The sequence below is a fragment of the Populus trichocarpa genome, chromosome 4, assembly GCF_000002775.5.
Source record: "Populus trichocarpa isolate Nisqually-1 chromosome 4, P.trichocarpa_v4.1, whole genome shotgun sequence".
Lineage (NCBI taxonomy): Eukaryota > Viridiplantae > Streptophyta > Magnoliopsida > Malpighiales > Salicaceae > Populus > Populus trichocarpa.
Window position 1 is genome coordinate 4,249,977 of NC_037288.2, and position 135,345 is coordinate 4,385,321.

At 33.6% G+C, this 135,345-nt stretch overlaps 11 protein-coding genes and 2 long non-coding RNA genes across 22 annotated transcripts; 7 read left to right on the forward strand and 6 right to left on the reverse strand.

The window, feature by feature from the left end:
• Positions 1-931: 931 nt before the first annotated feature.
• LOC7470232 (glutamate receptor 2.7) lies at positions 932-17,990 on the reverse strand. 4 transcript variants are annotated; one of them, XM_024598926.2, is made up of 6 exons: positions 17,838-17,990; positions 15,372-15,596; positions 13,964-15,255; positions 12,771-13,077; positions 12,175-12,572; positions 11,212-12,044 (listed from the first exon to the last, which is right to left on the reverse strand). In XM_024598926.2, exons 2-6 carry the CDS (start codon positions 15,472-15,474, stop codon positions 11,511-11,513), a joined length of 2,634 nt encoding a protein of 877 aa, XP_024454694.1. In that variant the 5' UTR covers positions 15,475-15,596; positions 17,838-17,990; the 3' UTR covers positions 11,212-11,510. The 4 variants fall into 4 exon arrangements, with proteins under 4 accessions (XP_052308429.1, XP_002305094.3, XP_024454694.1 ...); XM_052452469.1 differs by lacking the exons at positions 11,212-12,044; positions 12,175-12,572; positions 12,771-13,077; positions 13,964-15,255; positions 17,838-17,990 and adding exons at positions 932-1,757; positions 1,892-2,289; positions 2,498-2,804; positions 3,421-4,715 and having other exon boundaries at positions 15,372-15,979; XM_002305058.4 differs by lacking the exons at positions 11,212-12,044; positions 12,175-12,572; positions 12,771-13,077; ... (1 more) ...; positions 15,372-15,596; positions 17,838-17,990 and adding exons at positions 932-1,757; positions 1,892-2,289; positions 2,498-2,804; positions 3,421-4,715; positions 4,836-5,196.
• LOC127905237 (uncharacterized) lies at positions 2,133-12,607 on the forward strand. The gene is made up of 2 exons (XR_008059085.1): positions 2,133-2,269; positions 12,553-12,607. It is a non-coding gene; the product is annotated as an uncharacterized LOC127905237 (long non-coding RNA).
• Positions 17,991-20,643: 2,653 nt separating the features above from the next.
• On the reverse strand, positions 20,644-23,307 carry LOC127905245 (uncharacterized). Its single transcript, XR_008059104.1, has 3 exons — positions 23,204-23,307; positions 21,202-22,286; positions 20,644-21,122 (listed from the first exon to the last, which is right to left on the reverse strand). It is a non-coding gene; the product is annotated as an uncharacterized LOC127905245 (long non-coding RNA).
• A 3,497-nt stretch (positions 23,308-26,804) lies between these two features.
• Positions 26,805-30,831, reverse strand: LOC7476357 (glutamate receptor 2.9). Its single transcript, XM_024598840.2, has 5 exons — positions 30,448-30,831; positions 29,059-30,356; positions 28,168-28,477; positions 27,666-28,063; positions 26,805-27,524 (listed from the first exon to the last, which is right to left on the reverse strand). Exons 1-5 carry the CDS (start codon positions 30,773-30,775, stop codon positions 27,030-27,032), a joined length of 2,829 nt encoding a protein of 942 aa, XP_024454608.2. The 5' UTR covers positions 30,776-30,831; the 3' UTR covers positions 26,805-27,029.
• A 3,411-nt stretch (positions 30,832-34,242) lies between these two features.
• Positions 34,243-44,863, forward strand: LOC7476356 (probable pre-mRNA-splicing factor ATP-dependent RNA helicase DEAH9). 3 transcript variants are annotated; one of them, XM_002305726.4, is made up of 22 exons: positions 34,244-34,573; positions 34,655-34,729; positions 34,851-34,940; positions 35,136-35,215; positions 35,790-35,859; positions 35,949-36,034; positions 36,342-36,411; positions 36,548-36,643; positions 37,475-37,580; positions 37,958-38,004; positions 38,116-38,199; positions 38,293-38,346; positions 38,956-39,056; positions 39,792-39,882; positions 40,082-40,246; positions 40,651-40,740; positions 40,966-41,037; positions 41,647-41,745; positions 41,921-42,007; positions 42,696-42,749; positions 42,917-42,996; positions 44,570-44,863. In XM_002305726.4, the coding sequence occupies exons 1-22, from the start codon at positions 34,313-34,315 to the stop codon at positions 44,718-44,720; spliced, it is 2,109 nt and encodes a 702-aa protein (XP_002305762.1). In that variant the 5' UTR covers positions 34,244-34,312; the 3' UTR covers positions 44,721-44,863. The 3 variants fall into 3 exon arrangements, with proteins under 3 accessions (XP_052308471.1, XP_024454199.1, XP_002305762.1); XM_052452511.1 differs by lacking the exon at positions 41,647-41,745 and having other exon boundaries at positions 34,243-34,573; XM_024598431.2 differs by lacking the exon at positions 38,293-38,346 and having other exon boundaries at positions 34,243-34,573.
• A 711-nt stretch (positions 44,864-45,574) lies between these two features.
• LOC7470231 (sodium/calcium exchanger NCL2) lies at positions 45,575-49,795 on the forward strand. Of its 2 annotated transcripts, XM_052452023.1 has the most exons (8): positions 45,575-45,986; positions 46,759-47,173; positions 47,407-47,592; positions 47,683-47,864; positions 48,114-48,235; positions 48,340-48,601; positions 48,683-48,976; positions 49,226-49,795. In XM_052452023.1, exons 2-8 carry the CDS (start codon positions 46,804-46,806, stop codon positions 49,472-49,474), a joined length of 1,665 nt encoding a protein of 554 aa, XP_052307983.1. In that variant the 5' UTR covers positions 45,575-45,986; positions 46,759-46,803; the 3' UTR covers positions 49,475-49,795. The 2 variants fall into 2 exon arrangements, with proteins under 2 accessions (XP_052307983.1, XP_024454211.1); XM_024598443.2 differs by lacking the exon at positions 45,575-45,986 and having other exon boundaries at positions 46,712-47,173.
• A 5,201-nt stretch (positions 49,796-54,996) lies between these two features.
• On the reverse strand, positions 54,997-57,520 carry LOC7476355 (uncharacterized). The gene is made up of 5 exons (XM_024598568.2): positions 56,777-57,520; positions 56,558-56,698; positions 55,868-56,031; positions 55,580-55,727; positions 54,997-55,469 (listed from the first exon to the last, which is right to left on the reverse strand). Exons 1-5 carry the CDS (start codon positions 57,362-57,364, stop codon positions 55,284-55,286), a joined length of 1,227 nt encoding a protein of 408 aa, XP_024454336.1. The 5' UTR covers positions 57,365-57,520; the 3' UTR covers positions 54,997-55,283.
• Positions 57,521-66,877: 9,357 nt separating this feature from the next.
• On the forward strand, positions 66,878-70,087 carry LOC7476354 (protein IQ-DOMAIN 9). 3 transcript variants are annotated; one of them, XM_002305724.4, is made up of 6 exons: positions 66,878-67,148; positions 67,939-68,051; positions 68,315-68,482; positions 68,597-68,824; positions 69,200-69,313; positions 69,408-70,087. In XM_002305724.4, the coding sequence occupies exons 2-6, from the start codon at positions 67,977-67,979 to the stop codon at positions 69,759-69,761; spliced, it is 939 nt and encodes a 312-aa protein (XP_002305760.1). In that variant the 5' UTR covers positions 66,878-67,148; positions 67,939-67,976; the 3' UTR covers positions 69,762-70,087. The 3 variants fall into 3 exon arrangements, with proteins under 3 accessions (XP_002305760.1, XP_024454382.1, XP_052308528.1); XM_024598614.2 differs by lacking the exon at positions 66,878-67,148 and adding an exon at positions 67,156-67,550; XM_052452568.1 differs by lacking the exon at positions 66,878-67,148 and adding an exon at positions 67,630-67,648.
• Positions 70,088-77,306: 7,219 nt separating this feature from the next.
• Positions 77,307-80,759, forward strand: LOC7476353 (nudix hydrolase 15, mitochondrial). The gene is made up of 4 exons (XM_002305723.4): positions 77,307-77,805; positions 78,644-78,786; positions 80,102-80,221; positions 80,302-80,759. The coding sequence occupies exons 1-4, from the start codon at positions 77,451-77,453 to the stop codon at positions 80,524-80,526; spliced, it is 843 nt and encodes a 280-aa protein (XP_002305759.2). The 5' UTR covers positions 77,307-77,450; the 3' UTR covers positions 80,527-80,759.
• A 770-nt stretch (positions 80,760-81,529) lies between these two features.
• LOC7476352 (nudix hydrolase 15, mitochondrial) lies at positions 81,530-83,545 on the forward strand. The gene is made up of 4 exons (XM_052452486.1): positions 81,530-81,908; positions 82,034-82,176; positions 82,722-82,841; positions 82,941-83,545. Exons 1-4 carry the CDS (start codon positions 81,692-81,694, stop codon positions 83,160-83,162), a joined length of 702 nt encoding a protein of 233 aa, XP_052308446.1. The 5' UTR covers positions 81,530-81,691; the 3' UTR covers positions 83,163-83,545.
• A 2,221-nt stretch (positions 83,546-85,766) lies between these two features.
• LOC7470230 (nudix hydrolase 22, chloroplastic) lies at positions 85,767-87,813 on the forward strand. Of its 2 annotated transcripts, XM_002305721.3 has the most exons (4): positions 85,769-86,148; positions 86,267-86,409; positions 87,278-87,397; positions 87,483-87,813. In XM_002305721.3, the coding sequence occupies exons 1-4, from the start codon at positions 85,917-85,919 to the stop codon at positions 87,702-87,704; spliced, it is 717 nt and encodes a 238-aa protein (XP_002305757.1). In that variant the 5' UTR covers positions 85,769-85,916; the 3' UTR covers positions 87,705-87,813. The 2 variants fall into 2 exon arrangements, with proteins under 2 accessions (XP_006384055.1, XP_002305757.1); XM_006383993.3 differs by lacking the exon at positions 87,278-87,397 and having other exon boundaries at positions 85,767-86,148.
• Positions 87,814-88,027: 214 nt separating this feature from the next.
• Positions 88,028-90,131, reverse strand: LOC7470229 (magnesium-chelatase subunit ChlI, chloroplastic). Its single transcript, XM_006383994.3, has 3 exons — positions 89,917-90,131; positions 89,617-89,732; positions 88,028-89,288 (listed from the first exon to the last, which is right to left on the reverse strand). The coding sequence occupies exons 1-3, from the start codon at positions 89,999-90,001 to the stop codon at positions 88,236-88,238; spliced, it is 1,254 nt and encodes a 417-aa protein (XP_006384056.1). The 5' UTR covers positions 90,002-90,131; the 3' UTR covers positions 88,028-88,235.
• Positions 90,132-92,420: 2,289 nt separating this feature from the next.
• LOC7470228 (spermidine sinapoyl-CoA acyltransferase) lies at positions 92,421-94,516 on the reverse strand. Its single transcript, XM_002305053.4, has 2 exons — positions 93,501-94,516; positions 92,421-93,192 (listed from the first exon to the last, which is right to left on the reverse strand). Exons 1-2 carry the CDS (start codon positions 94,310-94,312, stop codon positions 92,658-92,660), a joined length of 1,347 nt encoding a protein of 448 aa, XP_002305089.1. The 5' UTR covers positions 94,313-94,516; the 3' UTR covers positions 92,421-92,657.
• Between the last annotated feature and the right edge of the window lie 40,829 nt (positions 94,517-135,345).

Genomic DNA, 135,345 nt, shown 5'->3' on the forward strand with positions numbered 1-135,345 from the left:
AAAAAAAACAAGATTAAATAAATTAAATAACTTAATTTATTATCAATTCAACAATTGATTGACTTATAATTGAAGATCAAGTACAATATCTAGCAATCTGTCATCATCTCCCAAATATTAGAAAAGTCATAAGTAGTTTGACTTAACTTTTCAATACTTAGTTTCTTAGTATAATTATTATTCATTCATCAAGAATATTTCGATTTAGACATTATAATATGTAATATGTTAGCTTTGTCAAATATGTTAGTTGTCAACAATATAGTTATTGATCATTTTAATAAGATTTTAATTTTTTTTTCAAAACTCATTCCATCTTAGCCAAGGATCTCACAATCAATACTATTTGATAATAGATGAATTTTTTTTTCTAATACATATAGGATGATGAATCCTCTCTTGATTACTTAAATATCTTCATATAGTTTATGTTATAATCTATATCTGCCTGTTTGTTAGCCTTGATTAAGACAACGTGTGGTCAAAATCAAAGCATAACATTCTCTATATAAAATAACTTAGTGATCAAGAGTATAAGGATCATTTAAACAACTATCACGTGAGTCATTTCATAGACATAAGTGATCTATCCATATCGAATTCTTTTGCTGATCAATTCAATGTACATGTCATTTGACAAGAACCTACATATTAGTTCAAAATATTCTTTATGCATTAGTTTATAAGAGGGACTGTTTTTTTTCATAAAAGAAAGAACATAATATACACTGGTCTCAATAGCTCTAATTAATGTCCACTCTTAATAAAACATTGACCGAGAACATTTAGAAACAATATTTTGATACAATAAGAATTTCATAATTATAACAATTTTAATTTTCTTTGCAAATCATTTTTGTCTCATAAACTTTATCTTTACTATAGATTAGTTAATTAAACATTATATTCATTAATTAAATATATATAAATATTAAAAATAATATTTTTTTTTATTAATAATAAATATATTTTACATAAATAAAATCATTACTTACAACCAATCAATTCTCTACAAGTTATATTCACCGATCCGAAAGACATCTTTGATTACCCGTGGGCCTTCAGGATCACTTTTGTAGCTTGCTATTCATATTATATATTCTCACTGGCCTAAGAAGGCACTGCAGGTCCGATTCAATGCACATCTCCAAACCACAGTAAATCTGTGAGATGTAAAACTAGAGTCACAAGTAATTACACTTAACATGGGAGAAGTGATAGTGTCAGACCTAATTGCTGTTTTCTTTGGTGTCAAAATCTGGAATATTTACAACTTCAATTTCAGCTGGTGGTGAGGGCTGAAGATTCTCTGGAGTGTCTTCAGGACTACTGAATTCCCTCCTCGAAGAGTTCCATTCATAGACATCAGGGGAAGGAGCAGAAATTGGAGATCCTCCTGGGATAACAGTCTCTCCATGATAGATATACCTTGCTAGAGTAACTGTTTTTCCCCAAACACTCTTATCACTTGGAGTTGCATTGCCTCTGTCCTCGTCTTGTTGATGATGGTAATTCTTCAGCAATCGAAATAGAAATAGGAGCAAACAAATGGTCGAAGTGGCACCGGTTATAATGTAGATACCCCAGAAGTTTTGCAGGCTCAAGCTTTCAGTTATATCATTGTCAGTTGCACTGCTTGAGCACTCTCGTGAGGGAGCAAACCACTTTTCTTCCAAAGTTTTCAGCTCTCCGTTTTCTGATAGCTTCAGGATCGCTTTGGAAACGTCTGCGGCGATAGGAGAGCCTTTCTGAAATACCTGACAGAGAATCAAAGCAGTATTCAATCAGTCACTTATGCGGGGAAATGCATCTTCGAAAGAGTGCTAGTAATTGCTCGACTATTTAAGATGGCGAGATTGAAAATTTTGATCGAAATCAATCAAGAACTCACAAAACCTAGTCCTCCAAATCTATAGGTTGGTGTAGCTGCACTATATCCCTTGCAGTAATGACCGATGAAAACTTTCCCATATGGGAGTTCAAGAAAGGCAGCAGATATGGAGGCACTTTCAAATTCTCCTTCATAGCTGTATTCAGAGCTAACATTCTCGATGTTCTCTTGTTTGAATCCAAGCACATTTTGCAGATAATTCCGTACAAATGAATCTCCATCACAGCCAACTTTTAAGCTTTTCCTTTTCAGCCACTCAATATCAGTAACATTTGGCTGCAGACGTCGGACAGTCAGCATTGAAGTGAGACTGGCAGTGTAGCTCGAGTTTAAGATCAATACTACGAAAAGCCACACGACAAGAACCACTCTGGTGAGGTTACTGTATATTTTCTCCCCTGCATAGAAAAGCAGTAGTCTTATGAGTGATTTTAACTCTGAATAAAGAATCGAGTAATATCTCCATCCACAGCTATGAATGTGAACCATTGTTTATAATGCATTGGAGCTGCCAATGCTAGATGAAACATATTTTCTCTTGTGCATACTCAAGAATCTTAAGTTGATGGCACAAGAAATTGTTCTAGTTTTACAGTTTCTACTTACTGTGTGCAAAATAAAGAGAAGAGAAAGTAAACCACAGAGCTGTGCCCATCTGATTCTTCCACGGGCCTTTAAACTCAGGATTGGTGTGATGCTCCAAGAACCAAACTATGAACATTGTGTAGATCAATATAGCACCAGTGACCAACCACATTTCCTTTGTGAAAGGCTTCATAAACATCCATGCTGACTCTTCAGACTTTGCCGAAACTATCATTGACAATCCTGATTCTGCATATGGTTGTGTGAATTCAACTTTATCTGATCTGTTGGCTAGTATGGTTACATCACCGACAATGGCATCGAATGTCTTCAAAATTTTTTAGCACAAATGATAAGCAACAATCTGTTAGAAATATATTAAAACCGAACAAAAACACAGAATCTAATCTAGATAAAATAATTTCGTAGGCCTTGTACCTTTACTCCTTTAGAGGACCAAGTCAAACTACAAACAATGATTGGAAAAGTCTTGGAGAATAAGTATTAATAAAGCATAAAATAGAAAGGGGTTTTGCATGTTCTCTACAATAATCTTTCCCCTCCATTTTCTATTATTCCTGATTTTGTTGTGCTGGACAATTTTGACTTTGAGGCTTTGTCTGGTTTAAATTATCCAGCTTATTAATTAATCATTTAGTCTAAGCTTTGATTTGCAGCAGCAAGTTATATTATTATCAAACAATAACTTCTGGTCAAATCTCTGAATAGCAACCTTGTAGTGCTAAAAAAGATTCTTTTATGAAAAAAAGGGAATCAAAAGTAAATTTCAAAAGGTTCTTTTATGAATAAAGGGGTTATACACAAGATAACAAAACAAATATTTATGGCAGACTGAAACAACAAAATCATCTTGTAGTGCTATTCATCATATGATCACCATCGAGAAATTTGAATGTTTAGACATAAGAGGATTTAGTTCTTACCTTGTTGTACACGTGATCCACCAGATCATCATAGGTGCCATTGAAGGGTTCAAATTGATAAGGCAAATCATATTTCAGAACTTCTCGCACCTTATGGAAAAGTTCAATGCAGAAACCATCATATTCCTTCTTACCAGCAGAGTTTGTTGATACTTTCACAAACTTCTCAAATGAGGTCCTACCAGGAACACCAATAATCATCCGCTTTGTATCAGTAGGCATCAACCAGCCTTTTGGATTAAGTTGTAGGTCGCCCGGCCAAATCACCGGCCTTTTCAACCTTATAGCATCTGTACTATTTTCAGCTCCACCTTTTGCCACCACAGGTTGGTTTGAGAATCCAAACTGAGGTATCCAGAAATCTAGCTCCCTGTATCTCCTTCCAACCACATTCACAATCCTCAGCATAGGGCTATTCAACAACTCACCTGCTTTGACATTTATCTCGCCGCTTAAACCAACAAATTTGGTTGCTAATATGTTATCCAGAAACACTTTTGGACTGCTAGTGTTACTAGACAGTCTGTTCATGGCCTGAGTGATGATAGCAATGCTGTCATGTGCTCGTAGAGCATAGAATCCTGGCTCATAGTAACCTTCCTCTGGATATTCAGATATGAATTTCTGCCGGAATTGGGTAAGAAAAGTTTGGTAGGAACTCGTATTATCATAATAGTAGTTCTTAATTCCCAGAGCACCTTCCATGGATTGGATAACAGAAGTGTTAACTATGTCCAAGAAATTTGTAACAGTATCTGTAAGTATCCATACCATGTCATTTCCTACAAATCCCATCTTCTTAGCTTCTCTAAACAGATGAATCATCATGGGCAACGATGACTGGAGCACAATAAAAACCCGAGATTGTATTTTTTCACTTAGTAGTTTTGTCAGTTCTTCTCGAACAACATCTTTTGGATCAGATACGAAGGAAAATGGTGGAAGAACTAAGTTATATTCAATCTCTGAACCCACATCTTGAAGAGACTTAGTTAGAAGAGCCAGCATGCCAGCATCACCACCATATGTATAATCTTCGTAAACAGTCACAACCCTCCTCCAGTTATAAGACTGAATAACAGATGCAATGCATCTTATTTGGTTAGAATCACCGTGAGCCATTCTTATCAAGAAAGGCCAACGAGATGATGCTAATGGTGGTGTTATGGCAGGTGCAGAAAATGAAATAACTGGAACTTTAAATTGGCTTCCAATATCAGCAACTAAAGCTGCCTCCTCCCATCTTTCCATACCAATAATCACTTCCACTTCATTCTCTTCAATCAACTTTTCAGCTGCAAGAATAATTCATGGAGCAACATTAGTGTAGTCACTCTTGTCATGGCTAGCTAAACGTTAAAAGTACATGGAACCATATATCATAAAGTGAGACCAAAAAAGAAGAAGAATATTACCAGCACGAGCAGCTTGAAGTGGGCTACTCCGGGAATCCTGAAAGTAAAGAGACAGCTTGTGATTTGGTGACCCATTGTTGAACTTTTGAACTGCTATTTCCATTGCTGTTCTCTCTTCTTTCCCGGTTCTTGAATTGACATCAATGATGGCGCCAATGTTTGTAACTTTACTATCATTGATGTCTTTAGCTCCATGGGGGAGAGTAGTGACTAAAAAGGAGGTGACTACAAGAAACAGAAGCCACAATCTTGAGAGTTGGTTAAAATTAATGATAGGGAAAGACATTAGAGCTTTGTCTTCAAAGCATATCATAATAGTTTTGGCCATACCGTTATTGAATAAGTAATAACCTCAACATATGAAAAAAAGAACGTATATGTGGACCGTGATGTTTGAGAGGGGAACGCGAATTTTCCAAGGAATGATGTACGCGTTATTTTCACACGTCTTAGACTTGGCTTGTGCTGGAAGTGTTTAGCAAGGACAAGTTTTTGTGTGGTCATCGCTGCCTAAGATCAGTAGATCACACTGTTTATGTGTGGTCATCGCTAGCTCTCAAATCAGCTAGTCATGCTTGGTGGCTCACAAGAATTAAAATTGAGTTAATTCCATTTTACCCCTTGTATAAATTATACGAGTTTATCATTTAAAAAAAAAATATTTTCTATCAATTACCTGAGTTGATTAATTTTATTTTACCCTCGTGTGTAAAAAAGAAGAAGATAAATAGATAAAATGTTAAAAAAAGTAAGTGATGGAGAAGAAACTTGAGTGAAAATTGATAGTTATCAAAAAGGTAAAATAAAATGAACTTTTTAAAAATTCACGAGCTATTCAAAGATATTACATGATAATAAGGATAGGTGATAGTAGAAAAGTTGTAGAATATTTATTTTTCCAAAAAACAAAACAAATTAATGTGATAGACTTTGCCAAAAAAAAAAAAAAACCTTGATAAAAAAACTATAATTTTACTTAAAAATAAACTAAAATCCTAATGGTATTTCAAAAAAATAAAACAATAAAAGATAAAATTGAAAAACAACATTCGATAACTAAAGTAAAAAGATTTGAGGAAAAAAAAAGTAACAATTTGTTAATCCACAACGATTTCTTTCACAAGCCATAGTGAAATGCTGATATTTTATTTACATGGATAAATATTGGGTTGATATATTTAACATTATAGTCATTAAATTCTTCATTTATTCAAAAGTTTACATATAGACATTAATGTTCATTCTTATAATTATATAAGCATATTAACTAATCTAATTTTCACAATTGAGTACTTAATTTTTATTTTTTCTCAAATAGGTTTAACTAGGTGTAATCGAAGACAACTAAGATGCTCTTACATATCCAATAGAGCATATATAAAACATGCAAATCATTATAGAGCTTATAACCCAAGACAACAACATTATGTGAAAAGTCTTTACAACAACATCCCACAAATCAACTCGGTTATGGTATCACAACCTTAAGCCTAAACCCATCATTGACTTTGGTGATCTCTACCCCAAACTCTTTTCCCGTTTTAGCACAAGCATACCAACTAAAAAAAATACAATTGAGATATTTACAATCACATAATAAAAATATGAGGGCACCAGAGCATATCTCCAAAGGTTTGAAAAGGAAATTCTCAACGTGAAAAGTCTATATAAACCCATTGTTACTAAAGCCTTGATTATATAACTATTCTTTGTGGAAACAATTATACACTTTCGAAACATCACAAAAGTAATCGAAAAATTAGAGGGGTGCTATTTTTCTTAGAAATTATGATTTTAATCAATCTCACCTAAAAAAACTTAATAAACACCCCTAGAACAACCCAAAACCAATTAGTTAACCTAAAAAACCCCAAAAAATGGTTCAACAATACAAATCAAAGTGGAGAAATAAAATTCTCTCTCAACTTTGATCTACTATTTTCAGGCAAAATGAAGATTTAAAAAGATTTCAATGTGACTCTCTTCATTAAATGGAACTCATTGACACTAGGATTGCCTTTTTGTTGTTGAAATGTGGCCAATTAATATCTTTCTCTTTCATTCTTTGTAATTTGACGACTCTATCTCCTTATTTAAACCTAGTGATTAAAATGTGAATAAAATAAAATATTGGACTAAACCATATAATTTTCAAACAAAAAGGGCAAAAAATAAATTTGGGCAATATCTTATACCTAAAGGGCATTAACACCAAATTTGTATTTAAAAAAGCTCCCTTTTCTATGAGATTTTTATTTTGGTCCTCTAATTTTTATTTTTCTCCAAACAAATAAACTGACTTTGTTTTTGCAAAATCGAGAACCAAACTAATGTCGAGATATTTTTTAAGACTATGATAACCTAAAAGAAAATATCACTAATCAAATCATCAAGTAGAATCACCGTTCTACATAATGTAGAAGGATGAAATTAAAGAAGAAAACTCTATGACTGAAATAAAAAACAAGAAATAAAGAACCAAAATAGAAAAATATTTTCATATTAAATAAAGGGTTGTCATTTCAACTCACTTTTAATTTTGGTTCCCTCTTTTTTAATTCTTCGCAAATAATAAACCAAGTCCTTTCTTGGAAACTCGAAAGAAAGGAGCACAAAACAAGTTATCAGGCTCAATCACCAATTGATGCAATGTGAAAGGTTGGAAATAAGAAAAAAAAAGTCTGATAATTGAAGTAAAATAAATCTAAGGACAAAAAAAATTAAACATTGTGCGAGTCCACAATGATTCCTCTCACATGCTATAGTGAAGGGCTGATGACTTTTATTTTTACATTTTTTAATGTATGGGGAAACATTATTGACTTAGTTTTACTATTGCATATGTGATATCCCACATCAGAAGCGAGCATCCAGAGCCAGGGCTTTATGAGTAGTGTTGGTCACTGACCTGTTGTACGCGTTTTGGGGCGTCAGACTCAGAAGTGGGCTCGCGTCACTAGGAACAAAACCGTGAGGGCGGTAGAGCCCAAAGTAGACAATATACAACAGGTTAGGTCGGGCTGTTACATTTGGTATCAAAGCCGAGAACGGCTCATCTTAAGGTGGGGGGATTGTGATATCCCACATCGGAAGCGAGCGTCCAGAACCAGGGCTTTATGAGTAGTGTTGGTCGCTAACCTGTTGTACGTGTTTTGGGGCGTCAAGCTCAGAAGTGGGCTCGCGTCACCAGGAACAAAACCGTGAGGGCGGTAGGGTCTAAAGCGGACAATATACAACAGGTTGGGCCAAGCTGTTACAGCATATATGAACAAATGTTGGATCGATATATAAAACATTATAGTAATTAAAATCTTGATTTATCTAAAAGTTTACATGTAGACATCGATGCTCAATCTTATAATTATATTGGAGTTTGCATTTATTTGATTTTTATAATTGAGTATTTAATATTTATTTATTTTTAAATAAGTTTAAAGAGGTGTAACTAAAGGTAACTACGATAGTCTTAATGATATAAAAGAGCATATATAAAATGTAAGCTTGTAATCTAAGACAACGATGCCATGTTCAAATTTATTTTCAATAACATTCCATGGATCTGTTCATGTGTGGTATCATAGACCTGAGCTTGACTCCATCCTTGACTTTGTCGATCTATATGCCAAAATTATTTTCTATTTCTCTACAAGCATACTAGCTAAAAATAGCATATTAAAGCTCTTTGCCACTAAAGCATATCTCCAAAGGTTTTATGAGAAAATGCTTAATGTGAAAAGTTTACTCGAACTCATTGCCATTAAAGCCCTAATTAATGGAGTCTAAAATTATTATTTATGGGAACATTTGCTTAATCTCTTTGACCAATCTCTCCTCAAAGTGAAATACAAATTGGAAAATCATATTTGAGTAGAAGAAACGAGCATGGTCAAACAAAAACACCCTTATTTTTAACAATAGAGAGTATAATCTCCAAAGCATCATTGATCTGCCAGTTGCCTTAGAGAATCCAAGATGAACACCAAGGGTTCCATTCACGATTGCTTGTCTTTCCCTAGCCCCTGACAACTTTGACCACCATGTGTACTCATGTATTGAATACCATCAAGGAAAAGAATCCATACAATACCTACCTTCTATGAAGAGTGCTATTAACATAAAAAACCTTAACAAATCTTGTTTTTTTGACCATGACAATAGGCATGACATCAAAAACTATTATGCTCTAAAAAATAAAATAGAAAGATTGATTGATAAAGGTCACCTTCAATGCTTTGTAAAGAAGGAAATGCAATATAAATTAAAAAAGAAAGAAATCGACATAACCCAAGATGTATTTTCGAGATAAGATAAGCTTCAGAAATTGTATTTCCTCTTGGATGAGAAAATCTTTTGAAATTTTTAATAAAAAAATATTGTTTATACATGTCTCTAAATGAGATCTCCATGTCTCTAAACAAAATCTTCACAAATCTTCATATCTCCAACAAAATCTCCATATCTCTAATTAAATCTCTATGTCTTTGTGAAACGTCTTTATACACAATGATTTATCACAATCACAAATCATTTTCCTACTTAAATGAAAGTTCCTTACACTTTAAAAGGAACAAACAAGTGAACTGAACTCTCATCTCTTACACGACATGTTTATAAAAGTCATAAGAAGGTAATATGACATGTATAAAACAATAAGTGTTTTCTTTCCCTTGTACTTCTATTAGCTAAGTCTTTTAGATATAAATATTTGAAATACAAATGAGCAAATGATGATACTAAAAAAAATAAAGGAGATTATCCTATTGTCATTTTGACCATGCCTAAACAACAAAGAAATCTTTAGCTTGCTATTTGGGCCATGCTCAAAAGGCAAGGAATTCCTTGGCCTACCATTTGGGCTATGTTCTAATGGCGACCTGGGAGACAATCTGCCTATCCAACTCAAATGCTTAAATAGCAGGAATGGTCTGCCATTTGGTCTAATCCCAAATAACAACCTAGGTATGCCCGTCCGCCTAACATAAATTTCCAGTAGGTACAGTGACTATCACACACCATAAGGAAACAAATTGTAAAATTGTTAGTACAATGCTTTATTTTTTCACCAATGACTATCTCTTTTAAGTCATCTCCTCAGAGGGTGTGGTGCCTACTTTCTCTCAAATGGCTATCTACTACCAACTTATGTCTTTAGAGGTTATCAACCTTTCACATCTTTTTCATCAATGACCCAACAAGACGCAACAAACAACAACTTGTTTTTGTCAAGTTACCTACAAAAAAGAATAATTATTCTTGGTCATTAATTCATTTTCCATGAGATAAGCTAAAATAATGGAGATATATAAATACTTTGAATCACCAAATAAATAAATTCATTTAAGATAAGATATAACTCCACACAAAAACAATTCAGGACAAGATATCATATAACATAAGGCAACTCAAGCCCATCAAGGTCATTTAAGTCCACTTAAAGCCAATGCCACTCCAGTCACACAAACTCATTCAAGTTGAATCACAAGTTTATACAGTGCAAACAACACATCCACACATTTTTCTTTTCCTCCTAACCTTTCACTTTTTTTGCTATACTTTTCCTTTATCTTACAATTTACTAACTTAAATGTATAAGGGTTTTTTATTCTTATAAGATACCTGTTCTTGCTAGAGAACATGGAATGACCCAAACTAGACAAGTCAACCTAAAATGCAATCAGAAAAACTAAAATCCAATCTCAATTTTTAATGACTTCATCATTAATATGTAAAATATCATAGTCATTAAAATTTCAATTTATCCTAAATTTTACATGTAAAAACTTATGTTCAATCTTAAGATGTAATTGTATATATATATAGGCGCTCGAACTTATCTGATTTTCAAAATTGAGTATTTAATCAAACTTTCGAAAGTTGGTGGATGCATGGGAAGTGTTTTTCTAGAACTTGACTTTCTGTCCCAAATGCGTGTTTCTAAATATTTCTTGCTCCCTCTGGTCTCTTCGATGAACTTAGAATGATTCCTTCCTTTGACCCGTTCCAATAATTATAAATAGATACCCTCACGCCTCACGCCAATTACGTTAACAGATTCCCAAAATCAGAGACTAATAGCAGAATTCAGCTCTCTTAACTTCGTGAAATCACCATAGCGATCGTGTATTAGCCCAATTAACAGACAGTCACCGAAATGATTTAAACACATTATTCATCAACTAATAAATTCTTATAAAATAATTTATGATTGATAGAAGAGACCAAGAAAAAATAAATAGTAGAAGAGACCATGATCACGATATGGCAAATGGGTGCTTCTGTATCACGGGAGCAACCCAAACCCACAGGGAAAAACTTGTTGGAAACCAAGAAAAAATAAATAAATAATAGAACTCGAAGAAATACTCTTGATATCATGTAAAAACAAAATGAAAATTGTATATTTCATGTATCTCACAAAAAGTATTGAGGATATTTATACAAGCTACGACTACCCCAATGGAAAATACAATCAAAGGATTTTTGTTACATATATTTGGCCACAAATCAGTCAAAGATAATTACTTGTGTCTCTAGGTTTGCATCTTTCACATTTTTACTATAGTTTGGAGATGTGTTTTGAATCAGACCTCAAGTAGCCAAAATATCCAAATCTAACCAGTATAATATTCATATCAGCTCATTTACACCTAGCAGTACTTATGCGAAAAGAGAGCGTCAGACCACATTGCTGCTTTTTTGGGTGTCAGAATCTGGAATATTTACAACTTCAATTTCAGCTGGTGATGAGGAGAGAAGATTCTCTTGAGTGTCTTCAGGATTAGAGAGTTCCAAATTGGAAGAGTTCCATTCATGGATATCAGGGGAAGGATTAGGAATTGGAGATTCTCCTGGAGTAACAGTCTCTCCATGATAGATATACCTTGCTAGAGTAACTGTTTTTTCCCAAACACTCTTATCACTTGGAGTTGCATTGCCTCTGTCCTCCACTTCTTGTTTATGGTAGTTTTTCAGCAAGTGAAACAGAAATAGGAGAAAACAAATGGTCGAAGTGGCACCGGTTATAATGTAGATACCCCAGAAGCTTTGCAGGCTCAAGCTTTCAGTTTTATCATTGTCAGTTGCATTGCTGAAGCACTGTCGCGACTGAGCAAACCACTTTTCTTCCAAATTTTTTAGTTCTCCATCTTCTGATAGATTCAGGATCGCTTTGGAAACATCTGCGGCGATAGGAGAGCCTTTCTGAAATACCTGGAAACAGAATCAGAGCAGTATTCAATCGATCAGTCACTTATGCGGGGAAATGCATTTTTGAAAGAGTGCTAGTAATTGCTTGACTATTTAATTGCAATTTTTTTATGGTAATCTGTCATGAACTTACAAAGCCTAGTCCACCAAATCTGTAAGTAGGTGTGGTTGCACTATATCGCTTGCAGTAATGACCGATGAAAACTTTCTCATATGGGAGTTCTAGAAAGGCAGCAGATATGGTGGCACTTTCAAATTCTCCTTCATAACTGTATTCAGAGCTAACATTCTTGATGTTCTCTGGTTTGAATTCAAGCACATTCCGCAGATAATTCTTTACAAATGAATCTCCATCACAACCAACTTTTAAGCTGTTCCTTTTCAGCCACTCAATATCAGTAACATTTGGCTGCAGACGTCGGACAGTCAGCATTGAAGCGAGACTGGCAGTGTAGCTCGAGTTTAAGATCAATACTACGAAAAGCCACACGACAAGAACCACTCTGGTGAGGTTACTGTATATCTTCTCCCCTGCATAAAAATTTAAATCTTATGAATTTTCTCTACCATAGCTATATAATGTCAACGATTGATTATAATGTCTCATGCAGTAAGAAATGCAGCTGCCAAAGCTGGATGAGATGCATTTTCTCTGGTGCACACTTAAGACACTTGTGTGGATAGCACAATAAACTATTCTAGTTTTACTGTTTCTCGAAAGCAACTTACTGTGTGCAAAATAAAGAGAGGAGAAAGTAAACCAGAGAGCTGTGCCAATCTGATTCTTCCATGGGCCGTTGAATTCAGGATTGGTGTGATGCTCCAAGAACCACACTATGAACATTGTGTAGATCAATACGGCACCAGTGACCAACCACATTTCCTTTGTAAACGGCTTCATAAACATCCATGCTGACTCTTTATACTTCGCTGGAACTATCATTGACAATCCTGATTCTGCATATGGTTGTGTAAACTCAACCTTTTCTGCTCTGCTGGCTAGTATGGTTACATCGCCGACAATGGCATCGTATGTCTTAAAAAAAAAATAGCACAACAGATAAGCAAACTTTGTTATATAAAAAGCCTTAGAAATAAATATATGTTATTCTAGGTAGAGAAAAATTAAATCTACCCTCATAGGAGGTTACATCGATTTCTTTTATAGCTTATGAGGTCTGTTTTTTCACGTACGAAAGGAAAATAGATTTATCGATTTCTTTTATAGCTTATGAGGTCTGTCTTTTCATAAAAAGAAAATAGATTTACATATAAGTTAAATATCTATGTTTCGTCAGGATAAAATATCTTTATCTCTAGCGCATCAGAGTATAATATTTTTTACTAATCATTAGAGTAAAATATATCTAACTATGGGTCTAGAGGTTTGCTGGACCCACACAAGTTTGAGCTCAGTGCTTTTTTGAGGCTGAAGATGATGGGTCTGGCGATTCTCCAGATCCATAAATATTTCGGCTCAGCGCTTAATTAAGCCGAGAGATTATAAGTCCGGAAGTTCATCAGACTCTATCATGTCTGGACTCAGTATTTAGTTGAGTCTTGAGACAATGGGCCTGACAATTCAAAAGACTCGTATATATTTGAGCTATAAGTGAACCATGATGAATAACTTCATTTATTTGTTCAAAATGGAGGACCAGGAAAAACAAAAAAAAATGTTAATGCCGGCTTTAATTAGTTTGCAGCAGCAAATTATATTATTATCATTCCTGTTATTGGATAAAGATGTCAGTCTTGTCAGGTATTGTGATTAAGGGAATCAATTACAAACAAAAAATAAGACATAAAAAAATGGAAGCACAAAATAAATATTTAAGGATTAGAATAAAACTATCATCTGTACTGCGTCATACGATCATCATCAAGTACTTCGAATATTTAGAAGAGGATTAAGTTCTTACCTTGTTGTACACGTGATCCACCAGATCATCATAAGTGCCGTTGTAGGGAATAAATTGGTAAGGCAGATCATAAGCCAGAACTCCTAGCACCTTATAGAAAAGTTCAATGCAGAAACCATCATATTCCTTCTTACCAGCAGCGTTTGTTGATACTTTCACAAACTTCTCAAATGAGGTCCTACCAGGAACACCAATAATCATCCGCTTTGTATCATTAGGCATCAACCAGCCTTTTGGATTACGTTGTAGGTCGCCCGGCCAAATCACCGGCCCTTTCAACCTTATAGCTTCTGTCCTATTTTCAGCTCCATCTTTTGCCACCACAGGTTGGTTTGAGAATCCAAACTCAGGTATCCAGAAATCTAGCTCCTTGTATCTCCTTCCAACCACATTCACAATCCTCAGCATAGGGCTATGCAACAACTCACCTGCTTTGACATTTATCTCGCCGCTTAAACCAACAAAACTTGTTGTAAATGTGTTATCCAGAAACGATTTTGGACTCCTAGTGTTACTAGACAGTCTGTCCATGGCCTGAGTGATGATAGAAATGCTGTCATGTGCTCGTAGAGCATAAAATCCTGGTTCATAGCAACATTCCTCTGGATATTCAGATATGAATTTCTGCCGGAATTGGGTAAGAAAAGTTTGGAAGGAACTCGTATTATCAAAATAGTAGTTCTTAATTCCAAGAGCACCTTCCATGGAGTGGATAACAGAAGTGTTAACTATGTCCAAAAAATTTGTAACAGTATCTGTAAGTATCCATACCATGTCATTTCCTACAAGTCCCATCTTCTTAGCTTCTCTAAACAGATGAATCATCATGGGCAACGATGACTGGAGCACGATAAAAACCCGAGATTGTATTTTTTCACTTAGTAGTTTTGTCAGTTCTTCTCGAACAACATCTTTTGGATCAGATACGAAGGAAAATGGTGGAAGAACCAAGTTATATTCAATCTCTGAACCAACATCTTGAAGAGCCTTAGATAGGAGAGCCAGCATGCCATCACCACCATATGCATAATCTTCGTAAACAGTTACAACCCTCCTCCAGTTATAAGATTGAATAACTGCTGCAATGCATCTTATTTGGTTAGAATCACTGTGAGCCATTCTTATCAAGAAAGGCCAACGAGATGATGCTAATGGTGGTGTAATGGCAGGTGCAGAAAATGAAATAACTGGAACTTTAAATTGGGTTCCAATATCAGCAACTAAAGCTGCCTCCTCCCATCTTTCCATACCAATAATCACTTCCACTTCATTCTCTTCAATCAACTTTTCAGCTGCAAGAATAATTCATGGAGCAACATTAGTGTAGTCACTCTTGTCATGGCTAAACGTTAAAAGTACATGGAACCATATATCATAAAGTGAGACCAAAAAAGAAGAAGAATATTACCAGCACGAGCAGCTTGAAGTGGGCTACTCCGGGAATCCTGAAAGTAAAGAGACAGCTTGTGCTTTGGTGACCCATTGTTGAACTTTTGAACTGCTATTTCCATTGCTGTTTTCTCTTCTTTCCCGGTTCTTGAATTGACATCAATGATGGCGCCAATGTTTGTGACTTTACTATCATTGATGTCTTTAGCTCCATGGGGGAGAGTAGTGACTAGAAAGGAGGTGACTACAAGAAACAGAAGCCAAAATTTTGGGAGTTTGTTAAAAGTAAAGATAGGGAAAGTCATTAGAGCAGTTTCTTTGAAGCACATCATACTAGTCTTGGTAGTTTTGTTGTTGAAGTAATAACTTTTGCTACATGCTTTTGGTTTATAGCATTTGAAATATGGTGATAGTATACGTGGTCTGTGATTGGGAGGAAGAAAGACACGCAATTTCGAGGAATTTACGCGTTATTTTGAGAGGAACAAAGACTGGTTTGCTTGGAGCAAGTCAATGCTCTAATGAGAGGAAATTAAGTACTCTGTTGTGTTTCATGATAAAAAAGAAGAGGCTGTCCTACAGTTCTGATAACGGTATGTATTATCTATATAATCATAAAAGAGAAAAATGAGAGGAGTTTGGGACATGTATGTGGGTTAATGGTTATCAGTCATCCACTCCCTACTTAGTTTTGATGTTTTGCAGATTTTCTTTTGTACGAGGTCAGCCTTTGGATTTGATCTCAGCTTTGGAATCTTTTTTCTTAGATATTATTGAGATTGGAGTTTTTGGGTGGGAAAAGTGTAGATATTATTAGTTTTGTCTATTACAAGAAGCCAGATTGGCTCAAATGGAAACAACACAAGATAGAACAACTATAAAGAACAATACAAAATTCTACTGAATAGGTTACTACATCAATGTTGTTAATTTATTATATAGGTTCTTTACTGTTGTATGTTTTTAATTATTGTGGAGTTCTGGTTTTCTTGAGCAGAACCTTGTAGCCATACAATTTCCTTGCTGCTGCCATTTTGACAGCTGTTTGCTGTTCTTGTACTCTTCTCAAAGTTGTCTTCCCTAACGCGCATGGTGCTCTAATAAGAATGAAATTGCTCATCTAAATTCAAGGACTTGAATTCAACAAATATAACTTGTCATGTTATATAGAATCTTACTGAAAGCGTAGCAGATTTTGTTGTGGTTTTCAGCTGCTTGTTTCTAAACCGTGTTAGATGAGTGACGTTGAAGCACCTTGGTTTCCCATATTTATCAAGGATTTTTAGCTAATTCAGTCTAACTTGTGGAATAGATTGAGTCCAAGCAGGTGGTAAATGCGTGGATGTTAAGCAATTAAGGCTAATTAAGCCTCTCCGTATGTAGGTGAACCGAAAAAAGTCTACTTCAAATTGTTAGAAATTGCACTGAAGGATTATTATATCGACAGGTACATCTATGATCCAACATTCTTGTATGACATAGTTGCATGGAAAAGCAAAACCTAGCTTGTTTTGAAATTACATATGTCGCATCCGACATCGCGACGGCCTTAAAAAATTATTAAATCTTTAAAAAGAATGAATTTCTGGCATCCTGTTCTTTAATGGTGAATGGTCTTGTTTCAAGGAGTCGCCACCTAGTATTATGGTCACTAGGAACCCTAACTGGTCAACAGAGATTCTATGATACAGGACTGGTTACGCAAAAGGGAAGATATTATCACCCCTTAAACGTCCTGCCTGAGGCAGGCTGCATTGCTGGTTTGTCATAAATTGCTAACATTTTGTTGGTTTATGCTATAATGGTTTGCGTGTAATATTCCTGACTCTGACGTCAGTGAATATTTAACTACGGATATTTCCAACTCTGGCGTTAGTAAATATCACGTAGCTATAAAAACAAAATAAATTTAAATCAGTTTTTTTTTTATTCCCGACTCTGGCGTCAGTGAATAAACAAATCAAATAAATTTATTTTTTAAGCATACACATTTTTTATGTAACTAAATAAAAGTAAAATACAATAAAATAAAATAAATTTACATCAGTATCTTTATTCCTGACTCTGGCATCAGTGAATAAACCAATAAATTTATTTTATTTTATTTTACTTTTGCATGCATATTTTTTATTTTTATGTAATTAAATAAAATACAATAAAATAAATTTGAATTAGTATTTTTATTCTGACTTCTGGCATCAATGAATAAAAACAACAAATTCATATTTATTTTTTTATTTATACATACACACATCTTTGTTTTTTTATTTTTTATTTTTCATTTTTCTATTTTTTATTTTTATTTTTGGGCTGGGCCCAGCCAGCCCAGCCCGGCCACTAGCCCAAGCCAGTGGCCTGGCTGGGCTAAGCAACACGCGTGCGCTAACGCACGCGTGTTGCTACACTGTGCAAGTGAATTAAAATTCACTTGCACAGTGTAAATGCCAATTAACTAAAACGAATGCAAGAGGAAGAAGTCGCGTACCTGCTCTGTTAGAGGCGATGGAGACGATGGCGAAGCTCTGGCTGGAACGCTGGTGGTGACTTTCGTCTGCTGTATACCTACTTCTACTTTCCCTTTTGCTCTTGTGCCCACCGTCTGCTGGATTTGATTTCTGGGTTGTTCTTTTTCTGCAGGAACGGAGACAATGGTTGTTCCTCTGCTTTTCTCTCCTCTTCTTTGTGTTCTGGGTTGTTCTTCACTGGTTTTCTTTTTTGCTTGCAGGGACGAAGACAATAGCAGGGCTGATCTGTGACTCCCCTCTTCCTTTCTCCCCTTCTCTGTGTATATATATTTTTTGCGTTTATGCTCTGTTTCTTTTCTGTGATTTGCTCTGTTTTTGGGTCCCCCGTCCCTTTTCCAGGTTTTCTTCTCCCTCTTATAGAGATTCCCAAGCTGCCTCCTTTAACCAGTCCTGCCTTTGCAGGACTGTTATTTGCCACGAACGAGATCGTGGGCGAGAGACGTGATCCACGATTGGATCGAATCCGTTGCAGATTTTCAGCCTGTTGAATCGGGATGGAGAAGATGAACACGATTGTTTCACCAGCAACGGCAACGTTTCGGCAGCAATGGACATTTTCATTTTGACCCCTGAACGTTTTAAACTCAACAATTGGGATCTTAATCAGTAATAATTAATTTCTAATTGTGCTCTTGGATTAGATTCAATTTGAATTCCTGAGTTATAGCGCCATAACAGTCCTGGGTTTCTGGACTATTCAAATTTCAAATTTTGTGTTATCTTAACTCCATTCTCAAATATATTTTTATCCATTGTATTATTTATTCAAAAATTGGGTTATGACAACATAGTTGCGTAGAAAAGCAAAACCTAGGTTGTTTTGAAATTACACAGCAGGAGCTGGAATGAGTTGCCGAGCTTAAAACAGCAATGAACCGCTTGATGTTTTTTAACATAGCCAGCCCAACAAACGTTTTAAATTCTTTGGTCTTACTTTTTCCTACCAACAGCATCGATTGGTCCTCCTTGTCAGCTAGTGTTGTTAACTTCATGGTACTTCTGTCGCCTTTCGATTCCTTGTACAGCGTACGTAGTTAAACTGGCTTAACTTCCAGGATCAATCCTCAGAGGCTTACCTTTCATCACCATGTTAATGGAGTATTTGACAATCTATTTTAGAATAAAACAATTATAATACATCTACATGTTACTTAATACGAATTATACATGTAACACTGATTGATGTCATCAGGTATTGGTGGACGTTGGACACTGAATTCTTACAAATGAAGAAATTTCTTATAAGAGAAGAAGTCAATCTCTCTCGGATCACTGTAAAAAATTAGATCATCGATATTGAACAAATAAGGGTCTACTAGTAAAGGATTAAAGCTGAAATATTAGAAGTTAAGGTACTTAAATAAAATTTCCCTCAGCTCTCAAATAATACGTCGCATCATATAATAAATGAGTATTATATAATTGGAGGGTTTATATCCAATGAAACTGGAGGTGGAATTTCTAAGCATATAATAAATGCTTAGAAACTTGAAGGAAACTCAGCCTTGAAAAGGTTGCCAGAAGAAAGATTTAAAACAAGAATTGCCTCCTTGTCTCTTTTGAAGATTGTTGATGTTAACTATTAGAAACTAACTTATGTCCACACTTTTTGGATGAATAAACGTCATACATCAGCCAGTTGGAATTTGGAAAAAATGTGGTCCGTGGACATAAATATAATCCAGCAGTCCATTTAGCTAAAAACAAAAGGCACAAGCATTATATATTTTCTATAGAATTTATTTGCCTTTACTTATTAAAGATGCAATATCTTTTTTCTTTCTTTTCAATTCGTGGATTTATTTAATTAATCAGGATATGTACATAAACAAATGTTCATGAGTTAAGAGAGAAAGGAGGGACACCAAATCATATCATGAATCATGAGAGATAGTTTATACATCTAAATTCTAACCCTATTGAAAAATTATAGAGCTTGATCAATAACATCAACCACTGCTGGAATTGGAGTAAGCGGAAATAATTAATATTCATAGGATCCTTGATCTGAGGATACGTTCTTCATCTTCTTTTCATCTTAATTTGATCTTTATGTGAAATATGAAAGGAGTCAAGTCCAGTATTCCTATATATCATCCAAAATCTTGATAGACTGACATGGTCGAGTAACGCAGTCTCACAACACAACGACACCTAATCCTTAAAAGTGTTTTTTTTTTACTTTACACACACACACTACAACATTTAACAGTTTTACTAATAAATTTTTTTCATTGGCATGAGATTACCATTCCATTAGTGAAGATTTTACCGACTAATTCACCGACGGAATGCATCCATCGGTATAACGTTCATTGGTAATTTCATCATCTGTCGCTAATTTTTTCGGTAAAAAAAATAATTAAAAACCAATGGTTTTACAAAAGAAAAATGCGTGCCAAAAAATAAATTCCCCACTAGAAATATGCTGACGGAATTATTTCGTTGGTATATTTCCATCGGTGATAGTGACATATGCAGTAATTTTTTTCCAACTCTTTGAAATATACCGACAAATTGATTCCGTTTGTATTCCCTTTGGTAGATCACCGACGGAAGTATTTCGTCGGTAATTATGTCATATGCAGTAAATGTTTTCTAACTCTCTGGAAAATACCGACAAAATAATTATGTCTGTAAGTTTGTCCGTGATAATTAAAAAATATTTTTAGAAATAAAATTGTATAGAATAATTAATATAAAATTGTATAGAATAGTAAAAAAGAAAATAATTAAACAAATAAAATTGTATAAAATTGAAATATGTAAAAATAAAATTGAATAATATAAAATCCAAATATTCACTACAATTTTATTTGTATAAATAAAAATTAAACTAGAACAATGGCGGCACTAGAGGAGGAGGAGGCTGGCGTTCTCGGGATCATACAACCAAAAAAGGGGCACACACGTACCACTCATCTGTGATCTCATGTCCATGACCATTTAGCGGAATTGTTCATAATTTGTCGAGTTTGCTCATATTTTTCGATGAGATGAGTCTTATGTTGTTGCAAGGCCACGAACTCCTAAGACTGGCTGCTTGATACCGATTGAGAGCTCCCAATAGTTGAGACACTACAAGCCGCCCGCAAGTTCTCAGTCGTAGTGTTGGAGAGTCCGTACACCCGATTTCTATCGGGTCCACCAGACGATCTTGCCTCTATCCACAAATCCGGATCGAAATCTGAGTGGGTCGAAGGATCGTCCCCGTATCTCTCCCTCAATCGGCTATTATATGTCTCCTGAAAATTAAAAAAGAAATCATCAAATTCAATTCAAGAAAATAATAACTTACGAAAGAAAATGGTTGAACGAACATACCATGAAGTGTTAAGTGCGGTTGTCGACGAACTGCTGCACCCCCTTCTAGCGGTATTCACTCCACACGTGCGTCTCCACAAAAAGCTCTATTGGGCTTGGCTCAGGTCCAAGAGTCATAGTGTCACGACCCGAATCCCGGATCCATGACCGGCACATAGGCAAGGTTCCCCTCCAAGGTTCCATACCTATGCGAACCCAAACTTACACACAAACTTATCCTAACTCAATCAGAGTTCAACGCAACATTAATAACAAAATCAACTTCATAATATAATTGAATTGTTTTAATATAAGAGTTTATATAAGTTCAGAGTTTTGGAGCACTAACTAAACATAAAGGAAAGGTACAAGGTACAACCAAAGAGCAGGTTCTGAAGGTTCAACAAAATGACCTGATATCAAGCTATAAGCCTGAAAAGGATAAATAATGAGATGGTGAGTTCAACAACTCAGTGAGTAGATAACGTTCAATATACACACACGAGGTAATATAACAATGAGAAATATATATACAAGTACGGCCTTAGGTTCTTATAGAATGGTTTCTCAAATAGGCCATAACAAGAAGATCATATGGTAAAACTCGTCAGAAAATCAAAATGCAATGAGCATGAGGCTCTGTACTGTGGGATGATCAGTCCACACAGGTTGGTGACTCCCCCGACCAACTAGGATTCAGATACGATGTGCACAAAGACTAACACTACCCTGTTAGCATGGGTATTCTGACTGACATACCATAGGTTCATAATCATAATCAAACAGACATATTCATATCTCAAGGCTCAACTCATGACATCAATCAAATGAGGAGCTATCAATTCAGAAGTCAATTCAGAATATATATACTGGTTCATATCAATAATTCGGATTCAACAATTGATCATGTTTATCATAACAAGGATAATAATCAACATATATATTATCAAGAAGCATGATCCAATTCATATTAACAAATCAAATATTTATAATATTTCTCATGCATATGAAAAATTATCCACTCACCTTACTCGAAAGCAACAAAACTCAAAGCTGATATCGAAGAAAATCCTACTGACGTCCCGCCGGTAGAATATCAGGATTATCTGAATATAAAGGAGACATATTCAAGACTGACTCAAAAGAACATATAACCTATTTAATACACTTATCTAAGGGTATATTCCATAACCCTATATATTTTTAGACTAAACTAGTTATTTTTTTAAAAACCCAAAATCTAACGGTTTTCCCGAAATCTAATCCATAATAAAACAAATAATAAAATTGATAATAATTCACTAAATAACCCTCAATTATTCATCAAACCAATCTGCAAAAGCTAATATTACAGCTAGGGACCAATCTGTAATTTATCATATTTTTAAGGGTCAAATTGTAACTTTTGTCAAATTGAAGGACCAAACTAAAATTGTCATAAATCCATGACTATACTGAAATTCTAACCATAATTAATCCTCAATTCTGTCCAGATCATCTCATTATACTTCGGGGACCATTCTGGAATTTTACAAAATTTTTAGGGTCAAATTGTAATTTTTGTCAAATTGGAGGACCAAATTGAAAGTGTTAAATTTTCATATCTATACAGTAATTCTGCCCATAATTCATCTTTTATTCTGTTCAGAATCTCGGAATATGCTCCAGGGACCAATCTGTAATTTTCCAAAGTTTGGGGACTAAACTATAATTTTCCAAAATTGAGGGACCAAACCGAAATTTTGTCATCTTCAACCTCAAACCCAGAATTCTCACAGATTACCTACTGTTCTTGCCAAATTTCTAACTCAACACTCACCATTTACACAATTCATAACTCAAAATCATCACAATCTTCCATAATCAACTCATTAATCAATTACCCATAACAATCAACCTTATAACATTCAATTTAATTCATCAAGTAAACCCAAAACACAAATTTTCAAAACCCTAACATTCATCAAAATTGAAATTAAGTTCAATTAACATACATTTATACATTTAACAACCTAAATCTTACCTTTAAACTTATTCTCTTCAACTCCTTTCTATTTCCCTTCTAATTTCCCTCTTTTCTCTTCTTCTTCTTCTTCTTCTTTCTCCCTTCTCCCTTCTCTCTCACGGTTTACTCTCAAAATATTCAGATCTCTTTTTTTTTTCTTTCTATTTATATTTATCAAGTTTGTTGAATTACCACTATACCCCTTATTCATTTATTCCAACTTTTAAGCCTCCAAGGGCTTTATTGTATTTTGCTACTCATTAATTCAAAACATTACACATAGCCTATAAGAAAAAAAATATTGCAAGTTAAATATATTTATAAATAACAAAAAAATAATTAAAGATAGATGTCATTAAAATTAATCTTACCATCTGCTTCGCATGTGCAATGAATGGAACGGAGCCGTTGGCATGCGTGGTAACCGAACCGTGAATTTATCGATTCTACTTCTCGCCACCAGACTGTGAACGTCATGTGAACCGTTCGGACATCACGTGCTAAATATATTGCGCCCATATATCCTCCGGGATGTATGGCGGCTTGAAATCCCTCCAAACTGCCACATCATTCCAGCATGGTAGAACGTTATCTCTGGCATATTTTTTAGCTATTTTTTGCGCTTCATACCAAAAGTCATGCAACCTACATGATACAAATGTATTTTATATGAGTTAATGACAAATTAGATTTTACTACATAATTTTTTTTTAAAAAAATCTTATTGTTTTCTATGTTGCCTAATTGTAGCGTGATTCTCCTAGACCCTCCTCGCAACATTGTCATTTGCGTTATCCCACTCGAATTTGTTCCATGTATAAAAAATTTATAAAAAATAAATCAATAATTTCAATATAACATAAAAAATAAATAAATAATTTCAATATAAGACTAACCTCAAATGTTCTAAACCATGTATCGATATATATAAGGTTTCCATTCAGGATGTCTGGAAACCTGACTCCATTGAAACAATAGAATCTCCATCGACGATTTAAATGCTGATGTTATTACCCAGGTGGCCTCAATGTTTGTGAACCTGAAAATCGATAAAATTAATGACATATTAATTAGCTATTCACAAATTGTTAAACACAAATCATGACAAACTTATATTGAAAGGTCATCCTTCGAATGTGCCTTATACTTGGGGGAGAATTGACCCCGCTGTGACAGGACACCGCCTCTACATTGTGGAACGACGCTGGAAGAAGCAACGTCGTGAGTTGTCGCACATGCCTCTTCTTGATCGGCACCTAATGACACATCATCATCGCTGCTCAATGAACTAGCTGCGATCATGTGCCCACGACGAGCCGTTAATTTTGTTATAAGCATCTACACAAATTTAATAAATAATTACATAATCAAATTCAATTTTTTTAAAAAAAATCGGCAGTACTTCCCCTATACTAGAGACTACCCAAAATGTTCAAACCTGTAAATATTGACAGATATATGTCTCAAATCAGTTGATTTTATTTTATTTCTACCAGAAATTTCAGATTATTCAATTTCATCTCATTTTCAACGTGATAATATAATGTTTCTAATCATAAAATAAAAAAAGAAATAAAATCCTATATATAAGTTAACAGCTATACAAATTTAACAATAAAATAGAAGGGGGAAAAAGAAATTTATTCCTATATATTTAACTAACATCTATATAAATTTAACAATAACAATTAAAATTCAACAAAAAATCAAACATTAAAGCAATATATACAATAAAATTGAGATAAAACAATAAAATTTAATTATATATATTCAATTAACATTTATACTACAAATTTAACAATAACAATCAATCGTTATTCCAATAAAAAACAATAAAATAGACAACAAATTAATTGTTTCTAAACCGTGTTAGATGAGTGACGTTGAAGCACCTTGGTTTCCCAAATTTATCAAGGATTTTTAGCTAATTCAGTCTAACTTGTGGAATAGATTGAATCAATGTAGGTCGTAAATTCGTGGATGTCAAGCAATTAAGGCTAAGCCTCTCCGTATGTAGGTGAACCGAAGTCTACTTCAAATTGTTAGAAACTGGACAGAAGGATTCTATCGACAGGTACATCTATGATCCAACATTCTGGTCTGACATAGTTTCATGGAAAAGTAAAACCTAGCTTGTTTTGAAATTACATAGTTGCATGGAAAAGCAAAACCTAGCTTGTTTTGAAATTACACAGCAGGAGCTGGAATGAGTTACCGCTTGATGTTTTTTAACATAGCCAGCCCAACAAACGTTTTAAGTTTGTTGGTCTTACTTTTTCCTACCAACAGCATCGATTGCTCCTCCTTGTCAGGCTAGTGTTCTTAACTTCATGGTACTTCTGTCGCATTTCGATTCCTAGTACAGCGTAGTTAAAGTGGCTTAACTTCCAGGATCACTCCTCAGAATCTTACCTTACATCACCATGCTTATGGAGTATTTTACAATCTATTTTAGAATATAACAACTACAATGTGAAGCCAGCCACCTAAGTCAATAATGATGGAAAAAGGTTAAGCCATCTTTCCACCTTAGTCAATAAGTGTAGGCACCAATTCAGTGATACTTGGAGCACTAATTGATGCCTTTTTGTTTTTTTTATGGATGCTTGTCTATAAATAGACAATGCATCCAAAGTTATTCTGCACACCACAAGAAAAGAAGAAGAGAGTGAGAGAGGGAAAGTAATTCCACAAAATTATGAAGTATTTGTGAGAGAGTAAGTGAAGTGTTTTCTCTTATTAATAGAAAGATTTTAATTGTTTTTCTATTAGTAGATAGATGTTGTAATTCCCACATTATTTAGTAAAATTCTTCTATACTTGCCCGTGAACGTAGCCTAATTTGGATGAACCACATAAATTCTTGTGTGTCATTTCTCATTTTATCTTATCCCTTATCTTTTGTCTTGTCGGGTTTGCATGCCAGTATCCTAACATACAATACATCTATATGTTACTTAATACGAATTATACATGTACCACTCATTGATGTCATCATATATTGGTGGACGTTGGACACTGAGTTCTTACAAATAAAGAAATTACTTGAAGTCAATCTCTCTCGGATCAGTGTCAAAAATTAGATCATCGATATTGAACAAATAAGGGTCTACTAGTAAAGGATTAAAGCTGAAATATTAAAAGTTAAGGTATTAAATAAAAATTCCCTCAGCTCTCAAATAAGACGTCGCATCGTATAATAAACGAGTATTAGATCATTGGAGGGTCTATATCCAATGAAACTGGAGGTGGAATTTGGACAGCTGCTGAGAAACTTGAAGGAAACTCAACCTTGAAAAGGTTGCCAGAAGAAAGATTGAAAACAAGAATTGCCTCCTTGTCTCTTTTGAAGATTGTTGATTATTAGAAACTAACTTAAGTCCACACTTTTTGGATGAATAAAAGTCAAAGTTGGAATTTGGAAAAAAATAGGGTCCCTTCTCAAGCCACTACATTTACTCCGACAATGTACAGTACTCCATTTAGCTAAAACCAAAAGGCACAAGCATTATATATTTTCTACAAAATTTATTTGCCTTTAATGAAAGATGCAAGAGTTTTGCTTTGTCTTTTTTTTTTTCTTTTCAATTCGTGGATTTATTTAATTAATCAGGATATGTACATAAATAATATTCATGAGTTTTTTTTAAAAAAGAGGTAAATCTATAGGCTTCGATTGTTAATACATCTAAATTCTAATGCTATTGACAAATTATATTGCTTGATCAATAACTTCAACCACTTCTGGAATCGGAGTTAGAGAAATAATTAATATTCATAGGAACCTTGATCTCATGCTAAGTTCTTCATTTTCTTTTTATCTTTGATCCTTTTGCTGTGGGATTTATGGCATTTCAATCTCAGCTTGTGAGGAATCCTGATGATTCTCCAAATTGTCAGAATTACTCACACGTTCCCACCTCGATGAGACCCATACATCCGTATCTAGTGCTTGAGCAAAAGTTGAAGCTCTTCTAGGAATACGAGTTTTGTCTCCATTGTATAAGTATTTTGAAATTCCACCTCCCTTGCTTGAACCACTCTTACCACTTGGAGTGACATTGCCTTCAATATTTGCTTCTTGATGATTTCGTGAATTCCTTACCAAGGGAATGAGAACTAGTAGAAAACAGATAGTAGATATCGTAGCAGATACAATGTAGATACCCTTGAAGCTGCGTAGATTCAAGCTTTCGACGTTATTATGAGGCACAGTAGTTGAACACTCAGGTGAGGGGGCAAACCATCGTTCTTCCAGTGTTGTTAGTGTTCCTTTCTCTGAGAGGCGCAGAATGACTCTAGAAAAATCAGAAGCAATAGGAGAGCCTTTTTGGAATGCCTGCACGACAGAAAAAGTCATAATACTCAGTACTAAACTATGTTCAAAGAAATGTCCTCGCCATGTTACAAGTCTTTAAAAAACTCCTGGCATCAGAACGTAAAGAAATATATAGAAGTGCAGTGCAAATGGAGTACTTACAAAGCCGAACCCTCCAAATCTGAATGTGCCTTCTGTGCTAGTGTATCTTTCACAGTACTTATTGAGGAAAACCTTCTCGTATGGGAGTTCGAGAAAGGCAGCAGCAATGTTGTTGCTTTCAAATTCGGTAGGATAATCATTTTCGTGGTCAATGATCTTGATTTTTTCTGTTTGAAATCCAAGTACTTTCTCAAGGTAATTCTGGACGAAAGAATCGTTATCACAACCTACAGTTAAATGGTTAATTTGATAATTCTTATACTCCGAAAATTTTGGTTCCAATCTTTGGACGGTGAGCATTGAAGTCAAATTAGCAGTGTAGCTTGCGGTTAAGACAAATACAACACAGAGCCACGCTACCACCACTATTCGAGTAAAGTTGCTATAAAGTTTCTCCGCTGCAAAATGTAACAATGAGCTTCAGTTTAAGGTACCAGTAAAGAATGTGCCATAAAAATGATCTTGGATGGTCCCAATATAACTTGTGAAACTCAATACTTACCGTGAATAAAGAAAAGAGAAGAACTTAAGAACCAAAGCGCGTTCTCAATCTGAACCTTCCACGGGCCTCTAAATTCTGGATTACTACTTTGGTGCTCCAGGAACCAAACTATAAGCATTGTGTAGATGAATATAGCACCACTCACTATCCACATCTCCAAGTTGAAAGGCTTCGTGAAAATCCATGTTGCATCTTCGTTCTCGAGTGGAACTATCATTGACAATCCTGACTCTGCATAAGGTTGAGTAAACTCTACGTATTTTGTTCTTTCGGCTAGTATGGTTATATCACCAATGGCAGCATCATAAGTCTTGCATTAACAAGTGGCACAAAAGAAAAACAAACACTTATCAGGAAAAAACAAAAAAAAAAACTACTGAAAAAACCACTGATACAAGGAGGCAGGAGCAAAAGAAAGGCAAAATCCTACGACTCCTAAGACGTGCTTCAATGGACTAGTCAAATTTGGACTAGTTAACCATGAGAAATGTCTGCAACTATTTCATAGAAATGTATGGTGGAGAAATTTCAGTTTCTTATCAGATACAATGCTATATGGATTTATTCTTGTTTTTGAGTTGCAGCAAATTTTGACTTTGTTCAGTTGATAGATGAGATAACACCGAAAGGGTACCTTCCACATGCATTCATACTAAGACTTGGAGAAGAGCTTGTTTTGGTTGATGAACAGTGGGGGTTTTTTTGCACAAAACTGTGCACTCGATTTTTTCCACATTTACATGCTGGCACATTGATTAGGTCATTAATGGAACGAGTTAATTTAAATAGGTATTGTCAGAATAAAGAGCTTCTTTTTTTTTTTCCTTTTGACAGAAAGCATCAAGATCACAATTTAAAGTTTGAAACAAAATGTAAGTTAAGAGTCGTTACCTTGTTGTAGACACCTTCAATCATATCATCATACAACCCGTCATGCTCGAAAAATTCATGGGGCAGCGGGTAATTCAATCGTTCTACAACTTCATTAAAGACGTCGATGCAAAAGCCTTCAGGCAGTGCCTCGCCAGTTCGAAATGTCACAAACTTGTCAAATGAGGTTCTTTTGGGGACTACTATTCTCAATGGCTTTGCATTAGTAGGCATTGCCCATCCTTTCGGGTTTCGACCGTTGAGGTCCCCAGGCCATATAACTGGACCTGCCAAACATCCTGTGTTATTACAAACGTTACTATTGCTGCACCTTTCTTTGCCTTCTTCCGGAAGGAGGGTCTTCGAGAAACCGAAATTCGGCAACCAAAAATCCAATTCCTTGTATTTCTTTCCAACCACATTTACAATTCTTAATATAGGAGCTTGTGACAGCATCGCATCCTTGAAATGTATTTCTCCAGTCAAACCAGTGAAATCACTTCCCAATACGCTGTTTAGCAACATTTTTGGACTACTAGAATCGCTACCTAATTTTTCTATGGCCTGTGTAACCATACCAATGCTATCATAGGCTCTTAAAGCTTGAATTCCAGGCAGAAAATTATCTTCATCTAGATACTCTGCTCGAAAAATCTTCCGGAACTGTGCTTCGAATCTTTGGTAAGAACTGCTGGAAGAATAGTAGGTCTGGATTCCTAAAGTGCCTCCCATAGAGGAAATAACAGAATTGTTCATAGAATCCAAGAAAGTAGTAACGCTGTTAGAAACTATCCAGGCTGTATCTCTGCCTACAAGTCCCATATTCTTAGCTTCTCTGAACAGACAAGTGAGCATAGGCAAAGATGACTGAAGAACAATAAAAACCCGTGATTCGGTATCTTTTTGTAGCTTTATAAGCTCGTGTTGGACAACGTCTTCTGGATCCGTTGACAATGAAAATGGTGGAAGAACCAAGCGGTACTCAATCTCCGAACCAACCTCTTGCAGAGCCTCAGATAAAAGAGCTAAATTGCCAGATTCACCTCCGTAAACATTATCTTCATAAATCACTACTACCTTTCTCCAATTATGACAACGGACAAGGGCTGCAATGCATCTCATTTGTTCTGACCCATCACTAGCCATTCTTATTAGAAAAGGCCAACGAAGTGTAGTTAATGGCGGGGTTATGGCCGGTGTTGCGAATGAAAGAATTGGAATTTGATACTGGTTTCCAATATTAGCAACCAGGGCTGCTTCCTCCCAATTGTCCATGCCAATAATCACTTTAACTTTCTTCTCTTTGATGAGCTCTTCAGCTGCAAGAAAGATTAACCATTAACTATTGCTTCAAATTTTGTTAATGTTAAACTAGAAACACAAATCATTTAGAGATCGATTGCTAATTACCTGCATAAGCGACTTGAAGAGGGTCTTCTCCAGGATGCCTGAAGTGAAGAGAGAGCTCGTGGTTTGTTGAGATATCGTTGAAGTCTTGGACTGCCAACTCCAAAGCTGTTTTCTCTTCTTTCCCAATACGGGAATTAACATCAATGATAGCACCGATATTAGTAACCAGCTTGTTGGTCCTGATCTCAGCTTCAACTCCATTGGAGAAGATGAGAAGGATAGAGATGAGGACAGGTAAAAGAAAGCAAGGTTTTTGAACCTTATTAACGGTAATAAGACCGGAAGTTACCTGGGAATTTTTTCTGGTGAACATATTAGTCCTTTTCATTCCGTAGTGCAAAGTCGATAAATTGTTATGATGAAAGGCTCAAATTCGTTATAATATATGGACATTCTTGTATTATATATAGATATTCCGTAGTTGCTAAGAAAAATTGGTAGAGTTGAAGAATCTCTAGCTGACCTGTTCTGCCTGGACTCAATCAAACTAGTTGCCCTACGAACCGAGGCAATCAAGATCAATGATAGCATGGGAGGGGATTCAACTTTGACTTTAATACCCGCACAAAGAATAATATGCAGGTCAAATATTAGGAAAACGGTATTTGTAGATTCAAAGTACGGTAAATTATATATTAGAAATTGATAAATCACACAAAAAAAATCTATAGTATCAAGAGTTTATTTTTATTTTTCATTGTATTGATCATTTAAAAAAAAAATTGAAAAATCTCACGGAGACATTTTTCACTCAAACCATATATATATATATATATATTCACATGAATCTTTTAATTTTTTTAATGGATAAATCCCACCATCTTGCTCATCAATTTGTTCACTATCAAAATGAAATCATGTAGATATACTTATCTAAGCTTTAGGCACGACGGTAAATAAATCCATATTTTTTGTTTTAGTATATTTATAATCTCAGTCGAATAGGCAAAACAATTTACTTGATTGTTTATTAAAAAATTAACACATATACCTGATCCACGTATGTAGTTAAAAAAAATTAATTAAAACATTGTTGTCACTTAAAAAAAAATATGTGAAATACTTTAAATAAATATGTGTATATATCACAATTTCTTAGCTTTATTGTAAATCTTTTCAATAGCAATTTCATTTTTTAAATAAATTATAAATACATCACCATTTCATATATACTACATAAAAAAAGATAATTTATGGTTTCAAAAAATAATTGACAATACTAGTAGCAGGGTGTATAAATCTTCCAAGAACAACTACTAGGCGTCAATGATGGAAGATCCAAAATCATTGTTCAGTATCAATTTTCTCCATTCAACTAGAAATAACGACCAAATCTTTATTCAAACAGAGAAAAACCTTGACAAGCGATCGAGGGGAGTAAATAGTCGACATGTGATCACATAAATTAAGATCCTAGTTCTTGATCTATAGACATAAAATATATATATATATATATATATATATATATATATATATATAAATGAAAATATAAAAATGATGAATAAAAAGGAAAAAAACGAAGAGGCTGCTACTGCCAATAACGACTGCCATAGAAAAGACTAAGTTTTGTGAATTTTGAAGATTTTTTTTAGTAGATCCAATAACTTGTCTTTGTTTTACAAAAAAAAAAAAAAAGAAAAAAGAAAGAAAAAAAAATTATACTCTAAAAGCAGTGTATTCAACTATTTTTTTTACCGGGTATATTTATATTTTTTAAAAAATAAGACTAGTTTCATTTAGGGTTTGTGGCTGTCTCTTTCAATAAATACATCTTTTGAGAATCAAACTATTAAATCTATTTGTAACACTTCTATAGCGTCTCAAACTATATTATAAAATCTATTAAATCCATACTTCTATGACGTCTCAAACTCCTCTTACAATATCCAACGTTGTTATTTTAAAAGGAAATATATAAGCCGTGTTGCGACTTATCTTCTTGATCAACGTCATTGCATTATTAAATAACACATGCTATATATATTGGCACATTATTAAAACTAGCAATTGGTATCTAAGATGAGTTTAAAAACTTTGAAAAATCGTAAAATATCTTTATTATTGTATGGTCATGTTGACTACTATAATATTATTGTGCTGAGTCGGTCGTTGGTTATATTTATGAAGAGCTATCTTGTGATACGCCTAATTGAGGCTTTTCCATTGGCTTTTTATGTTTATTAATTAATTATTTTTTAACTTCTCTTGGCCATGAGGATGACCTTAATTTGTCAATTAAGTGAATTAACTAATCATCAATCATTACAACCACTTTTTTCTTGTTAAGCATCATAACTAATTAATATATTATTGTTTTTAACATATTAGACCTAGCTGAAATAATTTGTTAAAATAATAATTTTTCCCTTTAAGGTCTACCAATCCATGGAATTGTTAGATAATTAATTAATATGGTGATTGAATATTGATTTCTCAATCAATTATAATTATAAATTTAATCTCAAAGCAGAGAAATATAACAGTCTTGTAAATAAAATAAAGTGTGTAATTTTTAACTTAATTTTAACAAGTTAAAAGATAGAGAGAGAAAAATAAGTAAAAAACTACAACTTATGTAAAAACACAAAGTAAATAAAAATAAAAATAAATTGCAAGAAAATAATAAAAGAAAGCTTATAAATTACATAAAGCTTCTAAATAAATTGTATATACATGGTTGACCATCATTTCTACCTACTAGATGATTTATTTATAATGTTATAGAGATAGATAAACATAAAATTCTAATATTATACAAACTACACAACATAAATAAAGATTACATAGTCTTAATCAACATAGTCTTAATCATAATATAATTTGTACTACTTGTTCTTGCCTATCCTTCCTGTCCGTTGTATATGTCTATGTCATTCTATAACATGCATTAGTTAATCTAAATACTAATATTCTACATAGAACTTTATCGTTGACTGCAAATATGTGAATCTTGATCTTTTGATGGATGATCTATTATAGCCTTTTGTACTATCTTGCAAGAAAAAAACTAATGGTGAACAATTTTTTTTTTTTTATTAAATGGTACATGATTGAATTATTTTTGGCATAAAAAAGCCTAAAAAATTAATAAACAAAAAAAATTGTTAATCATCAAGGCAATCACTCGAGGTTAATAACATCATGTTATTAATATATTATATTAATGATGGATTTATTATCTATTGAGTAATAAGAAAAATGGTTTGGAATGATGAATATGAGCATGCAAGATGGAGGGTTTGTGACCATTGATTTGCATATGTTGATTAGGAATTTCAAACTTAGGCTAAGACTCTATTTGGGAACGCGGTGTAAACGGCGTTCCTAAAAAATTTAATTGTTTTTTACTAAAAATTAATTTTTTATTTGTTTTGGATCGTTTTGAAGCGTTGATCTTAAAAATAATTTTTTAAAATGAAAAAACATCATTTTGATGCATTTCGACACGAAAATCACTTTGAAAAGCAATCACAACCACACTCCCAAACAGTCCCGCAGTAGGAAAAAAAAGGGTATTGACATTTTTTCTTCAAAAAAGAAAAAAGAAAAATAAGACATCTCCCTTGTTAGTCATATTGGATTTTGTGGTTCTTAATGATTCCTGGATTTGGTTTGATTGTTGATAAATTAAAGAAGAGAGGCATAGAATGAAGAGAGCTACATCAAAACAAAGATGAGGGACTGTTTAGGAAAATGTCAAAAATAGAGGTACCAACCATGTCTTAAACCTGCATCCGGGCTATCCATATAAGTAACCCGACCCTAAAATAACAAACTTTAAAGCCCAAAACCCCCGACTCGAGGAAGTAGTTCATGCTTCATAGCAAGTAACTGGTAAGCAAAAACAAAATTAAAAAAAAAAAAAATGTCACAACAATTCTGGAAACCAGGCAGCGAGAAACCCCGCATTCTCGAAGACGAAGAAGGCGGTGTCGTTTTCTTCGGCCCCCCTCTCTCTTCCGCTGCCTCCTCTTCCTCCAGGTTTGGATATGCAAGTATTGGGAGTCAAAGGCAGAGATTGCCTGTTTACAAGTACAGGACAGCAATTCTGTACCTCGTAGAGACTCACGCCACCACTATTATCGTCGGCGAGACCGGTAGTGGAAAAACCACGCAAATCCCTCAGGTTTATTGACAATTTTGTGTTAAATTTTGGAAATGTATTGGGATTTTTAATTGATTGATTGATTGATTGATTGAATTTCAGTATCTTAAAGAGGCTGGCTGGGCTGATGGTGGACGTGTTATAGCTTGCACCCAGCCGAGACGACTCGCAGTCCAGGTGCGAATTCTAAGCTTGGATCACTTCTTTCAATGTTAAGCACTGAGAAAAATGATTTAGTTTCAAATTTAGAATAGTTTGTATGGTTGTTGAAACATTTAAATGGTGGTGTAATGACCAGACGGTTGCTTCAAGGGTGGCTGAAGAGATGGATGTCAAGCTTGGAGAGGAAGTTGGTTACACAATTCGATTTGAGGATGTTACCAATCCTGTGAGGCAGCTTACTTCCTTTATCTTGTTTTGTTATCTTTTACTTTTTATCATGAGGTTCATGGGTCCTGCATAGAGTGGTATTTGGTTGTTTGTTGGTATCCTGTGCATAAAGATTAGACTTTGTATGCAGTTTTGTTATTGTGGTTGTAGTTGCATCGTTGGTGCTCAAATTTTTATTCTTTTGGCATTGCAGGCTGCAACTATGATAAAGTTTCTAACAGATGGGGTATTATTGAGAGAAATTATGAACGATCCACTTTTGACCAAGTATAGGTATTAGCTATGGCCTATGATTCTAGAATGTTTGTTGTGTTTCCCATGTTTTTAGTGTACCGTATTTCTTTTCCTTTTGTTATGCATTTTTGAAATCAAGCAGCCAATGTAGTTCATGGCTATTGATAATTGTTGCCAACACAATGCCAACTTTTTAATTAAAGAACTGCTAAAAGATCCATTGATCTGCATTTCCAGATGTACCTAGTGGTCCATTATCAAGGAGTCTTATTTGTAAATAGTCATTAACTACTCATGTGGATTCTTTCGGAAGGAAGAATTTGGGAAATCATCTGGAAGAAATTCTCTGCTGCATTTTTCCTGGCGTTGTTGCTGATTTGCTTGAACATGTGCACTTATGGTGTGAAGCTTGATAGTCTTAGCACTGAGCAGCGGTCCTAATGAAATGTCTTGTCTCTGTGTTTTTTTTTTTTTTAAAGTTATTTTGTAATAGATTTAGAGTTATTTTATGATATGTAGATTCTAGCCCTTTTTTTATGCCACAATCTTCTTTTGTTTGTTTTCCTGATTGGTGCCATTTTTTCCTTGCCTTTTCGAAAATGTTATATCTCAGTGTCATCATGGTAGATGAGGCTCATGAAAGGTCTATTTCAACTGATATTCTACTAGGTCTCCTGAAAAAGGTAAAGTTTGGTGTCACTTGTTTGAGAAACTAAATTTCCAGCTTTGGTGGATTTATTTTCATTTAATTCGACAACTCTTGGGATTCCAGATCCAGCGACGTCGACCTGAACTACGCCTGATTATCTCATCTGCTACAATTGAGGCAAAATCTATGTCAGATTTCTTCCAGACTAGGTATGCTTGTAAGTGCTTGAGTAAAGTGGGATTCTATTCTCTGTTGTTGCCATGCTAGTATTTCAGGATATCATTCTTTTGGAAGATTAATTGAAGGGACTTGGAAAACTTTCATTGGCATTGTTAACCTGACAGTAATGCATCGCACCTTGGGTTTAAGAATGTTGACCTTGCAATTTTCCACATACAAATTTTATTTGATAACCATGCTTGCAGCAATTTTTAAAAGCTATAAGCATTTCTATTCAAAGAAAAAGGTAAGTGAGGTTGACTGTCAACTCACTTGCTTTTATTTCCTGTAATCTAGCAAAAAGCATCGAGGACCGGAAGACCATGAGTTTGTTCCAAGGAAGGTTCCTGCAATTTTATCTGTTGAGGTATGGTTTGGAGTGCGCATCAATTTGTTTTACCTTGAAGGCCATCTTCGCTTTCATGTTTGAAGCTATTTATGGTGATTTTTTGTTTGACTAGATATGATAATCTTATGGTCTCATTTTTTCTATAACCGTTCAGGGCAGAGGGTTTAATGTACACATACATTATGTTGTGGAGCCTGTCTCAGACTATGTTCAGGCTACTGTTTCAACTGTATTGTCAATTCACGAGCAGGTGATTTGAGGCTTGTAATATAATGGAGTTTCTCAGTTGATTTTCCCCTCTTTAGGATATAAAACTTTTTTGTTGTATCTTGAGGCATTTGCACTCCTTTGGTTAACAGACCTCAATCATATATCAGCTCTGGTGGCACGTGTTAGAAGTTTTTAATTAAAGAATCTCGGAACTGATTACGTATCTGTAATTAACTGAGTCTCAAGTCTTGCTTACCAGGACTCTTGATCAATTAGCTTGAAGAGTGGATGTAACTGAGGCTTGAGGGATTGTCGCTATTGCATGATGGTTGATGTATGATGGATCTAAACTTATTATAGCTTGGCAAAGCCTGACATTCAAACCAAAATTAACCAGAAAAATCTTTTAATAAAGTATATAGCAGGTATAAATTGTCATTGTACTTGAAAGCAACTAGAAATATCTTGTGAACAAGCTTTACAACTCTTGGTAAAATAATAGAATTTGAGTGGTGTAAGGTTTCCTGTCACTGTTTATAGCTGCCCTATCATGGGCATAAACATATCATCGAACACTACACACTGCTTCAAATATTTTCATAGCATTTAGTTTTATGATAAAAGCTCATTATTGATAAATTGCATCAATATTTGAATCTTCCATCCTTCCATGCATCAGCACTTATGCAGTGTCACTACCTTTAGCTATGGTCAAGACAACTCAATTTATTGATGATGTTGATGTAAAGAGCCTTCTCCATGTTTATATTTTTTTTTGGAAGTTCAAGCTTTCAGAAAAAAATGATATGCCTAGATGAATAATGAAAATATTGTGCTGCACTAACAATTTTAATGTATATTTGTTTTCTAGGAACCTGCAGGTGACATTCTTGTATTTCTCACTGGTCAAGATGATATTGATACTGCTATTCGGCTGCTTACTGAAGAAGCTCATGCCAGCAGAAAGATCTCTTCAGGTACAAAACACATCATAAGTTTTTGACTTGTAACTATTTGCATATAGTCATCTATGAGTGGTTGTGAATAGAGAATTATTGATAAATGTGAAAGTCTGTGTGGTACTATATCTCTGTTAGTGGTTCTGTATTCAGATAAGGACTTCTTTTTACGTGGCATAAAATACTATATTTAGATTAAATTAAGGAGCACAACTATTTTGTATTTGGATGAGGACTGCTCGTTGAATTACTGCAGTGTGACTTTATGTTCCCAGAGCTAAGCACTGAGTTCAATGAAATGAATGGTAGAATGATATTTTTGTTTTACAGTGTTTCTTTTGTAGGAATGGGTTTTATAGACATTTTTATATGATTAAAATCATCATATTTTTCAGGATTGATTGTTTTGCCTTTGTACTCCAGTCTCCCACGTGCAGACCAGGTTTGTGATATTTTGTGTGTTACCCAGAAGTATTAAATTGTGTTTTATATTCTTGTGGCTAGTTATCTTGTTTTGGAATTATGGAACATGCTTTTTTGTTCCCTTTAATAGGATCTGGTGTTTTCCCCAACTCCTAGAGGGAAGAGGAAAGTGGTGATATCAACCAATATAGCAGAGACATCATTGACACTGGAGGTAACATGTTCTTATTCTAAAATACAAGATGTGATTATTTTGTGGTACCAGGCAGAGAATCACCATCTACCCTTGTTCCTTTGATTCTCTTAGGGCGTTGTCTATGTTGTTGACAGTGGATTCTCAAAACAGCAGTTCTACAATCCGGTAATTTTCATCATGGTTTTTTTTTTTTTTAAATCAAGAATGGGTAGATGTGGTGTGCTGCAGGGAAGTATGATTTTTCTGAACACAAAATTCTGTCTCATAAGTGTGTGTGACATTTCTTATTGGTATTCAGGAGTTAAAATGTGCTTTTAATAGTTACCCAGCTATGAAAGTGCAACTTTCCTAATTGAATGTACATTGGTATTAGTTTATTGGAGTTGTTGATTAATTTATGGATGCTTCATTCTTGTTCCATATGAACTAATGTTGAGAAAATAATTGATTAAATTATTTAGAAATGTAAATGTAAATTATTATTGAGAGCTTCTTCCTTTTTCTCTTGCCTGTTGTCATTGTTGTTTTTTGTTTTTTTGCCTTTTTTTAACTAATTAGCTATGAAAACCTGCTTAGGTACAGAAATAAGTAAGTATATGGGTAAGGGGTCAAGGACTTTTGGAGCCAGATAGATTCTCTATGTGCCATGACCTATGAGAATGTTGTATCTCCACGATTACTGATTATATTGTTTCAAGGAGATAACCTCATTATTTTACCTTTATATGCATATCTGTTTCTCTTAGTTAGTTGCTTTTATTTTCTATGCCGCAGATCTCAGATATTGAAAATCTAGTGGTGGCCCCCATATCAAAGGCATCTGCTAGACAAAGAGCTGGTAGAGCTGGAAGAGTTCGACCTGGGAAGTGTTACAGGTAACTTACTACAGATGATTAATATACATTACTGTTTTTCTTTTTCTTAAACAGATGGGTGAACTTGTCAATTTTTACTATTCATGATCTTATAATTTGATCTTGAGCATGTTTTATAATAGTCATTTCAGTTAACAGAAACTATATGTTTTCCATTCTCTACTGTATTTTATTACTTAGAGAGTTGAGGGCGAGACATTGAGTTTATAATTTGTTCACCAAGGCTTCTAATTATTGAATAAAACTTCTACTACCCTTTACCTAGGGTGTGGGAATACCTTTGCTAACATTATTTTTAAATTAGCAATTAGCTATTGCAGGACGAAACATACGAGGGCTGTTGATAGTAGGAACCAAGAATTTGTTTCATAGGACTTTCTGCAGTGATGCAAATATGCTCTCTGGTGACTTAAAACTTTAAGGACATATTAAGTCCCAATATGACTTTCTTTTAACTGTTCAAATATGCTACAGATGTCTAGTTCTTATTTTATCCACCTAACATCTTAGGTCATGAATTTGTTTGGTAAAATTCTTTGAACTCCTGATAAGAAATCCTCCTGCCTTATTTTTATAAACTTGATTTGTGATACATTTTGCTCAATCCCCATGTTTTTTTATGTAAATTATAGATTTTATGGCTTTACTAGTTAATTTAGATTATCATCTGGTGGTTTTCTTTGTCTTTTTCAAATATAACAGCATATAATTACATACGCTGGTGTCTGCAACCAGGTTATACACGGAAGAGTACTTTGTCAATGAAATGTCTTCTGTTGGGATCCCGGAGATGCAAAGGTCAAAACTTGTTTCCTGTGTGATTCAGGTACCCTTTTTTTTGGTTTCCGTGATGTACTCATGCTTCCTTTCTACAAAGTTATTGTTGTTGTTGCTGCTGTTGCTTTCATACTATTGGCCAAATAATCTTCAAATTCCAAGAATTGATTTTTCTAGGTAAACATGAAGTTTTGCATTGGAAGGTTTGTATTTTAGACTCTAATTGTTATTGTGTTCTGATATCTCAGTTAAAAGCCTTGGGAATAGACAATATACTAGGCTTTGATTGGCCAGCATCTCCACCACCTGAAGCAATGATTCGAGCACTTGAAGTTCTTTATTCACTAGGTGTCCTTGATGATGATGCTAAGCTTACTTCACCTGTTGGGTTTCAAGCAGCAGAGATTCCATTAGTATGTTGCCTCCGGACTATTGTAGAGATTTTTGGCTTTTATTGCTGGATCGTTTATTTATGCACGTCATTCTCTCATCTGCGGGGAATAATTATGAATTTCTTTTTGGAGTGAAATACACGTTCTAAACGTATCTTTTACCTTATATATCCACTGGATGACAAAATGAGGAAATGTCGTAAGAGTAGCGTTGTTACTTCAAAGAGATCTTATTGTTCATCAGCTCAGCCTGATGCTTTTGTATGATTTGTTTTTCAGTTATTTTGCATCTTTAATTTAAATCTGTTGTTCTAAATGAGTATTGCTGGTTATCATGAAATATTTTCTGTTGTATTCATGGCAAGCATAGGTTTTCTTGGTTAGAATTTATAAGACATGAACTCAAATCTATGTAAATTTTGCAGGATCCAATGATATCAAAAATGATACTATCTTCAAACCAGCTAGGATGTTCTGATGAGATCATCACAATCGCAGCTATTCTCTCCATCCAGGTAAGGCTTTTTGGTTCTTTATTCAAGGTATTTTTTTTTTTTCCTCAGCTTAGTAGTTGGAATTGGAAAATTCTAAGAAAGCCATAAGAAAGTACCCTATAAAATAGTTAGCGATAATAATAAATTTACAAGGAAGAATCCATTTACAGGAATTATACAAATAATGAGTGCATGAAGGAAATGTTACCTTGTAGGTTAGTTAATGCTTTTCGTGTCTTGTTGCAGTCTATTTGGGTTTCTGGTAGGGGGGTGCAAAAGGAATTAGATGAAGCCAAGTTGAGATTTGCAGCTGCTGAGGTATTTGATTTTGTCTATCATTCTTGCTATTATCTTGTGCAGTGAACAGTTCTATGCATTGAAGTTAATTTCTTGATTGTATGAATTGGAAGTAAGATATCCTTGACCCTTGTTTGTACCTCTTGTAGTCCTGCCAATTGAGCAACTGTATCTGGAAGAATCTTATACCAAGCCTTGTCTGCTATATTTTGAAAAAAATATCCTTCCTAGCCATCTTCTCGTAACTAGTTTACTCATCCAACAACATCTTGCTTCATCTTGCATGGAGCTATAATTCTTTTTCCATTTTATTTTATTGTTCATAGCTGCATTTAACTAGTAGTTGTGATATATTCTCCTACTTTTAATATTTGGGTTGATCCTCAATGATTTTAAGTAAGTTTATGTAAAATGAAACTTATATGTTGGTCACCTGGTCTTTAATTTTACAACCTCATTTCTAGTACATTTGCATGTATGCTGCAGTTTCATCTAATTTTATTCTACACCGGTCTCATTAACTGCATCATTTGATTACTTTTGCTCTTCATTTCATTTGTTAACCAACATCTTGTTTTTCTCATCTCAAAAATTTTAATGTCATAAATGTTTTTTTTTTATGCATTGCAGGGTGACCATGTTACATTCCTAAATGTTTATAAAGGTTTTCTTCAATCTGGTAAATCATCACAATGGTGTCATAAGAATTATATGAATTACCAAGCTATGGTATGCATCTGTTCTTACTACTCTCTGTAAACTTTAGATATGGTTAAATTTTCTTTCTGCTTTTTGTTGGCTTTTCTCAATGAATCTGCTGTCGTTCAGTTTTTCCATCCCAGATATTTTAAATGGTGCAATTCATATAGATTATGTTTTGATACTAATTCAATTTGTTCTGCAGAAGAAGGTAATTGAAATTAGGGAACAGCTCAGAAGAACAGCGCTGAGATTAGGCATAGTCTTAAAATCTTGTGAAGGGGACATGCTGGTAGGTTTTGCAATAATTTACTGATTTTGTTCTTGGGAGAGAACAAATAAATCCGTTTATTAAAAAAAAAAAAAAAACTTTTATAAGATTGCTACCCTCATTGAAGTAGGTCTTGTATGCTTTCTGTTTGTTGCTTGTTCCTACTAGTGCCCTGCTCTTTTCTGCACATTGAGAACTTATTTATAGCTGAATGTGAAAGTGGATTTATCCTATCGGAATCTATATTAAGCTCAGGAAACCTTATGTTATTGCTTATTTTGCTTAAATACATGTTTTTGACAGATTTCTTCAAGTGGTCTGAGTTAACTTTCTGGTTCATATGTTTTCTTACCTTTTGTTCCATTGCTAAGAATGTGCTAAAATAAAAGGTGGGAATTTCATAATAAAATTAAAATGTGAAACAGTAAATACTTTGGCCTTAGTTTCTCCTTCATGACCCAAATAAACTTTCATAAGTGGCTTTTTGAGTGGCATGCAGTTGTGCACTGTCTTTCCTATTTCATGAACCTTAATAATTTGATGTGTCAGACACTCAGGGAGGTTGACTCTTCATATCTTTTGGCTTTTCCTCTTCTATTAAACATGCTATGACTTTTGAAAACATTATTTGTTTGTATGTGTACAGACATATAGATCTGATTTTCACTGTCCTCCACTGCTCACCTTCTTTCTCAAAATGATCTTGTAGGCCGTACGGAAAGCAGTTACTGCTGGATTTTTTGCAAATGCAAGTCGTTTAGAAGTGAGTGACTTAATTTTCCATGTTTCCTGCCAGACTAGAAGTATGGAATATGGACATGATATCATCTTCCTCCATTCCAGTAGGAAGTTAAATACTTTAAAACAGTGAATCGTATTCTTTTTTAGCCTAATGTCTTGATAAAAGTTGTGATTATATTTTATTGAAAGGCATTCAGTCATAACGGGATGTACAAGACTGTTAGAGGTTCTCAAGAAGTTTATATTCATCCTTCGTCTGTGTTGTTCAGGTTAGTAGGCTGGAGTTTGATATTTAAATATTTAGTGAATTTCATCCAGTGCTGCAAATATGGCATAAACATCGAAACAAGAATCACATGCTTTGTTTTGTGATGCAATTGATGCTCAATTGTGAACTGGTTCGTGAATATTATGCTAGCAATCCATATTCAAGTGACATTCTCAATTGCAAATGTGTTGATGGTTATAACTTTAGCTACATCTGATAGGGTGAGGATATAGTGACTAAGTAGTGTTAGGCTTACTACTCTCTTCCTTGCCACATATATGTGGAAGGGTAGGCATGATTGTGACTTTCCAGTTTATAGATGTTGAATAACCAATAGGAGATGTTTTCAAGATAAACTTGTTCTGGAATCTAGTACTCATTCATGAATGCATTTAATTAGTTCATGCATTGGTCACACGTTTACATTGTATTCTAGTGTTTACATTAATATGGTTGATGTTCAAGGAGTTATTTTGTGGAAGTGTAAGGGTTGTGAAAGTACCAGGTGTCTTATAAACAGTAATGTAAGTTTTTGAGTTCTGCATGTGGAAGTAAGTTAATCAGAGTTTCAGTTTCAAAATACTTCTTTCTCTTGTGTTAGTTTCTTGCTTCACCACCATATTTCTAAGGAATGGTATCATAGCTTTTGAGAAAAGATGATGAGTAGTGGAATGTTTCCTTTTCAATTTTCAAAATTGTCAAAGGAAAATTATGACAATTGGTGTATGCTATAAAGGCTCTTCTTGGTTCTCAAGATACATGGGAGGTTGTAGAGAGGTTACGAAGAGCCTGAAGATGAAACAACCTTGAATCAAGTGCAGAAGGAAGCTTTGCAAAAAGCTCGCCAGAAGGACCAAAAGCCCTCACTTTGATACATGTATGATTAGGCATGTTTGAGAAGATCACTTCTGTAGCAGGTGCAAAACAGGCATGGGATATTCTCCAAATTGCCTTATAGGGAGATGATAAGGGGAAAAGAGTTTGTCTCCAAACTTTGAGAGGAGAGTTTGAATCTCTCCATATAAAAGATTCTGAATTGATTTCAAATTATTTTTTACGAGTCCTGACTATGGTGAATCAATTGAGAAGGTAGGGGAGAACTTGGAGTATGTACGGGTGATTGGAAAAATTCTTCAATCTCTAGACTCAAAATTTGAACACATAGGAACAGCCATCAAAGAGAGGAAGAATTTGGAGACTTTGACCATTGATCAGCTTAGTGGTATTTCACTTGTTTAGAATTTAAGTTCAGGATTCAATTTATGATTTGAGGCCACTTATTTTGAATTTAGGATCAATGATTTTATTGAATGTTTCTCTAAGAACTAGTATTCGTTGTACTTGATGTTCACTGAATTTCATCAACTGATAGTATTTATGAATATTGGTGCTTAGAATGATCCTTGAATGGATTTAGATGATGGCTTTGTATCATCTTATGATAGAATCTAGATAATATGGCGTCTCAGTGTCTGGGCCTTGACAAATATGGTCAAGTTTTGCTGTTGAGTTCTCATATTGTGTTTTGTACATGTGCGAAGTCTGATCATCTGAAAACTTTTATCTTGTTGCAGAGTTAATCCAAAATGGGTTATATACCACTCTCTTGTCTCAACAGACCGGCAATACATGAGGAATGTCATGACTGTTGATCCTTCTTGGCTAACAGAGGCTGCTCCACATTTTTTCCAGCATCAACGAACACCGGATTCCATTGTTCACTAACCACCTTCGCAATTGTTTCTCTAATGGATGTAAAGAGGATACAACTCAATTTTGTCGTGATTATTTAATTTCTTGAACAGTTATCTACGATATAGATTCTATATCATTTTTCTTATTTCATTAAAGAAATTTGTTCTGTTTAATGCTTTGATTTTTCTTCTTAAAAAAAAGTTTGCCCTAGTGCATGTGTTGACTGTTCTGGTGAACTTGTTGCTTAACCGTGTGAGATTCTGTCAATAAGCTGAGGTGCCTTCAATTTGTCTCCATCGTCTTGCTCGTGTGAATGAGATCTGAACCCTAGTTATTTAGTGCCCTGTTTGCAGGTTTTACCGGCTAATATTTGCAAGATGCTGGTTGGTTTAATTTGGCTTTACATGAAAACTACGAGTTTGAGATCGTGTCAAGTTAATTTCTTGCTCAGTTTTCGAGTTTCAATGCTACCAATCATTGTTGCTGCTACCGTTACTGATGATACCAGGGTAAAAAATAAAAAGAAAAAAAATATTCAAACAAATATTCCTCATGATATCTCAATAAATACCACAAGTCACAAGTAATAAAAAGCATACTCAAGCTGACCTGACTCTGTTACTCCTATTCCATATACAATCTTTTCGCACGCATTTCACCCATTCTAAATCTACTCAGTATGAAGTTTTCCGCGACTTCATCATTTATTATTTATATCTCTATTTCATATAAGAACACGGGCTAATTATTGATTCTAAACAAAAAAAAAATTAAGTTCTGCAGTTTTGACTTTCTGTTGACTATATAAAAGAGGGACGCGGTCCACGATCCAGGGGAGGCTTCCCTGAGTTTGGTTGCCCGGAAATGTTGGTATGGGCCTGATTCGCCAATTTCCTTTCAGCAGATGGAATCATCCCATTCTGAAGAATATCAAAATCTATTTAGGAATATTGTTCTGAAAACTATCGGACGAGACGTTCGCGCAGTAATTCAATGGTATATGGTTCTTGCAAAGCATATGCTAAAAATTCAAGCACAATTTCACTGGGATTTACGGAAGAGCAGCAGAGTTTGATGGCTCCTAAACGGGCTTGGTTGACCTCCATTATCCTAATACAAACTCTCCATGATATTGCAATAGCTATAAATATCCCCTTGTTCTTAGTGTAATATATTTCTGGTTCCCAGGCCTCGAACTTCAGGCAGGGATATAGAGCAATTATAATTCAGTAAAAAAGAAGACAGAAAAAGGGTGTCTGTTTGACACTCTTTCAGGTTCATCTCTCTCAAACTCAGGTTTGTTTTGACTAATGGTTGTTCGGATTATTTGCTTGGCAATTGTCTCTGATAGCTTCTTCTCCCAATTCCCATTTTTGGCAAGCATTATTGCATATGCTCTATACCCCATATCCCTAGGCGTGAGAAGATGGTCCCGTTGATGCCTGATCCTGAAAAGACCAATGCTCCTCCTGAGTATGTCACAAAGCTGTTACGGTGCAAAATCCTTGTGATAGAAAGGATAGGAGAAATGGCGTACGAGCTTCAGCCACCTGCAGGATCCAAAATCCATCTTGTGTTCCCTTTATCACGAGGCAGCCAATATCAGCAGCAACAAAAGGGCAGATGTATACTAGTTGAATTTGGACTGGGGAATGGAACCAATGCATAACAAGCCAGTTGTTCAACTACTGTTACAGCAGTTGAGTTTTCCCTTTGGAGATGCAAACATGGGAGGACTACAAGCTTCTGCAATCAAATTTTCCCAATTATAATCCTTGAGGTCAAGGAATTGCTGACTCCAGGGGTGTTGTAATGAACCAATTTTAATCAAGAGAGGATTTCATCGTTAGCATTGTAGTCTTCTACGCAGAGGATTAGTGCCGATAAATGAATGGTTATTTATAGCTACTACATGTGTCATGTGGTTAGCAGTCATTAGCTGAGTCAGTTAGAAGTTAGTTGAGGACTAACACTATTCCCGCCAAGATCCTCTGCATAATTTTACTGTTTCAATAGTTATCAATCATTAAGCCATATAATTACTTGACTTCTCATTTCTCTCTCTCAGATTTCCAACCATTCTGCAGTAAAGGAGCTGATCAGTTGAATAAAAATGAACATAGCAGCACTCATACTTCTGCCAGTCCTTCTAACCATCCAGTTTGCGAGCAGCCGCTCCATTAGAAATGAGTTCTCCGATCTAATATCTGATGGCTTGGATCAAAAAGGTCAAAACAACTTCTTACAACTAAACAATCTGGGGACAACTGTGACTTGCGAGCCGATTTATGGCTTCATGCCTTGCACCACAAAGGTTTGGGGCAACCTCTTCCTCTTGGTGGTTTACGAGTACTTGCTGTCCCTCGCAGATAAATACATTTCTAGTGGATCCAACCTTTTCTTTCAAATGTTCGGAACTGGTGTATTTGGTGGTAGTGTGTTCTATGTGGTTGGTAAATTCCCACAAATTGTATTGGTTCTTGGTAAGCTCTTTTCTAACACTTCCTTTTTATCTCAGCACATGGTGTAAACTTTTCCCTGTTTGCTATTCCTTGTCGAAAAAGATCTGAGGTTAATCTTTGGAAATAGGACTATTCATAGAATATTTTCTGGTAGGAAAAGAACAAAAATCAGTAAGGTTTTATAGTACCAATGTTGTGGTTCTGTTTGTAGTTTGGTCAGGAACTGCTTGATAAAAATGAATGTTCTTTTTCAGTGACCTTGCTCTCAGCCAGTGAAAATGTTGTCGGATCAGCAGTATCGATGTCAATGGGGTTTCTTGCAGGCTCAACGATGATGAGCCTAACAATAATCTGGGGTTCTGTTATTGCTTTCGGAAGCTATGATCTTCAACAGACTAATTCCTCAAACTTGGAAAACAAAACGCCGTGCCTTTCCAATGGTCTTTTTTTTTTTTCAGTCTTCTTGAGCCAATATGCAAAGATCTTTTCTAATTAAGTAAAATGAAATTCAAGTGTGTTCTGGTATACAGGTTATGGTGTTAAAACTGACATTGTTACCAAGTATACTGCAAGAATCATACTTCTGTCAATGATCCCATATTTAATACTTGAACTGTCGAAAGTTTTCAATTCTTCTTCAGCAACACGAGCAGGAGTCCTGATTGCTCTTATTGTTACAGTTATTTTACTGGTGACTTACTGCACCTTCCAGGTAACATATTTAATTCAACAGAATGATCATAACTTCGAAACATATGATGCGCACTCTTATGAAATACATTTCGGAATATATCAAAAGAGCAAAGAAGATAAATCACTAGAAGCGTATGCTTTAAAAAGTAGCTAATAGAAATTGAAATATTGGTCTTTAATCATTGATTGCCATCTTTCTGATATAGCAATGGCACCTGCTATACAGATTGTTAAGAGCTTTACTAGTTAATAAAATATGTTCGTGCAGGTATTCCAGCCATGGATTCAGGATAGAACACTCGAGTATTTGATTCTGTCATATGTGAAGAAGAACCTACTACAATCTCTATGCAATCCTTATGGGAGGCCCATTGAATTCAGGATAAGACAGTAAATTTTCTAACTCATATATTGATCACTTTTTTATAGGCTATTATTTCCACTTGAGAGTTCACTACTTACCATTGATTAACCTTTCCTCGATATATTTTCAGGTTGTTTCACAAGATTGATCTGAATAAAAATGGTCAAATATCAGAAGATGAAGTGAGAGCATTTTTAGTGGGAATAGAAGCAGGAGTGGTTGGCTTGATTGGAGACCATTGTGTATCAAAAGTGATGGCAGAGTTTGACTTCTCTGGAGATCATGGTATAAGCAAGGAAGAATTTATTGGAGGGATATCGAAATGGCTTGATGAGGCTAATGGCGTTGAAAACAACGGAAACCAGACAGAATTGTTCAATAGTAATTTACCGGTATATGCTCATCCACTCTCAGGTCCTTTCCCAAAAGCTAAGAGTTTCAGGAACAGTAATAACCAATTGCAATATTGCTAGGGAACTGGAGAAAAACAGCAGATATGGGAGGCTGAACAACAGGATTCTAAGAATTCCGATGAATGGAATTACAGTAAGGCCACTTACTTCATCCTTCTGGGAACTGCTATTGCAGTTCTTCTGGCAAAACCCTTAACCAAAACACTCCAAGAACTTGCGACAGCTATAAAGGTCCCCTCTTTCTTGGTGTCGTATTTTTTGGTACCCTTCGCTTTGAACTTCAGACAAGGATATAAATCAATTACTTCTGTCAGTGATAAGAAAGAGAAGTCCGTGTCTTTGACACTCTCTCAGGTTCATTTCTCACAAACTCAAGTTTCTTTAGATTATTTTGGTGATAACAATGTGGTGTCCTCAGGCTAGATTCTCAGTGAACCGAAAAAATTATTTTCTTGCGACCTCCTCTAAACGTCGAAACATCTCTTTTGATCAAAGAGTCATTAATGCAGATCTTGGAGTCCAAGAAACCAAGTGTTATGCTATAGATGTCTTGCATGCATGAATGCTTATTTTCTAAATTGACAGGGGAAAGTTTTTGTGCAGATCTATTGTGGGGTATTCATGAACAACGTTCTGGGTTTGACGTCATTCTTGACTATTGTTTATATACGAGATGTGGAATGGGATATCACAGCTGAAATTCTGGTTGTTCTAGTAATTTGCAGTGGAATCGGTCTATCCTCCAGCTTCTCCTCCAAATTCCCATTCTGGACATGTCTTGTAGCTTATGCTCTTTATCCGATATCTCTGGGCTTTCTTTACGTTCTCACCATTTCTCTCGGATGGGGTTAAAACTTGTTCACACCAATTGTTTATGCTGATACTTTTCATAAGGCGTGATTGCAAGGGGACAATAAACTGCATGGAAACTCAATCACTCCTATGAGTGAGTGTTTCACAAACTTGATAGATCGAAATTTATTGTGCTAATGTGTCTTGTCCATATAAAATTATTTCATTTACCTTTGTGGTTTTATCGGAGGCACACATTTAATTTTCTTTTTCTCATCCATGCATCTGGGTTTTTGGAGCTGTTTGAGGCAACGGTATCAATTCTGTTCGGACAGGTGTTTTATTTTTTCAATTGGAACAAAACATTTTGACTTCGAAGCATCATGGCATGCTGTTTTAGGGCTGTTTTGAGTTGGGATGCAAACCATATTTCATGATTTTTTGAAAAAAAAAATTTATTTTTTACCAATTCAATTGATTGAAATCAGGAACAAGATCGCAAGAAAATTAACATTTTAAGGTAAATTAAAGGTTAAATTAAAAACTTTTGCAACCAAGCACCATTTTGCAAAAAGTATCGACCTATAAGGGTTCAATTGACTGAAATTAGGGGTGAAATTGAAGAGGTTTGAAAGTTTGATGGTCAATTAGGGGTAAATTTGCATAAATCCGAGACCAAGAACCAAAGTGAAAAAGGCATTGAAATTCAAGGTTAAAATTGAAGTTCAATAATGGCAAAATTGCATTAAATCAAAAGTTTTATAGTCAATTCGGAGTAAAATTGAAGGAAATCAAAAGTCAAAAGACCAAATTGAACTTTGGCCAAAACTCCCTAGTTCAAGGCAAAACGGCCTCGTTTTTTAATAAAATAAAAAAAAGGGGAACTAGAGAACGCGTCGTCTGGTTCCTGTTCATTATCTTCTTCAATTTTGCCTGAAAAAGCTTCCTGAGTAGCTACTTTTCAGGTGCATTTAATGCCTTATATCTCCCCCAAATGTGACAACACCTGAACCAAAACAATCACCTAACATTTCTCTACAGCGCAGTATAGTTTGTTCAGGCTTATTGACAAGACAGCGGCCGCGGCGTCGGCCTAAAAAGGCCAACTCAAGCAGCCTTTAGCCATCGAATTTGACAGCCTTTAACTCAGGCAGCCTGCTTTGAACCAACGATTGGGATCTTTTCGAACCGAATCAATGGCTGAATGTTTTCCCTAATGAATACAAGATTGCCCTCTTCCACTCCCTATAAATAGGGGTGGATTTCATGGTCCGAGCATCAAGAAAATCAGGTGTGGTGCAAAAATTGAAAAAAAATCAGCCTTTCCCCCCGGTTTCTATCATTTTTCTGTTGTTTCTCTCTCCCTACCATTCCAGCTTATTCGCCACCAAATCCACCACGCGTCGCCAGTCGACCACCCCTCACGCCTGGAATAGCCATTGTTTCTTCCTTTCTCTCACTTCTGTAAATTCCTTATCCCTCTTCCCACAACTAACATTGGCCACCATTTCTCATACCAACGCTTCCTGAGCCATCAGTTCAGCTTCCTGATCATGAATGAGACCCCTACCTCCGGTAGCCTTCTCCTCCCCTTGCAACAAAATCCATGGTTGGGCCATGACCATGTAAAAGATGGGATGGACATGTGTCAACCCAACCCACCAAAAAAATGTCAAAATTGTTGGGCTCATTTGGCCCAACATAGTCGGGCACGGCCTAGTTAGTTGGGTCAAACCAACCCATGTATTTAATGATATTTAATTGTAATATTAAAAAAATAAAAAAATCTAAAAAAAATAAAATTGATTAAAAAACTTTATGATTTTCTTGCATGTTTTTCTACCAATTTTGTTTCATATTGAGTTGTACTTTTACATTATAAGATACAAATCCGATATTAAAATATCCAGTTTTCTCCAAAATATTTCTAAAAAATTTCAAAAAAATTTCAAAAAAAATCTCAAAACTTTTAAATTAATTTCCCATTTCAAAAAAAATTAAAAACAATTATTTTTTTCATGCATACAATCAAATCCTAAAAAGTTTTCCAAGCATATTTTCATAAAAAAAACAAAAATTTGCATCTTTTTCATGTTTTAAAAAAAACAAAAAAATGAATACCGTAACCAATTTATGATTATCCATTAGGGTTTAGCCAAAATGTTAAAAACCATTTACCAATCATTTTTTTTATTTCATATTAGGGTTTAGAAGTAGACTTTAATACACGTGAGGTGTAAAACTACACAATAAAATACACTCTTAGATATTAAAGATATATAAAGTGTAAAATAAATGTGATGCTAAAATTCAGATTTTAGAATGGTTAGAATTTAACCCAATAAGGTAGAGACCCTCTCATGAAAAGAGATCTACCTTGAACCGTAAACGAGACCAACAAATAAAAACTTGACCTAGAAAAACAATCAAACAACAATACAGCTTACTTTAGATATGGTGCACTGGGAAAGATGCGTTTTCCCCTTGCACAACCAGTCTTTTACTCAAACTCTCGCATACCATAGGTTCTTAGTAATCATAATACTAGGTGGCGACTCCTTAACCTTAATCATAATTTTATAATTAAACCCAAAATTGTTTCCTTCGCAATAACAATACCTCTTAGGAGGCATCAAAACGCTCACCAGCCACCGACGTCGCACCCGCGACAATTGTCATGCAATTTTATCTCTTATCTTTCAAACTTAGGGATTGAAATGTCAAGAAAATAAATTTTTGGATCAAAATTATAAAAATTAACTCTGTAAACAAAAAAAGGAAAGTAGGTGGACTAAAGAGAGCTTTCTCTAGCGAATTGGATATTTACCATTTGATTTCTCCTTATTTTACACTTCGATCCTCTTTTATTGAATTGTTTTCTCTCATTAACAAAGTTTAAGAAATTGATCATTAATTTGATATAGAAGGGTGTAATTGAAAAAAAAAGTTGGAGAATAAAATAAAAAAAACTATGGTATTATGATATTTGCTACAATGATTTACCTAGCCATTTTAGTATATTTTATAATATAATAGAGTGAAGATTAAAAAAAAAAAAACTCATTTTTCGACAATTAATATTTTTTTTATTTAAACCATGATTAATAAACTGATTGTTGTACGGGTCTCTCTTTTTTTCTCACAAAGGTTAAATGGACAGGGCTTTCAAGTTTTGATACTTCTTGCCTAGTTAAATGCAACCATTCAAAATATTCAATTGACTAAAAATACATTATTTTCTTCATTGTATATTCTCCAGCAATGTAAAGGTAAAGTTTTTTCGAAGTACCAATAATTTATTTTTATTTTATGATCTCTCGATTTTCTAATTTTTGTTAGTCCCGCAAAAATATTGCGACTTGTTAAAAAAAAATGAGAGAAAAAACTATATGAATGATACGAGATTTTCATCAAATAGCATCAATGAAAAAGGTATGAATAAATGAGAGATTTGATGTCATTATTAAGAGAGTATTAAGGAAACATAATTAAGAAAGAGTGAACTAGCAATGGAAAGTATCTATACAATATCCTTATCGTTGGATTACAATCAATTAATGGTGGAGAAAATATATATGTAAAATAAAAACTGTGATCCATCCTCTGGTTGAAATCTCTTAAAAAAAATTAAGACAAAATTAAATAGATATTAGACTTTTTTAAATAGAGATTGTAAAAGGAATAATAAAAATGCATGAAAAACTTTTTGTCTAAAAGAATCAAAGACAATAACCTAGGGATTATATAAAAATTAATTTTGATATAATTTTAACCAATTGTAGGTTAAACTAAAATAAAGAAACTTTTGTTTACTAAAATGAAGACCAAATACAATGCTCTTATACTACAAAACTACATCATACAATTCTTTACCGGATAATACTGATATATGGTGCAACATTTTTTTTAGTTTTACCTTTCAAGAAATATTTTTTGTTGTTTCTGTATTTATGATGACCTACTAAGAACCTCCGATAGTAATAATAATAAAAAAAAACAAGAAGTCTTACCATGATTCAATATTAAGGTAAAAGTCTTATTATTTTTCATATAGTATAACAAGCTAATCACTCGTGCAATGACCGATACTTTTCTGTGAGTTGTGTACCAATCCCATAATAGTTCATCGTAATCTTTCAAAAATTCAAAAAACCTAGTTGCATCTACATTGGGTTCTTCATTTAAAGGGATGTTACGTGAATTTTTGCTTGAATAACCATGTTTTATTTTTATTGCATCCATTACTATACTCCTATAAGGATTACTATAATCATCCACAAACTCATGTATGTTACTAGAACTAAAAGTTGAGTAAATTATTTTTTCTAACATGGTTACATGAGGAATATAGGGTTCTCGGTATGCAAACCAACATAAATATTTCTCGACAAACCCTTTTTTAAATAAATGCATATCACAACATCTTTATGGTGGAACTTTTTATTCTTACACTTAATATATAGACATCTAATTTTGCTTGCATTAATATTCTTTGGATTAAAAGGTATGAAATTAATAAAACCCTCAACCTCTTAAGATAATCTTGTTTATACAACCCTTCAAATGAATCTTGATACATCTAAGAACTATCATTGATTGCTTATAAAACCTATATAAAATAATTTTAATTTTATTAATTCCATAAGAAATTAATTTTCCTTAAATTTTCAACTTAACAATAAAAATTAACAAAAAATGATTGGTACCCGTTAAAATAACCCATTATTTATTCAATCATAACACAACTAAGTTACAAAATCAAACTTAATTTTATTAAACTACAAAAAAAATTCAATTTCCTTCAAATCCCAAACAAACTCTAACACACAAATCATATATTAATACAGCAAATTTTTTTAGAAAAAAGATATAAAACACTTAAATATACAAGCAAACTACAAATACTATAAAACATTTCAATAAATTAACCTAAAACATAAATGTGTTACAAACAAATAGGTGGGTTTGCTTTCTTTATGTATCAAAGCTTCACAAAAATTTCAATGATGGATGCTAGCACTACTAATAGATGTAGATTGATGTTGGCGGGTTAGGGTGGCTGGGTTTATGAGAAATATGTTGGTTGTTGGAATTTTCTTAGCAAGAAAAGGAGGAAGAAGAAGAAGAAGAAAATAGGAGAACTATCGGTTATTAATTATTAATATTTTTCCACCTAAGAATTTCATCAACAAATTTGTTGGTAAATAATCATGTGTCAACTTTATGATAGAATTACCTATATAATTTTTATTGGTGTTCTTATTTTTTACTCCCTTGGTAATTCCATTAAAAATTTACTTTTTTTTTTATTTTTGATGATTTTTGTAGTTTTGTTCGTCAAAATAAAGTTTCAATTGATTCAAATATATATATATATATATATATATTGAAACTAAGATATGCAAACCCTTTAAAGATAAAATTAAAAAACAAATAAACCTTAAAAAAACAAAAGAAGAAGAAGAAGCATTGTTTAAGTTATCAGTGTTTTATTGTTTTTCTCATAACCCATTTATGGGCTTACGAACCATCTCCATACTCACGTTGTTGCTCGATTTTGTTGAATGAGAAAGTTAAGAAGAAATCCCAATGCATAATCTTGATATACTTCATTTGATCTACATACTAAATTTCAAGAGCATAGCTTCGCTCTTCATGCGTACGTAGGGATGTGAGATAATCTTGTAGCATGGATAAATGAAGGGAAATTGGATGTATTTTGTCCCTCAATTCTTCATATATAGTATCCCAGATTAAAGAAGATCAAACTTTTAAAAAGAAATTATGTTTTATATAATGCCAAACAATCCTCAAACGATAACTGAAACGCCCTTTCAAGAACTGCAATCTCTGATGGATTAATTCCCGCTCAGAGCCTCAAGTCAAGATCAATACCATCTCCTCTTTTTTCAATTCTATCATCATTGTTTAAGCTAAAGTTTGTTTCCACCTTGCTCTTTTGCTCCACTGGAGGTAGGAAGCTAAACGAAGGACGTTTATTACAAATTGTTCCGCTACCTTGTGAAGGCCTGTGTTGTGAGTCCTCAGTGCTTTCCTTCAGATCATAATAAGAGGAAATTGACATTAGGCGTTAGCTATTTCATGTTTTTATTGCCCTTGAGATGATAAGAAAATCTATTGATGTTTCTGAAATTTATTTCTTACTCGGAAAGGTAGAGGATGTTTGGACTTGGACTGTTCTTGTTGAGAAACATGAGTTGATGGAGAAGGAATCGCCGGAGAGCCAAATAAGAGGAGATTACCTTTAGCTACTCCATAATCTGTATGGCGCTTGCGACCTATATTCTCGTCCCTGGAAAGGAAAAAAGCACAAGGAAATGTTAGCAAAATGCATGGCTAGGGGATGGATAGCAGTTTTAAAATAACATGTTTTTAACCCACGTTCCCTCTTCCCTCGCATGTAATTTACAATAGCTTGGCTAATTAATTAACCTGGAAACCGCCTCGATTTGCTCAGGATTAGTGATGCCGTGGCTAGCACGTGTGAGTGACAGGTCCTGTCTGCTGAATTGAAGTGAAAATGCAGGAACTCGGTAGTGGTGAGGAATTGGAGGGGCCTCCATGGAAAACGGGAAAGATCGCTTTGAGCCAACCATCTATGCATCAATAAATTTGACAATCAAATAAGTTAAAAAGGGAGATTAAGTGCAAGAAAGATAGATGGAATTTATGAAAAATGAACTTATACAGAAATATAGTGTCTTAAATTTCATTAATTTGATAATAATGAGAGATTTGGTGGTTTAAAAACAATAGAAAAGAACACATAAAAATAAATCAAACTAAATGCATCGAGCTAATCATAATTATTAGAGAAAAAAAAAAGATTATTATTTTCCAATTCTTTTATTGTTATAAGAGGATGCCAAAAACAGCCAATCAGTGAAGTATTTAGGCTTAAATGATTGCAATAGTTATTTTTTATTTTTATATTTCGGATACTCAAATACCAAAAGATCCGGACTAATACATAATACTCTTCTTCAACGGATCATGAACCCTACAAAAATTAATCTTACGATCGATGAATTGCAAACAACAAAAGAAGAAAGAAATAAAAATCGAGGGAGGATCAAACAAGGGGCTGAAATGAGTTATGATACGAACAAATTTTAAACTTGCCTTGTCTTCATCTGGCCATAGATGAGAATTGTTATGGTGGTGTGACGTTTGGTTTGAAGGGGGCTCTATACCTTGATACATTACTACGGATGATGGAGTTGTTGAAGAAGATGATGCCACAGACTCTGGAAAAAAATTTATCTGCAGCAAGTTACACACGTTAAAAAAAACAAATTAAAACGGTATATAATTGGAAGGGGGGAAAAAAAACTCCCTTACCATTGGAGTGGGTGAATATTGGCTTCCTTGTGCCATAGAAGAGGAAGGAAATAGTTGGTCAGGTCCATTTGTTGAACGCATAGAAAATGGATTCCCTGAAGCCAATCTAGGACCTCCAATATCAGCTCTAGGTTGGCAAGAATTCCACATCGTGGGTAAAAATCCATGTTCATGCAAAACAATGTCTGATCCACCATTGCCAGTGCCTCTGCAAACTTGTAATGATGTGTTCTTACTGCAATTACCAAAAAACGTTGTTGACTGCGGACTAAAAAGATTAGGATCAGGAGCAAATGGGAGATTTTTAGGATGAGATTTGTGGGAAGTTAGAACAGGAGATTGTCTTCGATAAGAACTTGAAAGTTGTGAAACTACAGAGAACCCTTCAACATTCTTGGTTTCGTCAAAACTCGTATCATTCTTCTCTTGATCCCTCAAGATCTTCTCTAGCTCTGCCACTCCTGGCCCTCTCTTTGGGGTTTTTTGTTTCTTTACCTTCTTTGAACATGTATTATCAACACCATTGCCACCACTATTGCTGCCATGATGACCATCACCATCACTACTAATGCTATTATAGCTACACATGTCTATGCTTGGGGTTATTGTTTATTTTTCGCGTTTGGCTTTGCTTTGTGACAACCCATTATAAGACCACAAATCGAAATATAGAAGGAAAAGGTTTAATTACGCAAAGCCATTAGAGAGAATCCAGCGAAAGTTTAACAAGAATCCCCACATTTTAAGACCCACAAATCTAAAACCAGTAAAAAGAAATCAATTCAAAAACCGAGATATATGGTAAGAAATCGTCCCAAAAGGATGTGGAATTAAAAGCGGCTATCTAGTCGTGAATGTAGAAGTGAAGCCAAGGAAACTCCAGCCATGTTTTAAGCTCCAAGAAGATCTTTCACTACGGTGAGAAAGAGAGATCCAAATCTTATACTAAGAGAGTGAGTCTGTTTTTCTCTACAAAAATATTTTCGATTTTTTAACAAAAAAAAAGATCAAAAATAAATTTTAAAAATAAAAAAAATATTATTTTAACAATAAAAAACATTTTAAAAATAATTATTACCATAACACACAAATACTACAAGAAGTACACATGAAAAGAGAAAGATATACATGAGTTAACGTGATTTTCTCAGAAAATTTTGTTTGTCTGACAAACAAAATATATATTCCCGAAGAGGATTTTTCAAAGTAAGAAAAACCAAGCATTTATCACAATCTTCTCCTTTGTCGATTTTCTTGCTCAAAACGAATCTTCTTCTTTTTTAAAAAAAACAAAATCTAAGACCTTAATTTATTTATTTCGGAATCTATATACTTATTGTCAATTGAATCTCAGTCTTGTAAATATTATCAGTTTGATTCCAAAAATTTTAAGAATTCTAATAAGCACATGAATTTGCATTATACATATACTAAAACAAAAGGGTGTTTTCAAAAGATATTAAAAAGATAATATTTACAAGACTGAGATTCAATTGACAATAAGTATATAGATTCCGAAATAAATAAATTAAGGTCTTAGATTTTGTTTTTTTTTTTAAAAAAGAAGAATTTACACTATACATATACTAAAATAAAACGGGTGTTTTCATGTAGAAATGGTAAAATTATAGATTTTGCCAAAAAACTTTACTGTAGCAATATTGAAGCGTGGCAAAATTTTAATTTTTAGTTTTTTAGTCGAAATGGTAAAATTGTAGATTTTGTTAATTTTTTAATATAACGGTGGTAAAATTATAATTTTTAGGTTATTTTAGGAAACAAATTTTCCTTATATGTTTTTTGCTTTTTATACTTGTTATTTTTATCATTTTATACTTGACCTATTTATCATTATTTTCTTCTTATCTTTGTTTTTTTTTTGTAATAATTTTTACACTTTGAATATTTATCACTATACACTTAGTATATTTTTACTATTTTTTGTTCTTATCTTTATTCTTTTATATTTTTTTTTGTAATTTGTTTTCTTTACACTTTTTTTTAAAATATTAAACAAAAACTAAAAAAATAGTGTTTCACTGTAGAAATTACAATATTGTTTCATTCTTCTGCTATATTAAATATTAAATTGAGATCTTACATGTTTTTATCAAAACATATGATCTTTACTATATTTTATTATTTATAACATCAACTTTTTGATTAACGGTTATATTTGTTACTCGATGTCAAAAAACACGTTGATAACACATACATATTAATTTGTATGCGTTAGAAAAATAATTATTCTACCTGCAGTGAGGCGAGTTGAATAAACACATTAACACTTTGTTTTTTGCATTTATTGACACATATGGTTCTCGATGTATTTAATTAAATGCATGCATAGGCTTTTTTTTTATTTATAATTAGATTTAAAAAAAACCACATTTAAAAAGCTTGCATATTTATTTGTTTTTTGTCAAAAAACAATATCCAGACTTGTATTATACCAAAAATATTGGTCATGTTCATTAAATGTTTTCATGTTTTTTTAAATTGAATTTTTTTTAATATACAAAATATGTCTATTATACTTCAACTATTAAAACAATTGACGAATTAAAGGACATAGTCGAGAAATATAGAAAATGTTTGGAACCTAATTAATAAATTTTATAGATTTGGAATATATTTGAGAATTGATATATAGGTTTGAAACTAAATTGCAGTTTCTATAATGTGAACTTCCATGTGTTAGGTATCCGAAAATATCGGCAAATCTTTTCCATACATTGACTCAGGACATTGATAGATTTTCCTAAAATGTAATTCACGACTATAATATATAGTTGATAATTAAATTTACTATAATTGATAAAGTGGTCCCAAAAAAATATGTTTGCAAGGGAGGCCATAAATGTTTGATTAGAGCATTGCTTGAAGGCAAAGCCTTGAAGCCATACTGAAGTCTTTGGTTCGATTATTGTATTTGTTTTTCAAAGATACATAATTCATTCAATCGAACAGAGAAAAGAGGTTCCTTTGCCCCCACAACGACAGTGCAGCTTTTATGGTTCATTTTTTTTTAAAAAAAATATTTTTTTATATTTTAAAATTATTTTAATTGGCTGATTTTAAAACTGATTTTTTTAAAAAATATATTATTTAATATATTTTTAAATAAAAATATTTTAAAAAATAACTAACATCAATTTCGAAACGCTCCTCAAAACACATCATGCATGTACCTATTCATGAACTCCAATTAATATCATGTTCGAAGAATTCTCATATCAAGTTAATAATTGAAAGATTTAATTCTCATACAGACTTATTGCTACATATATTATTATTATTATTATTATTATTATTATTATTATTATTATTGCGGCAATACTATGTTCCTCTTTCAAGGAATTAATTAGGAATAATTAATTATATTTAAGATTGTTCTTAATAGAAATATCATGAACATACTAATAATGCATTAATTAGAGGATGCGAAATAAAACACATAAAATGTGAAAATATAAAGAAGGAAAGCTCTTGTAAATACAGCTCATAAAGGTAGACGATCTAAGAATTAAAAAGCCAAATGGATATGAAAATCTGCTTTAAGATATTTTAATAAATTCGATCTTATATATTTCTGGTGGTGTTTTGGTCGGTGGAAGGATGCATTCACATGGGGCTATGATGGGACGACAGTCTTATCTCATTAATTGTTTTAAAGTATTTTGAGAATATGGTTAAAATTTAATTTTTTTTATTTTTAAATCATTTCAATATTTTAATATTAAAAATAATTTTAAAAAAATAAAAAAATATTATTTTCATACATTTCAATAAAAACATTTTAAACCACCATAACTAACGCATTTCACGTTTCAAAACAAGAGAGTATTCCGACACTATCATGGGTTTGTTTACGAGAAGTGATTGTTGTTTTTTAAAATATTTTTATATTAAAATATATTAAAACAACTCACGTTTCGAGAGCTCTCGAAGGCTTTGAACTGATTTAGCTGTAGAAAGGCCTAATCATGGGCTAAGATCGTCAACTAAGGACATTATATCGAATAAGGAAATGGCGTAGCGCAGAAATAAACTGCATAATGGGTATATGATAAATCAGTTCGAGAAAACGATGGTCGATGATGAACATGTCATGTTCTACTTTTCTTTTTTCGAGCCAAAAAAAACAACAAGAAGCAAATATCAATTTTTTTTTCTTCAAGCTAAAGCTAAAAAAATGTTTCATGTTGAAGTCTAATCCTTGTTTGTTTTCGTGGTGGTGTTAAACTATTTTTAAAAATAATTAAGTTTTTTTTAATAATTTTTTAAAATTGTTTTGATATGTATTAAAAATAAATTTTAAAAATAAAAAATTTTATTTTAATGTAAAACATTTTAAAAAATAATAATATTATAATAAAATAAGACTAGTTATATTATATTTGGAATTCTATTTAAAAAATATATTTTATTTAAAAAACATTAAATTAATTAATTTTAATATTTCTTGACATACTTATATCGATTGTTAAGAATAAAAAAAATAATTTTTTTTAATTTTTTTTAAATATTCTACGTTACAGTATCAATCACAATAATGGTGCCTGAGCAGTTAAAAAATTCAGATTTGACTTCCAGCCAATTCTCCCATTTCAAAAAAGATTGTCACTTCAGCAAAAGTAATTAAAAATTTAAAATGAATGCCAGGAAAGATTCTGACAAATACCCACTACTAGAATTAATTAAAAAAAAAAAACTAACACAGTTTCACATTCAAAAACAAATTACAGAAAATGACAAACTTTTGAAAAGTTACGAGAAAACAGTATAGTTTCTTTATATATATATTTTCACTTCAGCAAAAGTAATTAAAATGAATGCCAGGAAAGATTCTGACAAATACCCACTACTAGAATTAAAATATATATATATATAATCCAGTCATGTTACATAAACTAAAAGAAAATCACAATAATATAACATTTGCGAATTTAATTGTAATGTAATTTTATTCCTGGTGATATTTTACCTGATTTTATTGTACACTCAAAAAACCATGAAAACTGTAGTACTTGTCGGATGAATTTCGTACGTGATAGAATTGTAGATAGTTTAATGGAACAATAAAAAATATTTTATATAAAGTATTATTTATTTCATGATGTAATAACAATAGTTAAATATATAATATTTAAATTAAAAATCATCAATATTAATATATATATCATTTTTAGTTATTTTATAACCTCAATTTGAAAAGTATTCTTAACCAAACATATTAAATTTTTTTTTTCAAACTCAATTTTAATCACAGTTTTAACGAAATATATATAAATATCAAACTAACCTCAACCAAAAATATTTTTTATAAAACAACTTTTTTCAAACCATAACATAAAAACTACCGATACAAATAAACTCTAAACCGTCAAAGAATTAGTAAAGTTTGATTTCGGTCTTTGTTTTGGCGGTTAATTCCTCTAGCAGTTTGGAGAAAAAAGAAAGAAACAAAGAAAACTAAGGAAGACGATGGTGCATGGATAGACATAAAGGTAAAGAAAGAAAGAATTAGAACTCAAGCTTCAGTTGCAAACCCATCGGTAAAGAAGGATTCGTGCACCACCACCATGGCTATATATTCAGTCATTGCAGAATGGTGGTGGCTTTCCCATTTTCCGATTTCTCTGGCTGGATAATTAACAGTGGTCATCTACAATATTACAACAGCAACAGGATATTAACAGAAAAAACGTTTACAGCAGAAAAATCCCAAATGATCCAAGAAATGTATTGCCATATATATCTGCAAACTTCAGTAGACTGTAAAATAATAAAAAGCACATGCAGAACTCTTTCTAGCAAATTATTAGAGTCTTAACAATGAAAAAGCCAATATCTCGTGAAAATGCCTTGTTGTTCTTGAGAGAAGTAGGCTGAACAAATAAAGACATCAAGCGATCATTAAACATCCCCAACCTGATAAAAGCATTGCGTTGCCCTGGCCAGGTTCGCAACAATTTTGACGAAAGTTTGTGAATAGGAATTTATTCAGTTTTTTTTCATGTCTTGTCTGTCAAAGTTCTTATTTCATGATGTCTAGCTTCTTCTTCCCTTGCTCCAGTTTCGTGCTTGTCACATTGAATTGATTTTAGAAAATCACCTCTAGCTGTCTCATCCTGAATTCATAACAAACTGGTGTAAGAAATATTTTGTCAGTTGGCATAAAAGACAGGAAGAAAAAAAAAGCCAAATAAAAGAAAAAAGCTTGTGTACTAATTATGTCCCTAGATCGTTTGCAAGTTGTAAAATCATTGACGGGTGATGAATTACATCCGAAGATTGAACAAAGCATTTCGAAGCTTCCTCGGTTAATGGGATTGTAAGAAAGAAGAAACTATGAGCTATATTACAGGTCCAGATATGGATAACTAAGCATTATGAAGATGCCCTTGCATAATTGGTTTATATCCACTTTGCCTCTTTAAATAAACTCCACATAAATCTTCTTACCGTGCATCTGAAATCAAGATTTTGAGCATAAAAAGATATCGAGTCTTGCAAACATAGACATAATAAATTTAAAAGTTAAGACTAATTAAAGCACAAGTTCTTCGAGGAACAACATTTACTCCTTTTTCCTTGATATCTTCACAGGTCATTTCATGGACATAGTTGTAGAGTGGGAAGAAAGATATCTTCATGTTGATCCATTACATTAATTCTCATATGAAATCCCATTCGTTTTAAGGTTTAACATTTGCGTTAATTACGTTGATCTTGTTAAAGAAGCTCATGAAATGTACAAAAAGTTTGCTGAACTCTAAACATCCATGAATAGCTCAAGTTTATTCATTGTTCCATAAACCACAAAAAACATCATCTATGATTATTACCAACACCTCCTCCAAAATTCCTTGTCACCACCTATCACAAACCACACAAAGCAACGACAGACTTCTAATATACTCAAATGAACACTTGAAGAACTTAAAAAGTTCAAACATGAAACCTCACTAACATGCAAGTTACCAATATAGACATTAAGAGAACCTAGACATTGAGAAATGGGTCTAGAAGTTGAAAATAAGTTAAAGATCTTAGAGATATAGTATTATGTTACCTCCAGTTTCTTGTTTTCAGGATCAAGAACATCCTCCTTGTCATCCTAATCTTCAGCTACCATTAAAGAAAGATGTTACATTGTCGTCAAAACAAATCAATATAAACTATACTGAAACTTGAAAAAAAAAATCAAATGCAGAGACAAAACAACAATAGTTACTGGCAAAAATAAAAAACCTAAAAACAAAATATGGACCCAAAAATCAAATGACCCCCGTGTGCAAATCTCATACCCTCATCTAACCTCAACCCTTTGAAAATAAGTTAAAGAGCTTAGAGTTACATGCCTAGAAAAAGCAGCAATCCCATGATATTAAAAAACCATCTCAACCCAATAGCTTAAACTGTTAGGTAAGGTTCCAGGATATGATTTATATTATTCTCTAAAACACCCCCTCAAGTGAAAGTCTTTTGAACTTGAAACTTACACAGGCCCACATTACCTTGTGCTTAATTTTTATCAAATAACTGGGGATGGTGAGATTCGAACTCGTGACCGCTTGGTCATTAAGGTTCTGATACCATATTAAAGAACCATCTCAACCTAATAACTTAAGCTATTGGGTTGAGATAATTCTTTGATACATAAAAGCTTGCACAACGAAGAACAAAGAAAGCAATGAGAAAAATATACAAGCCAACTATTTAGTAACAGAAACCATCCCAGAAAGAAAAGCTTATATGGCCTCTTAGAAACCCAAGATAACCCAATTCCAAGAGAAAGGATAAAATTAAACAACGGTAAGCAAGACCTTCTCACCACAAACAATATTCTAATCAAAATCAGAAAGGGCTGACATGAGTAAGTTGGAAATGACAAACAAAAAGAGAAATTTGCAAGCTAACAAAATCAGAAAAGGAGAAGCAATTTATCTGACAATATCCTAACTAAATCAAAAGAGGGAAAAGATATATGAGATATATACCAGCCAACTTAATCAACTGGTCAAGAACCAACCGCACACCTAAATCCCAAAATAAATCTCCCACTCTCCCACTCAGTTGCATATGGTAAAGTATTGTTTTTCCTCGTTGCCTTTTTATTACCAATCATAACATATTTTTCTAGCATATAAAGCAAGAATTGACAAGAAGGGTCATTTTCACATAGCAATAGGGTGAAGAGTGCTTAGGACTTAGGAGAACTGATCCCATTGCTTGTAGAAAATTTGTTCACTAGTAGAACCAGCATAATTTATCTTTAAATCAAAATCCAGTGGCTTATGATTGTTGATATTTTGAACAATTAAACATTTATTGTTAGAAGAAATCATAACTCCATATAAATGGACTTCCGAGGGAAAATAATTGTTTTAGATAAGAAGAAATCATACTTATATATTATATGTATGATCATGAATAATATAAAAAGATAACCGATTTCAAATTGTTATTGTTCTCTTAAAAAAATCAATGTTAACATAATTAACTATCGATCGAGCTGGCCATGATCATCTGGTTGAGTTGACCTTGAAATTTCTTAGGCCAAGTTGCATGCTTTTCTCCTCTTTACGTAATCTATCATCATTTCCTGAGTTTTTTTTAATCTACAAAAAAAAAAATACTTTAATTCTATCATCCGCTATGAGTTTGGATCTAAAAAGAATTACAGAGAATGTACGCTACCCGATATTTTCTTGTCTCTCTTGAGCGATAAGGAAAAAGATTTTGGGTCAAGGAAAAATATTATTTTGGAGTTCTATCTTGCAAATATCCAGTATTTTTTTGAATTTTTATGTAAGGAATTACAGAAGAAATGTTTTCAACGAACAGAAAGGAGGATTGGTGGACTAAATATGAACGAGTGGATGAGTTCTTATTATTGTTTAGCTAGATTTTGTGAGTGTTTGTTTTTGTAATATATTTTTTAAAGTATTTTTTATTTTAAAAACTATTAATTTATGTTTTTAATGTATTTTTAATTAAAAATATTTAAAAAAACTCCCAATCAGAATATTAAATATGTATTTAAACTGCAAAGAACTTTCCCGGTAAACATCAATTATGTATTTTTCTGCAAATTAAATAATGTTAAAAATAGACATTTAATTTGTATATTTATCAAATTCCAATTATATATTAGTCTCTAAGTACATATTAAAACGTACAAATACATGATATATTAAGAACCTGTTTATTTTTTCATTTCAAAAATACTTTTGAAAAAAATAATTTTTTTTTTTACTTTAAATTAATATTTTTTAGTATTTTAAATTATTTTTGATGTGCTAATATCAAAAATAATTTTTTAAAAATAAAAAATATATATTATTTTAATATATTTATAAATAAAAAACTTAAAAAATATATATTATTACACTACCAATCATGCACGAGTGTCGATGGGCGCTCACTATGTATATATTATTTTAATTCCTGAACTGAGTTTCAACAAGAGTTTTCTTTTCTAATCATTTCTTTTTTCTAACTAATCAACGGCCCACAATCATAATAATCCACCTAATCAACACCCACAAACCACCAGGACCCTCCCCCAATTAAAACTTAAACGGTCAACTTCATCACGCTTCAAAACAAATATTAATCACATAAATAATTCCTTTATCTTCTGATTATATTCTTCCACAACCAACAGTAGCTCTCTTTTTTCTCTGTGTAGCAATCCTAAAAGGTTAGCCTGGTGGTTAGATTTGCAGTCCTTTGTTACTTCACGGGTTCGTATTTTGTAGGTGGACATTGACGTAGCTGAGTTGCAATTCACTGGCTGTGAATTCTTTCCCTTGTGATTAGACTTTTGAACCTTACTTGATGAACTTGTATGTATTTTGCTCAAGAAGTTACATGGAATAAATTAAACTGAACAAATCTAGGGACTAAAAACAACAACATGTAAAAAAAAAATTGAAGAGGCAAACAACCAATCAGCCATCTTAATCAAACCTTGTCATGGTTTGCTCTGCTGTCATTATTAGCCTTGTACTGCTGAATTATTCAAACCCAAAAAAACACACCAGCCAACACCCGCATATGACAATCAACCTTGTCATTTGTTGAGTCCTTGATTGAAGGGCAATGGGATTTTTATGGTATTGTTTATATTCGCAAAAATTGTCAAATATCTGTTGGTGAATGTTTTTGGAGCGAAAAATAAAATAAAATGCTGGCCATGGGCCATAGTAATCCACATTTCCACACCCACTTCTGTTCTTGCTCTTTATTGTTCTTTTTCAGGGCTTTGCTTCCTCTTCACTGAAAGTACTATTGTCACCAGCTGCTTTGTTCTCCTCCAAAAAACTTGACTGCCCATTTCCTTACAGGTCTCACCTCTCTGGTATGTCTACTTGCCAAGATTTTGTTGTTCTGTTTTTTTCTTTGTGAAAGAAAACTTTTTGGGCTTTAAGTTTTGTTTTGCTTTCACCTTTAGATTGACCAGTTTGACTTGAGGACACCCATTTGTTGACTAAGAAAGATGGGGTGAGATCTGGATGTTATTGTTGCTGTTGAATTAATTTGTCTCAATCAGATTTGTTTTGAATCTGGTTGTTGCTTAATGTGATCAAGTATAAAAAAATGGTTTCTTGAATGTTAAAAGAAAAAAAAAATCCCCCTGTTGTGGGTGCTGCAGTTCAGTTTCTTTTGAAAGTTAATGTGTTTTTATTGATGGATAGAGAGATTGTTTGTGGGATTCTATCTTGTTGGTTGGGAGACAAGAGGAATGAATGTTAGTTGCAAGGTAATGAGATGGACTATGATAGAATATTTTGGAACTCTGCTGTTAGTTTCATGATCAAATGATTGTGTAACCATATGAAATCAAAATTCCTTTGAGAGGTATAACACTCAGATACTAACATTTTCAATACTGCAGTATTTGGTACAATTTTGTTTTTTGTTTTTTTGTTTTTTTCCACTGCTTATGATTTTTTCCCCTAGATTGCCTACGGTTATGTATGTCTCCCAGTTCAATTTCACACATGACTGTCTGTTTGGTTGACCACATAATGGAAGAAAAGGATGTTTTTGAATGCTTTGTAACATTACCAGTATGTTGCTTGTAGAAAAGAAAAAGAAAAACTTTGCAAAATGTACATAATGCTGGTGCTGCTGTATTTTACTGCCAGGTTCATGTAAAGTTGGAAACTAACATCTGGCATCAGCAATGGGTTCTGGAGACTGGTTTAAGACAATGATTAGCATGAAGAAAGTAAAGGATGACAGCTCAAAACAACCAAAGGTATTGAATCATCCAAAGCAAATTTTCTGTCAATGCATTTTGTTCTTCTTTGTATTTTCATAATGAATCCATATCCTTTACCTTGATAAGATTTATTGTAATCTGGCCATTCAATTCTTTTATTATAAACTACTGCTGATTCAAGACTATTGCAAGGTTGTTACGTTTATTGTTGGAATTGTTGTTATTAGGATAGTGGTGAAAAAAGTTCTTCTTTTTTAACTTATTATATGCGACCACATCTGTTTCTGCAATCTGAACAGGGCTCTACAACTTCTGCAAAATCAAATGGCTTCAAATGGAAGAACAAGCTACGAAAAGAATCTGCTATTTTTGCAAATGGTTCCAGTAGGGCCAATCCCAGATTTATTGACATGCCAGTCGAGGATGTGGCTGCCACTCAGATTCAAACAGCATTCAGGGCCTATATGGTATGTCCATTGTCTGTACTACCTGTACAACACATGGATGCATATTCATACAAATGGAAAGACATGCATATTTGAATGGACAATGGTTCATTAAATCATTTCCTAATGGTGCAGGCTAGGAAAACTCTTCGCCGTTTGAAAGGTACTGTGAGGTTACAGATCATCACTAAAAATTATTCTGTCAAAAAGCAAGCTGCAACTACTTTGAACTACATTCATTCTTGGAGCCAAATACAGGCCCAGATTAGAGCCCGTAGACTCTGTATGGTTACAGAAAGCCGGTTAAGACAGAAGAAGTTAGAGAATCAACTAAAACTTGAGGCAAAGCTTCATGATCTGGAGGTTAGGATATAATTTCAATGCTTATACAATCAATCAAACTAAAACAATGATTTTCTTTTGTATTGATATAGATTTAATGGATGTTGTAAGTTTTTGCTGTAAGGGGAGGTTGATGTAGAAATACTATATGCAGTCACATCCATGGAATTTGGTTCCTTAAGACTTGTCACTCTCTGCGGTTTTAAGATTGTTCATATGTCTACCCGCAGAGAATACAAAATAATGATGAAGGTCATTTATTCTCTTTCATTAGGAATCGAATGCTCGGAATTTATTTTTTTAGCTGTAGTCTGTTGATGTCCACAAATTATTCTCCACTCCAATTATTATATGATCCCTTCTCTCTGTAAGAGTACTGATTGAAATGAATGACAGGTTGAATGGTGTGGTGGCTTTGATACAATGGAGGAAACTCTTGCAAGAATACATCTGAGGGAAGAAGCAGCAGTTAAGCGGGAACGGGCGATGGCATATGCCTTTTCTCATCAGGTATTTGAAATCCCAAAAATGTTTTTTTCATTGTAGTTTCCTGGAAGGGGCAAAAACAAATTGGAAATGACCACAAAAATCCCATGAATTACAGTGGAGGGCCAGCTCTGGTCATAGCCTCGGGCTTGTTAATTTTGAACTTGGGAAAGCAAATTGGGGCTGGAGTTGGAAGGAACGCTGGATTGCTGCTCGTCCATGGGAAAGCCGGGTCCCTGTGAAGTCTGCTAGTCCAAAGAAAGTGAAGAACAAGCAGGCTAAAAAGGTTGATGAAAACACAAAGTTGCAAACCAAAAAAACACCAGTTTCATCCAAGCCATCATTGTCCAATGGGAGAGTAAATCCAACAGCACGGAGATTATCTTACCCTCCAGCTGAAAAACGGGCAACACTTGAGAGAAGCATTAAATCTGATGCAGCAAACACTAAACGTGAACACTCGGTATCTTAGTACGAAGCAAAATTATAAATCGCAAAGACTTGATCCTACTTTCAGTCATTTTTGTTTCAGATAAGAAAGGATGTGTTTTTATGCTCATTACTGATTTTGTGTAAGTGGAGTGGTGTGATAGTGGTATGCTTTTGCATATAGTACAGAAACTATAGATCAGGCCTGGTTTTATGAATGACAATTGTCATTCTTTTTGCGTTTTCTCCTTGATATATTTTTACCTTTTCTTTTTTCCAAGTTCATGTGTATTTATGGTGTAAATAGACATCATTTTTTTGGTGGTGGATTTGTGATGTATTTAAAGTCTTATCAATCCTTGCTATTAATTAGTGTTACTGATGCATGACGAAAGATATTTGAAGTTAAAAGAAGAAAGAAAAGGAAGAAAAAGCCAAATAAAAAGAAGAAAAGGCTGAAGAAGAAGAGAAAGAATGAGGTTGAAAAGTATGTAACTTGTAAATTTTATTTAATTCATAAAAAATTGTTTAATATTTGAAAAAATAGGGTATAAATACTAAAATTCTAATTAACACAAATAATCGAGATTATAGCCCATTAAATAAAATACTCAATAATAATTAAATCAAACTCAACAAATAAAGTCTAATTAATAAATTTCAACTAAAAATTCAAATAAATTGAACCAAAACATAAGTTAAATCTCAATCTCACAACTATTAGGGCTACCATTTATCGTCTATGATCATACGAGTGTGTAAATAGTATCTCGGGTTCAGTGTCCCAACCAACTCTCCCAGGGTTGGAGAAACTTGATCTCGTCGAGTATAGTTCAAAGCAGCTTCAATACTGCTCCTAAAAAGATCATGATTAAGTTACTGTGAAGTTTCTCTGATAATTCAAGTATAGTATGAATTTGATCGTCTAACTCATATACTAGAATTCATTAAAGTTCACCATCTCTAGTAAAAACAACTTGTGCATCCAAAATAGCATTAATATGTTCTTTTTGTGCCAAAGATAATAATAATAAAACAGGGTTTTCAAAATGAGCATTAGAGATAAGTTGTATTTTATATAGAACAAAGTCTTTCATGTTTAAAGTAGAGCTAATATCAAAGTTTGATGTCAGTTTAGTGACATAACTATTTGATTCAATCATTTGCAACACTTTGAATGGTCTAATATTACCCACTTGAAATTTATGATTGATTTTCAAAGGACACCGTTCAGGGCTAATTTGTATCACAAAATAATCTTCAACATTAAAGACATCATGATACGTATATAAATCAACTTAAAATCTGTATTATTCATTACTTTCTTGAATTTGTTTTATGATCTCAACATGCAAATTATAAACTCTACATGCAAAGGATTAAGTTGAATCAGACATTTTAGAGTGAATAGACATAGGAAGAAGATTTACAAACTTTCTAGGTTCGTAACTACTAACACTATATGATTCGAGGTTTTAAGTAGAACAAAAACTATTTGAAGCCTTAGTCAATATAGTTTGGACACAACCTAGTAAATTATGATTATCTTTATCTTCTTCATTTTCATAACCTAAATTTGAACTTATTTGCTTTAATTTAATTTTTTCAAGGGGGTTAAAATTAGAAATTAAAAGATTAGGGACCAACATTTATTAAGGGAACTTCAATTGATATTCATCATTGTTAAAATTATGAATATCATTTATAATATTCATTGATGTTAGAGTTAGAAATATTCAGATTCATCAATGTTAGAATTGAGAGTTCCTTCAATATTTACCAACATTTAATATTCACTAACGCTGGAGTTATGACTATTTATACCAGAATTAGAAATAACTTTGAACCTTAATATTCAATGACGTTAAAGTCAAGAATACCAAACCTTTTTTTATGTGGTACTTATCAACACTTGAGTTGAAAGTATTTTTCATCGAATATTCATTGATACTAGAGTTGGGAATATAATCAGCAATGCAGCCTACCTCATATAAAACACTTAAGAGGTGATAATATCTTCCTTTTAAGGTAACTAATCTTGTACCATAGAATCTATGTTGATCGGTTAGGGTTTCTAGTGATCATAATACTAGGTGGTGACTTCTCAAACAAGACATTTTTCTTGTAAGAACAAGATGTTATAAATCTGTTCTTTTTTTAAAAAAAAAATTAAAGGTTACCATGATGTCGGATGTGACACTCAACATGTTGCTTTAAACCTATAACGTGTTGGATGTCAAGCATGATGGGTGGAGAATCAAGTGGTTTAAAATGACTAATATCATGAGACTCTTCTAAGATCATATTTATCTCTTCAGACGATTTTACTAAAGAGTTTTCTAAAATTTCTTCCTCTACCACCAAAGTAAACTTTTTATTATTATTATTAACCTTATTTTTAGACTCATTTGGATTTATAATGTTAATTCTTTCTTGTTGCACATCTTCTTCATCTAGGTCACTAAAATCCTCAGGATTGAGTTCATATACTTGCACATAATAGTTTTCTTTTTCACCTATATCTTTATGTTCTTGGATGACTAAGGATTTAAAGGTGTAGTTGAAAACAATATGATCGAAACCTTGATAGTTAGCATACTAAACCTTTGAACTTATCCTACACATTTTATTAATGATTTTTTTTCCCTTATCTTCTTTATAAATTTGGGCACTACTAGAATTAGATCTATATGATAGAGCACCTAACAAAAAACCATCATTCCTAAATTGATATCTAAAAAGGGTATTATAAGGGTCTTGACATTTTATCCATTGACTCTTTATAAACAACTCATAATCTTGTTTTATAATATAAGCTTAGTCAATAGTGAAAGCACCTATAAGCCTCACATCTTTTCTAAAATCATCATTCAAACTTTACAAAATCTACACAAAGTCATGACTTTATTTTCCCTTATGGCATATCTTATCATGTAATCATTAAATTATGAGTATATACTCATTGACAAACTTTTCCATTATCTTAGATTGTTCCATTGATATAAGAGTTTAATCCTATAAGACTGAGGTCGGTACTTCTCTTGTAGTTTTTCTTTTATTTTGGTTCAATCAGTTATGAGAGGTTTACCTCTTTTTTTCTAAACAATCTTCAACATCTCCCTAATAAAATCAGGCTTCATTAATGATCATCATCTTAGCAAATCTAACTCTCTTATTACTAGACAAGTTGTTCTAATCAAAGAATTGATTCATGTCACAAGTCCACATATCAAATATCCAAGGATCATAACGACCGTCAAAATTAAGGGTTTCTATTTTGTTAGGGCTCATGACTTGCTTATTAAGGTTATTGTGTTTATAGTAATCTAAATGTTGATGGCGCTCATGGTGAATTTATCTATAATGATTATTCTTATGATATTTATTAGTTTTTGGGTGCCTTATTCAAAAACTCTCATAGGGTTTAATTCTTTTAAACATGATGGTCATCTGGGTTTGCAGCTCCCCTCAAATGGCCCTAAGAGTATTATTATAGGTCGGGTCCATGGTAAATGTGGACTGAAGTTTGGACACTAAATGATCATGAGACAAATGCATGCAACACTAACTTAAAAAATTTAATTGAGATCACATATGATTCTTACAAGTGAAATCACACTATAAAAATAAAACTAATTTCATTTTTTTTTTAATGTGGATATTAATCAAGAACATAAAACACCTAGAAAATTTAAGAACACAATGTTGGACCTTTAAGTATAAACAATTAATCAAATAAAGTCATAATGTTCCACCATTTTCGATAAGCTCCATAGTTAATACAAAGTACTAATGACTAAATTTGAATGGCAAAGATATAAAGTGAACAAAAATATAGGAGTATAATGCAATATGAGATCTTTTTTAGGCACAAAAAATACTATTAATGATATGTTGAATACCAAGTGTAATACTAGAACAATAAAATTCAACGTATCAAAAAGTAAAGTGATTTATTAACTAGATTGCTTGGTGGGAAGATATTGAAAGTTACTACTGCTAAAATGACGAAGACTATTGATATGGTGAAGACTAGCTAACGTGGCGTTGACACGTCAGTACTGACTTATATGGCGCTGACATGGCACATGTGTTGATGTGTTGGTGACGTGTTAGTGTACGTTGACATGGCACTGACATGCTGGTGTGTTGTGATGTGGTGTTGATGTGGCTGTGTCATTTAATCTCTCTTGATAGACTAGGATAGTGGTTCCTTTGTTGTTGCTGAAGATGAAAATTTGTTGTGGCTGCCGAAGGTCTATGTTGAAGATGAACAATAGTTTTTTTTTTTATTTGGGCTGTAAACAGAAAGATTAATTTTTTTTCAATGTTGGATCAACATTTGATTATGATTCAACACAAAGCCCTAATAGATCAATTAATTATAAGAACAATTAAAAAATTATGCTACGATATCAAAGTTGATACGGGACAAAATAAATTTGAAGCCAAAGAAGAAAGAAAAGAAGAAGCTAAGAAGAAAAAACCAAAGAAAAAGAAGAAAATGTTGAAGAAAAGAAAGAATGAGGGTTGAAAAAGTTTACAATTCTGCAAAGTTTATTCAATTCATCAAATATTGTCTAACATTTAGAAAAAAAGGATATGAATACTAAAACTCTAATTAAAACAAATAATTGGGCTTAAAACCCACTAAATAAAATATCCAACAATAATTAAATCAAACCCAACAAATAAAGTTTAATAAATAAATCTCAACTAAAAGTTTAAATAAATTAAACCAAAACATAAGCTAAAGCTCAATTTCTCAATGGTTTAGACTACTCTCTATCATCTATAATTATATGAGCACGTAAACAGTGTCTCGAGTATAGTGTCTCGTCAGTTACTGTTTGGGAATTCTTATCCTTATGTTGCAAGACATTGTTCCATCTTTCGATCCATTCTTTCTACATTACTAGTGCACTTCATTTCTATAAGTTGGATGGTATGGTTTTCCCCATTGTTTCTCTAAGAAAAGATTGTGAGGGCCATTTGCAAATAGAGTGGAAGCTGTCAACAAAACTCATTTGTTTGATTTGAGAAGTTTTCTTGAGGTTCTGCAAGGTGCATTCTTTCTCAATTGCCAAGTTTCTTTATCAGCAGTTTCCTTTTTCAACTTAAAGGATAAAGAGTTCCTCTACTTGGTTATAACTTTAGAAGTATAATGCTTGGGCTGATGTCTTGGTAAAGTATGTTAGAGAATAATATAAATCATATCTTGAAATCTTACCTAAAAGTTTAAGTTATTGGGTTGAGATGGTTCTTTGACATAGTATCAGAGTCTTTATAACCAAGCGGTTACGGGTTCGAATCTCACCATTCTCATTTATTTAATAAAAATTAAGTATAAGGTAATGTGAGCTTGTGCAAGTTTCAAGTTCAAAAAGTTTTTATTTAAGAGGATATATTAGAGAATAATATAAATTATATCTTGATATCTTACTTAAAATTTTAAATTTTTAAATGAAGATGGTTCTTTAATAAAATAAACAAGTCCAGCTAGAATGAATTCGTGGATAAAACAAGTGAACGCTGACGTCAAGCAATAAAATCTTCGTTTATGAGATTTACTCGGGTTCGTGAGAAAGGAAATTCACTCGGTTCGGTGGTTCATGAGATTTATGATTGCATTTTTTGCCACCATTTCTGGTTAATAAAGGATTTAGGCCAACTTCCTTACCCACCACAGTTTCTTGCTTTCTAGCTTTCACCAATTAAAGCAAGCCACTTACTGAACCATTCAATTACTCCTCTGTTGACAGGCAGCTCAGCAAAAGGCAATCTGTCTTTTTTGGCACGTGCATGCGTCCTTAAAACTTCTATGGCTTACCGGCCAACCAAATCATTATGAACCATTATTTGTTCTTAATGATGTTAATCCTTGATTCCTTATTTTGATAGACCTTGCCTAGAGCGTGGAAGCGAGCCACGAGGAGGTCATTAATTGTGAATATTCATGTGTTTGGCACGTGTGTGTGTGTGTGTGTTAATGGGATAAAAAGCATGGATTTAATCTCGGCAAAACTAAGCTAATTATGATACTGTTGATCACAGGATAACACAAAATTACTGTCATAGTTGTTATGTTTCTATTTTGGGGAAGAGTGAGTGAGAAAAGCATTCCATTTTCACAATCCTATAGTTTTATTTTTTCAAAGATAATTCTATAGTAGTATTGCTTTTGCATAAGTTGGACATAAAAACATAAAATTCTAATTCTATACTAATGAGTTCTAAAATTAAAGATACTTGGAAATAAAGCTAATATGTTATAAAATTAAAGATACTTGGAAATAAAGCTAATATGTTAGATAATTGATTAATCTTTAAATTCAAACAATTTAATTCATTTTTCATAATCAAGATATCTAATGACTTGATATGGAAAGTTTAGAAGGTTGGTAAATAGTAGGTGATGCCTTATAAGCCAAGTGGTCGATAACTGTGGTAATAACAAGTGGTGCTTGGTAACCCAAATGACCGGTAACTGGTAGCTGGTACCTGGTACCTGTCAAATGTCTTCTTTGATGAACGTGGGGATTCTCTTATGGTAAAGTCAGTAACTTTATAGAAAAAAAGTGCAATGATATTTTAGAGAGATATACTTTTAAAATATGTATACTAAAAATATTGAGAATTAAAAGATTGTAAACCTTTGACTTGAAGGATTCATTGTGTATTTATAGCCTATAAATCTTATCTTTTTGTGGAGAAAAGGGGTTGGAGTGTAATTTTACCATTGTGATGTTTTGAGTTGTATTTTACTCAAAATAATATGTATTGGATTAATATAAAATACTGAGTGACCTGCGTGGGATCCTGAAAAAATTCCTAGCGAGTGTTAGGCTCGGGCCCATTAGAGGTGAGAAATGAATCCAGATGTGCTTCCCGGATCCAATCATGTTGGGCTTAGGGTGCGCTCTCGAGCCCATAGAGGTGCTGGGCTTTCACCAAATTAGGTGTACGCCTTGCATAGACTCATGTTTCTTACTCGAGCCCATGCCTTCTAGGAAGCTGGGCTTGAGTTTCCACGCCCGAGCCCACTCTTTTTAGACCCCCTATTGTAAATTAGGTTCGGGCTACTAAGCTCAGTCAAGGGGTTTTTTTGATTTTTTTTTAAGAGAATTTTTTACGTTCATTTTGGAATTTTGGAAGGGGTTATTTGGATACATCATACACTGAATGTTAATTGAAAATGATCTCCCACACAATCGTTTATGGTTTGAATTCAAAAATAAGATAAGAAAAAAAAATCTAAATGATATAAGAAATGATTAGGAAGAGATGTAATCTCATTGTTTAAAAGTTATCGTATGAGTAACCTAATTATTGTTAATAATAATATTACTTCTAAAAAACATAATTAATGATGCTTCAATTGAAAACAACCATAATCTCATAAGACTGGGTTGTTTTGTTTTTTAGTTTGAAACTTTTAAAAATCAGCATACATAATAATTTATTTATTTAATTATATCAAATTAATAATCCTCTTTTTCATTGTAGAAAGTAGTGCATCCTTTACCGCAGGGGTTAAAAAGTTAGTTTCCACTTTCAATAAGATACAGGCATTGAATTGAATGGCCTGCTACATTTGTTAAAACCCTTTAAAGGAAAAAAAAAAAAAAAAAAAAAGCTCCCTCCTTTAATGCATACATAGCAATAATCACCGATCAAGCAAAGCTATTGATTCTCTTATAAATAGTCCTATTATGCCAAAAATCATCAGCCCATGATTTCATTGTTGAGAACAAAGCTATTACTGTCTTCATCACCGCATAAAGCACCAATCTTTACAGTCATGGATTCTTATGGATCACAAAGACTTGTGGCTTTGGCCCAGCAGCTTCGCTTCTACAAGCCACCCTCTCTATCACCAGATGAAATTGAAGAGCAAAACATAGAGGAAAGTGCAGGTAAAGTTGTTCCCCAAGTGGGTTTTCAAGAATCTGCAACCTCAATTGTTAAAGACCCTGAAAGGTTGAGACCCAATAGAGCTGCTGTTTTGGTCTGCATCTTTGAAGGTGATGCTGGTGATTTTCGTGTCATTTTGACTAAGAGATCCTCCAAATTGTCTACTCATTCAGGTTAGTGGTTTTTTTCCTTCTCTCTCTCTCTCTCTCTCTTCTTATGAGAATTGGAGATTTTGAATGCTGATTGTTTGCAGATATTCTTTCCTTAACTCTGGGAATCTGTTGTTAATTCAGTTGAATGAATGGTTATTGCGGCTGGCTGACTTTTGGATGCTCTTTGTTTGGTTGGTGATGCATGTGCCAAAATTTTCATTTCTGTAGTAATTCATGATGAAAAATAGAGTTTAAGGCAATTCAGTAAGATAATTTATCCCAAAGTTTAAGTTTTTGCATAATGTAGTTAATAGTAATTGCTCTTAAATTATAAGTCTCAACTTGAGTGATGAGACTGGATAAAGATACGAGTAAGGCTGTAGAAGATAAAAAGAATTGAATCTTATTGCTCTCTTTTGAGTTTTACCCCTAAGGTCAAATTTTTTGAACTCAGCTCAACTGAATTGTTATATGCTTAAATAAATGTTCAAGCAAGGTTTAAAATTGGAATCATTTTGTCTTTTTGTCATGCATTGTTGAAGTGATCAGATAGAGCAAAAGTTGTTGAACTTAAGAGAATTTGAAAAGAATTGGAGAAAGGAAAGAAAATTTCAAAGACTTGACGATTCGCTTGAGTGGTTAAGGTAGTTGTCTGAGGTTCAATTAGTTGGACAATTTGAGTCTTGTATAATACAAAGCTTTTGGTTAGCATTTGTTAATGAAGACTTGAGGTTGAAATTTGCTGTTCTTTTCTCTTTTTGTGGCCAAGCAGTGAAAATGTAATGGCAACACCGATGACTAAGATATAGGGAGCGGTTGTTGATTGTTCACTCCACTAAGTGGGTGTTTTTGGTTGCAGGTGAAGTTTCCTTACCTGGGGGAAAAGCAGATGAGAGTGATAAGGATGATTTTGAGACGGCAACAAGGGAAGCGAAGGAGGAAATTGGGTTAGATCCCTCACTTGTGAATGTCGTTACTGTTCTTGAACCATTTTTGTCTAAGGTATGAAAAGGATGCTTCTTCTATGGTCTTGGAATTTATGGACTTTCTGTATTTTATGGATGATGGTTTCTGCTGATTTGCATATTATTTCATTTGACCGACTACCCTGTATGATTGACTCAAAACTTGCTTGGGACAGGGGAGTTGTTCTTGTAATGTTGGTTGACAGCTTGAGGTTTAGACCCATAGTGACCCTTGTCGAATGAAACCTAGGTATTGTCTTAACATAAGATTACCATAAAGTAGGTGAGAATTATTGTCAAACCTTAATGAACCTTGTGATCAGCCCCTGTTATCGGGGGTAAATAGTAAACTTTCTTGTCTTTACTCTTTTTAGGGGGTTTTTTTTTTTTTTTTTTTTTTTGGGGGGGGGGGGGGGGGTGGGGCTCGGTGTGGTTTGCTTCGATAAGGAAGTGAGGGGCCAAAATTTGATGGGTTCTACATATAAGTGATCTTGATACTACTTCTCGCCATATAAGTATGTCATGGTAGTTGGTCCAGTTTATTTGAAATGAATTGTTTTATACCTTTCAAAGAATAGGTAGTCGAGGAATGCTTCCATTAATAAGTTGATCATATCTGGAAGTTATGAAGACAATGCTAGAATGCTTCCTAAACGAGACTGGCAAACACAGATGTGTTGCATCACATAATTGTAAACTGTTCACAATCCGTACGGTCATCCATCATTTATGTATCATGAGGTTGTTTGAAAGTTTAGTGGCTCCTTTCTATCGCACATTTTGCTTTCTCTTTTGACATGAACAAATTTTATTCTAAAGTCAGGGCTTTTAAGGTGAACAACCTCCTAACCATGAGATTTCAGAACAGTGCAAAAGGATGCTTCTGTTAGCTGTCTAGCTCTTTTCTGCAACGAAACTGTGATAATCGGCATTAATTATATAGGACAATTAATTAATGAGAAATCATGTAGGAAAAGAACGCTCATTTTTATCACATGTGCATTCTCTACTCCACTCTCATTTCTGCTTTCTTTTAGCTGAAACATCATATGCCATGATGAGTTCTAGGCCAGGATCCAAAATCTGTTACCCACAGAACTTCAGTCGTGGATTTCCTGACTAGTATTCTGATTTTGACAGTCTTCTTTTGTTTTAATAATCAATATCAATATAATACCGCTGTCAATAACTATGATGTGTGCTCTATATGTGCATTGCTTGGGTCTGGACAGACAGTGTATTTAACTAATTAGCATTTGAATTGTCTGACAAGTGTCTGTTAGATATCACAAAAAAATAAGCTGATATTGTCAATTTTTTTCAGTTTTAGCAATGGTTGCTTTTCTTTGCAGCATCTTCTGAGAGTGATTCCTGTTATAGGCATTCTAACCAATAAGAAGGCTTTCAAGCCCACCCCAAATCCCGCTGAAGTGGAAGCAGTATTTGATGCTCCCTTGGAAATGTTCATTAAGGTTAACCTCTTTCACTTTTATTAATTGACTTAACCATTAGGTTTTCTTATAAATAACTATTCATGAAATATTTTGTTCAGGATGAAAATCGACGAGTAGAGGAGAGAGAGTGGATGGGAGAAAAGTATCTGATTCATTTCTTTGACTATGAAACGGGGAATAAAAAGTACTTGATATGGGGTTTAACTGCTGGGATTTTGATTAAAGCTGCTTCAGTGGTCTACCAACGGCCACCAGCTTTTGTGGAGCAGAATCCAAGGTTCAAGTTTCCTAAAGGTGCAAGCAATGATACAGTGGTGCGCTGAATAATTCAGGAAAAATATTGTTGGATTGTACTCAGATTCTCGGAATAATCATCCTTCCTCAATAAAAACCCTCACAACCCACACGTGTTGAACCAGTTAAGTTATTCAAATGTATGCACTAAATAGCATTGTCAGTAGATAGGCAGAATGCAATATTATCCTTTAGGAAATTGTAAATTGAGGAGACTGATTACTTAAGAGGCAAGGAGTTAACTGGATCAAATTTCAACAAATTCTTCCTTGGGAGTGAATTGCATTTGTCTTCTTCCAACTGCAGTTAATTCTATTGAATGACGTCGAGTTTTACTGTAGCGAAGTTCTTGATTGAACTGACCCTACCGCTAAAGCTTACACAGCTGTTAATAAACAGCATTGCACTTCGTCATTCTAATGAAGTGAACCTAGCGCCTGCTTTTGTTTACTTGGCTCTATAACAGTAGAGTTGAAGCCGCTTGTGGAATCTTAAACTGCTTGCCTCGACAAATAAAAGCTTTGATTTTCATAGATGCTACTTTTGGTAAAAATGCTCTTTTGTCTTAGAGTTATGCTTCTCCGCAAATTGTACAAGTATTGTTTCCCACGGTTTGGAAACATGATTTGTTGTTTAGAGAACAGACATTTACTTCTTATTTAGTTTAGACTTCAGAGAAGCTGTAGAAAGAATTAGATGAAGGATGAAAGGAAAAGAATATAGCACGTTTGCTCTTGTTTTCTTCTCTAATCTTTGGACAAAATGAAAAATATGATAAGAGAATCACCCAATAACTTCTTTTCGTGCATGGACATGCCCCCAACGGGCACATTTTTCTCTTTCGAAATCTTTCGTGCTTATCCATCTACCTTTGTTTTCTCTGGTCCAGAAACTTATACAGCGGAGGTGAATTTATCAAAATCTACAAAATGTTGATGGACCGTGGCCCGAGCCTAACAATTCCTAGGTAGTTCTCACTTCTCACCTCAACCAGCTCTTTCATGTGCTCCCCCACCAACCATCTTAAATGATGGAGCACTAGCGATGCTGATATTTCAATTTGAGAGTCGGAAAATTAGTTCTCAAAATTGATTGCTACAAAAGAAAGAAATTTATTAACTTTTTTAAGTTTCAAGAAAAAGGAAACTGACAAGAAGTCATAACTAAGACAACAGAGACCAGCCAAACAATAACATGAGTGAAAAATCCCAGAAACTGTTATCATTAGCTCAACAGCTTCGTCTCTATAAACCTCCTGATTCTTTAGACAACCCAACAAGAAGACAAAATGGGATCCCACAAAGTGCAAAACCAAAAACAGCTGCAGTTCTTATATGTATATTTGAAGGATATGATGGAGATCTGCGTGTGATCCTAACAGAACGCTCTTCAAGACTTTCCTCTCATTCTGGTACAAAAGAGAGTTTTTCTTTATGTTAATAACTATCAAGTCATCTTTTTTACTGGGTTGTACACTTGTATTGCTGGCTATGTGATGTTTTAAAGAAAGAAGAAATGGGTTGTGTTCTATTGCAGGTGAAGTTTCCTTGCCTGGTGGGAAAAGGGAGGAAGGAGATGCTGATGATGTAGAGACTGCCTTGAGGGAGGCTACAGAGGAGATTGGCTTGGACCCTTCTCTTGTTGATGTTGTTACTGTTCTTGAACCATTCATGACAAAGGTTAGATTGTGTTCAATTAAGCAAATTCATTTTCTAGTCATTATTCTTAACCATTCTTGAGGGTCAATGATTTGTTTGATATAGATTACTTATATTATTTATTTGTTACTTATAGATACTTTCATATCATCTTAACACTCTTGGAACAGAATAAATAGTTGCAAGATATACAGTTGATTTTAATTATGTGGAAAGAGGAGATAAAAGAACCAAAATGGATAATATATTGGCATAAGGAAAGTTTGAGTAGAATATCATGGGTTTGAGTCTTTGCTCATGATTCTGATGTTTAGGGCATTTGCTGTTTTAAGTTGTCAACTATGAGAGGAAGACATAATAAAGTGCGATCTTTAACAACCTATGGAAATGTTTAAACTAATCTCATGATTCTATTTCTTGAATCTGGAATGATAAATTTTCGAGCCTCTTTGTTGTCCTTTCAAGTTTCTTCAGATTATTGATTGAAGTTACAGGCAGAGTGCTTATTTGTTCTCTTTGTTTGTGTTTGAGTTTGTTTTTGGACAAAATCTTGGTTCCATATGCAGTATGCTATGACTGTGGTTCCTGTGGTCGGCATCCTGTTCGATAAGAAGGCATTCAATCCAGCTCCAAATGTGAATGAAGTGGAAACAGTATTTGATGTTCCCCTAGAAATGTTTCTTAAGGTTTTACTCTAGTTCAATTTTATCAATTACACTTTGAAATTAAATTTCAGAAGCATTTCTCAGTTCTCACAGGCTTTTCTTTTCTGATGGTGAATACAGGATGAGAACCGGAGGGAGCAGGAGAAAGAATGGATGGGAGACAAGTATCTACTTCATTTCTTTGATTATCATCAGTCAGGGAGTAAAATGTATACAATATGGGCTATCACTGCTTCAATATTGATTAGGGCTGCATCAGTTGTCTACCAAAGACCACCTGCATTTCTAGAGCGAAAGCCAACATTCTGGAATGGAAATCCTGATAAAGCTATAGATACCTGAAGATCTTGAATTGTCGGTATTGAGCACTATCTTTATACAATAAATTTAGAACCTCTCTACTTTTGATCATGTTGTTTGAAGATTACGCAGAATTCGAGAGACGCGAATGATCAATCTCAAGCACTTCAGAGGCATTTGAATTTTCACAGTAGCCAACACCTGATCACAAATGCAAATCATCATCAACTGTTCGTTGGCATTGATGATCTGTCGTGGAGAGTACTGAGTAGAGACTATGACCTTGAGCTTCCTATGAAGTTTTGTGTTGTTTGCAGCTTGTAACCATTTGCTCACTTGACTTGCTCTCTTGTAGTGATAGCCAGAACTTGTTATTACACTTTGGAAGGTTGTCATGGTACTAAATATACAGTCGCATTGATTTCTTTTCAAGGAAAAAACAAAAAAGATTGTGATGTAAGACAAGGAAATAACATAGAAGGGGCAGAATTCCCTGCAGCCCACAGGGTAATAAATAGCCAAAAATGAAGAAGCTGAATTTCCTACAAGAGAGGAATTATATAAAGTAAATAAGAAAGAAATCCTTGTTAGTGTCTTTAGGCGAAAGAGATTGTTGGTTGTTAATATCATATTCTCTTTTTTGCATCCCAAGGGTCTTTTGGGATTTTTTCTCTTTTTTAGTATTAAAATCAAAATAGGTATTTATAAGAAAGATAATGATTAAAATTTTGAAGAACAAAAATATTTTTTATTCAAAATTATTTCCAGTCATTCATGTATTTTCTTTTGATAGTAATATGTATTTTTATTGAAAGCATAGTTTATTGAATAAAAACTAATGACAATTAAAAAAACATTCATTAAAATTAAATTATTCCAATTAAAGAAGAACAAATGCATAGAATAAAAAAATCATTTCCTTATTTATGTATGATTTTTTTTGTTTTTTATGAAAACATGTTTTTTTTTATTTGAAGCATTGTTTTTTAAATAAAAAATTACTATGATTGTGAAAGCAAGTTTTAATAATAAAAAAACCATGAATTAATCTTTTTCACATATCTATATGAATAAATTTAAGAATAATAAATCTAAGAAAATTATATAAAAAATAAGTATTTTATTCTTATTGAATATTAATGACTAAGATTTTGAGAAATTTTTCATATTAGGTTAATATATAATTATTCATAAAATAATGACTAATAGTACTGTAAAAAAGCTCTAATCTTCTTAAAAACTATGATATAATTGGATAATGTTTAAATATCATTTTAACAGACTTATTTAAAGATAATTTAATTCCAAAACTTAGAAATAAAATAAAATAAAAGGTTAGGGGTTGTTTAACAAATAAGTCAAGTGTGCCTAGGCCTGACAGGACAACAAGCACGTCTAGCTCGAAAGAAAGGCACAGAGATGCGTGAGTATGAAAAAAAAATATTGTGTGCTTAACTTTCTTTTACTAAAAAAAGTGGTAAACAAAAAGTTATTTGCCTTTATTTTTTTAATAAAATGAACGACGCATTATCCGTCCCTGCTTGGGCAAACAACACTTCATCTTTTAATTCAAATTCTAATGACTTTTAGTAGTAGGAAACCTCTCTAAAATCATTTCCAAGCTTAAAACACCATTCAATCTATTAAGAAATCATAAATCAAACCAAAATATAAGGGTATTAATCAACATTTTGTGTCATATTTTAAGAGAAAAATCATCTTCATTGAACTTTTTCTTTAAAATAAATTTATTAATATCAAGATCAGTCTTATAAGTCACAATGTTGTTGGGCAAATACTATCTCTCATCTCTCAATATTCAAGGGCTAAAATGTGAAAAAAAAATAAAGTGGGATTGAAATGTAAAAAGTTAAAACAAAAGGGACAAAATACATAACCAAAACTTTAGGGACCAAATTAAAGGTCAATGTGTTTTTTTAACAATTAAAAATGAAAAATGATTTTTTTTATATATAAAATTTTATCCTTATTCTTTAATTTTTATTTTTTACTCTTACCTAAAATTTTATTTTATAACATCGATTTTCAATTTAAAATTAAATTTTTGTTGACACTTCAGAAAGAGTTCAACATATTAATATAATCTGAGATGGTGAAATAAAATAAAATAAAATAATCAAAATGAAAAAAACATTATAGAAATGAAATGAACATATGAGGATATGAGTACGGGAAACAATGATTTTCCCAATTCCAAAACGCAGTTATTAGGTTATGTTTGTTAACTGATTTAACTCGTGTTTTAAAAAGTTTTTTATTATTATTTTTTTTTAAATTAATATTTTTTAATATTTTTAAATTGTTTTGACATGCGCTAATATTAAAAACAATTATTTTCATGGTCCAAAACCTGATGATAGTATTTTTGAAAGTCTAGTTTTTTTTTTTTCTTAAGTTTGTTTTTTAAAAATATATTAAAATAATATATTTTTATTTTTTTAAAATTATTTTTTTAATATCAACAAATTAAAATAATTTAAAAATATAAAAAAATAATTTTAAATAATTTTGTTTTTAAAAAAATCATGAAACACATATTATACGGCAACCCAAATCAACGTAGAAATGTACGGTACAATAAACAGGATTTGTAAATTAGGAAACAGTGATCTTCACAGTTTCAAACTTTCAAAACCCGAGTTTTTTTAGTTTGTTTTATCGTTATCGTTATAATATAATTTCCGGTCTTGACTTTCAAGAACATGATTTCACCGTAGATCCTGAAACAAGCTAAACAACATCTTCGGACAGAAAGTAGCGGTCAAAACCCAAAAAATGGCTTCTGAAAATAGGGGAGAGAAATCCCAGAAGCTCATATCATTATCTCGACGGCTCAGCCTCTACGAACCTCCTCCCCATCTAAACAACCCGGCCAGAAGACAACATGGGATCCCAAAATCTGCAAACCCCAAAAGAGCTGCAGTTCTCATCTGCATCTTTGAAGGAAATGATGGAGAACTTCGTGTAATCCTCACACAACGCTCTTCACAACTCTCTTCTCACTCAGGTATGAAAATAATCACCTTTCTGTCATGTGTTTGCTTTCAAGTCATGCTTTTCATTGTAATAGAATGATGTTATGTTTTGTTCTTTTTGAGGGCCAAATAGGTTGTGTTTCGACGCAGGTGAAGTGGCCTTGCCTGGTGGAAAAAGGGAGGAAGGTGATGCTGATGATATAGCAACTGCATTGAGAGAGGCTAAGGAGGAGATTGGTTTGGACCCTTCTCTTGTTGATGTTGTTACTGTTATTGAGCCATATATGACCAGGGTTTGTGTTGAATTTCTCAAATTCAGTTTCTATTTTGCTATTTTGTGGGAAAGAGATGATTTATTTGATCCATACAATTCAGTAACACTTGCCAAAGTAGCTTAAGATGGATGCTTTGAAATCTAATTTTGTTTATCATACTGAATGACCCTGGTCAAATCAGAAATCAGAGGTGGTTCAAGATAATTGGTCGATTGCTTGATTAATCTGGAGAGGGAGAAGAAGATAGAAATCCGAAAAAACTAAGCCATTGTTTAGAATGAAGTGTGACAAAATAAAATCGTGGGTTTTGAGTCTTCACTCATCAAACTGAGGTTTGGATTTAGGTTCCTTCACTTTTTTGCTGTCTTAAGCCTTAAATCTGGAGATTGTAGCCTTAAATCTGGAGATTGTCTGCTGCACGGTGAAAGACAGGAAGAAGTTAATAATCTATAACAACTTGCAAGCCATCTATAACTCATCTAGTAATTCTGTATCATTACCCATCCTTACCTGGAATGGAAATTTTCCAGGCCTCTCTGATATCCTCGATGAGTATCTTCAGATCATTAGATGAATCTGCAAGTAGATTTTTTGCTTGTTCTCTTTGTTTGTAAATTCCGTGTTGTGTTTGGTAACGCATTCGCATTTTGTTTGAAAGCCTTTTACATAGTGCGTTTGAGCTGAAAAAAGCATCAAGTTAGTGTCTTTTCATATACTTTTGGATAATTTTGATAGTAGATGTCAAAAACATCAAATAGCACTTGAAAAACATCAAAAAGCACATGAAAAGGCATCAAAATCAAATTCGACACTCTTGCAAAAACACTTGCACCACATTACTAAACACACATTTTGTTTTTAAACTAGTTCTTGATTCTGTGTGCAGTTTCATGTGACTGTTATTCCTGTGATTGGTATACTGTTTGACAAGAAAGCATTCAATCCAACTCCAGATGCTAGTGAAGTGGAATCAGTATTCGATGTTCCCCTAGAAATGTTTCTTAAGGTCTTACTCTAGTTCTGTTTATCATTTACATAGTAATTAGCCTAAAAAAGATTTATGGCTTCCTCTCTTTTGATGGTGAATGCAGAACGAGAACAGGAGAGAAGTCGAGGATGAGTGGATGGGAGACAAGTTTCTATGTCATTTCTTTGACTATCAGTCAGGGGAAAAAGGTTTTATTATATGGGCTTTCACTGCTGCAATATTGATTAGAGTTGCTACAATTGTCTACCAAAGACCGCCTGCATTTCTTGAGCGAAGGCCGACATTGTGGAATGGAATTCCTGATAAAGATCTCGCCAAGCTATAGATCCTTGGCTTTTTTATTTGTGCCAACCCATTCATTTAACCATGTTCTTTGAAGATATATGGAAAATGTTTCAAAACAGCATATAATCTGAAGCCCTTTTTCCTCTCCATTTGATTAGCTATTCCTAAATTTTCTGCTCACTATTAAAAAAAATAAAGGGAAATGTTTGACCATAATATACTCAACATATGGAATACATGGCTTGACCTTCTTGTAATTGATATCAAGAAGTATTCAAATAACAGAATCTGTAAAATAAACCTGGAGTGTTATTTGGCAACTCTTGTACAAAAGCATGTAGCCCCAGGTGACAAAGGAGAAGATAAAATAAGTAATAGCAGATATTGCAGGCATGGCATCTTCTCTTCAGTTTAATACAAAATCCTCAATAACAGGTACAATCCATGATTATATTTGTAGAATTTTTAACAAAGATTGCGTGAAAAATAAAAACATGATAGAAACAGAAAAAATGTAATTCGAGGGACTGTTACAAAAAATTACAGAAGTGGACATCTAAAAATACTGGCTTCAGCTAAAAACCTCATAAAATTTCTCACTGACAAGTAAACCTGAGTCGATTGACTCCAAGGGATCCTTCCGAAGACGGTGTCTTAAACAATTGGGGATGACAGTAGCAATATCTTCTGCAGTTACTTGATCCCTACCCTTCAGGGCAGCAAGAGCTTTTGCAGCTCTATTCGTCACAATGTCTCCTCTCAATCCATCAACATTCAGCTCTGAACAAACCTTGGAGATTTTAACCTTAAGATCATGATCTATTTTTACAGATGAAAGAAAACTCCTAGCTGAGGAAATTTGTTGCTGGAGTTTCTCTTGCTCAGACTTGTAAGACTCGCGAAATTCCTTTGGATTTTTGTCAAATTGAGCTCTCTCTTCCACAATTTTAACTCTGAGCTCTGCATCCCTAACAGTCCCCACTTGTGCGTGCATTCCAAATCTATCAAGAAGCTGTGGCCTTAGCTCTCCTTCTTCAGGATTGCCAGAACCAATCAAAATAAATCGTGCAGGATGTGAAATTGAAATACCCTCTCTCTCCACTGTGTTCCACCCTGATGCAGCAGAATCTAAAAGAACATCCACCAAGTGGTCATCCAAAAGATTAACCTCATCAACATAAAGAATGCCTCTATTAGCTTTAGCAAGAAGACCCGGCTCAAATGCCTTTACACCCTCGGTGAGAGCCTTTTCAATGTCAATTGTACCACACACCCTATCCTCTGTAGCTCCCAATGGCAAGTCAACCATATTAATTTTAGTCAGGACAACAGTGAGATCCTCCCCTTTCACAACACTCTCCCTGACTTCAATACCCATCGACTCTGGATCTTCCGGATCTGAGTTATAGGGGTCACCAGCAACCACCTTAATTTCTGGAAGTAAATCAACCATGGACCTAACAGTGGTGGACTTTCCGGTCCCTCTATCACCCATGATCATGACACCTCCAATCTTGGGATCAATCACATTTAGCAAAAGGCACAGCTTCATCTCATCTTGCCCTACTATAGCAGCAAATGGATATACTGGTCTCTGGCTTTCCTTAGCAGCAGCCTTCTGGGCCTATACAAGTCGAAAATACAGCAATTCATATAACCTTGCAAAGCACATTCTCTTTAACATAATGCTTTCTAGAGGTATAATTCTCTCCCTTCCACAAAGTCTTAGAAATGATGCATTGTTTAGTGGCCATAGACATTAATTAATTGACAAAATTTAAGCTTTCAAAATAAACATCTCAACTAAACCAAGTTGTCAAATCTTATTCAAACACCACATAACTCTTAAAAATGAACAACACTGTACTAAAGAAATCAAATTTTGATCTCCAAATAGCATATGCCAACAACAATTAAATTGAAAGCAAAGAGAGAAGGGAAGGAAACCTTACCTCCTGAACAGAGCCAATGTCAGTAGCAACACTGGCAACTGCAACATGAAACTGAGGCCTCCCTTTCTTACCCACAAGACCAATCCCTCCATAATACTTCCTCCCAAAACTTAGCCCTGCAAAAAGCCACAAGCTACCTTAACTAAAAAATAAGAAAATCCACAAAATGTAGAATCTAATCACAAATAAAGCATAAAAAAGAGGTGGGTCAATCTCAAATGCACATAAATCTTGAAAAACAAGGAAAAGTATGAATTTTGAAGAGGAAAAATGGAGTGGGGTTTAGCTTGTTTAATGTACCTGAGGAGGTTAAAGAGAGAGAAGGAATGGAGAAAGGTTTAGACGCCAAGATTGCAGAGGAAGAAGTTCCAAGTATGGTTGCCATCTGCAACTGAATTTGAAGAAGAGGTTTGTGTTACTATGATTGTTTGTGTTTTATTTGCAGCAGCTTGGCATTTGGTTTTCTACTGGTCTGTTAGGTTTAGGATAAGATGATAGATTTCATGCGCATCTACTTTGCTCTTTAGAGGCCTCTGCTTTGTCACTAGTTTTTTTTTTTTTTTTAATATATTCTGAGAATAAAAATAGTTAAATAAAAGAAAAGGAGTTGAAAATTGAAATTTGCTAATGTATAAAAAAAGTAAAAAATAAAAGGTAATCAGAATAATCTAAATTTGTAAAAAAATATTTTCATCATGAGAATTTTAATATATTTGGCTTTGCTTCTTCTATTTCTTCATTCCTCATTTATACCCATTTATCTATGATATTCTTGTAGTATCAAATTTTCTAATTGAAAATTAGAAGTTATAATAATTGATAATTTTGAATTAATTTTTTTTCATCTAGTTATATTACAAATTCAAGTAAATATTTTATTTCTAGCCATTGGATTGATCCAATGAATTAGATCGAAAATTTGAAATTCAAGATTTCTCAATTGTTGTTAGAGTAAACTACAACTAATTACTAATAATTAATCTTTTCACATACATTTTTATCTTGTTCTTTTTATTTTTTTAGAAAAAGAAATACATTGAACGAATATGCTATTATACAATTTTCTTCTTTGATTGGGGTGGGAGGATTTGAGAAGGAAAGGGCATACCCATCATGGTCTCTTATATACTATGTATACCCGAGATATATGTTTTTTTATTGATATAGAAAGAAAAAAGATTCTTATATCATAAATTAAAGTCCATTTAATATTTTTTAAAATAAATAATAATAAAGTTGTTGATTTGTATTATTAACATTAACAAACATTAAAAGAGAATGAAAATCTATGGTTAACATCATCATAAAGCACTTGATTTGTTTGTTTAAAAAACAAATTCATCAGTTTATTTGATATTAAATATCATAATTTATTTTGATTTATTTTTTATAAGATTATCCTAGTTTTATAATTCAAATCATAAATTTTATGAGTTAATTTGGGTTAACCATGTTTTTTTTTCAATATTAGATTCATTGAGAATTAAATTTTATAATTTGTTTTAATTTACTTTCTATGAGGTTATCTTAATCTCATGTTCTAGATCGCAAGTTTGGTAAGTTAACTTGAGTTGACTCAAATTATTTTTTTAATTGATTTTTTTTTCAATTTTATCATTTAACATTTGATTAACTGAGAATTGAATTTTATAATTTGTTTAGATTTGCTCTCCATGGAGTTATCTCGATCTCATGACTCAAGTCATGGATTTGACAAGTTAACTCGGGTTGATCTAAAACATTACAATATGTTACCATCTTAATATTAAAAAAAAATATTGTCTTGATTTTTTTTAATCATAACTATGTTTTTACTAATTGTTTGAATTACATTTAGACTCTCCAAATTGATTAGTAATATTAATCAACCCTCACATTATTTTATACTAAAAAATATTAGAGAATAATATATATCATATTTTGCTATCTCACCTAACAGTTTAAGCTATTGGGTTGAATTGGTTTTTTAACATGGTATCAGAGTTTTGATGACCTAACAATCACAAGTTTGAATCTCACCATCCTCATTTATTTAATAAAAATGAAGCACAATATAATATGAGTCTGTGTAAATTTCAAGTCTAAAGAACTTTCACTTGAGAAGATGTGTTAGAGAATAATATAAATTATATCTTAAAACTTTATTTAACAACTTAAATTATTAGATTGAGATGATTATTTGATAAAAAAAAATAAAAACATACATGTTAGCAACATCTGAAAATCTTTTATATTCAGTTATGTCTATATAAAATCCTTGGCGTATATAGCGAGTGAATGATCGGTTAAAATTAAAATGAATCCAACTTTCTCAACATTAATCTTTGGATCATGATCTTATAATTCTTGGTACTATTTTACCCTTGTATTGTGAGACATTGTTTTTGTACGAGTACAAGACGATTTTTATTCAATAATCCATATTAAAAAACGATAAACAACCAACTAAATAGAAGCAGATTATAAATTTAGTCCTTACAGTTCAGCAAAAATAAATAATTAATCCTTGTAGGTTAAAAATTATATAATTAATCTTTATGTTTTTAAAATGGTTTATAGTATAGTATTTTTGTTCAAAGAAAAATAAATAAATAAATAAAGAGAAGGTAAAATGGGGAAATTGGACTATAAAAGAAGATAGTTTTAGAAGAGAAAAAAACTACTAAATTGAGGATTATCAATGCAAGGAACTATTTAATTATGTCTGACAAAACAGAGACTGAATAGTTATTTTTGATAAATTATAAGGACTAAGTTATGATTTAATAATTAAAATAGTCTTACAAATTTTCTTATAGCAACAATTCAATAAACAACAAGCCCAAATTTATTTTACTGAGCAATCTCTGTGATTCAGATAGTTTCAATCATATAAATTTTGAAGAACCAATACAATATTAGACGAACAGCTGTTCATTATCCAATTCTCTTATTCTGACCAAGAGTCATCACAATTTTAGCAATCCCTGTGGAGTGCAGATTTAGCTCTAGGGTGGCATGCTTACAGATAAAGAAATGGTTGAAGGGATTTAGCATGTAAATCAAGACAAGTCAAAATCTTGTCTGCTAAATTTCTCCATCTCTTTCTTGAAGGCAGGCATGTGTGTTTCTTGCAAGGTTACCAGCACCTTGAACCCATCCTTCTTGCCTGCATTTGCAGAAGAATAAGGCAAGAAAAAGCACGGCACAACACTTCCGAGTAGTTTTCTTGAAAGTGGCAAGACAGTGACCGGACCTCCCCACCCAAAATCAACAGTTGAATGTCCCAGGTGCCTCCAATCTGTGAACCCACTCACTCTGTTTCCTGCTGTAATGCCATCTCCATAATGTAGTTCTTGAAAATCAATGAATGAGCGGACGTACTCATCGGTTGCGTTGATTTTGCTCTTTTTAATCAGCTCAGCTGTTTTCCAAACTGGTTGCTCTATCAGCTCTCTGGCACAGAGTTGAGCATACATCGGAACACAACCATTGCCCCAATAGCCAGCAGGTAATGGTGGCTTTACTAGTTTTCGTATATTGATTGAATAGGCGAACTTCACATTCTCATCACCTGGAACCCCTGAGGCTTTAACCCTGTTAAGTCAATAATGAATTAGAATTAAGAGGAACAACATGATCCAAGCCATAACACATTGAATATTGCTGGCAATTTCTATAGTTTCAATAAAATAATTTATCTTGACTTGAGTTTGAGTATCCTTATGATTTTTTTCTCTCCCAAGTAAGAGCCAAGAACATGCAAGATTGGCTTATATACCACCTGCTAATTGACTTCTACTTTATTTTTTGTTTTTAATTTTTGCAAATGAGGCAAAAATATGAAATGCACCCATCAAGTAATGGCGATGTTAGGTGATGCACAAACTACCTAATTGACTTACTTTGCCCGCCATATGAATGCACCCAAGGCTTCAAACGTGGTAAAGCTAGAGCCACTCTTCTCAAACAACACCTTCTTGAACTTCTCCAACCACTCATCCTTCACAGGAAAGCACTCCCTCACAACCTCACCAACCACCTGACCGTAAGGCTCAGACCCTTTCTCCAACCCCAAAAACTCCCTCACCACTCCCTCAGCTCGGGGCGGGTCTCTCGGACCCAACAAGCGCGCCCGGTCCCAAACTGGATTAGCTGAAATCCGACCCACACCACGTGCCAACTCTGCCATAACATTAAAAAACTGGGTTGCCCCAAGCCCATCACACAAACCATGGTGTATGGCAGCACCTAATGTCCATCCACCACACTCAAACACCGTGACTTGGAGAACACACGGGTTAGCCAGCCCATAATCTTGATCCGGGTCAGGAACTAACCCGTCCAGAAAATTCGGGTCCGAGTCATCAAGGTAGTTCAGTTTTTCCAACGTGCAGTTTACAGTTGCATTGATAAGAGGCACACCTAAATGGTCCCGAGTGCAAAACAGCTCCAGACGGTCATCCACCTGGCCTCGGCGGAGAGTGGCTGCAAGAGGGTAGTAGTGAACAAGAGCAGAGGAAAGCGCAGCAGCGATGACGTTGAAAGGATGGCCACCATTGCTGGTGGTGGTGTTAACGTAGACACGAAGGTAGCGAAATGTCACATTAAGGTTGCGGTCGGTGTCAAGGTGGGAGAGAGGGAGTGTATGGTCTTGAGAGAAAGGGGGCGTAGAAGGGCGAATGGGAATGGTTTCTTTGATGTGAATTTCTTCCATTGTTGTCGATAGTGTAGTTTTGTTTCTAGGCGGATTCTACTATTTAACGTTGTTGCTGTTGTCGAGATCTTAGGTGGGTTATTTGGTGCTTTGATTCATGGATCAGTAGTTGTTCGCTAATGGCCTTTTGGATTTTGAGGAGGACATGCATATCTACAAGAGTGGCGGGTTGAATAATGCTGCTGTGTAGGAGGGGGCGACGTGTAGCGTGCCATGGCCACAACTACTTATTTGAATTTGTATTTGAGAAATCGAAAGTCAATAATGATGGTAGGTGGCTAACTTTTTTTTTTTTTATCTTTTATTGGGTAATCATGAGTTAATTTACGTGTATTTTAATTAATTTCAAAAAAATAAGTGACTAATCGAACGATGCTGTAATCAATCTTTTCAAGTTTATAGTTTCTTTTAGTTTTAGTTTTAATTGACGTGAAAATTAATTGAAGAATATATCTTTTTTTAAATAAAAAATTAATCATTATATATTTATTCATGATATTTATCTTCTCTCATGTGAAACATGATTGTTTATATAAAAATTTAGCAATGACATTTTATTTGCAAATCATGTTTTTTTTCTTTTTATATATATATAAGGCTGATTTATTTGGACTACATTTTATTCTAGATCCAATTAAATATATGCCATTGATACTGAGACTACTAGGTTTATGAAAAAAATTATGTATCCTTGTGGCTTAATCTTGAAATTAATTATATCCCCATTTGTAATTAATTTTAATTTCTCAAGGGCTAGAATTTATTTGTTTTTTACTTCTTTTTTTGGTTCCAATCAGCCTATATATCCATGAAATATATATGTCGGCCCTAAATTAAAAATAATTCGGGCTATAGGCCAGTATTTTAAGAGCAGCCCACCCTTTGAGCAACCATTGTCCACCATGGTGGTGACAGATATAATAATCCATCCCGTATTTTAAGGAGCAACAAGTTTTTTCCATTCACTTCCATTGACCACACTGTTTTCTTTTTATTTATTAGAAGCAACTAGTTTACTGCTCACACTAAGCTGCACGTAGGATTTTTTTTTTCACATGAAAAAATATGTTTTATTCGTATGAAATTATTTGATATTATTATTAAATCTAACTTAACAGGTATGTTAATTTTAAATTTTTTAAATTTGACTTTTTATTTAGCATGTATTTAAAATTAATTCACGTGAAAGTTATCTTAATCCAATTGACTTGATAGGTTCAAAAACAACCTAACTGATCATTAAAATGTGTGGATTGACTTTTACAAAAATTCAAGATAACTTCTTTTTTATTTTAAGATTGAGATGGAGATATATTGGATCGTTTTGGTTTTCGCGGCTTAACCTGCTAAACCCATAACCCGAATCATGAATTTCATTGGGTTTAACAATTTTTTTAAAACTATTTCTTACTTAATGATATAAAAACTAAAATAGATACTTGCGAAATTAAACATCAATCAAATACTAGGATATTTGTTTGAAACTACGATAACTTTATAAAAAGTTAACCAAAATAAATTATGAAAATCAATTCAAAATCAACCAAATATTGAAGGATGAAAAAAAAGTAAAAAACAATTCAATAAGAAGAAGAAAAATCGAAGATGGAATTTAAAAAAAGAAAAAGAAAAGAAAGACCAACCGAATGAGTCAACATTGAAACCTCTCGACCCGACTCCTTGTCTAGCCTGATTTTAAAATTGACCCAAGTGGGAGTTGCCTCAATGTGACCCTGTCAACTTGACAGGTTCAAAGAAAACTCAGATGACTAATAAAAAGTGTGGCTTGACTTAAGAAAATTCAAGATGACAACTTTTTTAAATATTGAGACACTTGTATATTGAATCGACTTGGGCTTCGCAATTAAACCCACTAGACCTATCATCCAAATCATGGACATCATTGGGCTTAACAACCTTGTTTATTTCTTTTAACTATTTTTCATTTAATGATAAAAAAAAGTAGACACTCGTAGAATACTAACCAAATATCAGAATATTTGATCGAACGTGTGATAAACTCATAAAAAACGAACCCAAATAAATTATGAAAGTCAATTCAAAATCAATAAAACATGATGAAATTGAAACAAAAAATAAAACTAAAAAGGATTCAATTGAAAAAAAATAAAAGAAAAAAATTTAAAAAAGAAGAAAAAAAACAAGAGCAACTCCTTCACTGTTCATATAAACAATAAATTTGCTAGGATTTTATCCCAGTTTTTTTTATTAGAAAGGATAACTAGCTATGTATCTGCGCTTTACTGTGACCAACACAAATTTTTTTATCAGCAAAACTTTTCATACCATGAAGAATGTTTCAAAATGTATATTTTTTGCAAATTAATTAACCTAAACAAAAGTCAACCCAAAGTTTTATAACAATCTAAAGGTCAAAAGATGAGATTCAAGATCCAATATCTAAGAAAGAGAGAAGAGATAAATTGTTCTGGTAAGAGAGATAAATGTGGAAGAAGAAAAAGGAAAAAAAAAAGGGGTTACCGGAAACACATTAAGGCTCTATTTTTTACACATGTTGTACTGTTAGAAAGATCTCGACGAAACGATTCTATCTACACCTTAGAAGACTATCGTACATGGTTGTAATTAACCATAAATTAACCTCAAACAAAACTCCTACCAAATTACAACCTTATTTGGTGGTCTTTCAATGTGTTGTTAGAAGTATCTTGTTGAAATGTTTATAACGATACTAAGTGTGTCGAAAATAGAGTGTCTCCACTAACCTTTTTTGTGGTCTTTCAATACGTGGTTAGAATCATATTGTTGAGATCTTTATAACAATACCAAGCGTGTCGAAAATAGAGTGCCTCCGGTGACCAATTCTTTCTTCTTCTTCTTCTTCTTTTTCTTATTTATTATCTTCTCTCTTCCTCTCTCATGCCATATCAACTAATCTTTTCTTTTATTCTTGACCATTGGATCTTGAATCTTATTTTTTGGTCATTGGATTTTCATAAAATTTTGGGTTAACTTTGTATATGTTAATTAATTTGAATGAGACATGACTCTTGAAACAATCGCTATTTTCAATAATGGATATGAATTATATTATTTTTTTAAAATTTTTATCAAATAGTAAAAGATCGGAGATTTTGATGTATTTTCCGATGATGACAAAATTGAAAAGCCTCCAACGTCAGAGGGTGTAACAACTTCGAAGGATGAGACTATTTAGGGGGTGTTTGAGAGTGTGATATCGATTGCTTTTCAAAATGCTCTTGAAAATATAACAAAATAATGTTTTATTATTTTTTAAAAATTATTTGACATCAGCACATTAAAATGATCTAAAAATATCAAAAAAATATTAATTTAAAGTAAGAAATAAAATAAATTTTTTTAAAAACTTTTAAAATACAAATATAAATAGCCCATATTAAAAGGTGTTGCAGCAGCTTACAGTTCTTTGAATGACATTTTGCCTTCAAGATCGGGGATGAATGAAGGTGTGGTTGTGTCGAAAGTTGTCTCTCTATTTTTATTTATTTATCGTATAATCATTATCGCAGTCCTTAGCTAAAAAGAAAAGAAAAGAAAAGAAAAAAAAAACAGGAGAAAGGCAGTTAGTCAGTAGGTGGGAAAGGAAAGAGTAAAGCTTGACTGAATTAGTGAGGGAAAACGAACTCTTGACTTTGGAGGAATCCAAATTTTTGGCGTTACCACCCTGAAACCCTCCCTCTCCTCCCAATTTACACATTAAAAAACTGCGCGCCTCTTCATTCATTGGCTACGCTCAGAATTCAAACCACCCCAAAAGGCCCCCTCCCTCCATTTATGGAAAACCTAAATAAAAAAAACTACTTTAAAATTTTCACAGGGAGTCCCCTCCCCCTCCCCGTCCCTCCCGCCCCCGCTCTCCCTCCATCCATGAAAGCAGAAAACCAAAATAATATATATGAAAACAGTTTGCCAAAATCAAAACACTGCTATCATTTTCCCACTTCAAAATTTCACCTCCCATTTCCCCTCCAAAGTGCCACCATTATATATACCTCTTCTTGCCCCTCCCATCTCATCACCACCTCTTCCTCCCCCCCCTCTCTCTCTCACGCTATCTCTTGCAATGGCTGTCCTCTTTCAGAGCCAGTATGACAACAAGGAGAACGTCCCCCCTTTCTTTCCAAAGCAAGATGCTTTATTAGTTGCTAAATCTAAATCTCCACTCCCTACAAGCAATCAAAGAAGAGTCAGGAGACCGCTTGAGGACATTACCAACCTCTTGAATCAAGAAATCCTTCTGAGGTCAGTTCTTGATGATAGGATCCGTATTTTACATTCACTTCCTTCAGCTTCCAGACTGAAATGTGGAAAGAGGAGAGCTGAAGATGGTGCTGACCCGTCCTGCAAGAAGACCCAGTTGCTGCATCCGAGCAAAAATTTTAGATAGCTCTATTAATTCCACTGTCTAGACAGTCATTCTGCTTGATTGATGGTCCATTGAATCTTGCTTTCGTTTCTTCTTTTTGTGGTAAAGAATTAGATGGGTGAACCCCAATTCCAAAAGCAAAAATATATATACAAATTTGATGTCAATCAATGGAAGCTCCCCAATTTGTTGCATTGGATTTATCAAACCTTTCGTTATTTTGGAGCCGTGTTTGATTCGCTTGGTATTGAGAATACAATAAGAGGAGGATTTGGATTTCAATGCCTAACAGGATTCACCTTCAAATCTTCTTTACTATAGGAAATCTAATATCTAAACAATCCCGTTAATTCCAAAAAAGAAAGTTCTCATGTCTTTCTCATTTATGTGTCAATACCCAAGATGACCTGAGAATTCTTGTTTTCTCTTCCACTTTTATTCTAATTGCCTTTGGAATAGAGGTTCTTGCCAGCTTCGGCTGCCACAATCTTAGAACTGGATGCCGATGAAAGGGAGGCTAAAGTTATAACAAATGACCATAGTTGTGAAATCTGTCTGGCAGGTAGATCCATCGACATGTGAAATTGGGGTTTAGTTTGGGCTGGATTTTAGATTTTCTTAAAAAACTTTGAAATGATATCATTTTAGAGGGTTTTCTTAATAAAAAAAGTTATGATTGACTAGATTAACCCGGTAGATCTTGATGAGTCTTGGGATGGGTTAACCTCTAAATCGGGTTTTTTAATTATGCAAATGACCAACTCCAATCAATTTATCTGGCTGCTTCTGACTTTTACGTGAAATCATATACTGGTTATGAACATATTTGAAGACATTAATTGAGCTATTTCTTTTTTCCTGTTGAATGTTTTTTGCCTGGTTCATATAAGAAAATGCATGAGCGTGTCAGCTAACTCGGAACAAAAGCATAGGCTATTCATAATCTAGGTTGGAATCATAGTTCAGCTTACCTGGGAATGATCTAAATAGTTAGCAAGCTTTGCGCAGAATTCACTGGTAAGTAAGCACGTTAATAGCTACAGAGATTCATACACATCAAACTAAAGCTAGTGTCATAGCAGGGTACTAGTTAATTTGCTTTATGTTACAAGGAAACATTTGGTGACAATCGATTTCATCAGAGTCCAAATGTAAAGCAGTTGATCAGCTTTAATTTCTGTGGGCAGAAAGGAAATTAGGCATTCATAAGATAGGCATGGTGGCGGTGCCGGCCGGCCATGAGTGGGTTCATTCTTAATTCTTGATAGAGTATATTGAACAGAATATACATACTAAAAAATTACCAAGTCATGACCTCCTTCATTTTCTTTCATACCACATGATGCTCAAGTTAGTAGGTGCAATGTTAGAACAAATAGATTGGTAGTTCTGACTGGCACCGGCACATTGTTAGAACCGAACTGGTCGGTAATTCTTTTAGCAATCAGAAAAATTTAAAGGGATCACAACCATATATATATAACCACTAAAAACACAATAGAATGTGATGACTTCCACCCACTTTGATTATTATATGAAAAGGGATATCGCTGCTGATCTCTATATATTACACCCTCCTCATTTGTTTCTCTGCAAAACAAGCTCAATAAATTTTCTGAGAGAATAAGAAAAATGGCTAGCTTGAGATGTTATCTGTGCGTACTGCTAATATTGCTGTCATTTGCACAATCCGAGGCCCGCCCCCTTGATCCATCTGTTGTACGAAGGAACCTGATCAGGACAATTCGAGCCCTGGGCGAGAGTGAAGCTGTCGGTGATCAATGTGCCAGTAAACGAGTGAGTCCAGGCGGGCCTGATGCTAAACACCACTAAAAAGCCAGCAGTCGTTCTATGAAAGTTAGGGGAATTGGCTGGCTCATAAAATGGCTACTATGGATAAGATTAATAAGTATGTTATAGAAATAAAGTGACCCTGCTTTTCTTCTGATATGGTGCACATGCTTTTGAGAAAATGTATTCAGATTAATGCTTTTTCAGAGTGTTTTTTTTAATGTATTATTATTATTATTATTATTATCATCTTCTTATCAGCAACAACGTAAAAAAATCATTCGAAAATATTAAAAAAATCAAATTTATGCTTTTACAATTCAAATACATTTTGAAAATCACTTTTAAATAAAATATACCATGTCCCAAACACCGCTTTAAGTGGGTCTGCTCCACTTGGCTTAAATCCATATTTTGTTGCAATGCATAACAGTTCATTCATTCTGGCCGAAGAAAATATTGTGATCACTCTCTAGTCTCTACAAGGCACTCACCATGTTAGAAACTATCTCTTAGATAAGCTGGATAACATTTCATGTTTCAACAACGACAAGCTGGATCACTTCTACTCCATAACACATCGCATAAGTATAAAAGTTTGCAACCTTTATTGTCCCTTTTACGCATGAATTTGCGAGTATAGGATTACGTGAAAGCAAGGACTCTTGCATCTGCTCAGCCCCAGAAGCATCTTTTGCTGTTTTTCTTTCCATTTTCTGAAATGTGGCCGCCATTTGTGTGCTTAGAATCTATATTTCGGTTTATTGGATAGACTTCATCAAGGGATGATTTATTTTTACTGAAGAAGAGAACAGATCAAATAAGAAGAAAAGGTTAAAAGAACCAAACACCTGTGTCCATTGTAAATAAAGATGGATGTAATTCACAGCATTCTATTCTTTACCCCACAGGCAACAAGTTTGCCACACTTTCATCCACTGACAACACAAAAACAATTCATAATGCTTATGCTTCAAGCACCCTCAACACATATTCTTGAAGCCGTAGAGCACACTGCCAATGTTGCTAAAGTCACTTTTCAGAATGATTTTCTTTATACTAAAATGCAGTCAAATTCTCTGTTGCACTTTTTTTTTTAAAAGTGAGCAGAATAAACAATACCAGAGCACTCCGTCTTCGGGACCTTGTGGTGTGTAACGCTTCCAAAGCATTGAGGATTATGTATATGGATTTCCTTGTCTTATTCTCTTGGATTGTTTTGCTCTCTTTTATGTATTCTGCATATATAAGATATACAACCAGCAGAAGTCACTATCTAGAACTAATGCATCCCCAATTAACTAGATAAAGTCAAAGGAATTAAAAAGATTAAATTAATGAAAAAACCCAAAACAAAAATCCTAGCCACAATGTTCTTTTTTAATAAAATTATTCTGTCAATATCTGCCTTAGAAAAAGGCTAACAATAATTTAAATATGTTTATCACCAACCTTAATAAAAAAAATAAAAATAAATCATAATTAGATTGGAAAATTAATAGCCGAAATCCAAAATTAATGAGAAAAATACTAAAACTTAAAAAAAGCATCTTCGTAGAACTAATTTGAAGGCCTTCCCGATCTTAGCTGGTTACAACGAGCCAACATTTATAGAAACTTATGGTAAAACTTGAGTAGGATCTAATTGTTGTATCAAAAGATATGTACGTCTTCATCAAATAGGTCGTTCGACCTGATCAAATGTCTTTTTAAGCTTGGACCTGTCTATATAGTACATAAATGTGTTTGGTAGGCTTTGCAAGTGGTCTAATTGTAACATATCCATTTTTCACTTTATAGGTCCTCCTGAACCTACTGCATCAGTCTCTTTGGGTTGGAAAGAACTCGTCCTCGAGTTTCAATCATCCATTAAACATTTGGACAAATGCTTCACATTGAAAACATTAGAGATCTTCAGAAGACTAGTAGAAGGCTATATGCATTGTTATTGATCTTCTATGATACCTAATATGGATCAATCTTCCTCTTTTTTAAAGCTTGTTATACTTTCAACAAGAACCGATAACAAGTAAGTACTACCCATACTAAGTCACTAACCATAGAAGTGATATTTTTATGATGATTCTCAGCTCGGGTCTTGTATCTAGAATTACTTTTAGAAATCCTTTACTTGACTTGATCATGCACCCTATAAAGATAATCTACCATGTCTTTAGCTTGGACACTTAGAGAATCAAAATGAGGAAAAGGCACCAACTCAAGTACACCATGTGTATTTTTCCCATACACAATCTTAAAAGGGCTCTATTGTGACAAGACAAGGTCCTAATATTTTGGTTTGTTTTCCACTTCGTAAAAGATTCTCTAAATTTTGATTCATCATTTTTATCTATCATTCATTTAAGGATGGTAAGCACTATTAAAATTCAATTTAGTTCTCAACTTATCACACACACTCTTCTAGAAGTTGCTCATAAATCTGGTATCTTGATCAGAGATCATGGACTTAGGAAATCCATGTAAATGAACCACCTTCTTAAAGTAAATATAGGTAATTTAAGAAGCATCCATGGTCTTTTTATAAGAAAAAAAATATGTTATCTTAGAAAACCTACCCACCATCACCAGGATAAATATCATAGTAAAACATTGACATCCACCTCTTCACAAATCCTAACACTTGACTTGATAGGTTAGACCAATAATAATAAGATGATACCAAGGTCAATAGCTTGTCATGCTTGAAGTGGCCATCATATTGTTGTAACTCATAAATAATAAACTCCTGAGGGAATAATTAAGAACATACAATTTCACACCATAAAACATGTAACCATTAACAAGCACACAATCACCTAACTTACCACCAGCAACTAACTCAAAATAAATGTCTAAAGGATGGATTTCCGGGGTATATCTCCTAAAAATTATCAAACCCCATACCCTTAATGCATTTGGTGTCGATGAGAATGACCCACCTTCTTAGTGCATCCAATACTTTGTTTGGAGAACTAGATTGGTGCCTTAAGAAAAAGGTAAAATCTTGAAGATAAGACACCTATTTGGCATGGCATGTTAGTGACTCAACTTCCATCGAACATTGATGTACTTTAAATCCTTATGATTACTAATGAGTATGAACTCATATACTAGGTAGTGTCGCTAATGCATCAATGATTGAACAAGGCATAAAACTTCAATCATATATGAAGTAGTTCTTCTTGGAACTCATATGTTTCTTATTGAAAACACCACAAGACAACCTTCTTAGTTAAGACACCTCCAATCTCCAAATCCAAGGCATTATAATTCACCTAACCGAAAGTTGGCTTTTGTTTTTTCTATCTATTAGAAAGTATGTTCTTTAATGAACTATATAATAGATGCAATCAAGAAATTAAAATTATGGATGGTTCCATGTGTTGTATTTTCAATAGGTTAGATCTCAGAATGAGATCAATCTAGTTGACAAATGTCTTATATGAGAGGTAGCCCCAGAGCAACTCTTTTAGAATTAGGTCTACAAATTCAATCAATACCCCTTGAACCTTTATGGGACTATTGCTAGCCATATTAAACAAACTACTCTACAATATTAAAGTAAAAGCCACCCTTTTATTCTTTAACTCCTCCAAAAACCAAGACATAAACAACAAACTCTTTCTCTTATATGGCTCAACCATAAAACTACCCCTATCTGCTTGGCATCAAGCCATATATTTTGCTTTAATATCAAAGGTGTATATGTTGTATCGCTTGTCATGAACTACACTCCTATCATACTACCAAGACCTCCTTAACAATATATGGCACACATATACAGATGCTACATCACACCAAACATTATCGTCATATGTTTTGCCAATGAAAAATAAACTAAACATTATTTATATATGATTACCTTGCTTTCTTGCTTTAACCAAGTTAGATTATAGGGCTCGGGAAAATTATCTTTTTTAAGCTTCAATTTCTTAATTGCCTCTATCAATACCAGATTCTCATAATTGCCATTTTAGATGATCATGTTACACACCTTTTTTATAATCATGCATCTCATATAAAAGATAGCGCGCAACCAATCTTTACCCAAATAATCCTTGAGAGTGAGAAAACTCTTTTGGATGACTAAGGTTGCACTACAATCAATATATAAAATCTCTCTTACCCTCACCATCATATATAAGCTCTCTAGAGGCTTCATTTTCCTTTTTAGTCTTATCTTCTATTAATATATTCTTGCTCGAACGACTTATCAACTTATAACACTCATTGACATAATGCCCATGCTCCCCATGTAACATCAAATCACATGCCAAAAAACTTGACTTAAGGTTTGCAAAGGAGTGGATTCACTACCAAAAAATTGGAAAAAAGAAATGAAAACGTTGATGAGAATATTATATCACGGTTTACCAATGGAAAATGCGACAAAAAAATTTCTATAGTAATTTCAGATAGAAATAGAAATGGAATAGAAAAAAAATTCATTTGGCATTTTTGACATGTCAAATCACCGATAAAAATACCAATAAAAAATCTATCTGTAATTTTAAGAGATTTTAAAACTCGACTATAGGCTCTTTACAACATATTTTCCTCTTTATCTATCAAAACAAAAACCCAAAACCCTTTCTCTTTCTCTTCCTAAACTTGACAGCCACCTCCACTAATCCAGCCATGACAACCTGCTGGAGCCGATGCAACAACTATCCCAAGGCCTAAGCTTCCCTCCATTAGTTAATTTTTTTTTTGTCAAGGTTCACTCCAAGAACCCATCCATTTCTACTTTAACCAAGGTATGTCTTAAGTTAACTTATTGAAATTTATTTGCAGTATTTATAATTTACTTGTATATTTAAGTTTTTTACTTGTTTTATAATGATAATTTTGTTGTATTAATATAGAACTTTTATTTTAGAGTTTGTTTGAGATTTGAGTAAATGAATTTATTTTGTCACTTGTTAAAGTTAAGTGTGATTTTGTAATTTAGGTGTGTTAGAATTGAAGAAATGATGGGTAATTCAATGGGTACCATTTTTTTTTTCAATCTAGGGTTTTGATTTTGTGTAGAATTGATAATAATTAAAGGTTATTTTAGGTTAAACAAGTTTAAATTGAAGAAATAATGGATACTTAGTTGGATCTCAATTAATTTTAGTCAATTTACAATTTCTTTTTATAATTTAGATAAAATTAAATTCATTTATAATTGATAATAATTAGGATATTAATTGATATTATTTATTCTTTAATTGAATAAATAATGGGTAGTTAGTTGGGCTGCAATTATTATTTTTAATCAATTTTATGGTTTAGTTGAAAATTTAGAGAAAATTAAATTTGTGTGGAATTGATAACAATTAAGGTTAAATATGTTTTAATTTATGAATGTTTGATAGTTATTGAATTATAAATTATATTTTTCTAAATTGGAGGAATTGAGTTAATTTGGAACTAAAAAAATGATGAGTTATTGAGTTGTTAATTTAAATTATTAGTTGATTTATGTAGGTTAATTGTGATTCATTTTTAATAAATAGTTGAATTTGTTATTGATATGTTTTATTATCATTTTAGTATGAGTAAGATATTTATTGATGCTTTATAATGTATTATATTTATATTTGTTGGATAGTTTTGTTGTACGTTTTTCTAATTTATGTTCATCGTTTCCTTTTAGGTACCATATTTGTTTTTTAAAAGTCCAAGTCCAAGTTTAAAAAGAGCGCTCTTACTTAAGTAGTTATGTTGGTAACTGTGCTGTGAATTTTAAGGGATGATTATCAAGAGGCATTTAATGTAGAAGTTATCGACCAAGACTTAACCATTTAGGATAATAGATTGGGTAACCCTTCATTGATAGAGTCCATTTCAAGAAAATGGATATCATAATGAAAGGGCGATCTCTCAAATTAAGTAATTGTTTTGTCTCATTATATTATTTATTTTTATTGAGTTTAAGTTTAATTTACAATTATATGAAAATGACTTCATTAAATTAATTTTTAGGTTTAGCAATGTTGAAGCTACTCGTTTCATCATATTTATGATGAAGTGATCATTTGCAAAAACCATTGTTTCAGAGAAACCGTTCATTGTAAGTGTTTAAATAATTATTATTGGTTTAAGATTGTTTATTTGTGTCAATAATATGAAATATAATTGAGTTTTCAAACTTGATTTTTTGTTTTGTTTTATAATAGAGATATAACACCAAATTGCTTGAGAAACTTGGAGAAAACACTCTCACTCCTCCTCCTCACGATCCTCAAGTGTAGTTGAAGGCTACTGTAAGTGATGGACCTGATATGAATTGAGTTTATGGTTTGCCTATGGCATCAACCGGAGAACTAAAGGAGGGTCACACTGTTTCAACTTTAGGTACATTACATGTTAACCCAAACTATTTTTTTTACAGGAATTTGATGAGATTATACATAAAAAGATTTGGGAACAAGTGGTTATTGAGTTAGATAAAATGAGTGCACAACTTCTAGAACAAAATACGATGTATTAGGCTCAACTAAGTACAACTATAGGTGTACCTTTTCCTCCCTCTCTTACTAGATCTTCCTGATGTAACCATATTATTCGATAGTTTCACCCACATTTAACTAGTGTTTTGCCTATGTTTTATGTATAAAATGCCTTGATATTCTTTGTTTTATGTTTTGAAGGCACCTTTAGATGAAAGATGCAAAAAAGGAGTAAATTGGAGGTAATTGGCAGATTTGACCCTCAGTAAAATTATGTTTTGAAGGTACTGTTCACTTACGACAGCGGTACTGTTCAAAACAGATTTGTTGGTGGAATTAGGTATCGGCCTTTTGTTTCCTGAAGGGAAACGACGTTCTGAACAAGACTAGTGCTAAACCACTAGCCTCACCTTATCGAGGCCAAATTCCACTGTTTTCTAGGGTTTTTAGGCAGTTTTAGTTTTCTACCGTAGGATTTTCGTACAATTTGCATTGTTTTCAATCTCTTGTGTGATTGGTTTCTTTTGAGTTTTCTTGACGATTTATGCCTGTAACCCTGTTCTACTAATCAAATTCAAGTGCAGTTGGATCTCGAAATAGAAAACACTTTACGCAGGTTACGAAAGGAAGCTCGCCTCAACACCATGGCTGTTGCACGACAACAAACACTCAAGGAGCTTGCTGCTCCTAACATGGAAAATCAGCCACTGTGCATAAACGTCGACAATAATGTAAACTTTGAGCTCAAATCTGGTTTTATACATTTGCTACCAACATTCAATGGTCTTGCAGGAGAAGATCCTCATACTCATCTCAAGGAGTTCCATATGGTTTGCATTGGCATGAAACCGAATGGAGTTGACGAAGAACAGGTTAAGTTGAAAGCTTTCCCTTTCTCTTTAAAAGGGGCAGCAAAGACATGGCTTTTCTCTATTCTCCCAGGTTCAATTGAAACTTGGAATGCCATGAAGAAGATTTTCCTTGAGAAGTATTTCCCAGCATCTCGAGTTGCCAACATAAGGAAAGAAATATGTGAGATTCGGCAATCTCATGGAGAGACACTCTCCGAATATTGGGAAAGATTTGAGCAACTCTGCATTCAATGTCCTCATCATCAAATACCTGATCAATTGCTCATTCAATATTTCTATGAAGGATTGATGCCTACTGACCGTAGTATCATTGATGCTGCAAGTGGAGGGGCATTGGTAGATAAGACACCCGAGGCTGCACGCCAATTGATCTCAAACATGGCAGCCAACTCGAAACAGTTTGGCACTCGTGAGGATTTCTCAAACAAACGAGTAAATGAGGTAAGTATTTCTAACCTTGAAAATAAAGTTAATGATCTTACTTCTCTTGTGCGTTCTTTGGCTTGTGGAAATGTACAGCAGGTAAAAGTTTGTAGCATATGTTCCTTACAAGGACATGCCTCAGATATGTGCCCAATAATGCAAGAAGATTACATTGAACATGCTAATACAGTTGATGGAGCATTCAATGGACAACCCCAACGTAAATATGATCCCTTTTCCAACACGTACAATCCTGGATGGAGAGATCATCCCAACTTACGCTATGGGAATGTCTCAACAAAGCAATCAAGGCCGACAATTCCATCCCCATGGATTTCAATCCCAACAGAATTATCAAGCAAGACAACCCCCTCCTCCATTCACAAACTCCAATGTTATGGGGTCGTCATCCAATGATGATCTTCATGAGATGATGAAAACTTTGGCTTCTAACACTGTGACCTTACAACAAAATGTCATGTATTTTCAATAGGAAACAAGGTCAAGTATTCACAACTTGGAAAAGCAAATGGGGCAAGTAGCTTCAAGTGTAGGGAAATTGGAGGCACAAATGAATGGAAAATTGCCCTCCCAAGCTTTGAATCCAAAAGAGAATGTTAGTGCAATAATGCTGCGAAGTGGGAAAGAACTTGAAAGACAAAGGTCAAAACAAATTGAGATGGAGGAAGAAGAAGAGATAGAAACCGAATTGAGTACAAAGAAGAAACATCCTTCTCCTTCCCAAACTGAAATAACGACCAACACTCCAAAGGTAATTCCTCAATCAATGAATTCCAATTTTAAAACAATTCCACCCTTTCCTGTGAATTCTTCTAGGTCAAAGAAAGAGGACAAAGAAAAAGAGATTTTAGAGGTTTTCAAGAAAGTGGAACTCAACATTCCTTTGCTTGATGCTATCAAGCAAATTCCGAAGTATGCCAAATTCTTGAAGGAGTTGTGTACTACCAAGAGAGCTTTCAAATTGAAAGGTCACGAAACGGTAAGTATGGGTGAAGTTGTATCTGCTATTGTTCAAAAGAATATGCCTTTGAAGCAAAAGGACCCAGGTGCGTTTACTATCCCATGTGTTATTGGTAATGCTAGTTTCAAAAGGGCCTTGTGCGATTTAGGTGCATCCATTAGTGTTATGCCTAAACATGTTTATGATTTTCTTAGTCTTGAACCTTTGAATAAAACTAGCATTGTAATACAACTTGCGGATCGTAGTTTTGTTTACCCACTTGGTGTGATAGAAGATGTCCTAGTCAAGATTGATAGTTTGGTTATTCCATGCGACTTTTATATTCTTGATATGGAACATGATTCTTGTGATTCATCAAACAACACTCCTATATTGTTTGGGAGACCATTCTTGAAAACTGCCAATACAAAGATTGATTGTGGTAAGGATACTTTGTTTATGGAGGTAGGAGATGAAAAAATTGAATTGAATTTTCATGATGCAATGACATATCCTTATAGCAATGTTTATTCTATCACATGCTATGACCAAGTTGATAAGTGTGTACAACAATTTTATGATTTTGATAGTAAGGATGGATTAAGCGTAGCTTTGAGCTATGGCTATGATTTTACGAAGATAAAACAGATGGAGAGGCATATATGTGTTCCCCAAAGCGTGTACCAATCAGCATTGGTTTTGCAAGCTTTGCAAACTATCCTCCATGATGCAGGAGTCATTCCCCTCATCACGGACAGTTAATGGGTGGCGTCTATCCTTTTGGTACCTAAAAAGACTGGAACCATGTTAGAAGAGATTCGAAATGATGCTTATAAGAATGCAAGGATTTACAAAGAAAAGACTAAGAGTCTTCATGACCGAATGCTTACAAGAAAGGAGTTTCATGTTGGAGACAAAGTCTTTCTTTATCATTCGCGTTTGAAACTTTTTCCTGGAAAGTTACGCTCTCGTTGGATTGGACCATTTGTTGTTTCTAATGTTTTTCCTTATGGTGCAGTTGAAATTACAAGTTTAGAAACCAATAAAGTACTCAAGGTCAATGGGCATCGCTTGAAACCTTTCTATGAAGGTTGGACGGTAGAACTCACTACTTCTGTGGAGTTAGCTGAACCAATCTATGAAGAATGAGCATGCAGCATGTCGAGCCAATGACATAAAACAAAAGCGCTTACTGGGAGGCAACCCAGCACAAAAAAAAATCAGATTTGCTTTCTTTTTCCTTATCTTTTATTTTTCGCATTTTACTTTATCTTTGTCATTCTCTTATATTCCTTTTCTTTTATTTCAACATTGAGGACAATGTTGTGTTTTAAGTGTGGGGGTATTAAGAGAACTTTGGTTTTCTTTGTTATTTAAAAAAAAAAAATTATGTTTGATCTTTAGAACTCCCATTGGTTTTTGAGAATATGAGTATTATGTATGAGAATTAGTTGAGATAGATGAAGATATAAATCAAATGAATGAGTGTGCATGAAAATTTTAAACATTTAATTGCTTTAAGGATTGACTTTGAGAATATGCCATGTTGACTTTATAGTGTTATACCAATGCAAGCTTTTTGAGCCTTCAACATTATATTCTTTGATTGTGCATTCTTTCAATGATATGTATCTCTAGAACTTGCTTCATATCTTGTTGAGATTACATTCGCATTACATATATACATGAAAATGATAAAGGCATTAGGAATTTTAACCACTTGAACCAAAAAGCCAACCTAAAGCAAATTGTCCTTAGTAAACCCCTTTTGAGCTTGTTTATCTTTTCTTTGCTTTATCCATGTATAAGCCTTAACTTTTTATATGTTTTCCTTTTCCCCTGGCCAAGGATTAGTAGAGCATATACTTGTGATATCTCATGGAATTATAGTTGGAAATTATGTGAAAAGAAAGAAAAAATGATGCTTGATAAAAAGATGGGTAAAGTTGCCAAAGGTGAAAAAACAACAAAAACAAGAAAAAATGAAAAGAAAGAAAAAAAAAGTATTCCTTTATGTTCTTAAGGTTTTATGTTGAAAGAGCTTGAAATCAAAAGAAGTTAAGCATTGGTGCTTAAAGATGGAAAATTTATGTGTTTTGATGGAATATCTTGTTTGAAATATCATTTTTCAGAATGCTCTACTTTCTTTGGTTTGAACCTTTCCTTTTACTTTCTTTTTCCTCACCTTACCCCTAGCCCCATTACAACCAGAAAATAAGACCTTTTGATTCATGCATTGCTTGTAATATGTTAGTAATGGACATAAGATTGAAGAGCAAGCTTATGGTAGATCATATTCATTGATTGAATTTAAGAGATTTAAACACATAAGCCCTAAACACGTGAGTGTTGGAGTGTATATCAATGAGAGGACCTATCACTTTGGCATGTCATAGATTTCATTTAAATCCTGACGATTAATTGAGTTTTGAAGTTTGCATGTAAATGAATTCATGAAAATTTATACTCTGTATCCTTCTTGATTGTATTCTTGTTTATAATGCATATATTCTTGGACATTGATGGGAGATTAAGAGATTGATCATAGTTATTTTCAATTTGATTTTATCTATCCTTTCTCGAGGACGAGCAAGAACTAAGTGTGGGGGTATTTGATGTAACCATATTATTCGATAGTTTCACCCACATTTAACTAGTGTTTTGCCTATGTTTTATGTATAAAATGCCTTGATATTCTTTGTTTTATGTTTTGAAGGCACCTTTAGATGAAAGATGCAAAAAAGGAGTAAATTGGAGGTAATTGGCAGATTTGACCCTCAGTCGATGTTTTGTGCAGAGCGTGAGTTCTAGAAGTCGAAATAAAGTGATTCCAGTGGCATTAGAAAGATAACATCCATACCTTTCTGGAAATATAAGTCAAGAAAAATAAAAATACAAATAGCATGGAAATCACATCCTTCAAATTCAAAGCTCGCATTCTGCCAGTGTTGACCTTTGTCCATTCAAAATTCAATATCTGGATCTGTAGATATACAATTGATGCAAACTCAATTGTTTTGGATTCCTGACTCAAAGGTCTATAAACGCTCCAAATTTCAGCCCAAAACGATGTCATATGAGGGAGATATGAGTTTTCAAAGATGACAACTGAATTCTGCCAGCAATCAGGTTTCGTGAAGAAACGAATCCAAATTACATCCCGAAGCATCAAAACCGCCATCCAAGTTTTAATTTCAACAATTTAGCTCCTCAAGTAAATCAATCCAGAAGGTCAAGGAAGGCAGCCACCAACCTCAAGCCACCAACCTCAAACCACCAACCACAATCTAGCTGCCAGCCACCAGCCACCAGCTGCCAGCCGCCTTCACATTACCACCATCTCTTGATGTTCACACTTGAAGTTTGATTTTTCTTACTTACAATTTGTGTATAAATAGGCAGCTAAGTTCATGATATTAGGAGAGCCAAGAGAGAGGGAGAGGGAGTGCAGTAGAATCAAAGAAAGAAGGGTGGCAGCCATAAGAGAAGAAACACAAACTCTCCCCTCTACAAATCAAAAATCATGTATTCTTTCATCTTTAGGAGTAGTTGTTCAATAGATATGCAAGGCTAAGCTCGTTTTCTTGGTTGCAAGGATGCAAACACCTTCAGATTTCAAGAACTGTGAGATTTATTCTTCCATTTATTTTTGGTTTGTATTATGAATGAGTATGTTTGTTTTCCTATGCATATTTTCTATGATTGTTTATCTTAATTGCTAGAGCGGACTCTAAGTTATTATTGTGAACAATCTATTGCTAAGTTTGATATCAAAACCGGAGTTGTGATATATAAACTTATGAAGCAACTAAGCTTGGTAATTGTAGCGGAACTACGTTATTAAACTTAGGGAGAACATTCGATCAAAGCAACAAAAGCTGACAACTTGGTTGTTAAGATTAATGAATTTATCTAGATCTTAAGGCTGCCATTGGATTAAATCATTAGTGCGGACACTGTGATTGTTTGTTGGTTAGGGCTAGTTATACGGCGGATCCGTTAATTAACCAATATTAAGAAAAGATAAAAATTCAGAATATAAGCTGAAGTTTCGTTTCAAGGATCGGTTCTGATTTCTGTAGGTGGATGTGTGCTTGCAACCAAGGTTTGTTTTCTTGATATATTTCAGTTTTAATTGATTTTGTTTGTTAGTTTAATTTCTACCATAGTTTAAGATCATTGCAAATCAAACCCCCCCAATTACATAACGTATAGCATAAAAATCTGAACTAAACCTTCCTCGTGGGATCGACCCCTTGCTTGCTCTATACTATCTTGTGTGTTGTGTTTGAAGCTAGGGTAATTAATTTGTGCGACCGCGACATCGCAACACTTCCACTTTAGCATCTTTTCCTCCCCTCCACCTCCACCATCATCACCTATGATGTACTGTACCGAGCAAACTTTACTTTGTTGATTTGATTGTATTTCAATTGGAATTTTAATGGTTTCCGACTAGGTACCTTTTATTGTTCATTTCAACTTTTTTTTAATGTTTATGTATGAAATTTTGTCTATCTTATTTTTTACACCATTTATATGAATATGCTACTTAAATTAATCTTCCAACTATGAAAACTCATAGTTCTACAAAATCTAATGATAATCTAATGGTAATTGCTGTGATTTTTTGTTGTGGTTGTGATTTTTGTGAGAATTTGTTGGATTAAGGAGATCATAATAACCCTAAACAAAAAAAAATAAAAATAAAACTGTGATGAAAAGGAAATTCCATCAACATTTTTATGGGAAATTCAACCTTTTTAAATTTTTTATTTCCGTTGGAAATTTCCAATTTTGATAGAATTGTTGACAAAAAATGGGCGATAAAAGATGAAAACCCTAACGAGTTACAAGGTTTGTGTGTAACCGAAAAGGAGGAAGTGACATTTCACCTTCTTATATAATCTTTTAGGTTTGTCTTGCCTCTCACATATTTGTTTAAACTGCTTCCATCACATAAAAAATCACCCCTTTAACTCGATGGTGATTAGTTTCACCTTCATATATTTGGAGACCTTTTAGTTCTCAAAGATCCTTCATTCAACCAATTAATGAATCCCTTAGCTTGTAGGGTTTATGTAAACTCGAAGAGTTTCATTAAAAAAACTTAAGTCTCTTTGGTGACCATTTTGATCAAGATTTTTCTTTACCGTCATTAGTCGTGATCACCACTCTCATAATCCTCTAGATCCCGATCCATCAAATGACAGGCCAACTCTATAACATGTTTTCACAAATCCCCAATCACTAGTTTGTTAACCTTTCATTTTTCTGGGTAAAACCTCTTTAGTTGGAAATGTTCCTTTACAATATGATCACATCCTGCTATGCAACCTCTAGCCATGGTTATTCAATAGCTTAATAGAAAAACCCACCAAGAATGTTGAGTTCTTATACTAACTAACACAACTTGAACTAACTAGACTAGAAGACAATTTACAAAAAAGATCAAAATAAAAACATTAGCTGCATTGTTATTTGTTAATAAAATTATTATGCCAATCTCTGCCTTAAAAAAGGCTTACAATAATTTAAATAGTTTTATAACTAACCTTAAATAAAAAGGAAGATGAAATCCTAATCATACAAGCAAAATTAAAAAGGAAAAAAACTAAAATTGGAAAAAAAGCATTTTCTAGGCTTAATTTAAAAGTCTTCTCAACTTTGGATGGTCTATAGAACCTTTTGATAAAATTTAAATACGATCCAATAATTAGATAAAAATTTATTTATGTTTTTGTAGATATGTCATTTGCATGACCATACCTCTTTTTGCGCTTGGAACTGTCCATTTTATCTATAAATATATTTACTAGGCTTTTTACACGGTTTAATATAATTGATTTGTTTTTGACTGTCCATATTCTCCAAAGCCTCCCACATCAAGAACCTCGACACTTCGTGAAAATTAGAAGTGAGCCTTGTATATTAGCCTCAATTCTTTATCTCAACGCGCTTATTTTTTAAATTAACTTAATTTCATCAAGAAAAGCTAGAGAAAGTTTTAATCACTAGCCCCAGGCCTCAAAAGTATGAAATGAATTGTTATCACTACGTGGAGTCAACAAAGAATTCCACAAATAAGGATCATAGCAGTTCTCAATATATCATATTCGCTATTGAGAAAAAGTGACGCTGCAAGAGCATGGGAAGTTAACAAGTGAATTCTGACATGGTTTGAGAATTGTCATTAACGCTGCAAGAGCACGGGGAGTTAACAAGTGAATTCTGACATGGTTTGAGAATTGTCATTGGTTTGGCTAAAGCATCTGAACATTCATGATTCATGCCTGAAAGTCTAGTCAATGGAGATTGCATGGATTCATATCAATTAGAACGCAAGACAAACAAAAAAGATCGAATTTGTTTGGAATCTATTATGACAAATCTAAGCTTACGAATCTAAAATTTTGTTTTGAGCATCAGCTTGGGACAAAGGCAAGTGGCTAGGGAGATTTGCCAAGGAAGCTTAAATGCGCATGTCGCTTTCATGCCCTACGCAAAAGGAGGAATGCCTTTTAAGGAGTGAGCTTTTTAACTGCCAAATTGCGATATCTGCTCATAGCCCTTTAACACAGGTGTTCGACCTGACTAGATTATCACCCTTCAGACGCATCTATGGCTAAAAAGTTCAACTCCAGATTGGATTATACGAGGAATTGGAAATGATCTCTCCGATTTTTAACTTGGTGCTATAATTAATAGGCGTAATGGACTCCTCATACTTGATCATAGATTCGTCAGTCGTTTTGTTAATGCATCATACCAGAAGAAAACAAAAGTTTTAAAAAATGTTACTATAACCACAACTATAATATGACAAGCAGGAAAAGTAGAAAAAGTTAAAACATAGATTGTTGTTTACTTCTACTAAAATTATTTCAAGAATTATGTGTTAGAATTTGAATTTAAAAAATTATGGTTAATGAGTATATTTGAGTCCAAAATAATACGAGGTATATTCATATTTTGGGTTAATACACCACCTGAAAATTAGAAAAAGTTGATGGAATATTCCGTCGATGTTAAGGAAAAACTTATTTAGGCAATTACTATATTGATGGAATTGCTAATGCAAGCATGTCGTCCATAATATGCTTGTCGAGGATTTGCATTATTGATTTTGTCGACAACTTTATTTTTTGACGGAGTCACTACTGAATTATTCACCCAAAAAATTAGATTTTGCCTCTTATTTTCCATCAATAACTCTATCGGCAACCTTATTAATCAAAAAAATATTCCATCATATAATCTGTCAGAAATGCACATTAATTGCCGATAAAATATTTCATTTCCTATTCCATCAAAAATATTCTATCACCTATTCTATCAGAATGTGAGCGACCATTTCTAATGGAATCTTCTGTCAGAAATTTCAAAACCTTATGTAACATTTCGACATAATGTGACGTAACATTTGTTAGAGAATAATATAAATCATATCCTGGAACCTTACATAACAGCTTAAGCTATTGGGTTGAGATGGTTCCTTGACATGGTATCAGAGCCTTGATGACCAAGCGGTCACGAGTTCGAATCTCACTATCTCCATTTATTTGATAAAAATTAAGCACAAGGTAATGTGGGTCTGTGCAAATTTCAAGTCCAAAGGGCTTTCACTTGAGGGGGTGTGTTAGAGAATAATATAAATCATATCCTAGGACCTCACCTAACAGCTTAAGCTATTGGGTTGAGATGATTTTTTGACATGGTATCAGAGCCTTAAGCTGTTAGATGAGGTCCCAGGATATGATTTATATTATTCTCTAACAACATTGCCGATGAAATAGTTAATTCTGTCGATATTTTTATTGGAGTGTCACACCTTTTTTTGTGTTGTTTGGTTGTTATAATCCCATGATGCATTTGGGATTATAATTCTAGAAACTCATATCAATAACAAAAACAATAAAAATCTTATGTGACAATAATTATATTAAAATGAATTCTATGAACAAAAATTATATTCTATAAAAAAAATTATATTAAAATGAATTCAATACAAAAAAATCCAAACAAATTAAAATATCTAAAAGCCTTTGGAGTGGGAGAAAAATATAAAGCCAAATATGCATGTATTTTCTTCTATTTTCTATTACTTTCTTGTTTGACTTCTACTCTTATTTCTTTTTTAGTTGTGCTTTCATTTCAGTCATTTATTCCCGAACCCTATCTCGGACCATCTCATCAATGACCAATGATGTTAGGCTTAGGTCAGAATGTTGTGTGCTGAAATATAATGATATGCCCTTATATCTCAAGTCAATGCCATAAACTAAATTCCTATCAAGTCCATCAATTGCTCTAACATTCAACCACAATTGAAGATCACAAGGAGGATAAGTGGAAGCATCTTAGTCATGTTTAGCAACCATGCCAGAGTTATATGTCTCCAACAAGAAAAAAAAGTCAAAATCCTAAATTTATATTAAAGTTGAGAATAAATATGAATTTTATTTAAAATAATTACAAAAAGACTTGCAACGAATGCTTCTGCTCTTCAATCAACAAAGTTTTTCACCCCTTTCTCTCTATCACCTTTATCATATAAGTTTTGTCATATAACTCCATTGGATTTGGTTTGTGTCAAAGTTGTTTTTCCTGCAAAATAAATAGCATGTAAAAAAGTCTCATAAATAAAGGTTAAATTAAAAATTGAAAAATAAATAAATATGTAACAACAAGCTCTTACCGGGCACTTTACATGGTTCACAAAGGGAAGCACTGTCTTAGTGTGCTTGCTTACTAAACCATAAGTTTTTTTTATTTTTGTTTCGAGAACCGGATCATGAGCGCCTTATAAATCCATCTAATACCAAAAATTATTAAAACTTATCCCAATTATCCTCCGTGATGTGTTCAATCTATAATTCTTCCACAATGCTATGTCAATAGGTGGAACATTGATAAATATCTATCCCTTTAGAAAAATCTCAAGTTGATGCGAACAACACTTTTGCCTTACTATTTGCGTTGTTAAAATTCTTAATAAATGCATGATGTTTATCTACTTTAAACTTTCCATGAATATATAATACATCTTTTCCTTATATCTAACTGAAATTTGACTCAAGGGTGGTTCTGCATTTTAATGACAAACTTTTAACCACTTGTAGATATGATGTTGACTTTGTTGTTGCTAGTGTTACATTTTACACTGTTAAAAAAAAACTGATATTAGATTTATTGGTTAGTTGTTACAATCCATCCCATAATGGTTCATCATGTATGTTGTTGGAACTAAAAGTTATGCTAACCATCATTCATAACATGGTTTCATAAAAAAACATAGGGTTTTCTGTGTTCAAATCAACATAAATATTTCTCGATGAATATTTTTTTAAATAGATGCATCATCACAACATCTTTATGGTAGAAGCTCTTATTCTTACACTTTGCACATGGACATGTAATTTCAACTCCGCTAATATTCTTCGGATTAGAAAGCATAAAATTAATAAAACCCTTAACCTCTTTATGATAATCTTGCTTATAAACCCTTCAAAAAAATCTCAATACATCCAAGAATGACCATCTAGTACTTATGATTTTTGTTAATATAGAATATTGATGACAACATTTGTTAATAATTTAACTATTAATTAAAAATTCAACCTTTTATTCTAAATAAATTCACAATCCAATAACTAATTATTATTTCTATACAAATTTAATTTTGCATCAAAATATGAACTAAAAAATAAAATTAACAACAAATAATCTATGCCCAACTAATTATTCATCGTTTGTTCAATTTAAACTTATGCAACTTAAATTAATACTTTTTAATTATTATCAATTCCATAAAAAATCAATTTCCCTAAATTTCCTCAAATTTCAAATTTGACAATAAAATTGACAAAATATAATTATTACCCATTAAATAATCCATCATCTCTTCAATTATAACACACTTAAGTTATAAATTCTCTTCATATACCGTATTCTCCTTTTTTTTTTGCTTATTATAGAATGTACCTATTTAGAAAATATTATAGGCCTACTATAGTGTTGTAATCTCTACCTTTACTATTATATATTGCCCTACACATATAAATAGAAAATGTTGGTTAACTAATAGGTTAAGCCTCCTAATTATTCTCAATTTGATATCAGAGCCTTCTGCAATCAGAACTCTTCTCTCCCTCTCTCTAATGGACTCTGTCGTTGTTGCCGACGACTCACAAGTTGCTGCCGGTGGTGCTTTCCCACACTAGCAGCATCCCTCACCTGCAGAGCAAAACCATGGTTCTTCGTCCCATGTTTCTACCGTCCTTCTTTACATCATGGGGATATCAACTCTAACTATAGTTGCTTTGTCCAACACTCAACCAAGTTGTTTCATTAAAGCTTACAAACACCAATTATCTCTATTGACGAATGTAGATGAAGCCATATCTTCTTGGTCAAGGTGTCTTCCACTTTGTTGATGGCTTAGTGTCATGTCCCCCCTCTTATATTTCTGATAGTTCTGATGGTTCTTCTTCGGCAATCAACCCCTCTTTTCTCCATTAGAAGCAATAAGATCAACTTATTTTAAACGCGTTACTCTCCTCTCTTTCCAAGGATGTATTGTATCTTGTGGTAGATTGTCAGACCTCTTATTGTGTTTGGCGTACTCTTGAGAAAGCGCTCACCTCTCTATCAAATTCTCACATTTTACAACTCCATGAGTCTTTCAAGATCTTTAACAAGGAGATGCTTCAGTTGCTATGTACATGCAGCAAGCAAAGTCATTATTTGATGAATTGGCTGCTGCTGGTCGGCCTATCTCTCTTGAAGACTTTAACCTCTATGTATTTCTTGGCCTTCATGGCGAGTTTAAAGACTTGGTAACTAGTCTCGTAACCAAGGCAGAATCACTGTCATATGCTGGCATTCATAGCCATCTTCTTACCTATGAGTTTCTACATAAGATCTCCCTTTAATCCGTGGCTGCAAATCAACCTCTACTGCCCATGCCATCTCCTTGCTAATCTTACATATATTATGGTCTCTATGTTCTATCTGAGTCTTCTTCCACGTCTATCCCTTAAGCTTATTGGTCTCCTTGCATCTCTGCGACTACTAATCTGTGACATCGTCGATTGAGTCATCCTACTTCCTATATTTTTAATTTGTTAGTTTCTAAAAATAAAATAGCTTGTACTTCTAGATGCTCTCTTGTTCAATCTCAAACTTGTTCTCTAGGCAAGTCGTTGTGTCTGTCGTTGAGACCTACAGGTCACAAACCTACTACCCCATTTGATTTAATATTTAGTGATGTTTGGGGCCCTGCTCCTATGTTTTTCTGTGATAGTTTTCATTACTTTGTTATCTTTATCGATGCGCATACAAAACATATATAATATTATCCTCTTGTTGTAAAATGAGATGTGTTTTCTACATTCCATCGTTTTTAAATGCTTGTTGAGCGTCAGTTTTCACACAGAATTAAATTTATTCAAACTGATTGGGGTGGTGAATATTGTAAGTTACACAATTTCTTCCAAACTAATGGTATTCATCACTGGTTAACTTTTCCTCGTACACATGAGCAAAATAGCATCGTTGAGCATCGCTATGAACATATTGTCGAAACTGGCCTTACCCTCTAGGCCAATGTAGTGCTCCGTTATGATTTTGGAATTATGCGTTTGAATCATCAGTATATCTCATTAATTGCATGCCTACTCTTGTCCTCCAAAATCAATCTCCATTTGAGTGTTTGTTTAATCGTACTCCTGATTATGATTTTCTACGTACTTTCGGGTGTCTTTATTTTTCTTTTTTGCATCCATACCATGCTTATAAGTTGGATTTCCATTCATCTCCATGTTTTTGCTTAGGATATAGTTCCTCTCATTTTGATTATCGTTGTCTTGATTTAGCATCTCAACGTATTTATGTCTCCCGTTACGTTTTTTTTCATGAAGATGTGTTTCCTTTTGCAAAATCTGAACAGATAGCACACCAGTCAGCCACCTCCTTCTAGCCTACACACTTGCCCACCTTGTTTACCTCCCCAAATTTTCACCCCACTGCCCCGTCAATCACTAACTCACTAACTTGTTTAAAATCAATCAAGAAAGGATACTGCATTCATGAGAGTTATATATTCATGTAATCTCAATCGTTGTAGTATTTGTTTTTATGAGAATGATTATATCATGTTACTGTTATTTATCAATGTGTGGATCTTGGTTCTTGTTCGTTTTCTCTTTGGATAACGGGGATTTGTTGGAAGAAAATTAGTGTAGTGGCTTATTATGGATAGTAATGGTTAATCGCAGAGCTAAAAAACAAGATAAAACTTAAGAAGAAGATATATTTTTTAATTGTTTTTCTCTGAGTTTTCTTTTCTATACACACCTTCTAATTACAAGCGTATCTATATATATATGCCTACATTTCTAGATAAATAAAGAATTAAACTAAATAAAAAAGAATCTAATCTAATTAGAAAAAGTAATTCTATCAACTTAACTGGTCGATCAGTTTTCATCCGATAGACTAATTCCTCTATTTCAACCAATTGACTGCTTCTTAATTGATAGACCGATTCTTTATTATTTTAGAAAAACCAGAATTCTAGTTTATTTTCAACATCTCTCCTTAAACTTGATTTATGATAACTCCTAACATATCTCATATATTGACAAATACATCATGTTGCTTAGTGAAAATATCTGCAACTTGATCTTGAATCTTTACATACTTGACTTCTACTTCTTTGTTTGTAATGTAATCTCAAGTTAAATCAGAGTTTGTGATAATTCAGTGAGCAACCAAATTAGGCAGGTTTCTCCGCTATTTATACGATTAGAGCATTATACATGTGTTATGGTGTAACCTACTACACAAGATAAATCTATACAAGAAAAAACATGATTTTTTTTAGCCACTCGATCACGAACAAAGTAATAATCAACTTCAACATATTTTGTACGAGCATGAAAATAAGCACTTACATTATGTACGAGATGAAGGAATGTATATTTTTTAAAAAGTTTTTTTCTCTAAGTTTTCTTTTCTATACACTTTTTCACACTTACATTATGCTTCTGATTACAAACTTATTTATAGGCCTCAAGTTCTAGATAAATAAGAAATTAAACTAAACAAAGAAGAATCTAAAGTAATAATGTCAACTTAACCGGTCAACTGGTAGACCGGTTTCTCTGTTTTTCAAAAAAACTAGAAATCTAGTTTATTTTCAATAGAAATTCCTAGATAATAGATTGATAGAATTATCACAATCCATAACTGATTCAAAACCGACTTATAAAAGAGTTTCTTGAGATGATGTAGGTGACAGAAAAGAGAAAATAATCAAATTGCCTGTTATGTCTTGATCAGACGTAGAGACAACCTTACATCCTACTGTATTAAGATTAACTAGGAATAACATGAAAGGAACTGTAAAACTTGGGTTTGAGATTAAATTGCAGCGTTGCACTAGCTAGCACATTATTTAACCTCAGTGGTAAGATATCATATATTCATTAGTCTTTGCTGTATTTTTTAATAGACTTCAGATCAGATAAGACGAGGAATCCTGAATTTATACAGGACTGGAGAATGGCAACGACCAAATGAAATCCCTACTTGCAATTAAAGCAAACTTCTTGCCCTCACAAGCTGCTGAAGACTAGACAATAACATGGATTCCAATTTCATACCTAATTAAGATATGCAACACTTCATTTTTAGTGTAACTAAAATTGTGATCTTCATCATCCTTGTAATAAATTATCCGTGTCCATCAGCATTTCTTTGAAGCTTAGCCATTTAAATTGGACTTTTGGATGCAGTTCTACGATTCGGTTAATTAGTTTTCTTTACTCTATGTGATTAATCCATTTGATTTGTCATTACATATCTCCATCATGTACTGTTAATTTATCTTAGCTCCTAGTAAAAAGTACACATGATCTAACTTGTTCATTTTTACTAACTTTGCTTATACGAGAATCTCATAATATAATGTTTGTTTTTCTTTGGTCAAGTTGCTAAAATCGATAATAGAAACAAGTAATATAGAATTTTGCCAAATAAAATTACCATACAAAAATTATAATTCAACATTTTATTACTAAATATTTTATCTTAAACAAACTATAAAATCTAAAAATAAAGAAAAAAGTAATTAAAATCCTAAACAAACTATAAAATCTAAAAATAAAAATGAAAAATAACAAAATTAACATGAACAACACTTTTTATGCCTAATTCAAAGGTCTTTTGAACCTCAATCAGTCAAATTTTGTTTTTATATAACTGAAATTTTAGAATTTTCTAGAAAAGTTTTGTTATAGGCAAATTACCCTACACAAAACATCTCTTCAAAGTTATCCATGTAGCTCAATTATAGCTGATCCCTAGCTAACTAATTAGAAGCAGCAACAACAACAAAAATATTGGATAAATGTTAAAGTAATATGTTAATTTTAGTGCCAAATTTCTTTGTCATCTACGTAGTCAAGTCATGAGTTTCAATGAGAAACCTAAAATTGCAATCCTTCTTGCTGATCAAATAACATTTTCCAAGTCCTGAAAGTCTACTATGTTTTGAGCACCTCCGTGCATTTACTTGATGTGCTCTGCTTTCCCGAGTTTCTAATTCACACACCAAGAGACTATCAGTAGGTGGAAAACCTTCTCTGCCTCTGTAGCAAAAGTTGCATTTGAGTGCATATCATGAGCGACCCATGTTCATGATCAATATATGATTTAAGTGGGATCTGTATATCTACTAGCTATAACTTTTTGAATGGATAATGACATAATCATTCGTTTTTTTCAATATTGGGCAATGCCAAGTTGAAAGTATTCAATCCTTGACTATCTTCAGCTTCAAAAGTTTGCGATCTTTATCCAAAAAACAAAACAGAAAAACATTCTCCCTCTCTCAGGTTGTCTTTTCTTGTCGTGTCCTGTATTGCTTTAGAAACTTAAAAGATTTCTAATAGGACTGTGCATGAGCCAAAATAATTAGTTAAAGCAAACAGCATTAACTGCTAACCAAATGAGGCATCAAAGGAGGCAATTTTATATTTGCAATGACCAGGTGGAAAGACATTAGCCAACATCAAAAGTTGGAACGCTTTTGTATGTGGCGATTGAAATGTTATTGAATAAATTAAAAAAATGTGCACTCCTTTGTTTTATTGTTCAAAGGCTTCCGTACTCCTAGCATTTCTTGATAGTTTCTTCAAGAACTGTCCAAATTTTCAGATATAAAAGAACAGATGATGAGTAGACCAACAAGTTCTAGTTGGCCAATCTAAGATATTAGCAGCACCTGATTATTATTCATGGGTGATTTTTAGTGGGGACTATAGACAAAGGATTCGAGTAATTTAAGGTGACGGCGGGTTACATGTGCAGACCTCCATTGAAGAAAAAAGGCAGCAATACACAGGGGATAGAAGTCATATTTGTTATTGTTTAATCTACAAAATCTTGGGTATTTCTTACGCATTTGCATTATAAATCCATGCATGCTCCTATTGATTTCTACACTACTTCACTAATCCTAGTACCTTAAGCTACCAATCAATCACTCTTTAAGTTTGCATGCTTCAGTGGTCACTCTCAAACATTTTCTTAGGGAATAATACATGGCTAATTCAACTGTCTTGCGAATTTCAATGCTGATCCTGGTCATTTTATCCGCAAATATGATTAATTTGGAAGCAACAAGTTATCGTGGGCTCGATTCTATGCCTAAAAGGATTGCTAGTAGGCTATGATATGTCAAAAAGGAATGTGACCGATGCATCACCTTCAAGACTTTCACCTGGAGGGCCAGATTCTGAACATCACCTGTCCCAACCAATGTCAGAAATGCCTTAGAGGAAGAAGCACAAATAGCCCAGCACAAGATGGATAAAACCACCCATTTCTTTAAATTTGGTACCTTCTACGATGTCTTTTCAGGCATTTTAAAATACATTAATGCCTTGGACGAAAACTCTTAAAACATCCAAATAAAATTCCGTAACGTACAATTTTTGGTGTGGGATTTTGTTTTGATGTCATGTAATATCTTTATGTCCATATAGTCACAAGAAAAGGAATAAAAACTTCAAAGGCATTGTAGAAACCACCCTGGCTCTGAATTTAATTTATGGAAAATGCGCTTGAACATCTTAAATTATCGCTGAACTTTTCTTTTTTTCCTTGTTGTTTTATCTATGGATGGAACTGGGAGGGTCATTTAGATCTTCTTTCCTTGAAATTAATTAGTTATGTTCAATTAAGGCAGCAGTTAGTAGTTACTCGAGAGTTTGATCACGTCACAAGCATAATGGATAAACAAATTAAATTAAGCTGCAATTGAACTCCAATAATTTTATTGATGAAAAAACTCAGTATTCTCTAACAAATTACGGAATAAAAGGAACCCTTGCTCATAACTAGGGCAAATTAGGAAAGCAAGATTCCTAGAGAATTTATTTTAAAAAAATTTGATCGGGTCACCTCGTGTTAACCTGCGAAACCTGTGACTTGGCACATTAGATCAGGTTAACCCCATAAAAGGATGAAATTAAAAAAAAATCAATATTGTAAAAAAAGACCTAAAAAAATCTTAAGTCGACTCAAGAAAATCTTTCAAATCTGTAACTTGAGTCATGAGTCTGAAATCTTTTCTTAGAAGGAAAACTTGAAAAAAATCAAGAAGTCAAATTCTATATTAACAAAAACTTGATTAATAAGGTGTTAAGGGGTTAAATCAAAAAAGAAAGGTTCAATAAAAAAAGATTAAAAAACAAATAGCAATTAAAAGAATAAGAAATAAATTTGATATAAAATAAAAAAAAAACTTATTAAGGTAAGGGATGCAATTGAAAAAAATAATTAAATTAAGAGAATGATATAAAATATTGAGGGATGAAATTAAAAATATAATTTAATTAAAAAAATCACAATAAAAAAAGTAAGGACCAATTCTGGAAAAAAAAATCAAAGAAGGATTAAATTGAGATAAAATTCCAATTCTATAGATTATTTAAAATAAAAAATTAGTAATAAAAGAACAATGACCAAATTTAAAAGAAAAAGAAATCACATGACTGCTTTGAAAATATGCAAAGGTAGGTGTTGAAATAAAGGAAAGAGAAAGAAAGGAAGAAAAAATTGATCACTAGCACAAAACCTAATATCTTTTGGCCACACGTGCCGCCCAGTAATGGAGGTGACACTGTGAGGATTAAAAAACCATCGTGAAAGCTGATATTTGATCACCAAATGACACCATACACGTTGTTCAAAGATCACGAACATTCCCACTCGTGTCCGTGTGATATGCACGCAAAACCCTCCTTTTAACTTTAAGTAATATTCTATAAATACTAAAAAATTAAATTGCTCCTAATCAGACTAGACATTAACAACAAAAAAACCATAAGAAAAAAACACAAAACCTCCTTGACCCAAATTGAAGATATTTTGAAGTCAAAAACATTGTGGTCATTTTACTGTGCTTTTAAAATAAAAAAGTAAAAAATGTCAATGTCTGCCAGTGTATTATTTTTTGTATCAGAAAGTATAATAGTTATTTTACTGTGTGAAAAACAACAAAAAGACCACTAAACCCTACTACCAAGGCCATTTGTGTTTGTTGATAAGAGTAAAATTATAATTTTATTGTTTCAATCCAAACCGTCAATGAATCTAGTGCTCTAGTAAATTTGCTATGGTAAAATATCTAACTTTTTAGTATTTTTAATAATAAAAAGGATTATCCTCATTGTATAGTCCAAGGCTTAATAGGCCTCTTTATATATATATAAAAAAAAAAGACATAAAAAGAAGAAAAGTAAATAAAAATAAAGTTAAAAATTTGAAACAAGCATGGATTCTAATGACTTTCTTTTGGTTGAATCATAAAATAATTTAGATACACATTAGTCAATGCAAAAACTCTATATTAGAAGTAGAATTTCAAGTTAATTTCTAGTACAATAGAAGAAAGTGTTGGTGTTATAAATGTGTTTTCTAGTATTATAATTTTTTTATTTGGAAAAAAAAATTTAATTTTTAAAATGAATTGAGAAATATATGAATTGAGAAATCAAAAATGATTTGTCAACATAGTTACATTTTAAAATGATAAGCTCATCTTTCTTTTGTTATTAGAAATAAAAGATAGATACACATGTAAATTTTTTACTTTTGTTAGTTGAGAATAATTGGAAGGCTTCACCTATTGGTTAACCTATCTTTACTATATATATGTGTAAGGCAATGTACAATAGTAATGGTGGAGGTTACAACACAAGAGTATGACTACAATATTTCTTATATAGTATGCCTACAATATTTTCTATATAGATACATTAATATGCCCCCTCAAGCTGAGGGTGGAGGATCAACCTGAAGCTTGAACCGAAAAGCAGTAAACGGAGCAGTAGGAAACGACTTAGTAAAAACATATGCATGATACGGACGCAGAAATGAAAAACAAAGACACCCAAAAGTATGTAGAAAATCATAATCATGAGTACAATTAAACAGACATTCAAAGCGAGACTGATTTTGAAGGACAAGAGTAGCCATGCGATTGATGAGGTATACGGAAGATTCAAACGCTTAATTCCAAAATCGTAATGGAGCACTACATTGGCCTAAGAGTGTAAAACCAGTTTCGACAATATGACGATGGCGACGCTCAAAATTGCCATTTTGCTCATGCGTATGAGGACAAATTAACCTGTGATGAATACCAATAGTTTGAAAGAAACTGTTTAACTTAGTTTGAACAGATTTAATTTTGTAGGAAAACTGACGCTCAACAAGCACTTGAAAACGTTGGAATATAGAAAACACATTAGATTTTGCAACAAGCGGAAAATACCATATGTGTTTCATATGCGCATCGATAAAAATAACAAAGTAACGAAAATCATCAGAAGAAAACATAGGAGCAGGGCCCAAACATCACTAAATATTAAATCAAGTGGAGCAGTAGTTTTGTGACTCGTAGGCCACAATGACAGACGCGAAGACTTGCCAAGCGGACAAGCTTGACATTGAACAAGAGAGCGTCTAGAAGTACACATTATTTTATTTTTGGAAACTAACAAATTGAAAATACAGGAAGTAGAATGACCCAATCGACGATGCCACAGATTAGCAGTGGCAGAGACGCAAGGAGACCAATAAGCTTAAGGAATGGTGGTGGCAAAAGACTCAAAGAGGACATAGAGACCATCATTGCTCTGACCGGAAAGGAGCACTGCTTTAGTGGTGAGATCCTTTACATAAAACACAGAGGCGTTAAAATCAAAATAAACATTATTATCACGACAAAATTTTTTAACAACTAGCAATGGTTTGGTAATGTGAGGAATATGGAGAACATTAGATAATGTGAAGGTGCGTTTAGGGGAATGTAACATGGTATGTCCAATATGGGATATTGATAGACCCTTATCGTCACCAACATGCAAGTGATCATTACCAAGATAAAGTGCAGAACTGGCCAGATTCGCAAGATCAAGCGTAACGTGTTGGTTCGCACAGGTGTCCGGGAACCAAGTAGGGGCAAAAATCAGACTAACAACAAGATGGGTAGAGGGCTGGTAACCACTGCTGCGAAACTGAGTACATTGTGAGGCTGTTTGGCCGAAGGAGAAGCATAGCTGACACTTGACATTCTGCTCAAAGGACTGGTGAGGAGACCACTGCCCACCAGCAGCAGGCCATCTGGGCTGCTGCCAATGACCATGCTTCCAGTTCATAGGAGCAGAGGAATGAGAGCCACGAAAAGCAGACCTGTCATGGTTGTTATACCTGTTGTTGTTAGAGCGTTAGTTTCCACGGGAACGGCCTCTGTTACGGCCAAAATTAGAGTTGTGCTACTACTGGGCAAGATTAGCAAAGGGCAGCAGAGATGGTGTGGGCAGCAAAGGTGGATTTGCAGCCAAGAAGGGAAGAGAAGTCTTATGCAGAAACTCATGAGTAAAAAGATGGTTGTGAAGATCCACATATGACAATGGTTCTGCCTTGGTCATGAGACTAGTTACCAAGTCTTTAAACTCACCACGAAGACCACAAAATATATAGAGGTTGAAGCCTTCAAGAGAGAGGGGTCGGCCAGCAGCAGCCAATTCATTAAATAATGACTTGGCATGCTGCATGTATGTAGTAACCGAAGCATCTCCTTGTCGAAGATCTTGAAAAGACCCATGGAGTTACATAATGTGAGAATTCAACGGAGAAGTGAGCGATTTCTCAATAGTGCGCCAAACACAAGAAGATGTCTAACAATCTACCATAAGATGCAGGACGTCCATGGAGATAGAAGAGAGTAATGCGCTTAAAATAAGCTGATCCTGTTGCTTCCAATGGAGAAAATAGGGGTTGATTGCCGAAGAAGAACCATCAGAACAGTCAGAAACATGAGACGGAGGACACGACACTTAGCCATTGACAAAGTGGAAAACACCTTGACCAAGAAGATATGGCTTCATTTGCATTCGCCAATAGAGATAGTTGGTGGTCGTAAGCTTCAATGAGACCACTTAATGAGTGTTGGACAACACAACAATAGAAGGAGTTGTTGTCCTTATGATGTGAAGAGGGACGACATAAACATGGGAGAAGGAACCATGGTTCTGCTCTGCAGGTTGGGGTTGTTGCTAGTGGGAGAAGGAACCAGTGGCAGCAGCTTCTGAATGGCTGGTCGATTGGGCTGCACCGCTGGTTTGGTGGGGGGAGAAGGCAGCAGCAGCATCTGAGTCCATTTAGGAGAGGGAGAGAGGAGGTCGGCTGCAGGTGGGAGAGGGAGAAAAGAGTTCTGACGGTAGAAAGCTCTGATACCAAGTTGAGAATAATTGGGAGGCTTAACCTATTGGTTAGCCATTCTTTTCTATATATATATATGTGTGGGGCAATATACAATAGTAATGGTGGAGGTTACAACACAAGAGTATGACTACAATATTTCTTATATAGTATGCCTATAATATTTCCTATATAGATACATTAATATGGTTGTTCTTTATATTCTATATGTTTTTTTTTATCTAAGGTTAATTTTAGTTTTTAGGTACAAAAGAATTTTATTTTTATAAAAATATTTTTTTAATTAAAAATATAATATAATAATTATTTTATAAAGGCATGAATATAGTGTTTCTTGATGAATTTATAAAAATCTCTATATGCAAAATAGCCAAGGAAGTTTAGGATATTCTTGAAATTACTCATAATGGAACCTGGATGATGAAAAATCTAAAATTACAAATCTTAACCTCAAGATTTGAGGAGATAAAAATGTTGGAAGATGAATATTTTAATGAGTTTATACAAAAATTAACAATATTATAGATTCTAGGTTCAGTCTAAGAGAAAAAATAGATTCATGAATTGTAAGAAAAAAAAATCTAAGATTCCTGCTTGAAATATTTCGGCTAAAGGTAACAACCATAAAAGAAAGTTAGGATTTGAACACTATACGTGTTGAAGAATTGATAAGTTCCTTATAAATTTATGAACCTACATCCCCTAATCAAAAGAAAGGTAACTTCATTACACTTAAATCTGTTAAGAAAAAACATGGTTATTTTTTTATGATGATTTTAAAGTGAAGTTATTGCTCTTATTGCTAGGAAATTCAGAAAATTCATGTTTAAGAAAAAGAACAATGGTAAAGATAAAAAAAAGTAAATAAAGATTTTGCCGAAAGAAATGAGTCAAGAAATAGAAGTAGATGTCAAATTGAATCTAAGGAAAGAGTTAAGTGTTTTAAATGCTCAGGATATGGTCACTTCAGATATGAATGTCTCAATTTCAAAAGAAATAAAGGAAAAGCCCTTAATGTTACATTAAGCAATGAATCTGATTTTGAAAAATTCTAATTCATTATCTGATAATGAATTTGCTTTTGTAGCTCTTTTTTGTCTTGTTGATGGACTTACTGACATGTACAAAACTGTCAATACATTTAGTGATTCTGAAAAATACAAATTTTTTAACAAATATCTGATATAAATCAAACTATTAGTTATTCTAGTTATTTAGATATTACTTCTATTATTGTCGATCATGAATCAAACTCGCATAAAGCTTATAATGACTTGTGTGAAGAAGTTATGAAAGTCAAGAAATTGAACAAGTAGTTGTTCAACAAGCTGAAAACTATTAAGAACGAGAAGAACAATCTGGTTGAGGCTCTAAAACTGTCAGAAATAGAGATATCTAGATCTTCCATTGTGCTTAAAGCACTTGAGAAAGAGTTTATAGTGTGCAAACAGACAAAGAAACAATCAGCAACATAGAAACTTGATGGACTATTGGAAACTCAAAGAGTCAACATTGATCATCCAGATTTAAAATACATAAGCATGGAAATTCAATCAACAACATGTTGGTAGCCTCCTCTTTCAAAAGAATTACTATGTAAAATGTAAACTAGAAGAGACTATTATACCTAAAGACGAGTCAAACAAAGTCTAAAAAAGTAAGTTGAAAAGTAAGTTTTTTCCTACTTATCAGCAATGTGAAATTGTATGACATGCAAAAATGAATTGTTTCAATCTATGAAATAAATTTTCTAATAAGAGTCAAGATCTAAAATATAAAATTGACATAGTATTAAATCAATTATGTACTATAGAAAGGAAACTTGTTAACTTAGTAGGTTGTTTTAAGTGTTAACAATTGAAAGTTCCAATTAGGATGACAACATTTTGAAGATTATTAGGTGTTCTAACAAGCTATTGCAGTAGAAGACAAAACAAAGTATTTGTTTTGACAAGTAAGGTAGTATAAATACAAATGATTTATAGTAAAAAATACTCTTATAATATCCTAAACTAATGAAAGTTGTCTATTCTAGGTTTGGCTTCCACATTATTTTTTATCTTTTAAAAAGTTCTTCAAAAGTTTTTTCTTTTGTAACCAAATAACTTGTTCGTTTAAATTTTCTGCAGTTATATTTATTTGGTTAGCGATCAGTGTTTGCAAAGTATTAACAGATTATTTTTTAACATATCGGGACCAGAAATGAGATAATCACCGGTTAACCTCACAACCTCTTTAAAAAATAGTTTGGCTATTCTTTATGCATCTGCATTTTCTTATAAGTTAGGAAGTGTGTCCTTTTAAATGTTCAGAATACTTGTTATTATAGAATGTACCTATATAGGAAATATTATAGGTATATTCTTATGTTGTAATCTCCACCATTACTATTGTATATTGCATTACACATATATATAGAAAATATTGGCTAACCAATAGGTCAAGCCTCCTAATTATTCTCAACTTGGTATCAGAGCCTTTAAATGTCAGAACTCTTCTCTCCCTCTCCCCCTTGTAGCCGACCTTCTCTCTGCTTTTCCAAAATGGATTGGGGAGGTGGATATTGTAAGTTAAATAAATTCTTTCAGACCATTGGTATTCATCATCGGTTAATCTGTCCTCATAATCATGAACAAAATGGCACCGTTGAGCATTGTCATCGACATATTGTCGAAACTGGCCTAACCCTTTTAGGCCAATATAGTGCACCATTGCGATTTTGGACTATGATTTTTGAATTATCGGTATATCTTATTAATCGCATGCCTACTCTTGTTCTCTAAAATAAATCTTTGTTTGAGTGTTTGTTTCGTCGTACTCCTGATTTTAATTTTCTACGTACTTTTGGGTGTCTGCTTGGTACAAGTTCTTCTTCTCCATGCCAGCTGCTCACCAACATCCCATAGTTCTCCGTCCTAAACAGCCCAAGACAACATTGTCCACGACAATTCCCACCGCCTCTGCTACCTCCTTCAATCGGGTAGTTTCTCTTTCTACTCATGAGCCACTTCTTTTTAATGATGCTAACAGGTATGAGGCGTGGCATAGTGCTATGCGTGAGAAAATTTAGGCCTTACGTGCCAACATAACTTCGACCTTAGTGTCATTTTACCCTTCGATGAATGTTATTGGTAATCAGTGGGTGTCCATGATTAAACGCCGATTTAATGGCAGCATTGAGAGGTATAAGGCGCGTCTAATTGCTAGAGGTTTCACTCAGCAGGAAGGTATTGATTACTCTAAAACCTTTAGTCCTGTTATCAAACAGGCGACCGTCAGATTAGTCTTTACCATTGTCGTTTCGTGTGATTGGAAAATTCATCAACTTGATATTCATAATGCCTTTCTCAATGGTGTTCTTGATGAGGAGGTCTGCATGAAACAACGTCCAGGTTTTGTTGACTCTGCTCTCCCCTCTCATGTGTGTTGATTGCATAAGTCTCTATATGGTTTAAAACAGGCTTCGCGGACTTAGTACACTCATCTGAATCACTTTATGCTATCTATTGATTTTCGTGCCTCTACGGTGGATACCTCATTATTTATTTTCTCTGTTGGTGCTGATATTTGTTATCTTCTAGTCTATGTTGATGATATTCTGCTTACGGGTAGCAACTCTCTTCTGCTTCAACACCTCATACAGCTACTGAACTTAGAATTTAAGCTTCGCGACTTGGGTACTGTTCATTATTTTTTAGGTATTAAGAATATGCCTACTAGTATGGGTCTTATGCTCCGATAGCATAAATATACACTTGACATCCTCACTCGGGCTGGTATGTTATCTTGCAAACCTATTGATACTCCTATCTCGACATTCAAAGCTACCATACTACAAGATCCTTTATTTTCTGATGCTACACGCTTTCGTCAAATTATGGGTGCTCTTCAATATCTCACTTTTACGAGACCAGATGTTTGTTTTGCTGTCAACAGAGTCTGTTAGTTTATGTATGCTCCTACATATTCTCATTGGGCTGCCGTTAAACGCATCTAGTGTTATCTTAAAGGTACGACAACACATGGCCTCTATATTACTCGTAGTTCTTCCTTTTCCTTACATGGCTTTACACGATGCAAATTAGGCAGGTAGTGTTGATGATAGAAAATCTACGGGTGGTTATCTTGTGTTTTTTGGTCAGACGCTGATTTCGTGGAAATCAAGTAAGCAACGTATAGTTGCTCGCTCTTCTACTGAAACTGAGTACAAAGCATTAGCCGATGACACTGCTGAGGTTATCTGGCTTTAGTATTTTTTAACAGATCTTCAGATTCCATTTGTTTCTGCTCCTATCATTTAGTGTGATAACCTTGGTGCCACTTATTTGTCTGTAAATCCTGTTTTTCTTGCTCGCGCAAAACATGTTGAGGTTCACTATCATTTTTTCCGAGATAGTGTTGCAAAGAAGGAGATTCATATTCGTTTTATTTCCTCTCATGATCAACTTGCAGATGTCTTTATTAAGCCACTTCCTACTGCTCCGTTTACTACTTTTCGTTTCAAGCTTCGGGTTGACCTTCCATCCTTAGCTTGAGGGGGCATATTATAGAATGTACCTATATAGAAAATATTATAGGCATACTCTTATCTTATAATCTCCATCATTACTATTATATGTTGCCCCCCCCTCCCCCCAACACACACACACACACACACACATATATATATAATTGATTAACCAATAAGTCAAGCTTACTAATTATTCTCAACTCTTGTAAACCACAACAGAAACAAATTAAACTCATTACTCGTTGAGTTGGAGAAATGTCGAACACAAAAAACATAGACAAATCCTTATAAATGTGCTCAGGAATAGAAAACGGCATGTATAGACCAGTAAATTGGGACAGGAGTGGACGACGGCATTTATAGAGCAGTATTTTGGGACTTTTCCTTAACTGTCTTGACAGAATAGAACTGTGCAAATTTTATAGCGTCCTGCTTTAGCTGTAGCCAATAGATATGTCTGCAACAGTTAAAATATTCTTATCTCTGCTTATACTCCGAGCTAGTCTGCCACCATATAGGTCACGAATCAATTTCTCTCTAAGGGATGATCATGGAACATAGCGTAGGTTACTTTTTCTTGAGTAACCATCATGAATGTGGCAGTCCCCTGTTCGCTGCTTTAATCAGAACTTGTCCCAAGTCTCCTGAAAATCTTCATCAAGAGCATATAATTCTTTCAGGACATTGAACCCTACAATTTCAATATACTCCAGGTAACTAGAAAATCTGTATGACTACTCAAAGCATCAACCATTCTATTTCGCAAACTAGATTTGTGCTGTGAACTGAACGAGAATTTCTGTAAAAAGTAATACACCGTGCATACATATCATTGTTAATCCTCTTCAAA

What these genes read in the sequence shown, in the direction of transcription:
- LOC7470232 (XM_002305058.4), bottom strand. Translation starts at nt 5,163, where the DNA reads ATGGCCAAAACTATTATGATATGCTTTGAAGACAAAGCTCTAATGTCT. An exon ending in TGGATCACGTGTACAACAAG is followed by an intron (nt 2,805 to 3,420) that starts GTAAGAACTAAA and finishes AAAATTTTGAAG; the next exon opens with ACATTCGATGCCATTGTCGG. An exon ending in TTCTCTTTATTTTGCACACA is followed by an intron (nt 2,290 to 2,497) that starts GTAAGTAGAAAC and finishes TTTTCTATGCAG; the next exon opens with GGGAGAAAATATACAGTAAC.
- LOC7476357 (XM_024598840.2), bottom strand. Translation starts at nt 30,775, where the DNA reads ATGAAAAGGACTAATATGTTCACCAGAAAAAATTCCCAGGTAACTTCC. An exon ending in TTGAAGGTGTCTACAACAAG is followed by an intron (nt 28,478 to 29,058) that starts GTAACGACTCTT and finishes TGTTAATGCAAG; the next exon opens with ACTTATGATGCTGCCATTGG. An exon ending in GATTTGGAGGGTTCGGCTTT is followed by an intron (nt 27,525 to 27,665) that starts GTAAGTACTCCA and finishes TCTGTCGTGCAG; the next exon opens with GCATTCCAAAAAGGCTCTCC.
- LOC7476356 (XM_002305726.4), top strand. Translation starts at nt 34,313, where the DNA reads ATGTCACAACAATTCTGGAAACCAGGCAGCGAGAAACCCCGCATTCTC. An exon ending in AACAGCAGTTCTACAATCCG is followed by an intron (nt 38,347 to 38,955) that starts GTAATTTTCATC and finishes TCTATGCCGCAG; the next exon opens with ATCTCAGATATTGAAAATCT. An exon ending in CAAATGCAAGTCGTTTAGAA is followed by an intron (nt 42,750 to 42,916) that starts GTGAGTGACTTA and finishes TTTTATTGAAAG; the next exon opens with GCATTCAGTCATAACGGGAT.
- LOC7470231 (XM_052452023.1), top strand. Translation starts at nt 46,804, where the DNA reads ATGAACATAGCAGCACTCATACTTCTGCCAGTCCTTCTAACCATCCAG. An exon ending in ACAAATTGTATTGGTTCTTG is followed by an intron (nt 47,174 to 47,406) that starts GTAAGCTCTTTT and finishes GTTCTTTTTCAG; the next exon opens with TGACCTTGCTCTCAGCCAGT. An exon ending in AACGCCGTGCCTTTCCAATG is followed by an intron (nt 47,593 to 47,682) that starts GTCTTTTTTTTT and finishes TCTGGTATACAG; the next exon opens with GTTATGGTGTTAAAACTGAC.
- LOC7476355 (XM_024598568.2), bottom strand. Translation starts at nt 57,364, where the DNA reads ATGTGTAGCTATAATAGCATTAGTAGTGATGGTGATGGTCATCATGGC. An exon ending in TATGGCCAGATGAAGACAAG is followed by an intron (nt 56,032 to 56,557) that starts GCAAGTTTAAAA and finishes ATTGATGCATAG; the next exon opens with ATGGTTGGCTCAAAGCGATC. An exon ending in AACATCCTCTACCTTTCCGA is followed by an intron (nt 55,470 to 55,579) that starts GTAAGAAATAAA and finishes TATGATCTGAAG; the next exon opens with GAAAGCACTGAGGACTCACA.
- LOC7476354 (XM_002305724.4), top strand. Translation starts at nt 67,977, where the DNA reads ATGGGTTCTGGAGACTGGTTTAAGACAATGATTAGCATGAAGAAAGTA. An exon ending in CAGCATTCAGGGCCTATATG is followed by an intron (nt 68,483 to 68,596) that starts GTATGTCCATTG and finishes CTAATGGTGCAG; the next exon opens with GCTAGGAAAACTCTTCGCCG. An exon ending in CATATGCCTTTTCTCATCAG is followed by an intron (nt 69,314 to 69,407) that starts GTATTTGAAATC and finishes CATGAATTACAG; the next exon opens with TGGAGGGCCAGCTCTGGTCA.
- LOC7476353 (XM_002305723.4), top strand. Translation starts at nt 77,451, where the DNA reads ATGATTTCATTGTTGAGAACAAAGCTATTACTGTCTTCATCACCGCAT. An exon ending in CAAATTGTCTACTCATTCAG is followed by an intron (nt 77,806 to 78,643) that starts GTTAGTGGTTTT and finishes TTTTGGTTGCAG; the next exon opens with GTGAAGTTTCCTTACCTGGG. An exon ending in TTGAACCATTTTTGTCTAAG is followed by an intron (nt 78,787 to 80,101) that starts GTATGAAAAGGA and finishes TTTTCTTTGCAG; the next exon opens with CATCTTCTGAGAGTGATTCC.
- LOC7476352 (XM_052452486.1), top strand. Translation starts at nt 81,692, where the DNA reads ATGAGTGAAAAATCCCAGAAACTGTTATCATTAGCTCAACAGCTTCGT. An exon ending in AAGACTTTCCTCTCATTCTG is followed by an intron (nt 81,909 to 82,033) that starts GTACAAAAGAGA and finishes GTTCTATTGCAG; the next exon opens with GTGAAGTTTCCTTGCCTGGT. An exon ending in CCCTAGAAATGTTTCTTAAG is followed by an intron (nt 82,842 to 82,940) that starts GTTTTACTCTAG and finishes TGGTGAATACAG; the next exon opens with GATGAGAACCGGAGGGAGCA.
- LOC7470230 (XM_002305721.3), top strand. Translation starts at nt 85,917, where the DNA reads ATGGCTTCTGAAAATAGGGGAGAGAAATCCCAGAAGCTCATATCATTA. An exon ending in ACAACTCTCTTCTCACTCAG is followed by an intron (nt 86,149 to 86,266) that starts GTATGAAAATAA and finishes GTTTCGACGCAG; the next exon opens with GTGAAGTGGCCTTGCCTGGT. An exon ending in TTGAGCCATATATGACCAGG is followed by an intron (nt 86,410 to 87,277) that starts GTTTGTGTTGAA and finishes TTCTGTGTGCAG; the next exon opens with TTTCATGTGACTGTTATTCC.
- LOC7470229 (XM_006383994.3), bottom strand. Translation starts at nt 90,001, where the DNA reads ATGGCAACCATACTTGGAACTTCTTCCTCTGCAATCTTGGCGTCTAAA. An exon ending in TCTCTCTTTAACCTCCTCAG is followed by an intron (nt 89,733 to 89,916) that starts GTACATTAAACA and finishes GGCTTTTTGCAG; the next exon opens with GGCTAAGTTTTGGGAGGAAG. An exon ending in ACATTGGCTCTGTTCAGGAG is followed by an intron (nt 89,289 to 89,616) that starts GTAAGGTTTCCT and finishes CGACTTGTATAG; the next exon opens with GCCCAGAAGGCTGCTGCTAA.
- LOC7470228 (XM_002305053.4), bottom strand. Translation starts at nt 94,312, where the DNA reads ATGGAAGAAATTCACATCAAAGAAACCATTCCCATTCGCCCTTCTACG. An exon ending in GCATTCATATGGCGGGCAAA is followed by an intron (nt 93,193 to 93,500) that starts GTAAGTCAATTA and finishes TTGACTTAACAG; the next exon opens with GGTTAAAGCCTCAGGGGTTC.